This window comes from Chionomys nivalis, chromosome 1 (assembly GCF_950005125.1).
Source record: "Chionomys nivalis chromosome 1, mChiNiv1.1, whole genome shotgun sequence".
In the NCBI taxonomy this organism is placed as follows: Eukaryota; Metazoa; Chordata; class Mammalia; order Rodentia; family Cricetidae; genus Chionomys; species Chionomys nivalis.
Window position 1 is genome coordinate 123,052,621 of NC_080086.1, and position 144,179 is coordinate 123,196,799.

Below are 144,179 nucleotides of genomic sequence, written 5' to 3' on the forward strand. Positions count from 1 at the left end.
GTCAGAGCTCCTTAGTGTTCCAGGTATCAGCGTACATGTGTTCTGTAAGTGCAGTGGGAGCTGGATTGGATGCCCTGTTCTGTGGTTTGCTGTTTTCAACTTTCGCTTACACCATAAGCTCCGTCCATTTCTGCAGCTCAGGCAGGACTGAACAGACTGTTTGCAGAGTGAAACCAAGGTTCGTGTTATTGTTTTCTCCAGTTTGTGAGTGGGGAACGTAAGAATCTCAGCTACGTTAAACTGGGGTGGAACTGAAGTTTGAACCTGATCCTGGATTACTGGGAAAAGCATACCGTTTCTGACTGTGTGATCTCTGATAAACTGTCCTGGCTGGTTTGATGTAAACTACACACAAACTAGAGTCCTCTGAGAGGAGGGAGCCTCGACAGAGAAGGTGCCTGCTTCAGATCCTACAGGCAGACCTGTGGGACATTTTCTTAATTGGTGATTGACGGGAAAGAGCTCAGAGTTTTGCGAGTAGGGCCATCCCTGGGCTGGAGGTCCTGGGTTCTATAAGAAAGCAGACTGAGCAAGCCATGGGGAGCAAGCCAGTAAGCAGCACTCCTTCATGGCCTCTGCATCAGCTTCTGCCTCCAGGTTCCTGCCCTGCTTGAGTTCCTGTTCTGATTTCCCTCAGTGGTGGACTGTAAACTGTAAACTGAAATAATCCCTTTCCCTCAAAGTTGCTTTTGGCCAAGGTGTTTCCTCACAGCAAGAGACACCTTAGTCAAGATACAAAGGAGCCATCGTCTGTGAGTCTCAGGTCTGCCCCTGTGGAACGGAGATAATCACGGTCCTCGCCACAGACAGCTGTTGAGAGAATTGCATGTCATATGTTACTCAAAGCACTGCACACAGAGCAAGCACGCCACGAACATGTTCATATAGGTATAGAAGCAAAGGTTTGCAAGATAATGAAATCCACACAAAATTGGGACCTAAAGCATCTGAGAAAGAGGGGAGCGCAACCGTCATGGGGGTTACAAGGCCATGCGTGCTGAGAAGTAGCAAAGGGTTTGTGGGAGAATTGTGTCTGGGACAGACAGCGCCCTCACGTCTGCAGCACAGGGCACTGGAGAACTCCAGGCAGAGTAGGATATGTTGAAGCAAGCTGAAGCAAACTGCAAAGACTCTCTTTCTCTCTCTCTCTACCTCTACCTCCCCTCTCCCCCCCCCCCAAATCAATTTGCAGTGTAGAGACTCTGGCAAGTGTCTAGAAGCCAGACTTAAAGATGAGCTTTGAACCTGCAAGCATCTACAAGGAGAGCCCAGGGTTCCAAAGGACAAATGCTTGGCATGAGAGTTACTCTTGTCATGAAGGAGGTAAGCCCAGAAACGAAGAAATACCCTCACCCACTTGTTCCCTTGAGGAGGACTTTCCGCTAAGCCTGATCAGGATCCACCACCAGTCTCCCTGGTTTAAAAAAATATCTCAGAAATGTCATCAAGGAATGGCTGGCTACGGGGGAAATTCACTCCAGAGGGCCAATGGCACGAGGGTCAACAGTGGGCTTACTAGCTGGTGCATTTCGCCCCAGAGAACAAGTCGCCCTGGGGGCTTTGGGCAGGCTCTGGCCTCTAAGAGTGCAGAGCACAGCTGCTTTGGTTTAAATATTAATAATGCAAAATGAAACGTGTGGGGTGCCTGGCATACTAGAGCCCCAGCCTGTGCGTTGATCTAATGTCCTCCACACTCGGGTTTGGAAAAATGTGGTCAGTGAATTTAATATACATTTTGGCAAAGAGGGGATGACAGTTAACGTCTCTGAAGTCTCGCTGAAGTGGGGTTCTTCTTGGAAAGTGGAGAGGGAGAGTCACTTCCCCTGACGGTGCCAGTATGCTTGCTACCCAAATTCTGGCATAGCTGCTCTCTGCTCTGCCCACCTGGACATTCAGCACGAGACGGAGGCACGGAACATCTCCAAGGAACAGCCAGGCTTGTTCCGCAGCCTGAGTGGGACAGAAATCCATTCACGATTCTCTTGGCTTGGATGCCTCCCACCAGCAAGTTGTTTGTTTATTCATGTCCCCTTCTTGGAGCCCCTTTCCTTACTGAAGAGAATGTGGGTATCCCTAGGTTCTTGAGGAACCTCTCTGAACTAGGCAACTGACCTAAGATCTCCAAAGCCTGTTATCAGCCCCTTGGCTTCTCTTGATCTGACTGCATTTTTCAATCTGGGGAGGTTCTAACTGGTTGCTGTTAGATCATATGCCAACATTACCTTCCTTCCTTCCTTCCTTCCTTCCTTCCTTCCTTCCTTCCTTCCTTCCTTCCTTCCTTCCCTCCCTCCCTCCCTCCCTCCCTCCCTCCCTCCCTCCCTCCCCTCCTCCTCCTCTTCTTTCTTTTCTTTCTTTTTTTCTTTCTTTCTTTCTTTCTTTCTTTCTTTCTTTCTTTCTTTCTTTCTTTCTTTCCTCCCTCCCTCCCTCCCTCCCTCTTTCTTTCTTTCTTTCCTCCCTCCCTCCCTCCTCCTCCTTCTTCCTTCCTTCCTTCCTTCCTTCCTTCCTTTCTTTCTTTCTTTCTTTCTTTCTTTCTTTCTTTCTTTCTTTTTTTCTTTCCTTCTTTCTTCTTAAACCAGTCCTAGCCAGAAGCTCTATGGATCTGTTCTCCCTGCTCCAGCACCCATGTCCTGGAATTCCTCTCACTGAGAGACATGATCTCAACTGGCTTCTTGAAAAGTTAATGAATGATTGGTGACATCACAGCGCCCACACCCAGTCCCCTACTGGGGTGGGGGAGTTTCTGAGGTCTGAGTTGGAGGTTGTTTTGAGCCAGAGAAGCCAGAGGTTCTGGGTTTAGCCAACAAAGAAGCCCTGTGCAAGTGTGGTCGCAGCAACGCTGTCGCTGCCACCACAGAACTGGAATGAAGCTGGCCCGGGTTTCCCCAAAGTCTCTGTCTGGTTTTATACAACCCAGTAATGTTCCCAGTTATAGGCGCGAGCAAATCATGCTGCAATGAGGGTTGCGTGGCCACAGTGTGGGGGGGTGGGGCATGGTCACCCCAGAACCTCTCGGAGGGTGGGAGTGGACACTAAACCTTGCCTGAGGAGGGTGGGGGCTCCAGCCCCTCCCACTCCACCCCTTTGGCGTCTGTCCCCTGGGGAAACTGAGAGAAGGTCTCGTCTGCTCTGGAGGCCACAGGCCGGGTCGGCCACAGTGACCCCTCTACGTGTCACCGCTGGCTGTAAGCGCTGTTTGGTTTGGCAAAACAGCTATTTAAATAGCAGTGAAATGTGTCACTGGGAAAAAATTAGCTCATGTTTCCTTTGCCATTTCTTCATGATTTCCATTAAAAGTGTAAGCACGGGTAATAAATTAACAAGATCTGTAAAAGCGACCATAGGAAACCACGGATCCAGAATCCCTATAAACTTGTAACCCATGGAGTTTAAAAGCTGGGCTACTTGGGGGAGGAGGATTGGACCACTGTGCTCCAGCTCTTAGTCTGAGTCTACCTTCTCCTCAAACCCCCAATCTCTAAGGAAGCCTTCACTGCCAGGGGCTGCTCTGTGGTTTCAGGGGTGGAATTCTTCATGTGAAAAACTTAGGACCTTAGGGACATTGCTTAATACTCCAAATTTCCTAAAAATTCAAGAAAAAAAATTCCAAAGTTGATTACCAAACAATAGATATTTCTTACATCATGGTTGCTTGTGTCTTGTGTGCACAAGCATGCATCCATGTGTGGTAGTGCAAGGGTCATCTTGAGCATCACAACCCCTGTGCCATCCCTCGGCCTTCCACCTTTTCTGTGAGATAGTCTTTTATTGGTCTGGAGCTTTACCAAGCAGGCTCGACTAGCTGGCCAGAGAGCTCCCAGGAATCTGCTCTCGCTGCTTCCCATCCTGCCATCACTAGGTTTACAAATGGGTGCCCACAAAACTGCACTTTCCACACGGCTTCGGGGATCCAAACTCAAGTCCTCAGCCATGCAAGGCATGCGCTTTGTTTCCTGAGCCATCTCAGCCCAGCTGGTCCTAGCCGCAGCCCAGGTCTTGACTTTTCAACATGCCATGGGAATAGGACATGGTTTCCCATGGCTTCTTCGTACTAGCTTGCGGTTCAGTTTCACAGATAGCAGCACTGAGGTCAAAGGAAAACATTTGCCCTGGGCATCAGCTCCACTAATCAGGGGATAGCCAACTGTAGCCATCTCCATTTTTCCTCTTAATCCATTTCCCACCCCATGCTTGTTTGTGCTGAATCGGGGCAAAAGATCACTGTAGGAGGCCAAGAATCTTCTGGAGATAATACAGGGAGAAGCTGCTCCCAAGGAAGGCAGCCCTGAGAAACGTGTTTGTTATGACAGATACAGACGATGGGAGAGCCAAGCTGTGTACTGCAGTGCCTCACCCCAAGAGTGGGAGAATGAACGAGGGGGTGGTGCTGGTGTTGTAGCCAATTCTGGGGCAGGGATGGGAGTCAGGACAATGTGTTCAGTGCCGAGCTTGGCGTTGGAGGAATGGGGCAGAGGACTGTGCGGAGTACATTGTTTAACTGGGGAGAGGAGTGGGCGTGTTTTCGTGTTACATTCAGGGCTGGGGGAAGGTGGCGGCAGACTAGAGGTGTGTGTTACCTACAGGAGCTGGGGAAGTTGTGGACAGGACTGGAAAGCAGGTTTAATATGGTACTCAGGGATTGGGGGTCAAGGGAGGGGACTGAAGGAGCGCATTTAGTGTATGACCAGGGCTAGAAGAGAAGGGGTAGGGGGGTGACTGGAGGGGCATGCTTCAGGAAGCTGGGGAGGTTGAAGACAGGCGAAATGGTTCTTTGGGTAAAGGCACTTGCGAGTTTATCCCCAAGGCCCACAGGACCCAGAAAGTTGTCTTCTGACAGCCACGTGTGTGCTGTGGTATGCCTTGGTGTAACTCACTTGTCCCCAATAAATAAATAAATACAACTTTTAAAACCATGTTGAAGAGTATGTTTTTGTGTGACTCACAGAGTGAGGAAGTGGGGAGGAATACAGGGTGCGAGTTAAGAGTCATTTCAGGGACCTGCAAAGCTGGAAGCTGGATTGGAGAATGTATACCAGAGATCAGAGGAGAAAGCTGACAGACTGTGTGGAGTGTCCCATGGCAACCAGGGGAAGTGGGTTCAGTCTTCCGCCCAGACACCTGGGGAAAATGTCAGTGGAACACCGAGTTTGGCCAGAGAGTTTAGAAGGAGCAAAAGGATGGCGGGTGAAGCTAATTCATCTTTCTTTGCCTCTGGTCTCTGGCTCATCCTTCTTGACTGGCATACTCTCCTGTCCCCACATCTTTCGTGAAGATTTCAATATACCTTTATCGATGTGATGGGCTGTACCTCCTGTCTCCTGTCAGGTAGGAGATAGGGTGGGAAAGGGGAATTGGGGGCTGTTTTTAGAGTGCCAAGTTATCACTTATCCCCGCAGCCTAGTTCTCCTTTTGTATCAGGTCCAGGGCTAAGCAGAAGCTTGGGTAGGCACTCTTCTTTTCTGGGGCAGTGTCTTCTAGAACGTGGTGTGGAACGAATGTAGAAGCCTTTGTCACAGTGGAATTAAAGGACTTGGCAGAAAGTCTCTTCTTGGAGCTCAGAAGGAGTCCCAAGGCTCTGCCAAGGCACCTGCTGTCCCGAAGGAGAAACACCTGCTTCTTCGGTATACATTCCATCCAGATGTTTGGGTGCCATGTAGTTCAGCCTGTGTGGGTCTTCTGATCACCATGTCTGGAAACACAGTTTTCTTCCTGGAGCTGGAAGGCAGAGGGGGAGGGACTTGGAGCTGAGAAGGCCTGGGGCTGGGTGGCCACCCTCCTGCAGGGGGGTGAGGGTGGAGGGAGGTTGGAAGTCTGAGAACTCTGGAAGGCTTGTAGCCCTGGCAACAACCGAGACAGGATTTCGCATAAACATTGCGTCTGTTTACAGAGTCACCAGCATAGGCAGGCACTTGCCAAGTCTTGATCGTGAAAAATTGTCCTTCATAGTGCTTGAGGCCACTTCCCAAATGTGGATGAAAACCCTACTAGGTGTTCTGGGGGCCCTCCTGCGCCCAGCATGGACTGGCTTCTGCACACTGGGGCCTGTGGCTAGAAGGCAAAGAAAAGCAATGCTCACGGCCCCAGGCTGAGAAGGCCAATTAACAGTGTGGGGCAGTAAGCATAAATCACCATGCTCCCCCCTTTCCTGGGCTCAAGGCTGGAAAGTATCAGAACTGTGCAAATACTTGGGATGTTTCTCTTTATTAGTGATAAAATATTGGACGTCAGTGTGCGCTGTTTCATGCCCTGCCTCCGACAGTTGGAGCAGTAATTGTGATGAATAGGGTCCAGGGGCAGGACTGGAGGCGTTTAAGCAGGCTCTGTGGATTGAAAATATTAGGATTGATTAAAGGTCAAATACTTTATAAATTTATCAGCGCTGGATGCATTCTCCTGAGGTATGGGCTACCCTTCCCAGCAGTTGAACAAAACCCCAACATGGTGGAGCGCTTCTCCGTCTTCTCCCTCGTACCCCACTGCCTTTCAGCTGCCAAGCTGTGCAATGCTATTCTTTCTATCCCAGAGCACTGACTCCCGAAGACTCCAGACACCAAAATCTACAGATGTGCAAATCCCTTTTGTAAACCAGTGTGCTGTGTATAACCTATCCGGATCCTGGCATACACTTTAAATCAACTCTAGATTGCTTATAATTCCTGGCACAAAGTAAATACAGAATGAATAGTTGTCACATTGCATTGTTTGGGACAAGAACAAAGACCTGTTCATATTCAGGACAGAACCCCCCTCCCTGCTCTGAAGATTTTTTGATCCACAGAGTTTGAATCCACGTATGCAGATTCCATAGATTAAAGCCAGGATGCAAATAAACAGACATTTTTCTTTAATTCGTGTGAGCATGAGTCTGCTGATTTCTCCCTGGTGAGGAGGCGCTACCTCAGCTGGGATCAGTAGAAATGGAACCAACAGAGGCTTTCAGGGCTGCTCTGACCTCAGCCAAGGCTCTGGCTCCATGTTCCCACTCTCACCTCTATACAGAGGCCTCCCAAGCAAAAGGAAGGAACCAGTGTTTCCCAGGTGGCCTGTCTGATCCCCAGCATTGAATAAAGGGAACCTCAACTCTCTTTGGCTTTCGGAAGTTTCGGAGCGACACTTATGTCCCATCATAGCAAGAGTCCCTGCCTGTCTTCTCAGAGTAAGGCTCTCTGAGCAAATGCATAAGGGGGAACAGAAAGAAAGTAAACATATCAACTTGGAAACGCAGGGGAGTCGCGTGGTAATAATCGCCAAGGAGAAAAAACAATAAAGCTCATGAGGAGGTAGATATTTGCAGCTGATCAAGGAGGGCCTCAGGAGAACCCGGAGAAGTTACAGGAGGCAGCTTGAAGATGCTGGAGCAGGGACACTTTATCAGCACCCTTGAACATCTGAGTATGGTAATGTCACCTGTCCACATCCTTTAGGAAGTTAATGGGATATAAATAAGAAACCATGAATGGGGTGTAAAAGGCACCTGTGCAGAGAAAGCAATAGTTAAGACCTTATACAAACAAATTTGCATGGCTGTCACCTGGAAAGCTGATCAGAGTGGATGTTGCCAGACCCTATCCCAAGAGCATCCAGTTTCAAAGGGTTCTGAGAATTTGCAGTTCTAGCAAGTTTTTGGCTGCTGTTACTGATTCTGGAACCACATTGACAGTCACTACCTTAAGCCAGCAGTGCTTGCTTGCTCTGGTTATTGAGGGGGCCTCCTGAAGGTGGAGGAAAGTTTAGGAAGTAGGAAGGACATACAGCAACTTTCCCATCTTGTTCCTTAAAAATGAGACAAGGGGCAATGTCTTAGTCAGGGCCTCCATGGCTGGGATGAAACACTATGAGCAAAAGCGAGCAATGTCTTAGTCAGGGTTTCTAATGGCTGAAACAACAGGAGCCAAAGCGAGCGGGGGCGGAGAGGTTTATTTGGCTCATGCCTCCACATCACTGCTCAGCATTGAAGAAGTCAGGCCAGGAACTCAAGCAGGGTAGGAATCTAGAGGCAGGAACTGATGCAGAAGCCACAGAGGAGGCTATATCCCCGCTTGTTCTCATCCCTTTGTTTAGCCTGCTTTCTTATAGAACCCGGGACCACCAGCCTGGGGAAGACACCACCCACAGTGGGCTGGGCCCTCTCCCATCAATCGCTAATTAAGAAAATTACCTACAGGGTTGACTACAGTCCAATCTCTCAGAGGCGTTTTCTAAATTGAGGTTCCCTCCTCTCAGATGATGCTAACTTGTGTTAAAAGTTGACATAAAACTAGTCAGCCCAGACCGTAAGAATGAAAGGCAGGAGTTAGAGACTGAGAGGGTCAAACTCCCAGGCAGTCGGAGGATGGGCTCCGAGGGTCAATGTTGAAGCTGAGGTGCCTTCCTTCTGCTAGTGTCTGGGACAAAGCAGAGAAGGAAAGAACTGGGCGGGTAGCAGGGGAGAAAGCACACTCCTGGGCTGCCCAACACTTGAGAACTAGAAGGTGTGTGTGTGTTGAGGGGAGCATTAGAGAAATGCTGCCCACCTCAGGCTAAGTCAGGCCTCAGGCATCATTGGGGCGGGGGGAAGGGGGAACACAGACACACAGGGTTCTAAAGGCAGCTTTTGTCCAAATGTGTCCCCTGTAACACTCCTGCCAAGGGACGTTTGTAAATGTCACTGAAAAAGGAGAAAACATGTTTGAGAAAGCTGGTAACATGCCTCTTCAATGTATGGCTTGAGGCCTTTGATATGCAAATGTGAATTTTGAATATCCCCAGAGGATAGTCTCAGAGTCAGTGTTTTGCAAACTTTTTGGATCATAAGGTGTCCCCACCCCTTTTATAAATGGAAAATGCTACAAGACTGCCACACAAGGAATATGCTTTGGGAAATACTATTCTTAAGACAAGGTGCTCTTTCCCAGCCTATGAGTTGATGGTGAGACAGTCATCCAGCCGAGGACTCCAAAAGCATCTTCAGCAGACACAAATTCAGGCTGCTAGTCCTGAATTGGAAAATCCACCAGATCTGTAGGATCCAATGGCCAGCCAGAGGATACCATGGATCTCTAAGGAGAAAGCCTCTGAGCCGTGGTTCCTGAATCTTCTGTACACGACATGGGCAGGACAGAGGAAGACTGTCAGTGCCTTCTAGAGTATTTGGACCTTGCTCAAACACACTCTCAGCACACCAAAGTGCAGAAGCGTGTGATGCAGAGGACTAGACTGGCAGGATTGGTCCTCACTGCCTAAGAGTGCAGGGCTCTGCCCCTCAGCAAAAGCCTGCAGAGCCTGGAAGGGGAAGGGGAAGGGGAGGGGCCCTAGGCCAGCTGTGTCTGGAGAATAGCAGGCCTGATATTTACGACTATGATGGTCCTTCTCTAGTGGACCTGCTTCGGAACATAAATAAACTTAATAGGCTTCAAATAATTGTGACAACTGAGTTTAAACCCTAGACTGTGGTCCAGGGCAATGGATGTCTTTCTTCCCAGGAAACCCCAGCAGTCCACCTGACTCTATAGTGTCTGTACTCCATGTTTAGCAGGACAAGCAGCACTGACTGGATGGGTCTTTGGCCAAAAGGGGTGGCTTGGGGAGTGGGGCATAGGGAAGATGCCTGCTCTTGTGGGATGTCCTCAGTCCAGTCTCCATCCTGATGGGGCAGATTGGGGAGCCTATTCCTTTCCCAAAGGAAAGCATGAGCTCTTTTCTCTCCCCACTTCTAGCCACCCCCCAGAAGCAGTTACTGAGATATGTAGCATTGGCTCAAGACGCAGGCATATTTGGAACAGTTTGTGCAAGACATTGTGCCATCTTGTAATAAAGAAAGGCTCCCAGTCTTCAGGCAGAGAAACCCAAAATAAAGAGCCTCAACACATGGTTATAAAGAAAACAAAAAGATAACAGTAGAGATTAGTTTCTGCTGATCAGGAATGGGACTTTCCGGGGTGGGAGTGACCTAAACAAAGGCCCAGAGAGGAGGGAGCCCAAGGAATGTTCAGAGAATGGTGCGGTTGGCTGAGAGAGCAGCAGGATAAACATGTTAGAGCCAGAATGCGGAGAACTTTCATTCTAAGGGATTTGGGTTTTATCAAATAAGCACTAGGAAGCAGTGTTTGATTTTAATGTTTTAAAGTCGTAACATGTTTAGAATGAAATCTTCAAACAATTGTTCTCTGATCCCTAGGCACCCACGTCCCTTCCCAGAAGCATCTGCTGTTCCCAGTTTCTTGTGCATTCCTTTGGAGAGAGTCCGTTTTTGCAAACATGTATGTGACTACACGGCCCAAATACCTTCCACACTTTTGGTGTTTTACTTAACTGCAGATATTAGATGTCCTAAGTATAATTCACTGAGCTCCATAGTTCGATTAATTAAACTCTAGTATGGATGTTGAATGTTTCCATCTTCGGCTCCTTGAAGACAATGGTGTGGTGAACCTCATTGTGTGTAAATTATTTTCACCAGCATCTACAAATTCATAGACATGGAAGAACTTGTGAAAGGGTGTCTGCATGTTTCCTACTGGTAGACTCTCTGCCGAGGACTCTAGCGGAAAGAATGCTGAGCCTACACTTATTTCAGGAAGATGCATTTGAAGGCAATGGAGTGATGGGCAGGCAAGGACAAGATAAATTTGGAAGGTATTATGAGAAAACCAGGTTAGGAGTGATGAAGCCCAGACCAGAGCACTGGCTGGGTAAGGGAAGGTCAAAGTTGTAGACCCTAGTCACTCCTTAGATGAGCCTATGCAAGAGACAGGTAAGCTGCAGGGTCCTAGCTATCATGAGGGTGGATTAGCCAGGAGATAGTGTGCACAGCTTTAATCAGGTTTAAAAAAAAAACCAACAACACAGGAATGTATCTGCATAGCTAGTGCAGAGAGCTAAAACAAAACTAAACGAGAAGCATGGACTTGGAATTCTTGCCCTCAGAAACAGCTTTTACAATTTATTAGTTTAGCTGGAAACGCTAATCATGCTTTAGGGCTTTCACACAGTACACAATTATTTTTGATGCCAATCACACTCCGATACAGGTTCAAAACGGAGGGCCCTGCTCAAGATAGTGAAGATCCTGTGTTCTCCTGTGTCCAGGTTCCAGCCTCTTTTTGAGCCATGGAACCCCCTCTATTCAGCCACTGACTTTGAAGAGAGAATTGTGGGTAGGGAGGTTTTATGGGGATCTAATTTCCATCCATCATTTGAGCAGTATTGAGTCTCTTGGTTGCACATAACTGCAAGGGAGCCTAGGAAATGCCCTCTTGCCGTGTGCCTGGGAGGAAGAGAGAATAACCCGATGAACCAGTAGGAGACCACCGCCTACAGAAATGGGCATGCAAAACAGCGATTTAGAATCTCAGAGGCAAAATGGGAACAATGGCGCTGTCACCTCACAGATAAAGGCTGCTGTGAGGGCCAAATGGGACTTGCGTGCTGTCTGCTCAGCTTGGTGTTTGTAGCAGAATATCACTGCAGCAGATAGTTACGACGTGTTCAGTGCGAGCTGTGATAGTGGCTTTCCCTGTTTCTCTGCCCTGCCCTGGTCTACAGAGAGGAAAAGCAAAGTCCTTTTATGGATGACCTGGATTGTTCTGGCCCCAAAGTAAGTTTATTTTCTTGAAATAAATCATTTGGTTTGGCCGACTCCACAGATCAAATTCATGAGATTATTTCCAAATCTCACTATGCCTGGTCCGTGGAGCCCCAGTCCCTGCCAGACAGCCTCTCTCAGAGCACAGGCAGCCCGCGGAACGATCCCTACTTCGTCTTTCATGTTATTCCCACACTTCAGAAGTCTGGAGGCAAGCTGAATGTTTGCTGTTCTGGGATCATTTGAAGCCGGGCATGCAAAGAGTTCCGAGTCACTTTCAAGTCGGCCCGTAGGAAATCTCTCTTGGCAACCAGACAACTAGAATTAGTTATTAAAGGCATGTCAAATGAATAAAGACACCTCTGTGAGGAAAACCGCAAGAGCAGTTACTTTTTCTAATATGAATGGGAGGCTAATATCAAATCACCTTTAATTTTCCACTCTTTCTTTGCTGCTTCGATGGGAGGTCAAATCTAATAATACAGATACACGGGCAAACCATTTCTGTTTTCATCTAGGCAGATGTGCGTCTTAAAACCGTGCTCTGGCGTTTAAGCGAGTACCTGCACCCTGACAAGGCTGTTTCCTCCTTGTTCTACTGGATGCCAAGCCAGTGTTGCTCTCACAGGCGGTGAGCAGCCAGTCCATGGAACACATCAAGCACGGTCTTGTTGATAAGCCACACAGCCCACAGAACCCAGGCCACAGCGTTTGCCCAAAAGGCAGGATGACCGTGCACACTCAGTTCCTCTGCTCTATAGGACCCAGGGAGAAAAACAGGAAAGCATTTTGGAAAGAGCAGGCTGTTTTCCAGATGTGAATCACTGAAAGCCGTGGGAAGGCGCTTTTCCATGTGGCCTGTGTTTAGGATCCCTGTGGACAGGTTTGTGATCAGGGGGAGCTAGTGACAACCAGGAAGTGTCACATGGTGGGTAGGAGACAGTTGAACACTGTGTTCTCTCTCCACTGTGGCTTTCTTCTTGAGATGGCAGGCTTGTGTTGGAGTTCTCTGGTCTTAATTTTCTCGTCTCTAGAATGGGAGCAATGCCTTCTCACATGTGATTGTACAGATTAAATATGTGGTAATAGGGATTCCCCAACCCCACCCCATCTCTGCTGGGTCTTACCCAGTAGCTCAGGCTAGCCCTGAACTTGCGGCTCTCTTACTTCAGCCCTGAGTGCTTGGACTCCGTGAGAGGTGTCACCATGCTGGGCTATCAGTGCCATACTCTTTTTTATCTTTCTTTCTTTTGGGACAGTCTTTCTCTGTGTAGCTTTGGCTGTCCTAGAACTTGCTCTGTAGACCAGGCTGACCTTGAACTCACAGAGATCCACCTGCCTCTGTCTCCCAAGTGCTGTTATTAAAAGCATGCGCCACCACTGCCAGGCTCAGTGCCTTGTTCTTAAACCAACCTTTGTGTCCTTGATGTCTTAGGCCAGGGTTTGGCTCCCCCACTCACTCTTTCTCATTGCCAGTGTTGAGGTTCTTCAGAGGAAGAGAGACGTGGGATCCACATTCGTGGTTTTGCTGGTATTTTTGGTTTCTTCTGAGATTGGCTGAACACCATAGTGCCTCAATCTGTAGCAGGCAGAGGGATGAACAAGACTGAACTCAGAAGAGATGGCCAAGGAAATGAGGAGGACTTTTAATTCTTTTTCACAATTTTTATTCTTACGCCTAATGATTTAAAGTGTGATCTTCGTAAGTCAATGGAGGGGTCAACATTCCTGGTCTTGGGCATAGGTGTTTGGTCAAGACTTTAGGATGCAAAGAAAACAAGGAAAAGTGACTTTGGGGGACTGAGGTGATGGCTGAGGGAGTAAAGTGCTTGCTACCTAAATATGAGGGTCTATGCTAAGCCTCAGCACTCACATAAACCTGGGTGTGGTAGCATGTGCCTTCCATCCCACTGCACCCGCTGGGCAGAGACAGGAGGATCCCTGGAGCTTGCTGACTAGCCAGCCTAGTGGAGCTGGTGAGAGACCCTGTCTCAGAACGTAGAGAAGTAATTGAAGAAGACATCCGATGTCAATCTCTTTTTTACGCACACACATGCATGCACGTGTGCGGACGTATACACACACACACACACGCATGCACATGCACGGGCGCATACACACACACACACACACACACACACACACACCATAAAAGAAAAGCGACTCTGTCCCTCCCTCCTCTCCCTTTCTCCTTCCTTCTTTTCCCCCTTTCTCCTTCCTTCCTCTTCCCCTGTCACCCTTCTCTGGTTTTATTCTTTTTTTGTCACCAAACAAAGGATCTATTCTGAAGTGCTAATTTATCTAAGTAGACCTAAAATGAAAATGGAGATAGAAAGCTTTGCCCAGACCCTCAGATAGGGCCGTCTGTTTGACTGTTTGCTTTTGTGAATCGAAGCAAGCAATTGATTGGCCTTTCCCTCTAACTCCTTGTTACTCATGGAAAACACTGCCTAGGGCCTTCTACAGAAGATGAGCCCGTCGTAAGCATGTGTGTACGTGTGTGTGTGCGGAGTGTGTGTGAGCCAGTCCATGTATGACAATGAAGGAACTATGGAAGAGCAAAGGGCTCACTCCGTGACACAGCTTTCCTCCACTCACCCTTATGGCTACGGAAGAGGCCAGCGTCATGATTATCACCCAAGGAGAGACTGAAGCTTGGCAAGGCTGGAGGCTTTGTCCAACTTCCACTGCCGAGCTCGAGGAAGATGCTTCGAGGGTCGTGACTGGTTGAGAACCACTGCTCCAGAGCGTTTTCTCTCTTTGCAGGTTCCTAGGTCAGACAAATACATCTGGAATTACAGGTCTTCCTCCAGCTCGGCAGTGGAAGTTGGACAATGAGATAATTTTGTGGTTGGGGATCACTATAGCTTGAGGAACCGTATTAAAGAGTCGCAGCATTAGGAAGGTTAAGAACCACTGCTCTGGAGTTAAGACCTAAATACATCTGGAAAAATCTGTCATGGAGCTTGAGCCACATGCTAGCTCTGTACCCCAACACACCTACCCATAACAACTACAAGCCTGTTCTTCCTGCACCCTACTACTCTCTCCCTATTCATGGCAGGCCTGACCTGCCGTGATGACTGTCCCAGGAAAACTGCCCGCGGGAGTGTGGGTTTCTTCTATTGGGAGCTAAGGTCTCCACAGTGCCCACTGAGAGGCCAGAACTCTGCGTGGGTGCCACTGTCAGGAAAAGGCGACTCATTTGGTTTCTGTTGATCTGGATCACCTGTGGAGGGACACCAGGGGCCAGGGTAGAGCAGGGCTGGAGAGATTTCCCAGCATGCAGCAGCTTGGTCCCAAGGCCACAGTGAGTCCATTCATCTTATTTCTAGCATCTTCCTTCTAGTGTGAGACAGTGCAGGGTCTAAGGGGCAGGTGGTCTACCTTCCCCAGTCACTCGGGTCTGCAAAGGTCATCCCCACGCTGCTGCCGCAATGCAGCCCTCATGCTTGCCAGAGAAGATCCTATAGGGTCGTCCCCATGGCACCATCACTCAGAAGGAGACATCATGTCTCTGCCCTCTGACCCCATGTAGCATCTTCCGCTCGAGCACTCCTGATCGAAGAGCCAAGTCAGGGCAAGCCTGTGCATATGAGGCCTCAATTTCAGATTAGATTCACAAATTCAATTTCCTATTCCTTAATTTAATTCTGCATTTTAGTTTTGTTTTTATTATTTACATGGCTCCCTTTAATGATTCCAAATTGCTGCAGCCCGCTAGCAGTATTTTGTCTTAGGTTAACTTCTTGAAAACCGATCAGTGTTGGAGTTTATTCCGCGCTGGGTTTAGTTATTTTCTGAAATGAAACACAATTAAATTAGAATAATGAACATGCTCTTTAGAGGATTAATTCATAATAAGCAGGCCATGTGCTACAGCTCACAGAAGAAAGGGCACGAGGATCGAAAGCTGTTTTTTCTGCCTAAATATGAAAAGTACATTCTGCAGAGCAGAACAAATCAGCTAATGACATCCAGAGTGCTGGCCAGCCCCAGAGCGGCATGGAGCTGGCATCTTGAGTTAACACAATCCCCGCCCACACTATTACCTACCTTCCCTCCCGGAGAGGGGTTGGCAGCAGACAACTTGCCTGGCTCCTTTCTCTTTAGCATAGTTGAGAGATGCTACTGTGGGCTTTCTAAAGTCTACCAGAAGAAGCCCCAAGACTCAGCAGCTCATGACTTGACTAGTTTTATTCTCAGAGCTTCTCAGGGCCTGCCGTTCATTCATTCTCTCATGCACGAAATGACTGACCAGCTCCTGGGATGGAACCAGGCGTTGATATACTGCAGGCTTCAGATGGATCTGAGAGGGAAACAGACCTGGCTCTCTGCTCTCCTGGGCCTGCACTCGAGCAGGCAGAGACTGAAAGAATGAGTAAATTACACAGTGAATGTGACAAGTGCCGAAGGGTGGAGTGGCCGAGAGTGTTGTATATTATGTGTGTGCCTGTGGCTTGCCGTTTTAAGTGTGGTGGGGCAAGGCAGGATCCTGGGAGATGGTGTCAAGGTGAGAAGTGAACCAGAGGGAAGACCTCCTAAATAAGCCCTAAGGCCAGAGTGTATGTGGCCAGGTAAGGAAGGAAGATGCCAGGGGAGCTGCGAGAGACCAGATCTAGCGGGCCTTGGCTTTTGCTGTGAGTGAATGGAAAGTCAGGGTGGGGTTCTGAATGGATAGAATTCATCTGACTTATATTAAACGATTGTTGGCTGCTGGCTGCTGGGGGCGAGGTACAGCGGGGTGCATAGAATCTGGGCAACTTTTCAGGAGACTGACTGAACCCTCGGGCTCTACTGTACCGTGTTCTCTGGATTCAGGGCTCAGAGCCTGAAGTTAGATTCTTCTGGAGCCTCTCCCCTATCAGAACCAGAGCAATGGCTTTTTAAATAACCAGAGCTGATATCCAGGGAGGCATTCTCACAGTGGCTCCTGCACTCCCTTACATCCCCTTATCTCTCCCACCAGCCTCTATCTTACATCCTGCAACGGAAAGGGCCTTGCTGGTTCGGTGGGTGGGACAGCTCTTCATCGTCTCTTTGGTTGATTAGGACTCTGGAGAGGGAGGGAGGGAGCCCCTTTCAGCCAGGTACCCTACAAGGTACATCGGAAAGTTTCTGTGGTGCAGCTGTCACAGGGATGAGGACAGATCAAAGAAAGACCAGACGGACATCTGTGGCCACCAATGTGAGCGAGAGGTACAAACGGAATGAATAAGTAAGCAGATAAATGATTGATGGGGGCGGGGAGGATGAATGATTAATGAATAAATGAATGATTGATGCATAAACAACGAACGTACAGCTGAGGCCCAACTCCTCCTCTCTGCATTTGGGTGTTTATTTCTGCCTGGGAACAGAGGGATAAAGAGCCTCCCATGGCTCTTGCTCTGGGATTCCATGGTGGAGTTGGGATGCACCCATCTGACCCTGGGCTGGAGGAAGTTTTGTCTTAGAGGCAGGGTCTGAGGCAGCAGGGAGTCCACTGGAGGAAGATGACTGGAGTATGAAGGCCTGGACCAAAGGCTCTGGAGCAGTCCGTGGGTTTTGATGGGGGAGAACTCATAGGATCTGGGGGGATGTAAGGGAGATAGAGGAGAGAGAAAGAAGACACATTTGAGTTTTGCTTTCTCTTAGTCTTCTGCTGTTCATTCTGTTAAGCTGATGCGAGGCCTTGGGTGAGTCTTTTTAGGGCCTGTGGGGAAAGAGGAGCCCATGTTGATAATGGTTCCGATTCAAACCCAGGCAACTTGTACACTGCAGCGGCATTCCGTGGACTTAGCTGGACCCCCATTTCTAGAAGGGGGTCTCTCAGTGTCTTATTGTCTCTCAGGATTGGGGAATATCCTACTTTGAAAGAGATTCAAGGAACAGTGTCTGGAGCCCCTGGGGGCTCACAGCCCTGTGCAATGTGGGGATTTTGTTTGGGGTTTTTCATGGACTCTTGACTGAGTTGGGGTCAAAAGATTGCTTGTGGGGGGAGGGTGTCTGAAGAGATGGCCAGATGGTAAAGGTGCTTGCCGTGCAAACCTGGGTTTCATTCCTTGCATCTAAGTAAAAACCGGGTATGGCAGCACATTCCTGTAATCTTGGTGCCGGAGAGGCAGAGACAGGATGAGCTTAGTGCCTGCTAGTCAGCCAGTTGTGAGCTGCGGGTTCCCTGGGAATCCTGCAAAAAATCTGAAAGAGAATGAGTGTGGAAAACACTTGGATGTTGACCACTGGCCTCTACACACAGGTGCACACACATGTAACACCGGAGGAGTATGCATGTGGATTCCACTCTACTTTCAGGAGTGGAACTAGTAATTGTTATGAATGTGGTTCCCATTTACCAAGAGCTTACTAAGTGTTAGCTATTGGGCTAAGAGGGCTGCAGTTTTCTCTGTCATTGACTTCTCTTACAGCCACAGCATGTAGGCAGGCATTAAAACCCTTCTTTTATAGATGGAACATGACATCTAATAATTTGCATGGAAGTTGTAGATCTGGCATTGACCTCAAGTGGTGACCACTTGAAGGGAAGGGATGCCTAGAAGTCTCTTCAAGCAAATTTTCTCAATAGTTATCCTCCTAATCTGATTTTTTTCAAGACAGGGTTTCGCTGTAGTTATTTTAGAGCCTGTCCTGGAACTAGCTCTTGTAGACCAGGCTGGCCTCGAACTCACAGAGATCTGCCTGCCTCTGCCTCCCATGTGCTGGGATTAAAGGCGTGCGCCACCACCGCCTGGCTAATCTGATTGTTTTTAACATTTGGGGGGCAAGTGGTAAGTGTGCAGTGCCTCTTCTTAGAAAATTCACATTTCCGGAGGTGGTGGAGAGCTGGCTCAGCCGCTAGGAGCACTTGCCACTCATGCAGAGGACCCAAGTTCTGTTCCCAGCACTCACATGGTTGGTGGCTCACATGCCTGTAACTCCAGACCCAGGGGCTGACACCTTTTTCTGATCTCCACAGGCACCATCAGACACAAAAATGGTGTATATACAAAAATATATACATATGCTCATACACACAAAATAAAAGAAAATGCACATTTTTTATTTCCTAGGCAGTCTCAGGGGTCCATGGGCTTTGTTGAACCTTGCTTTTCATAGTCACTGTCTACAGTGACTGTTTTCCTTCCTCATAACCCAAGGGCACAGGGCAGGGCACAGGGCCTCCTAAACTCACCCCTGTGGGGAATGGGATCAAACAGGACAGGTTAATCAATGAATGCTCACTGCCCGTTCCTTCCATAATTGCATTCCTGCCTTTTCATCCTAATAGCCAGCACTTAGAGTAATTGCGTTCCAATAAGCCCCCCAGGTCTAGGGCCCCTGGGACCTGTTGACATGCCATCTGCTTCCAGTGGGCTTCTGGAGACCGAGACAGCCTTTTAAAATGTTTCTCTGGTTTTTTTTTTCCCTTTCTTTTCTTTTTCTGTAAGAAAGACAAAGAACCCTGTAACAGTTCTTGTCCCAAATCCCAGTATTTTTACCCACCCCTGTCACATTAGCCTTGGAGCTCAGAGGCCTCTTCCCTCCTGTATTGTCTATCAGATGTCAAGACAGCTGAGCCTCTTTTCCAAGTGGATGACCTCTGGAAATACCTGGCTTTGGAGTAGAGTGACTGCTGCGGACTCAGACTGAGAGATCCGGCGTGGGGTGAGAGACGGAAAAACCTGGGAACCCCTCCGGGCCTGGGTACTGAGCTGCTGTAACCACCCTCTGCTTACTCATTTAGTCATGAGATTTATTGGCACTGCACCAGAAGGCCTACCTTTTGAAGGAAAAAAGCCACCAAAAACAGCAACAACAAAAACAAACAAACAAACAAAAAACCAAAAACCCAAACTCATAGTGCGAAGAAAATGGACTTTCCCAAGAAACAGGGGTTTCATGAATTCAGAGAGTCATATTTCCAGAAATATAACTTCCGCTAAAGAAGGTGCGTGCATCCGTTTTCCAGGCTCAGCGAAGTCCACAGAGCTTGCAGAGAAAGTGCAGGGTTCATGGTGATTTGAGTTTCACCGTTCCCCCAAAGACATGGCTCCTCTGCTGGCCCCCACCCAAGGAATGAGGTATAAAAGGGAGAGGTCTGGTGTTTGTTATATGACTTGCAGACGCCCCCTCCCCCATCACGCTTTTTTTTTTCTTGGAAGAAGTTTCCTCCAGGACTCCTCAGCCCTAAGGCCTCCTCAAGTTCATCTCCCTTGTCCTGCATCTTCAAGGTTGGGTCCCTCATCTATTACTGCTGCAGGAGGGCTAAGAGACAGTTTGACCTTGCAAGAAGAGGAAGAATGTCCTTGAACGGTTAACCCTCCCCTCCCGACTGATCACTCTAGTTGCTGATCTTTGGTTTAGGAGAAAAGGCCTCTATTTTTCAGAGACCAGGAAGACAGGCTGGTCTCTGAAATCTTGGTTCTGCCAATCATGGGGTGTGTGGCTTTGGGGAAGTCACTTTATCTTCCCAATTACGGTTTTCTTCTAGTGGTTAAAAGGGGGCGAGATTTATTTTACAAGGTGAAAATTAAGGGGAGAACACACTCATGATATTCTGTATGTAATTTCCTTCCTTCCCGTCCTGCACGAAGGTACTGCTCTTTGGCTGTTCCCTGTCACCCCTGACAGGGCATGCCTTTCATACCTCTTGTTTACCTGCACCAGACAACCTCAACTCCACAGCGTTGGACTTTTCCCAGCAGGCTCTGTCCCACTAACAATTGTAACATCTCCCTTCGCCCCCAAAGTTTCCAGCAGTGTCCAGTGCAGCCTGAGACATGGGGATACCCACAGGCATGCCAATGTGTCGTTCGTTCTTAACTGCCTCTGGTTGAACAACAAGGTCCTTCATTCAAGTCTGTCAGAGCTGCAGGGCACTGCTCAGGGACCCCACCAAAGATTTTCCAGGACAAGATTCAGGTTGTAAGTGAGCCCCAGTGTCCTGAAGACAGGCATGGGCCAGTGGGTGGTACAGGGCAGACACCACTGCATAATACTGTGCCTACTCCTTTCTTGCCACTACTACCTACCATTGCTTGTGCCAGAGACATGAGGACCACCCCATGGATGGCACTCAGCACCTTAAGACTGTCTGAGTCATCAGGACCTGAGACCTAAGACACAACAACCAGATCCCCAAAGAAGACCCAGCACCCCCACCCCACGTTTTGGTGTGCTTTGTAAATGCATGGGCTGTTTGTTTTAACGGAATCTTGAAGTTGGCAGGTGATGAGGAGAAAGGGTCCCGAGGAGGAGGGGAGGAGTCAGAAATAGCCAGAGGAGATTAGGGATTTCATTAAACTGCCTGTGTAGGTAAGGGCTTTTAGGTGTAAAGCTGCTTTGCATGATAATGGCAGTTTATCTGAATTCCATTCTACTGAAGGAAGCTTCTTTTAAACTTAATTACTGTGGTTAGTAAGCTGGGTTTCTCCCTTGTGCCTTCCCACCCTGTGGTAAACGGAACTGCTCGCTTGGCTCTCAGCTTCAGCTTTGCTGGTCACTTCAGGGGACAGATCCCTGGTCATCTGCCATTTTAGGATGCTTGGCCATTCACCAGGCAACATTTGGTGTGTGTGGGGTCTTAGAGACAACTCAGAAAAGAAATATCTGGCTTGCAGACCTCCACAGATAATTAGGGCAGCATAGTGGCTGTGGTACCAACAACTGGGACTGAACCTGAGGCCTCTCTTTCCAGGACTCCACATGCTCACCTCCAAGTCCAAAGTGGGACAAGTGCCACCTGATTGATTGGTTAAGTGAGCTTAGGAGAGTCTGGACCGAGGGATGAGTTTCTGACTTAGGTGTGACCCCGATGGTCGGAGAAACAGAGTCTCTTGTGGGGGTGGCAATATTGTTCAGGGCAGGAGAACAACATTTAGGGACCGAATGGAACAAAGGGAGCTAGACAGAAAGGTTGTTGTTAGTGGTGGTGTTAGGGGGAACTGCAAAGGAGCTGGCTTGAAAGTCTTCGGGGAGTCTGCACACTGGGCCAAGGCAGGGAAGGGTTAAAGGGTCTGGAAACTCCTGTTTCCAATCACTTGTCAGCTTGCTTTGCTCTTAGCCTTATCAGCGAGGATAGGGCCTCGCAGGGAGAGGCTCAGAAAGCTTTCGTTTCCAAGCTCTTCCCGGACTCCGAGCTCTCAGCGTTCTCATTACCTTCTAAGGGCTCTCAGCTCAGTCAGGAGGTGGGGGTGGGACGGAGCTGGGAGGTTTGGGGGAGGGCTTGGAACCCAAGCGCAGTTAATGGAGTAGAGTGCAAGTTACTAAATACAGCCCTAGGGGGTGGCAAGGCTGTAGAGCCTCGGCAATAAACCTTCTGACGGCCCCTCCTCCTTCCACGGCTCCACAGAAAGCCAGATTAGTGTGCACTACAAGTTCCCTCGTTTTCTTACACTCACCTTCCCCAGCACCCTTCAATATCCTTCTGCTTTACAACGACCACGCACCCAGAAACCTCTATGATGTATTTGTGTGGTCACTTTCACAACTCTAGTGAAGAACCTTTCACTTCATGCTAGCCTATTTACTTCTGAGACCAGCTCTTCCTTTGTACCCCAGCCTTGCCTTCATTTCTTGATTCTTCTGCCGCAGGTTCCTGAGTGCTGGGATCATAGGTGTGTGCCACTATCCCTGGCATCATGCTGGTTTGCCAAGGGGTGGCAATTCTCATTTCTGCCAGTTACTCGGTTGCAGCCCTCAGGAAGTTAGATAAATTTCCTTTCTACATCTCCACTTGAGTTGCTGGCTCAAAAAACCATGTCCAGGAGCTAGGACTGCAGGAGGGCCCAGCAAGCGGTCATCCCTATCTAGACCATCGTAGACCTTGGCTCCATTCATGGTCAGTAGCATTTGGGCATAGCTATTACAGCAACTGCTGATTTTCCACAGTACGCTTCTCTTTTGCTCCCCCACAACCCATGCATCTGCAAGGCTGCCCTGAAGAAACTGCAATGCACTTGGTCTTCTGAATCACCCAGTGAGCATTCTAGCAACCAGGCTGAAGAAAGGAGAGAGACAGACATGCTGCCCCAGAAAGGAGAGAAGTAATGAAATCAAATGTGAATAGCAGAACCATCATTTTGTGCAGAACCTAAATTGCCTATCAGAACGGGAGCGAGGCCTGTGAAGCATCATCAGAGATAAGAAGTGGCAATGTTGAGGATGTGGCTTAGTCTAGGGGGGGGATAGGGTCAGAGTGTGTGGAAGAGGTTACAAGTGAACCCGGGGATCCCGTGATGACAGAAGTAAACTTGGGGCTACAGCCGTGATCTTCCCCTGGCAGATGAGGTACAAGGCTTTGGTTCTTCCAAGTTTTGGACCTCGCAGGCTGTTTGATTCCTTTCTGGAATCCATCTTCTAGCTTCCCGTTCTAGTTCCCTGTCATTGTCACTGCAAATTTTCCATCCTCTTAGCACCTTTCCCTTGTCCCCTTCTCACCTCTAGTTTCTGACTTTCCAGTGGGTTATTTTCCCCACTGTGGTCCATCATTGACATCTACCCAAACCATTTCATTATGTAGAGTTGAAGGACACATGGCCGTGGGAGTTTTATAGACACAGAAAGACTTTCCACATCTATAAGTATAGGACAATAATATACACCCAACCCGACTGGTGCAGAATTTCCTTTGCAGGGAACTGCATTCATTATCCATGGCTGCAAAAACAAATTACCCTACAATTTAGTGGTCTAAACTAGCAATAAACACTGTGTCACTCAGTTTCTATGGGTCAGGAATTTGGGGGTCGCTTAGCGGGGTAGTTTAGGCTTGAGATTTCTCATGGAGGTACAGGTTAGATCTTAGATGGGGCTACAGGCATTACAAGGTGTAACTGAGGGTATGATTGAGTCTAAAATCGCCTGCTCGCCTAGCTTAAAGCAGGGGCTGAGTCAGCTAACTTTCACCTCACTGCGGTTAAAATACCTGGTAAAAATGACCTAACGTTTATTTTGGTTTATAGTTTCTGAGGGTTTTTGCCCATTGTGGCAGGGAAGGCTTCGCTGAGCAGCTCAGTTCGCAATGGCGGGACGCTGTGGTGGGGCTTGTTTACATCACTGTGGACCAGGAAGCAGAGAAAAAGCAGGGGTGTGGGTGTGTGTCAGGTGGTGTCAGAACCTTCACAGGAGCCCTACTTTCACCAGCTGGACCCCATTTCCTAGAGGCTCCACAGCTTCCCAAAAGAGTTCTGCTAGCTGGAAAATATGCTCAAAGCACCAGCCTGTGGGAGGCAGGTCAGATTTTACATCCTAACAAGAGGTTTTAGTTCCTCCCAGGTAACCTCCCTACAGGGCAAGGCTTCTTGAGTGTCTACTACACAGAAGCCATGTTCCTCTAGAGTGAATGAGCCAAAGAGAGCAAGGTAGAAGCCATACTGTCATTTACATCCCGGCCTCAGAAGTTATGCGTCCTCATTTTCACAAATCCTATTAGTTACACACGTCAGCGCCAATCATTGCAGAAGGCTCTGTAGGAGCCCATGAGTGCGAGGGGGTAGGGAGCCCCGCTGCCATGCTTGTTCAAGACCTATACACTGCAACCCTAGCTAGGCAGAAGACAAAACCAGGTGCTCTTTAAGTTCAAGACCTCCTTGGGCTGTGGAGTGAGCTCAAAACAAACAAAAGCTAAGACCCAGGCATATAAAATGCCCAGTGGTAGGGGGATGTACCTAGCCATGCAAAGTCTGTGTGTGTGCATGCGCGTGTGCGAGTGTGTTAATCCCTCGTAATACATACCGACCCTCTTGCCCACATCAAAAGACTCAGTAAACAGTAGCTGCTATTCCTAGTAACTCATACTTCAACATTCCCTATTAAAAAGATGAAGTCCTTTAGGGGAGACCATGTTTGTGTCCCGTGTATCCCAAGGGCCTAGCGTCGTGGTAAACGAATGGGTAAGTTCATACTGAATGTTGAATCCACAGTGAAGGCCTGGAGAGGTTCTGAGCGAATGCAGAGAGACTCTCACCCAGATATATTAAGTTCTGTGCATCTGGGATTCCCCATTGGTGTAGAGACAATCAAGACTTGGAGATTTCTCATATTTTGATGCATCATTATCAAATTGTTTGATAATTAAACAGCACATAGGGTAAGCTCTCTGGAAAAGAGGCCCACGGCAGCCGTTTGGTGGGGAATGTTTTAACTCCATCATCTAAGGAGTTACCTCACTGCTGGTTAGATACATGGGAACCTCTTGATGTTTTTGCCATCCTCAATTTCCTGTCTCGATGATTCCTGTGTCCTTCTCTCAGGTAAACTGTCCCTTTCTAGGAGACAGACGCACATTTTCTGAGGGTTCATTCAGAGGCACACCCGTCATTTCATGGGAGAGGCCTGCCTTGCTGCTGTGGCCCTCTGAGCCGGGCGGGATCTGAGCCTGTGAGGTAACTGATACTGGGGGCAATATTGAGTTTCCAGACGTCTAGCACAAACTAGAATCTTTGCCCCTGCACCTTGTACTTCAAGAGTTCACCAACTGTCCTTTTCCCTCCCCACCCCTCCCGCCCTGGACAAAGCTCTCTGTCCTTAGCCGTTTTCACCCTGTGCTTCACTTTCTAACAGGGAGCTTCTCTCTTGAGGCTGTCCCGCCCACCTGGGGCCTCAGAGACAAAGACCACTGAGGGACAGATGTCTTCTAAGGGATTTCCCATGTAGATCACATTCCCACCTGCCCTGGTTCCAGCTCTCCCTCCCAGTTCCTTAGAATCTAAACAAACAGCGTTAATTGTCTTTCCTCTTTTCTTAAAGCTAGAGTGAGAGAAGATGAGGGTAAAGTCTTTTTTTCCCCCGGGGTGGATGGAACTTGGTTACATCAAGCAATATATTGTCCCGGAAAAGGAAAAGCTTGAGACATAGAAATTATGGATGGGCGAGAGAGAGCCATGGGAGCCAGACAATATTAGAATTCCATCTAAGTCAAACCATCTAGGTTACCGCATGGGACTCTGAAAGGAAATTAAAAGTGCTTATTGATGGAGAATTAAAAAAAAATAGCAGAATTAAAAATGTTTATTGAGAGTAATAAAAATTAGCATAATTGACTCTGAAGGAAGCAATATTACATGCCAGGGACCCTCAGAGAACAAGGCAGCGAACTCTGGAGAGATGGTCTTGAACAAACTGCTTTTCTGCATTTAATTCACCATCCACTAGGCTTTAACTAGAAAGAAGTTATTTATTGATCTGGGGATTGAACCCAGGGCTTTGTTATGCCCAGATCACGAGTCCCCGCAAAACCAACTAGTAGACCAAGTTCTGTATGTAAAAGCAAAGAGCCTTTAGTCTTACACAAATTTGCAAACTCAGACCCTCTGTATGTCTAATGGACATTGGAGTGGTTGGAGAGCCATGAGCTTAGTTAGGGTGGGTTTTTATAGTAGCAAAGGTGGGGGTGAGGGATTTCTAAGGTTCAGGACCCCTGATTGGCTGGCATTTGTCTAGGGGTGTCCTGGTGAAAAGCGATGGGTTTGTGTTGGCAGATGATCCTATCTTCAATGGTTGGAATGTTAGGAATTTCCTTTGGATGGTCTGTTCCTGGGTGGTGCCTGGGTAGTTACAGTTTGTGGTCTTTCTTGGAACCAGGTATTGCCTTATGGTAAACTACTGAGACTTAGGTCAGGGCTGGGCCCTATAGGCTTCATATACACTAGGAAAGTGCTGTACCCATGAACTACACTGCCAGCTCAAGGCAGCATTTTCAACAGAGGTAGCATAGAGAAATACAGTCAGTGGGAGAGCTGAGCCTTGTTTGTGAGGAATCCCTTGGGTATAGGATTGAGAAGATAGAATTGGGCAAACGTAACTATATCTCTACCTAGTTGTGAGAGAATCATGTCATCCTGGCTAGAAATCCTAGGCAAGGCAGGAGACACGTAGTGAGACCTTTTTGAGGGATGTGTGTGTTGAGACAGGGTTTCTCTGTGTAGCCCTGACTGTGCTGGAACTCAGTCTGCAGACCACACTGGTCTCAGATTCAGAGATCTGCCTGCCTCTGGCTCCTGAGTGCTGGGAGTAAAGGTGTGCGCCACCACCGCCTGGCTTCAGAATGATACTTAAAAAAAAAATAATAATAAAATGGTTACACTATAAGTAGCTGTTAAATCAGGTGTGGTTGGACACATATGTATCACAACACCTGTATTCCCAGGTAGCCTGGGCTACACGAGACTCTACCGAAAAGCAAAAAGAAAGTTATATTTACAAGCTAAAAATAATATTCTTATTATGACTAGTTGAACTCTTTTAAAAAATGCCAAAAGGAAATATGGGGTGTTTAGAGGTGAACCAGGGAAAGCGACAGGGTGGGAAAATGAAAGCACAGAATAGCAATGAAATGGAGGGAGCAGGCCTGACGTGGGTTCCCCTCTGTATGCTGTTAATATGGTCTTCTTTAGGGCTGTGTGACCCGAATACCCAAATAAAAGGTGAGGGTGGTGTGAAGGATGCTCTCTTGAGTGTAGGCCAACTGGCAGAGAGCCACGGGAGCCACGGGAACACGCGCTTGACTGATGGCTTGGTTCTCATTCTGTTTTGGAATGTTCGGCAGCGGCAGCAGAAACGGCGACAGTGTATTGCCTGGATCTGCAGTGGCAGTAGCTTCCTTCTGTATTGTGAGTGTACTTTATTGATTGGCATCTCTTAATAAATCTGACTCAATCACAGAGGTCACTGCCTCTTTAAGGCATCATATTAGTGAAAATTCACTGGACACTCATTGTTATGCTTGCTTTCTGTGTACTAGAGTCATTATGGCAGCAGATAATACGTTTTTGTTCATATTTTTATTTCTATTTCCTGGCATGTAAGAATTCGATATATTTACACACAAACACACACATATACACAGATACATACACACACACACACACAGAGAGAGAGAGAGAGAGAGAGAGAGATCTAAATATATATCTGGAGAGATAGCTTGGTTGGTAAAATGTCTGGCTTGTAAGTACAAGGCTCTGGGTACAAATTCTCAAAGAAGAAAGACACAGAAAGGACAGCGCCAAAGGAGTGACACCCGAGGCTGTCGGCAGTTGCCCCAGTATGGGCCACTGGTGATGCCGAGGTGACTAATGCTGACCACGCACTCAGGGCTCCTGGGCTGCACAGGCTCCCGCTCTCCTGGCTCAGAGGTGCAATCTTTATTTGGTAATAGAACTCGACAGGTGCAACCTAAGCAGGGACACAGAGCTTTAGGAAGATGGTCATGTTTTTGTATTGGTTGCTTTTCTCATGGCTCCAGGAAGTTCAAGGAAGGCTTTGTCCAGCTCAGGACTTGAGGGTACTTCCATCATGGCAGGAGGAGCAGGAGGAGCACTCAGTCAGGAAACAAAGAGGGGTGACTGCTCCCGCTCACCTTGCTGTCCTCTTTTTACTTAGTCTGATGAGCAGCACATGGAATGGTGCCAGGTGCTTTCTCCCCATCCCCCGACCTTCTAGGTAAGTCTAAATCCCATCAAACCTACAGTCTAGATTCGCCGTCCCGCTAGCATAAACTGCTCAATTAAGGACACATTTGGGGTTTGACTCCTTGAGATCTACCTTATAACTCTCAGAGCCTAGTATCTTGTTTTATTCAGGGTCCAGGCAAACAGCTACCATAGAGACGTTTGACAGAGGCAATTTATCCCAGGGCCTCTGATGGTTGTTCATTCACCAGCACTGCCCAAGAAGCTGCTCTTTCCGCCTTCCGCTGGGACTCCATAGCAAAAGGCCTCATTTTCTAGTGATGAGAAAAGGTGTCCAATATTGGCTAGGGATTAGGTCAACCCTGCGGGCATGTCCTGGCTCAACCCAGGCCTGGTCATCTAGAACACTCTGGATTAATATCTTTTTAATCTTATATTTTTAATAGCTGTTGAATTTGTTCAAAGAATGCAAAATATTGCTAATATCAGCTTATGCGAAAGATCATCAGAGAGCGAAACTTCGTGGCTTAAATAAAGTCCCATATTGCTCTTGACTCAAGTCTGCCTGTCAACTGGAGTCTTTCCCTCTGCGGGGGCCTCCTACACTCCCTCTCTGGTCCTCCTTTTCAAGGGACATCGCCCAGGTTCCATTGTGTCCTACAGGGCTTCTAGCCTGACCCCTCTTTATTCTTTCTGTATTCTTCTCTGTAACTTTAGGCTTCCCTTCCAGTCTCCAGACCCCAGCTTTTCCACAACCCCAGAAGCTTCGGTCTGTCTGTCTTTTACTTCCCATCAGGGAATCCTAAAGGCTGAATAGGCCCTTCAGACCAAGCCCTGAAGGGGACTTGCCTGGGGTTGTAGGGGGTGGGGTCCGAAGGACCTGGCAGGGCCATACAGAAGCCCATTGAGAGGCAGTCCCTTTAACACACAACTTAGTCCAGCCTCCATGGCTCCGGGCAGAGAGAGGTGTCCCTTGAGGCAGTGGCCAACATCCCAGCCACCATGAATGACCTCTGTGTCTCTGACTGGTGGGAGACCTTCCCCCTGTAGCCTCCAAATCCTCTGGGCCTATCAACGTCGCCATTGGTGTAAATATATTTGTCTGGAAAATAATTTGTCAGCACATCTCCATCAGTGGTGCTGATTTCATTAATTGGAAGAATTAGTTCTTTGTGGTCAATGGAAGACTATGGAGCCAAAACACACGTCACGCTTTTCCCCAGTGACCCAGAGACCCTTGGACGAACTCCTGGGTGCCATGAAAATGGATCGCTTTGCAGAAAGAATACCATTGGATGTTTATTTAACATCCCCCCCCCCAAGACCTTCAAATTGCTCTCACATCTGGATGCTTTTTCTTCCTTCACTTTTTTTTCTCTTTTTTGTGCAGACCCAGGGCAGGGAGGAAACTTCATCAGTCTGAAAATATCCAGCAGAGTGTAAATTAAATGTGTGGGGAGGCCACAGGAGGGGGAACCCCTCTTCCTGGGGTAGGAAAGGGGTAGGGAAGCTGTGTGCTCACTTTCATTCCATGTGGGTAGAACTGCTTGTGCAGCCTATGCCTGCCTTGAGAAGGCAGGTATTCCTTCTGCATCCCAGTTTACGCATCGGTAAATGGGGGATTCACGCACAGTAAGAGGGCTGCTGGAGGGTTAGAGGCGTGATATCTGTAAAGTATATTGTACATAGTTGATATTTGCCTAATGGATACTACTAATAATGCTGCTGGGATCAAGACCAGAACAGATCCCAACTGCTCCCATACCTCAGAGACCTACCATTGCTTGCCCCAGTCAGGAAGCCAGATGGGCAAAAATATGTCCAATGGGGTGAGACAGATGGGCAGAAATGATGATCAAGAGGATTGGCTAGAATGACACCCCGATGGAGTGACAGGCAGATGGAACATCTCATGGGGGAGATGGATTTATGACAATGCAAAAGGAGATTTAGAGCCAGTTGCCCTGGGGGAGGGACAGATGGTTGTGGGTCTAATGGACAGAGAAATGGCAGCCAAAGTGAATGACAGATGGATGCAGTTTTGTACCAGGCTGGGAGAAGAGATGGCCAGCATGCTGCTGAAACCTAGCTTTCCTGTTGGTCTCTAGTCCTTAAGCATGAGCATCCCAAATTCATAAGAACCCCAGGAACTCTGTGGAGGGGGGGAGGAGCCTGAGAAGACACAGAACCAGGGTCTGCCTGGACTCCGTTCCTCCCCCTTCTGATGGTCCCTCACTGGGTGGCCCCAGAGATAAAGGTTCACGCGTGAAGAGGAGGAGGAAAGAAAGGAGGAGGAGAAGGAATAAGGAGAAAACTGCTATTTGAAAGGAAAGGGAAATAAAAACTGGCTAAGAAGTTTTATTTATTTAAAATAAAGATTCAGTTATGCTTGACTGTAAACATGTAGGCCCATCCCTCCCTCCCTGGCTCTTCTGTGGCAGAGGGCTGGGACCACACAGCAAGCTGGGGGCAGGAGGCAGAGAGGCCAGCATAGGCCTGGAGAGGAGTAGAACCAAAGTGCTCCGGGTATGGGAAGGGGAGAGGGGCCTGGAACATTGTGGCCTACTGAGCACAGCTGGGAAGAGCTAATGCTAGGTCTCTGGCCCCTGGTTCTCATCCCTTCAGTACAAACCCAGCTAGAGACCTTGGGGCATCTGTAGCTTAGTACAGAGCAGTAGGCAAATGCACGTGCGCCCAAGCTGTTCGTGGCCTATCTCTCAAAACTGCCTCTGCCTAGCACTTTGTTAGTGATTAGCACAGCCAGGTCCTGGTGGAGGTGGACAAGTCACCTGTCTATTTAAGGCAAACATCCTAACTTAATATTTTTCTTCTTCCTTCTGGTTCCAACTAAATTTCTTCATCTGTTTATGTGGCTAAACTATGTGACGAGCCTGTGAGATGCCCTGTGAGCTATCTGGAGCAGGAGACAGTATGGATGAGGAAGAATCTGGACTAGCGACTCTCAGTGGGCCTTGCCTTTGGAGTGAAGAGGTTGTTAGTACTGCTGCTGCATTGGTGGCCCAGCTAGCTGGGGAAGGTCGGTATGCGGGGTCAGGAGAGGACAGGCAGGAAATGGGTTTTGATAAGAGGCTTCACCTCTTGCAAGCTGCCCTGGTCTCCGGAGCCAGCTTCAGAGTAGGGGCATGGCAGCTGAGTTAAGGCTCCGAGAAGCCGCAGCAGCACCCCTGGGGACTGCCGCAGGAAGGAAGGGCTGTAAGCGCCGGCGATCCCAGTCAGGTTGCTTTCTTTTGGAATTTGGAATTTCAGTGTGATTTCGAAAGTTATTCCCTTAATTAATCAAACAGGAAACAAACAAACGAAGAAAGACCAGACCAAACCAAAGGACAAAAAAATACCCCTTGGATTTTGCTTATCCAAATGGCTGAGAGGGTGCCGCAGGTTAGAACCCCAGCCTGGCCCCAGAGAATTTCTTGCTCTGGATGGATCCCAGTTGGAGCCATTTCATTAAATGATGACTAGTAAAAATGGAAAAGACAAGATGGAAACTCTGAGAAGACACTCAAGCCCAAAAGATCAAGGATTGATGATAAAGCGACATCGCGGGAACACATGCCAGGCAGCCATTCACAAAGCCTGGTGCTCGTTGGGCTTCTCCATAGCTCAAGACCCAGGGATGGCAACATCTGTGGTTGATGACTTGGACAGCTCACAAAGGAGCTGGAAGGGATCCTAAAGAATCCCCCTGCGGGGGAGGCCGTGCCTCTCACCATTGTACCAGTACGCGCCCCTTCGGAAAGATTAGCAGCTTCTATCCAACCCAGGGCGCTGCCTGTAATGCCTGTGTAATGCTAATTTGTGGAAGGGGAGGAACAATGGCATGGCCAGGCTGAGCTCTCTCTTATTCCCGGAGCGCTCTCTTTCTCTCTTGTACACACACACACACACACACACACACACACACACACACACACCATGTGCACTTCAGCAAGAATACAGCAGCAAGCTTCAGAAAAGTTGACTGTAGGGGAATGAATTTGAAAGGGGGCAAACCTGGGACAGAGGTGGGAGTCCATAAAGCACAAACTTGGGGAGTTTTAATTTTTTTTAAAAGTGATCAGCTATCTTCCCCTGCCCCCAACAATATTCCATTCATTGGATGTGTGTCACTAGGTACAGCCCAAAATTAAGGGCGAAAGAGGAAAGAATCATAGATAGCCATTTCAGCTGCCCATGACATCTGAAAAGACCCCAGCAGAAGTGCAGGGGAAATGCATAAGAAAGCATTAACATCCTTTAGTCAAGTGAATTGTCTAGGATGTGGACAAGGTTTCCCTAGAGCCTCCAGGCTCTCCTCTCTTGCCATTTATAGCTTGTCTTGAAAGGTTGCTCGTTCTGGAAAGCCGGCAGCCCATGTGTCAGCACTAACTCATTGTCCCCACAGCCTCTTTGCCACCACGTGTGGTCACAGGACGACTATGCCCACCCGCTCTCAAGTGGATCAGATTCTCTTCCGTTTGTTTTCCCGCCCGCAGCTTGTGGACAGGTACCTCTGTCTGACCATCTGGTAGCCATTCACCTCTATAGTGGTTCGAGAAAGGAATTAATTTCACTTGTTTCTTTAGCAATATCTTCCTCCTTTGACAGCGAGTTACCTTTTTCGCCTCTTAAAACCCTTTACAGTGCTCGTCCTTCTGGCACCCGGGGGACTCATTAGATTCCCTAAATGTACAATTGCGGCTCCTCTTCCGGCTTCTGTGCCTTTCTTCTAAATATCCTGCATAGGCTTTGAGCTCCAGCATCCTGCTCCTGCCTCTGTGTAGAATGAAGGGTTCAGCCTGGCTAGACCAAGAGGAAAGTAATTGGAAAGCGATTGACCGAAAGGCAGAATTTCCCCCTTATGCCCCTCTCCTGAGATGTCTTGAGGTCTTTGGCCTAATTCTGGTGGATGGTTTGAGGAAGGTAGGAAGTGGAAGACAGATGAAATTCCTGGGCAAAGTTAGGTGCCTGTGAGCACCTCTCTCCCCATCTGGCCTTATGTGTCCATCTCCTCCAAGCAGAGAAATTATGGGCTGGTGTTCGAGCAGATGGATGAGGGCATCAGAGGCCTCCATTAGAGTCTCAGCAGTCCACCTATGCCTGGGTGTGTTCTGTTGGGAAGAGACAGTGTCTTAAACAGCAGAGTGTATTCGAACACTGAGGACTACCATGGTGTGCCTTTCCTGAAGACGGTGGTCAAATTCGTGTGACTGATAACCTCATCAAAATGAAGCCAGGCTTGTCTTCTGGAAGCTTATCGGTCTTCCCAAGACCACACACACACACACACACTTTTAATTGGTTAGTCGCTAACTGCTAATGGATAGAGTTAGTGGACGCAGCCATTTTTTTTAAGGCTAGCTACTCTACTGTGTGACCAGGAGTGTGCACTCTCTGTGATAGAGGCCTTGGAGTCTATTCCCTTCATTTATTATGTGCCCAAGTAGCCTCTTGGCTTCCTATCTGTAAAACAGGCATGTGATGGTTTTATCCTTGTAAGGTTGCTATGAGGATTGCTTGACTTGGCATAGCCCTTCATGTTTTTAGATATGATCTTTCTATATATCCCAGGTTGGCCTGAACTCACAACCTTCCTGCCTCAGCTCCAAGGGGTGGTGCTGCATGCGTATACTTCCATGCCTGGTTCAGCTATATCTTACTTGGTGAGCTAGCTGCTTCTTCCCTAGCCTGTGAATGTTGCGCTGTGAGAAACTGTGATCCCCTGACAATGTACATGGGTTTCCCCGCTAGAGGAAAACCAGTTTCCAAAACTGGTCTTCAGACCTCCTCTCCCCGTAAGCCTCATGCCACGCTCTTCCCTAGGGTAAGGCGGCCTCCACGTCCTGTCAGTTTATCTCTGTGCGGTGTCCTCTTGGGGCTGAGGGACAGTCCGGCTGGGAGGTCTTGCTCCTTATCATGGATGACCTCATGGTGAACCTTCCCGAGGCAGCGGGAGCAATGTAAAACATTCAGACACCTTGTCATTTGTCATCCTCCTCGCCCACCCTTAAAATGTTAATGGAATTTCACTCACTCTCTAAAACATGAAACTCAGTCAAAACCCTTTTTGTCTGTAGACTTAGAATGAACGTTTAATTTGGCTCTGGAGCTATGCTGAAGAAACCGCGTGGGAGGCCAGATGGGGTGTCTGTGGTGGGGCAGCTCTCCGTGTGGGACAAGGTTTCACACAGGAGACTGGAGGAGTCAGTGTGGTCTGAGGTCTGTGCTGATCCTAGGCTTGTGTCTGCAGCTGCCGTAGGCCAGGCTCTTCCTCGGCTTCTGTGGACACTGTTAAAGCTGTGCCCCAAGGACAGCTAGGCTTTCTTGTTTGAAAACTGGCCCGATGGTTTCCACGGTAACAGCACAAACACCCCCTCTCTCATCCCTGGTCTTCTCTAAGGGACCTTCTGGCTTGGCTGCCAGGACCCGGGATGAGGAGGTAGCCTTTTCAGAAAGGCTGAGTCATTTACATATTTGTGCACAGAGAGCCAGGCTCTGAGCACCAGATCACACGTGCGATGTAAATAGTGGAGCCGGGGGCTGGATGTGAGGGTGTCCGGGCTGCTGGCTGTGCACGGAGAGAAGAAATGCTGAGTCAGTTGATGGTCACAGTTTCTGATGAGTGTTGCGAATTACCGGTTTGGCACGGGACCTGGAATGGCTTTGTACCAAATTGTTGGTGGAAGTTAAAAAAAAAAAAGAAAAAGAAAAAGAAATGCTGGCACCAGCAGAGTGGCTCAGACAGAGTGACAGTGTCTGTGAGCGGCTTCTAGGAGACCACAGAGCTTAGGGAGCGGTAAAACGTCTTCCTGAGGGCCGTGATGGTGGAGCTGATTAGCTGGTCCCTAGAGTGAGAAGGATGGCCATTCTTCTGTCCTGGTTACTACCGTCCTGACCGCTAGGGTGGGCACAGCAGGTTGAAGTGAGAGGTCTGTAAGGGCATGGGTATCCGGTGAGTAGAAGAATTGGAGCAAAGATGTGTTGTTTTCCCAGTTATCCCTGAAGGACACAATTGATGAAATGCGGATGCTAGTTGCCTTTTGCACGGAGGTTCGATTGGAAGGAAGGGGCACTGGCAACCATGTGAGTTTAGCACAGAAACTCTATTGACCATTATCCTCCTGACACTTGTGTTATTCACCATCTTTCTTCATGGAAATGAAGGGAAAAGGGTGGCCAGCTCTCTAATTATCAAGTATTGATCTCAGAAGACCCTGCTAGTGGCTTCATGATTTGAGCAGGAGAATTTCTGATTTCTGTAATCCAGTCCTGGAGGTTTGAAAAAGAGAATTGCTGGAGTAGACAACTGGGTAGGATGCTCTGGGGGCCATGGGAAGAACTTGCTTCTGACAGGTGCAGTCAGCCTTCTGTGTGTGGGCTGGGATGTAATCCCTCTTATCCTGGCTTTGGTTTGCCTGATCACCTCTTTAGCAGTGTTGTTCCTAGCTTTAACAGGGTGTCAGACTAAGTTGAGGCAGAGGTTGAGAGCCGCCCAAGGTCCTTTGTCTTCTGTGACCAGTGTGGTAGGGCCTATCAGGATGCCTTAGTCCTAAGTGTGGTCCCTTGTCTGAGGAATGGGAGCTAGGGAGCCATATTTATTTCTGATAAAAATTCAGAAACCAGCCGGGAAGACTTGCGCCTCCACAGGGGGATCCCAAGGAGAAATGGGGTAGGTGGATGAGAGAGAAAGGGGGGGGGACTGACCAAGAGCTTCATTGATGCTTTGGGAAATCATTCCATACATTTGCAAACTGCAGGAAGTTAGACAAGAAGAAACAGCTGGATTCTTTTCATCACCTTGGCTTGCCTGTTGTCTTAAGTGAATACGCTACACTTCGAGAGAGTGTCTAGAGGCAGAGGAAGTGAACTGCTGTGAGGCCTTGCAGTTTAGACTGGCTCTGACTGGTTGTGGAACCCTGCACACATTTATTAGGCTCTATTAGTGTGTGTGTGTGTGTGTGTGTTTATGTGTGTATGTGTGTGTTTATGTGTGTATGTGTGTGTTTCTGTTGTCGGGATGGGAGAGTGAGGTGGACAGGGACTAGGTGGTCTGTGTTCTATGGCTGCAGAATGATCATGTCTCACGCACAGTCTGAGGATGGTGATTGCTCTCCGGAGGAGTACACTCTCCCCTCCCCAGCCTCCCCTGAGGGTTATCATGCTGACTTGACTAACACAAACTCCCATCTGGACACAGTCCAAACACCAGATGTGCCCCCCGATTAGTGTCGGTCTGGGGAATGTTTCCATGATTGAAAGGTCAGTGTCGACTGGAAGTGCCCAGAGTGGGTGTCTGCCCCCCACCCTGTGTCAGCTGCACTAGCAGAACCTTTCATTATCTCATTGACCAAGGCACACAGTTGGGGTGGAGTGGGGGTGGGAAGGAAAGGGTTGAGATTGAGGAAGGAGGGGCTTGCTTTGTTACATTTGTCTCCCCCCGCTTTTTTTTTTTTTTTTTTTTTTTTTTGCTTTCCACATAAGGTCAGAATGTGATTTTTCCACTTGGAAGAGATTCCAGGGTAATTGGAGATAGAAGCCCTGCTGGGGCATAACTGAAAGCCCTTAGTTCTCCTTCAGATCTGCCATGTGCTCATGCCTCTTGTGATTTTTCTTAGAGGTTGGGTGTCAGCTCCACTATGGAAAGAAATATGATCAATAATGCTGTGATGGTCTGGGCTTCCATGTTTTCCCCTATTTGCAGGTCATTTTAAGTATCGTTTCTACACCGTAGATGGGCTTTCATGTTTAATTTCATGCATGTAGAGCCGTGCAAGACTTTCCTCAAGGTAGCAATGAAAATTAAATGCAATTGAGTTTGATGTGTACCTTATTGATTCCAGACCCATTTCAGTAGACTGTGACACTTCAGCGACCTGCAAATTCTGCACATTAGAGTTCATAGTCTACACAAACTCCATGTACACCCAAGACCTGGATCCCCCAAGCAAGACCCACCTTCCAACAAAAGATCCAGGCCCTGTCAGAGGATAAAAGGTGCTAATGAAGACACATTACAAGTGGGGTTTATGGTCACCCCCTAGGAAACAAGACTTATGAACAATTTCATGGAAATTGCATGCCAAAAAAGAGTAATAATTTTCCAAATTCCAGATTCTCCCTTTCACTCTCGGCATGTCACAGCTTGTCCCATGTGTTGCCACAATCCCATTTCAAAGGGAAAGAGGGAAAAGTTGTGTGTGAGCTGACCTGAGAAAATGCTCAGTGCTTTTGATTGATAGTGTCCTGTCAAGCGCAGAGTCTCTTCTCGCTCTATGACACTGCCTTTTCTGTGGTTCATGGACCCTCTGGCAGCAGTGACTTCAGAGAATCCTATTGAGCAAGAGCAGTTGGTGACCAGAGCAAGGCAGGCTGGGTGGATTTGGCTGCTCATGGCATTACGGTATTGTGGCAAACCTCTCTCTTCTGCAATGTGCCTAAGAACCGCAGGCTTTGCTGGGCCCAAAGTGGGAGAAAGGGAATGTCGGAGCTTTCTGAAGCAGGGGGAGAAAGGATCTTCTGCCAGCTGGGTAGGCAGCAGAGGTGAGTCAGAGGGGCACTTGTAAAATGACTCTTGGGCGTTGGTCTCTAGCCAAGGTTATCAACTTTGGCTTTGGCAATAGAACCACCTGGAGAGCTTTTATGACCCTGATATCCAGGCCCCTTTAGTTACATCAGCATCTTTGGAGTGGGGCAATCCCAGTAAATCCCAGTGGATTTTGTTTTTAATGGCTCCCCAGGTAATTCTGGCAGATATCCGGCTTCCAGGCTTGGGATCCTCTGATGTAGGATCACTTGAGTCAAAGCGAGGTCTGAGGACCAGCAGCCTAGGTCTCACCTGAGACTTGTTAAATGGCAGACTCTCAGGCCCCACCCCGGACTGACTGAGTCACCATCTGCGTTTTAGCAGGATCCCTGGGAGATCAGAAGCATATTAAAGTTCGGGGAGTGGTGCCTCTCAAACTTTGTGGCATATTAAAATCACCTGGAAAGGTTTAAAAGCCCCCAAATGCCCAGGCCACAATCTCATACCAATGAATTCAGGATTGCTGAGGGTAATGCAAGCATCCATTTTTTATATAGGTTTTCAGGTGACTCCAATGTGTGTAGATACCCAGTACGGACTCCATATTTAGAATTACCTGGGGAGCCTTTGAATGGCTTGACACTTGAGCCCTGCTCTTAGAAAGTCTGATTTAACTCGTCTGGGATAGAGGCAAAAAGATTTCTAGATGATCTGAATATGCTGCCAGCTCTAGCCTCTGTTGAGAATGTTGGTTCAACTTCATTAAAGGAAAACGGGCTTAAAAACATTACTGCAAACCTACAGACCTGCTCTCAGGGCTTTGATATTCAATCTTCTTACGCGTGATTGCAGCTATACTTGTATTTTTATATGAACTCAAATATTTGTGTATGCCTTTAGTTCTCTACAACAAAAAGCAAAAAATTCTCTTGAAAAAAATTGACCCTGGGTCTGAAGAAACGGCTCAATGATTACAATCGCTGGTTGTTCTTCCTGAGGTCCTGAATGCAATTCCCAGCACCCACATGGAGGCTCACGACAGGCTCTAACTGTAGTCTCATGTCATTCGTATGGAATCTGACGTCCCCTTCTGGTGCACAGATGCAAATGCAGACAAAACACCTATAGACATAGAATGCAATAAATCTTAAAGAAAAGAACAATTTAACATCACTGCAGCCAGCTTAAGGGACAAAAGTGCTGGATTTCACTTGGGCCTCAGGAGCTCTAGGTAGCTGAGTCAGGAAGAATGGAAGCAAGACTGTTCAAGGTGCAGAGCTCAGACAGAGAGGAGGGAAGGGCCCCAGGGTCAAGTGGATTGTAATATTTTGATTCTTTCTGCTTCCAGTAGGACCACAGAATGAAGTGGTTCTAAAGTAGAGTTCCTAGTTTAGCAAATAAAGGACAAATAGTCTAGTTAAATAAGAATTTCAGGTAAATAGTAAATACTATTTTTTTTGGCTCAAGTGTGGCCTATGTAATATTTGGGATATACATAAACCATAGAATTATTCCCAGTTCTACCGTAACTATGTATCCTGATTTTAGACCTCATAACTGTCTTCTACAGAAAGCCTGGGATTCTCAGTCTTGGGTAATCCACTTGTGAGGAGAGTTTTCTTCTCTAGGCCTTCATTGACTCTTGCTGCCTAAGGTGAGGTGTGTTTGTCTGGAGCCTTGTCCCCAGGAGATCTGCCATCCCGAGTCCTCCGGCATGAGTGCGTATGTGTGTCCATAGCTGTGTCTTGTGGATAATAATAGGTTTTCTGTTTCCCAATAATGGGTTTCTCCACTGACGCAGTAAGTTGGATCAAGTCGAATTGAAAAAGTAAAAGAACAGGTTTATTTTGAGCAAAGCAACTCCCAGGTGAGTCTTCCAGCCCTCAGAGATCGAGGTGGGAGAAATGGCAGGAGAAATCACATGGCCGAACAATAAAGCAGGGTGCTTATGTACCCTGTGGAGGAGGGGAGATGATGTGTCTGCCACAAGCTGCGTTTGTGTCCAATGTTAATGCTTTGGGTAGGGACTTGGGCTACTAGCAACTTCAGGGGAGGAGCCGTATGGAGCTGCTAAGAACACGAAACTGGACTTTTTGGTGGTTTTTCTTTGTTGGAGATTCTCTGAGAGGGTGGTGTTTGGAGAGAGAGGATTGGGAAGCAGGAGTGTGCTAGAAATTCCAGCTGAACAGATAATGAATGCCCTTGTCCTTCGCTCTGACTGGCTCTTGGCAATCCTGGGGCTTGAGGTTCCAGAGAGCTCCTTAGAAGTGCCCACTTCTCCAGCTATTGCTTGCTCAGTTCAGCCTCAGCCTGTCTATGCCCGAGAGAGAGGGAGTCTAAGGGACTAAACTGATTGTGCGGGGTGATGGTGGATCAGACCTGGGAGGATATGAGGGTAGACAGAGCTTTGTTCCACAGTTACAGTTTTGGCATGTCCCTGAAGTGCGGCACTGTATGGCTGGGACACCAGAATGCATTCTTAGTGAAAAGAGTGGTCTCCTCTTCCATTTGGCTTGGAACGGCTCATCCCATGATGGATTCCCAGTGGGATGGGGATGGAGGATTGGAGAAGGGGAGGCTAAGAATAAGAAAGAGAGAGCAGTTAGCAAAAGAAGCAGATATCCCTAGAGAGTTGTGCAAGATGAGATCGATCTATCTATCATCTATCATCTATCTATCTATCTATCTATCTATCTATCTATCTATCTATCTATCTATCTATCTATCTACCTATCTATCATCTAATCTATCATCTATCTATGTATCCCATCCATCCATCCATCCATCCATCCATCCATCCATCCATCCATCATCCATCCATCCAGTCTATCAGCATCCTTCCATTTACATGGCTGGAGATGTTCTTCAAGGTACTGGCTGATCAGGAACTGTCCCTGGGCTCATTCTTCCAATCTACCCTAAAATGGCCTGGCCTGGTGTGGGTCTGTTGCTTAAAGTAGTAGCTCTTAGCCAATGAGCCTCACGAGAAGGACAGCACAAGATGCTGGGGTTCAGGCTGTCCAGGCTTGGATGCTATAGCCTCTTTGCTTTGGGTACTTTAGTGGTCATCTGTGAGGCTCATGGGTGATTCAGACCCTGCAGGCATGGTTGAGACTTCTTCACTTAAAGTATCTCCTATTGGAATTTCTCCTCTACTTACAGCACTGTCTTCCCAGAGTGATAAATCACTACAGTTTAAGTTTGGGGGGGGGGGGGGCTGGAGAGATGGCTCAGTGGTTAAGAGCATTGCCTGCTCTTCCAAAGGTCCTGAGTTCAATTCCCAGCAACCACATGGTGGCTCACAACCATCTGTAAAGAGGTCTGGCGCCCTCTTCTGGCCTTCAGGCATACACACAGACAGAATACATAATAAATAAATAAATAAATATATATATTTTTTTTTAAAAAGTTAAGGTCAGAGCCTTGGTTTTGTGTTTCTTCTGGGATTCAAGCCTAGAGCAAGGCAGGCGCTTCTGTTTCCTTCTTTGTCTTGGAGTCCTTCCTCATTCTTTTCCTGGTGGGTTTCACTGTGGAGCACTGGTCTTTCCGGAACCTCTCTCCTAAGCACCCCTGATTCAGTGTGGTAGAAATGTCAATATTTCATGGATAATTAAAATGATACGTGGCCCCTTTGCCTCCATGACCATTTAGTTGAGAGCCGGAACAGCCAGGGGCTCTGGAAGATCGGGAGAGAAGCCAGGCACAGGGGGAGAACAACTTCAGCACAGGGTGGCCTTTCACATCCTCACTAGCAAGAGCCCTGCAGCTGATAGTCCTCATTCAGACAACACCGAGGCCCAGGCAGCTGGACTGTACCATGCATTCGACAGAGCTGGGTCTGGGCCTTGCTGGCTCTTTGGAGTTTGGCTTGTCAATGTTTTGGCCAGAGTCTGACCATTAGCATCTAGCCTGTTGTCTTAAGAGTTTGAGAAGCCTGAACGCTAGAGGAAGAATTGGCCTGACTTTCCAGGCTGCAAGCCACTTTGGAATCTAAAATGGAAACGCAGCGAAGTCACATACATTGTGTACTGTCATAAAGATTGTATGTCAGGTCCTGAGAGCCATGGGGAATGGGTTTGGGCCAGAGAGTCTACCTCTATGAGTAACGCTATCCTCTCCAGTCCTAGGTACGTTCTCTGGTTGACACATATATCCCAGTGGGGCATGGGCTGGGGCTGGATATTGGCTAGCTGTCTTCTATTTATGTTTGGCCAGTTCAGTGTTGGTTCAAGGACCACCCACTTGCGTTGATGTGGCCAGTGCCTGGGAGACTCCTGAATGAATCTGTGTGGGGTTGGGATGAGCCAGGGCTCTGAACACCTATACTTACGGTACAGGGTGGAAGATCTGAACACCTATACTTACGGTACAGGGTGGAAGATAGGCAGCTCAAAGGTGAGGCAGGGCTGGAGGACTGGGAAAGGAGCAGGCACCAGCTCTTGGTTAGCCTCTACTCTTCAACATTTCTTGGCCTTTCTCTTCCCACTCTGGCATTTCTCCTGTTCTGGGACAAGGTCTAAATTGGGCGCTTGGACGAGACATTCCCTAGGAGCGGCCAACCTTCTCCGTCCAGGGCGGTCACAGGACTGCTTGGCTACACATGTCCTCTTCTCGGTTTGGCCACCGTTGTAATCCCCATGATGCCTGATGCCAATACCTCGCCCTGTACTGAAGCTTTCTTTTACTGGGCTCAGTCCAGGCACCGTTTGGAGCTGTGGAGGTGGGTCTGCCTATGCATGTGTTCATGCACGCACATCTGTATCTCCACATCCTCCTTGAACATTTAACTAAATATTTATTGGCCCCAAGTGAGGCACAAATTCCACGGTCCGTTCCAAACTTGAACTTAAGATTGGAGAAAGTGCCCGAGTATAATTTGTCAAATGTGTATAATTCTCCCCACTCTTTAGGCCCAGCCCACGGACCACCGTATACTCTCCTTTGAGAAGCCTCCTGTGGAGACCTCAGCCCTGTGTCTCCTGCCCTCTCTAGACACACAGCAGTGTGCGCCTAGTGCAGCCTGTTCCCAGCTCTGTTACTTCTGCACGGGTTTCTGAAGTATTTTTCCTGCCTGTTCTCCCTCCTGGGGGAACAAAAACCAAGGGTACAGAGATGTCTAGATGCTGGTTCAATGCTTGACTCTCACAAGCCGGCAACATTGAGCTGGCTGATGTCTCTGAGACTCAGTGTCTCTTCATCTGGTGGTTGTGAGCTGGTGCTTGCACACAAGCCGACCAAACTCTTCATGCGTCTTAGTTCCCATTCCCGCTCTTTTCTCCTCACAGTTGCTGGAACAGGGCTGGGCTTGTGGTGGATACTCAGAAAGGTGGCGGTGACTGATTAATGATTATGGAGCCTGCAATTATTGGAATGAAGTTCCTAAATGGAGAACCAGCTCTAAGCAAACCCATTAATTAGGGGCCTGTTTGCAGTCTTTTTGTCCTGGCCTCTCATGGGTTATAGCTCAGGGGGACTTTGTAACCCCAGTGCCCACCCTCCTAGAGGTCTTTCTGGGAAAATAATGGCCAGGGAGAAGCTTAGGCCTGAGGTGTGCAATTCCCACCTACTTGTGACCTTCACGCCCACCCTTCTCTCCCCACCCTAGTTCTGGTCCAATAAACAAGTTACCAGGTGACAAACACAGCCCTAATAAAGGAGGCCACTGACTTTAGGACAGCAGTAAGCCGTGCTAATGGGCTGTTACTAGGGAGTAGGGACTCCCCGAGGGAAGAACTGCTGACCTGGGTGACCTCTCAGGCTAGGAAAAGACCAACTCCTTTTTAAAAAATGCTTTAGAGTATATTAAAAATAAAAAGAGAAATACAAACAATGAAAAGTCCCAAATAATCCCCTGAAGCCTTCAAACAGAGCATTATAAAATATTACAACTTAAATATTTATATTTATCAGATCATAAAGTCCAGTCCCTAGATGTAATAAGATTATAGTATTTCATAAATAATTTCAGGACTGAGAAAAATATGAATTGTTCATTGCAGTCATAAACTAGGGGATGGAGATTGAACACAACATGATGGATGTCTTTTCATCCTGGATTAATGGTCACCCTACTTCGTGGGGATGGTTCGTGGGACAACTCCAAGCTCAGGGCTTGGTACCTACTGGACCTCACTGCAGTACTGACAGAATTAAGCTGGGCCCTAGTGACAGACACAAGAGGGTGACCTCATCTCACTGGACTGAAAAATTCATCAGCAAGCCACCAGTCCATGCACATGGCTTCTTTCAAAAGTGTGTGGCTCTTGGCTAATGGGTGTCCATGTTGAGCCCAGGCTCCTGCATGCTCTTTGCACACACCCTGGGCTCATCTGCCTTAGACACAGCCAGCCTGTCTTCTCATTCTTTCTTGCCCTATGGACTGGGGTTGTAGTTCACCTTTCCAACTCTGTGTCCTCAAATAGCTACAGGAAAATGTTCCACATATATGCGGACATAAATGGAATCCACTTCCAGGCTCTTGTCCATTTCAGAGCGTAATGTGTTATAGTATGATTCTATCTGCTCCGTTGTCTTTGTCCTGTACAGACTGTGAGACGTGAGCATTTTGCTGTGGCTGGCCCAAAGGAAGCAGTGACCCGTCTCCCATTGGATGAGTGCTCCCTTGGCTCTGTTGGCCGGCCCAACAGGATAGACACCCCGACCCCCCATCCCAGCCCCAGGCCAGTGTGCTTGGTGGTTTTGCTTCTTGATGAGTGCTTTCCTGTTTTACAAATTTCTGTCCCTAGAAGCTGATTTTTTCCCCCTTGTATCAGGGCACATCTGGTTGTTGGTACTCGTTGCTTAGTTAGAAAGTCTTAAAGCAGCATGAAATTGTTAGCACGTTCCTTGGGCCTGCCAAGCTGTTTGTGAGACTCGGGCTTTGGTGGATTTAGTTTTCTGTTTGTTTTCTGTTTAGAAAATTGCTCTGTGACAACCTAAGGGGAAATGAGCCTGCCTCAGGCTCCACTGAGGAGAGGCAAGCAGGAATTGAGCTCTGATGGAGGAGGGAACTCCGAGCCTGGGGTTGCTGGTTTCCTGGTTTGCATTTCCTTGCCTTGCATTTTGGATTGACACTCAGGCTAATTTGGTGCCTGTGGAGAGTAGGAATGCACACAGGTCCTCACAGGGAGACTTGCATGGACCAGCACACTGTCTGAGTTCCAGAGGAGACAGACATGCTTTTCCTAAATGCCTGGGGTTGGGCATAAGGGACCCCTTCCCCATGCATTTGATTCCTCTGCTATCTTTGAGTGTGGGCACTGCCAAAAAATCAACTTTCCCCACATGGCTCCAATATGCCATCTCCCCTCCCTGTTCTCAGTAGCTCTTGCCTCTTGGCAGATTTCCCTTCTGGAAAGAATTGCATGTGCGGAAAGTCTAGGCTATGATATTTCTCTTTGGGTGGTAGTTGCTTCCCTGACTGGATATGTGAGTAGAGCCAGAGCTGCTTCTGCATGGTGATACTAGGTGCTAGGCAAAGCAGGTTGTGAATTTCTCTAGTGTCCCAGGGAGCTGGGCAAAGCAGGTTGTGAATGTCTCTTATGTCCAGGTAGTTCCCAATTTGACTCCAGGAATTGGAAATGGGATTCAGAAATAGCTTATTTTTTCAAAATGCCAACAGGAGCCTCCTTCCTTTCTACACTCCAGACGGACCACACCTTCTCTCGGGCGCCACACCTTCTCTTGGGTACTTTCTGTCCCATCTTTGATTGCTATATCTTTCCTTTGGTTCTTTCCAGCAACTAAGATCTCCATTTTAGCCTTCCATCTCTCCAAAGGTTCTACATCTCTCTGAGTAGATCCGAAATATCTGCCCTGATGCTCAGCATCCTGTCTGTGCAGACCTGACAGCTCATGTTTGAGGCCCCAAGGATGGACAGCCCACTGTAGGCAGAAGTTTCTGTTCTGCCAGCAGCTACCAAATAAACACACCGAGGCTTATATTAATTACAAATGCTCAGCTGGTAGCTCAGGCTTATTACTAACTAGCTCTTGAACTTTGCCCATTTCTATTAATCTATGTGCTGCCCTGAGGCTTGTGGCTTTTACCTCTATCCCATTTTGTGTGTCCAACTTGTTCTTTATCTGGCTGACGACCCCAGACTCTACCCTTTTTCCTCCCAGCATTCTCTCTGTGTCAGGCTGTCTTGTTCAATCTCTTCCTGCCCAGCTATTGGCCAATCAGATTTTTATTAGCAATGAGAACAATACATATTTACAGTGTGCAAAGATTGTCCCGCAAACTTTGCAAAGTGAGTGTGAAGGTTTGCATTTCCGTGGCCTCAAATGTCTAACAAGTGCCATCCTAATTTACCCTTGGGGCTCGAGAGATGGCTCTGTCAGCTAAAAATTTGGATCCCGGCAATCATTCAACATGGTGGGCATGTTACACATGCTGCAGCCCCTGATTCAGAAGGGGCAGACACAAGAGAGTCACGGAGTCGTGCTAGCTTCAAGACTAGCTGAGAAAATGTGAGCTCCTGGCTCAGGAAGAGACTCTGCTCCAAGGAATAGTCATGGAAGACCTCCTCTGGCCACTGCCCATACAGGCGTGCGCACCTCCACACACATGGAAGTGTACGCTCACACGTGAACAAATACATAGAAAGTGAATAAATAATTTTAAGAGAATAATTTATTCTCTAGGGAATAAACTCATCTTAACCATACTGAGTTTACCAGGATGGAATTTAAATAAGATTTTAGATCTTCCTACAGTCTTTGTCCAGCCAACTATTCTAACCCTTGAATTATAGTTAGTAATTTTATTTTTCTAAAAATTCTCTATTTCCTTAAGGCTCCAAATCTGAATGCCACAGAGTTCCACACGATTCTTATTTGTAATTTTTCAGATGAATACAGCCTCTTGCTCCTGACAAAAAAAAAAAAAGATTGTCCCACAATAGTCCATTTCCTTCTTACCTTGAGGACTGAGGTAACTGCATCTACATTCTCCAAAAGAGCCATGTCTGCTTGGCTTCTCTAACATGCCAGATGTTGAACCTGTGATTTAGATGTAATGACTTGCCCACACCGTATTGACTGACAGTGGATGACTTAGTCATAAAGAGACCTCTAACGATGTCCTTTCATTCCTCTAGACCAGGATCTATGAACTCAGGAAGAGCAAGGATTAGAGCATGTTGGCTCAAGCTTTGCCACGCTGGCTGCAATCGAAATCTTTTACTCTCACTTTCTTGCTGTTTTTGTATTGCAGCTCTAAGCCTGAAGGAATGTCATGGTGTCAAGCCAATCAAGTCCAGTTCCCTTTGTCACCATCGCTGTCTTTGTTAAGTATATTGAAATTGTCTTTAATGTTAAAAAAAGGGAAGGGAGAGAATGAAAATAGCAAGCATTGAGAGAATTTAGGAATTTCAATTCTTTGAGCTAGGCAAGACTTAAAAACTCACAGTAGTGCCATGCATACCCAAGCACATCTCAGGTGCCTAGACAATGCTAGGCTCTCTGTAGTTCTGTAGGGCACCCCCTGTCTCCTCCTCACCAGGAAGCGGTCATGGCAGTGTGTCTGTCCTGCCTGTAACCTAGACCGGGGCTCTGGGGACTCATAACTGGGTTTCTGGAGCCTGCAGATTTCCAGAAACTGTAATTAGATTCTCTTGTGTGTGTTTTTGTTTTTCCTGGAGAATGGATTTGTTGATTTAATTAGATTCATAGAGAGGTCAGCGACTTCAGTCTGAAGAGCACTGAAAGTGAAGTCCATATGAGAACATTTAAAAAATAGGGTTTCGTTGTGTAGCCCTGGCTGACCTGCAGCTTGCCACATAGACAAGGCAAGGCCAGATTTGAATACACAGATCTGCTTGACTCTTGCCCACCCCCCCACTACACTGCCCAACAGAGACATTCACCACAGTGTTCTAAGAAAACTCTGACTTAAAAGCAAGTGCTAGGACAATTTTTACCTCCTCTGAGGGGATGGGCCTGCGCTTCCCCCTGTCATTAATTTTTAAAATTCATAAAACCATTAGAACATTTCTTTTTCCCATTTCTGCCTCAGCAGTTATTCAACCTGAATCGTCTAGTCTTGTGTAAGGGGCAAAGGAAGAGTTGAATGGATTAATTAATCACTGCCCACCCCTACTGAAAAACCTAACCAAAGGGTTATTTCAGATATAATTAGACTGAGCACAGAGGGACAGGCAAAGAGGAGTGGATAACCTAAAAAACTTCTTTACTGAGCGCGAGACCCCACGTTAGAGGGGCCAATGTTCTATCTAGGTGGTCAAAACCTCCTGCTCCTGCTGTCTGGAGAAGACCTTGGGTTAGGAGGAAGCAAGTCCCTTATTAGATCAGGTGGCCTCCAACCCATGGGCTATGGTGACTTCTCCGGGCAGGACACAGTTAATAGATGCAGACTCACAGTCTGCACACATTAGCAAGTTTGAAAGACATGGTGAGCACCCTTGCTGTTCTGTCACCCAAAGGTAAGTCACCATGAAGTCATCCTCTCTCAGACCCTGAGGGCTTGCCTCTGCCATTGAGTGACTACCTGCCGGGTAGAGGCCCTGGCTTTAGAAACAGCTGTGCCTCTAAGCCTCATGGGCCCATGAATTCATCTGACTAATTCCTGGGAGGATAGTGTTGTCTTAACGAGGAGGGGGATGGGACAAAAAGAGGTGGTGCCACACAAAAATACTGCCGCCTTTACTGAAAGACTCACCAGGGTGCAGGGGTGCAGTTCCTGAACTCTAAGTTAAATAAGTTAGGGCACTTCTGATCTCTTTCCCATCTCTTCCAGAAATGTGTATTTTCCCAGGTGGCACTTAGGATACAGTGGGCCTTGTGGAAGCGGGGACACAGAGGCTGTTGACTTGACTTGTCTTTATATAGGCTTTAAGCTGGTCTTGCCCAGGTTAACACTTGGTCCAGCCCAACTCACCAAGATAGCATTGGGTTCCAGGTGCCATCAGAGGTTCCTGATGCCCCGTAGGTAATGTTTGAGCCCGTGGTATGTTCTGTCTTTTGCCTCTATCTTTGCCAATACAGAATCGGGGCCAGAACTCTAATAGCCAGTTCTGGCTATTAGAAGATGAGGCTTGTACTGTATCTAGGCAGGGTGGAGTGCTAGAAAGAGAGCAGAAGGCCCTGACTGGCTGGCATCACCTGTTTCACATGGTTTTGTTATCCAGATAGGAGTAAACTCCTGTCTGTGTATGTCATCGATAGCCTGGGGTTTTCTGCCACACAGGATCTAGCTTATTTCATGGTCATACTTTGGGGTTCAGGGTCAGGTTACCTGGGCTGAAATCCCACTATCATCATTTTATAGACCCAAATTTGGCCAAATCTTATAACCTCTAAAATCTTTCATTTTTCTTGACTGACTGAAATACAGGCCAGTATTGTATTTCCATAAGTGTTACATGTAAGTATTATGTGTCATACATAGCAGTGTAAATATGAAATACATAGCACAGGAGCTAGCCATACAGTTCTGTGGGTAAAGGTACTTGCTACTCCCACCTGGTGGGTGACCTGGATTCAGCTCCTGGGACCTATATAGACCTGAAGAGAACTGACTCTGTAATGTTGTCCTCTGACCACCACAAGTATGCTGTGGTACACACGTACTTGGGCTCACATCCTACACACACACGCACACAACACACACGCACACACACACACGCACACGCACACACACACACACCTGATCCACTCAGTCTTCAGCATTTGCTGCTATGATCATTACTATCATCCTATTATCCGGTGGCGTCTACAACCTTGGAGCACTCTGCAACCCACTTGCGGTGGCTAGAAGTCACATGTTCAGAACCTGAAGCCAGTCTCAGCTCATACATTCAGAGAAAGACCTATCTGTTCCTTACACCCCCAAGACAGAGCTGACAATATAAGCTTATTGGAAAGACCACATGAGAAAATGCATGCAAGCGGTCCTTACCATGTACGCCCCGAGCATACACCCCGTCATGCTTGCTCCGTTCTCCCCATTCTGGTGAGACTTGCTTTCACGCTGTGGAGATAAACGGAACCGTGTAGTCCACTTTCCCACTCAACTTGGATGGGAATGTGAACTGACACTGGCAGCATGGTGGCTCCCGTACACACAGCTGGTGATTGGCCATCAGGGGAATCTGCACAGCCGTGTGACCCGCACAGACTGGAGCCTGTAGGCCAGATGGATCTGGTCGTGTCTGGGTGTCAGGCTTGACAGGGCCAAGGGAAGAAGACAGAGTTCTGAGGGGTCAGGGAAAGTGGGTGCTGTTTAACAGCATACCGGGAGGCCTTAGTGAGAGGAAGTAGGGAATGCGGGCTTTCCAGACTGAACTCTGCAATTACCGGGGGAGAGGCCACAGACACACAGTAATAGCAATAGCAAGCTCTGCGAAGACTGTAATACTCATCGTAAAGAGCTGTTTGCAAGGCTCTAACTAAAGGAGATAATTGATATAGCGTGAGTCACGCAGGGTGGGCCCATTTCTCCAACCACATCCTCATGGGCAAATCCTTGCCATCTCCTGAGTTCTCTGCTCTTGTATATGTTGTGGATTTGATTTCCATCTGCAGGTGCCTGAGCCCAGGGCCTTAAAGTGGCCTTGGTGGTGCTCTTATCATGTGCATGCCTCTAGCCCATGACTTGTATGCTCCTCTGTGAATATGCATGCATGTAGAGATTCTGTATTCTCTCTTGGCTTTTGGATGTTATGTATAGCATTTCTTTCCACCCTGTTCCTTAGCTTCTCCAATGCTTTTCACATCCACTGGTCTAAACATGGGCTCCTACAGATGTATACACCCCTCTGACGATACGGAATTCAGGATACAGTGCGGCTAAGTTGTACGCCAGCCTTTAATGTTTGATGGTCTAGTATTTAGCTACACTGTGGTTTTCTCCAGCAATTCCCATCATCATTCCTTGTAGAATCTATACCTATTTAGTTGCCAAGTGTTCCCAAGTATCTTTAGCATAGTGTTTCTCCCTGCATTCCATCTTTCTCTTTGTTTTTCCTGAAGGAATCCTTTAGGATTTATTTCAGAGTGAATCTTTGTCTAGTTAACTCAGTCTTTTTCTGGAAATGTCTTTCCTTTGTCCCCAGTTTCAGGCATGAGCCAGCTGAGTGGAGAAGAGCAGACTGGATTTTCCTCCAGCACTGTAAAGACATCGTTCCTTCATCTTTGTACAGTTATCACAGCCGAGAGGAGAGGGCAGATAGCAATGGCATAAACATTTCTTTGAAGATAATCTATCTTGACTCCAGAGTATCTTCAAAAATCCCATTAGTTCCCTTGATGTCCCATGGCTTCACACTCATGTGCCTGGGCATATTTTTCTTTACTTAGTCTGTGTGCTTTCTCTTTCAAGTCAAGGCACAGAAGTTGTGTTCAAAGCCGGAAATTCCTAGTCACAGTCTGCTCATGTGCTGTCTGTCATCTCTGCTTTTCCCACAACCCCCGTGGACAGAATCGGGACTGGGCCATCCTGCTTTCTCTGTTTCTTTTTCAAGTTTTCAAAAAACGTGCCTGTTGCCAGGAATGATGGCACATAAACAAATATCTCTATTGTCTAGGTATTATATTCTGGATGATACAGTTTTATTTTGTGTGTCTGAATGTTTTGTCTGCATGTCTGTCTGTGTGCCACATGTGTACAGTGCCCACAGAAGGCCAGAAGGCACCGGATCCCTCGGAACTGGAGTGGTAGTTGGTTGTGAGACACCATGTGGGTGCTGGGAATTGAACCCAGGTCCTCTGGAGGAGTAGTAAATGATTTTAACTTCTGAGCCATCTCTCCGGTTCCTGAATGATTGTTTAAATTCAGGCCTGTTTTTCTTTTATTACTCTTTTTGAAACAGGGACTTATTTTGTAGCGTGGGCAGGCCCCTGACCCCAGATCCTCCTGCCTCTGCCTGCCAGGTGCTGGGGTTACAGCCGGGACGTGCTCTTCTACCTGGCGTGAGCAGTCAGTTTCTCTGCTGTCCCCTTGACATGGGAAGAGATATCCAGATGGGGGGTCACCCTTTCCCAAATTACTTCTGCCTAGTTCCAGCTCCTTAAGATAAATGGAAACTGTGGCCTTGATTTCTGGCTCTATGTTACACCGAACGTCCTCCAGTGTCTCCATTCTTTTCCCAAATATGTGTATGTATTTCACTGTGCTGAAACTCATATGGAAAACCAGTGATGGAGATTCCCCAACCAGCACACCTCGATCAGGACTGAGAGTTGCATTTCCAGTATGCTCAGGAGATCTACCATGCTCATAGAGGGTTTGTGCCCAGAGTTCGCCTCAGCAGAGGATTCCAGGCACTGGGGACTTTGTCTTCCCCACTATTCTCATTCAGAAAAGGGAGAGTTCCTTTAACCTTAGACTTCAAATCCCATCCTCTTTATAGTTCTTTAAGCCCCGTTATTTAACATTTGAGCAAAGAATGACTGTGTGAGTTACAGAGAAGCCCAGATAACAAGTGGGCTGAACTAAAGCGGGACACAGAAAGGCACAGAGTGGGAAAGTCTGGGCCTGTATGACGGTCACCCTTGATGTGTCACTTCACCGGTTAAAATAGCCACAAGAGCATCGCGTCACAACCATATTCCAACTGCTAGGAAGGGCTAGGTCAAGAAGGGTGAACCTTTATGGATAGATACTTTTCTAAGTTTCTACGGCCGGTTTCACAGAAGCTTCACTGCCTGGGACTTGGTCACATGTTTGCTTCTGGTTGTAAAGGAGTCTGGGAAAGGCAACTCTATCTGCAGTGGCAAGATGCCTGCTGAAAATGGGGGCTTCTGTTGTCAAGGAAGAGGAGCATCGATAAGTCACAGCCTGCATAATTAGAACTTTAAGGCACCTTCCTTAGCTTTGTATCTAAAGAGGGCAGGGTGATGGTACTGATGGGAGCGCAGAGGCAGTCATGTCTGTACATCTACATCCACTTGCACATGTATCCAGACAGGGAGATAGTGTCCTCCGATAAGACGTCTTTCACAGAAGGAAGGCAATTTTTGAGTCCCTCCTGGCAGCATCAGACCGGGAGACAAAGGTCAGCCATTAAAGGCAAGGCTCACAACCCAAAAGTAAAATGCCGGCACCTACCACCAGAGATAACCCTGAATGACCAATCAACAGGGAATAAATGACAGGAAGAGAGAAGCGCTGCACAGCAAGCACAGAGGGAAACATATCAGAGCGCACATTCTGTGAGGGAGGAGAGCAAAGCCAGGCTGGGACATGGACATATCCAGTAGTAGCCTGCCAGGTCAAGAGTGGGCACATCTGAGGGTGTGTCTGCAGGGTGGACAAGAGCCAGCCAACCGGAGTGAGAGAAGACACTAAGCATTGTGTCACATTGCAGGATCTCCTGGACCTTTATGCTAAAATGAAGACGAGCCAGTCAGCACAAGCCAGAAATCTCAGGCTGGCCTGAGAAGTCAGTTTGGACTTTCGAGACCCTTGTTGGCTTTTAGAGTAAGACTCACCACCAAGACTGAGCTGATCTCCAGACCCTAGCACCCATTACACAAACTCTAGTGATCAGGGGTCTCTCATGTCAAACAACAAGACAGCCATTTGTGCTGTCCTACAGATATTTACTCTTTTATGTGTGTATATATACTTAAATTTGTTTTGCTTTGTTTCTCGAGACAGGGTTTGTCTGTGTAGCAGCCCTGGCTGTATTGAAACTCAATCTGTAGACCAGGTTGGCCTCAGACTCACAGAGATCCACCTGCCTCTGCCTCCTGAGTGCTGGAATTAAAGGTGTGTGCCACCACCGCCCAACAAATATTTAAAAATTTAGCTTTTTCAATATGAAACATCCTTTTCACACACAAAACAAAATCAATTAATTGCCCTTTGCAACAGCATTCTTTGGTGCAGACTTCTGAAGATGATGGCACAGGTGGATAAACCGAATGCCTGGAAGGGCGACACTACTTTTAGTACCGAACCCAGAACTGCCCTCCAAGGCGCTTATAAAGAAAACCCCATGGACTGTACCACACAAAGCCTTAACAACCTAGGTAGTCCACTATAATGATGCTCTTCTAGGGGCTGTTTCTTATAACGACATTTAAAAAAAAATGCTGATGGCATCCTACCAAAAACAGTTTAGCAAATGCAATTCTGTTGGGGCCAGTCTGATGCACTCCAGGTACCTGTGTTTAGCAGCTCGGGCAGAGCCAGAGATCAGTGTTAGAAAATCTGGAAGAGTGGAGAACTGCTTATCCTTCAAGCAGTCTTCTTGGAGCGGTGTTATTTCTCAGCGGGGCTCTTACATAAATATTTAGTAGTAGGACTTCAAACTGCACTCCCTAGATGGCTTGAAGGCAGTGTTCTTTGTTATCCTTGGAGTCCTGAGTCACGTGTCTTAACTGATTAACCAAACCAGGGTGAGCCCTCATCACTATGCACCAGCAGGACAAGGACTATCTTCTGAGGTTGACTAGAGGCTTAGTGTGTAAAATGAAAGAACCAAGCAGGTCCCAAAGTCAACCTCGTTTAGCGTGGCTGAAGTAATGCCCATAATTAAGCATGTTTAAGATTGGTCTAACCAGACCCTTGCCATGGCCAAATAAAATCTTGGCAAAACACCTGAGAATGCCTGGCTTTGAGCAATGCTACTGTCAGGATCCCATCCAAGACAAACGCTATGTTAGTGCCAAGGTAACTGAATGAAGTAACTTGTACTGGGTCATTATTTATAAATCGGTGAAAATGCAGAGTGCCTATCAGAGATAATATATTAGTTTTAGGACAATTGGCTTATGGGCGTTCTTTCTGGAAATAATTGGCTGGCATGCCAAATTTATTTTTAGGTCACATCTAATTTGAGGTAATGAAACTTCACATCCCTGCGTAAGAATGTCTGGCTTTTGTTATGGATGACAGCAGGGAGGTTTGGGTTGACATCCAGGATGCCTGAAAGATCATTAGGAAACAAGCCAGAGAGAAGTGATTTCAGAATGTGTCCCTGTTGTACAGGTCTGGACACCCACTGACATTCCCATCTGACAGAGTGGGCTCTAGAAAGACATCCACACTCCGAGTTCTTCCATCAGCCATGTTGGGTCATGAACAGTTGCTCCTCTCTTGAAGGTTGAGCATTACAGTGGTTTGGAATGGGATAATGCAACTAAAGTTTGCATGCCCCTGACACGTGTGAATTTGATATTTCAACAAAACATGAATTTTATTCGTTGACAGTGTTAACCTGGAGTGGAAAAGGAGACTATTGATGGCCGTAAGCATTTGCATTCTGTCTTCTATCATGGATTGTTTGTACAAGTGAGAAATAGAAAGTTTAGTCCCAGCAAACCCCTGCCTAAGTCAACTCCTGGTGCTAGTAAAAGGGTTAAAGCTTAGGAAAAGAGACATTGGAGAAGTTAGGGTAAAATATCATTCATATATACGTACATATATACATATACATACATATAGCAATTTAGTGTACGATAAATGAAACATTGCCAACAGAAAGCAGGGAGTATAGACTATTCAATAAATGAGGGAGGGTTTAGTGAACATTTAGGAAAGAATGTTGATTCTCCCCCATCCATAAAAATTAATTCCAGACAGAATGAAGAGCTGAACTTAAGCGAGCCTTCCGAGCGGGAGCTGGAGCTCAGTGCAAGCGTGATTATCTAGCAAATGTGAGTTTCTCTGGTCCATCCCTAGTACTGCAAACAGGACAGAAATAGCAACACCACCCCAAGGAAGGGTAGGTGAATATTTCTTTACTCTTGGAAATTGCAAAGGCAACATCAAAGGAAGTATTTGTTATATTTGGCTACATAAAAACAAAAACTTGTTTGTCAAGCTAAAGATAACATAAGCAAAATGACAAGTCCAAGGACAGCTTGGGAGGGAGTCATTGAAACATAGTACCAGATAAGGAACAGAAACTACAAACCAGACCTTCTGGAAACAGCAATAAATGACAGGTAACTGATGGGAAAACAACACCGATTCGAGTCAGCTGGAGAGAAGCAGTCTCCTGCAATGAGGGACCTCAAAGCTAAGATGAGGTTTTGTTTTTGTTTTCTGTTTTGTTACCAGAAGCTGGCCATAGTGGCCCACTACTGTAATCTTAGCACCCAGAAAGCAGAGGTAATATTGTGGCATTTTGAGATCAGCCTGCTCTCCATAGTGTGTTCTGGGGCCAGCCAGAACAATATTGCTTGACCCTGATTCATGGAGACTTAGAAAGATTTAAAATTTTCCATTGGGTAGAGATAGCTCTTGGTGCCCTGTAAATTAGCCCTGCTCTTGGGCCAATCATGTGACAGAAGCTATCAGAAGTCTCCATGTGGAGGCAGGGGTGCAGCCTGGTTTGCACGGCGCTTGCCTCACATGCACAAAGCCATGGGTGTGAGCCATAGTGCTACACATGAGCATGCCATACACGCCTGTAACCCAGGGCCGGAGTTCACAGTCACCCTCTGCTGCATAGTGAGCTGTAGGCCAGTCTTGGTTACATGAGGCCAGTCTTAATTTTTTTTTTTCTTGCCCAAGCAGATGTGTATGTCTTTAATCTCAACACTCAGAAGGCAGAGGCAAACAGCTTTCTGTAAATTCAGGTTCAGCTTGACCTACATAGCAAGTTCCAGGCCAGCCAGGGCAGCATATAGAGCTCTTCTCTCAAAAAACAAAACAAAACAAAAAAAAATAGAAAAGAAAAGAAAAAGAAAAGAAGCCAGATTGTTATTGTGGAGCTAGAGAAGTAGTTCCATGGTTAAGACAGTGTACTGCTCCCGTAGAGGACCCGAGCTCAGTTCCCAGAACCCACACTGGCCATTCACAGTGGTCCAGCTTCAGGGGATCTGACCCCCTCTTCTGGAATCCATCAGCACCTGAACTCACGTGCGCACATACCCGCACAAAAACACAGACACACACGCAATTTTGAAAACAGTCTTATTTTTTTTTTCAATCTGAAAATCACCTAAAGCCAAATGAAACTTGGGAATGTTATTGTAGTGAGGTAGTGTGATACGTATCCCAGGAGGAATGGAGAAGTTGTAGCTGGCAGTATTTTATGAGGGTAATTTATAAACGCCTGGAATACTTATCTATGGGGATAGATTGGATAAGCCTGTATGTTTCTGAACTTAAAAACATGAGGGGTACCCTGACACACAGTCACGCAGGAAGCCACAGGCTGGAGAGGCTCACACATGACAGGATTCCCGTGTTCATACAGGCTCATAGATCTCGAAGAAGCAGCACTCTGGTATCTGAGCTCTCTCTTGCCCTGGATATATAAATACAATTATCTATGGAGAGGCAAAGTTCTACCTTTGCTTCTGCCAGGTTCTCTGTTGTTTGATCCACACGTTCAAATTCATGAGTGCATTCATATATTGCTCCTATTTTTGTTGTTGTTGTTGTTGTCTTTAACTTAAAATGACACGAACAGTCAAGAATATGTTATATTTTAGAAAACAGCAAAAATACAGAGCAGGTCATGGTATTCTGCAGCATCTTAGACATTTAGATTGAGAGATGTTTGGGCTGACAGGATGGCCCGAGGGTAAGGGCGTTTGCCTTGAAAGTTTGATGACCTGAGTTCAGTGTTTAGAAACCACATAAAGGTAGAAGGAGAGAACTTACTTCATAAAGTTGTCCTCTGACTCCCACATGTGTGCTATGGTGTGCACACTCTCCCATGATAATAGATATGTAAAAATTTAAACAAGGATACATTGCTTTGTCCATTTACTTATTTGTTCTCTTAGTCAATATTGCTTGAATGTCTTGCTATTCTGTGTGCTTGATATAGAATCTAGAGGAATCTTACAGAGACAAATTGTTTATTAAACTGTTTCATTAGGGCTCTGGCCATCTCAGGATGCCATAACAATGTATCACCAAGTAGAGGGATTGTTTAACAGAAATTCGTGTTCCCACAGTTCTGAAGTGCTATCTTCTTCCCTTTAGATGGCCTATGGAGAGAGTGGGCACATGTTCTTCACTCAGTAGGGATTAGAGCTTTCATATAGGAAGTTGAGGGCCGGATAGAACTGGGACACGCACTTAGTTGACAATGACAATATTATCTTGGGATGTCAAGATACTATAGGTTTGGAATTAGAAAATTAGATTATCCTTTGCAGATTTTTTTTTGTGTACGTGTGTATACATGCTCATGTGCATGCGTGCATATATATAGACCAGAGGTGCCTGTCGGATGTCTTCCTCAGCTGCTTTCAACACTGTTTTTTGAGATGGGGTCTCTCTCTTTGAACCTAGAGTCTGCCATTTTGGCTAGTCACTGGGATTACAGGTGGGGGCTCTGTGTCCATTTGTTGTTTTGACATGGGTTTGGGGGATCAAATTTCAGGAGAAGCACTTTATCCATTGCTCTAGCCCCCAAAAGTGAACTTCTAAATCTTAAAATTTTAAGGTGATGGGTGTTTTAGCTACATACATGTCTGAGTAGTACATACACAGAGCTCCTACTGAGGCCAGAAGAGGGCACCAGATCTCATTGTAGATGGTTGACAGTCACTATGTGGGTGCTGGGAATTGAACCCAGGTCCTCAAAAAGAGCTGTCAGTGCTCTTAGCCACTGAGCCATCTCTCTAGGCCCTCCTAAAAGAACTCTCGGTTCCATCCTATCCACATTAAGAATATAAAATGGTGTTTTGGAGAGATGGCTCAGAGGTTAAGAGTATTGGCTGTTCTTCCAGAGGTCCTGAGTTCAATTCCCAGCCCCCACATGGTGGCTCACAACCATCTTTAATGAGACCTGGTGCCTTCTTCTTGCCTGCAAGGATACATACAGGCAGAACCCTGTATACATAATTAATAATAAATATTTTTTAAAAAAGGAATATAAAATGGCAGACAGTGGAGAGGAGAAGAGCTCAAGAAAGATATTTATCCGGTGAGAGCTGTGGCAACATTGTGCCTGCTTCCCTACTCTGTGTGTGTGTGTATGTGCATGTGTGTGAGTGAACATGTGTGCCCATGTACATAGGTACATACATGTGTATACATGCGTGTGCATATGTATATGTGTGCATGTGAATGAGTATGTAAGTATGTGTAGATGTGACGGGGGAGGAGGAGGTGAAAGACACAAGTCAGACTCATTTTTCCCCTTCCAACACAGGCTTCTAGACAACAACCCAGTGGAGCTGTTGGAAGGACAGAGCTGTGCTGTGAAATCAAATTATAAAGTCTGATTATCACACCAAACTGGGCATTCAGGTTACCACACGGGACCTATTGTCTGTCACTTCAAGTGACTCAATGTATCACCACACAAGACCACAAGACTGAGCTTTTATTCAGCAGTAGAGCGAGCCGACCCATGTGGAATCAGGGTTAAAGAGGAAACTGGGCTCTGACTGCACAGTAGAATTGCTCATGAAGTCCCTGCGAAGGGAGGAGGGTGGTGTGGGCTTCATAGTGGATGATTGTGGCTTTTCCTGTAAATGTGATCTTTGAGCAAGCAGAAGTCTGTCCAGGCCTCACTGCATTTGTGAACTTGGAGATTCACCAAGACCCCCTGGTGTGCCCTTTGCGGATGCCAAGGGTTTACGATGCTATATTTTGGAAGGTTTTTCCACTTTAAAATTGTGCCTTGGCACCTAGAGGATTAGCCTCCATCTATCCAGAAAATGAAGCTGTCTCAGTGGAATGCACACAAGAGTGCTTTGAGGTTTTGCTAACCCGTTGCAGTCCCTGGGGGTGCATACATGCCTCTCTGCAGGTGTGGAGGAGGCATCTCAGAGACCTGCTGGTCCCCTTGCCAAGCACCTCTCCTCTGCTGTTCCTTCACTCCGAATTCAGCTCCACAGTCCTCTTTGGGAAGTTTTCCTGTCTCTGAGGCCAGGTTGATTATATTTTCCTAGAAGAACCATCAGTCTCTGGTAAGTATTTGTAACATACTTTTTCTCCCCATTTGCTCCTCTGCCTCTCCTACAAGATCATCAGTGTCCTAGAGGTAAGAAATGCTGTATCTTGCTGGGTATGTAGGTATGTGTTTGTGATCCCAGTACTTGGGAGGCAGAGGTAGGAGGATCACTGTGAGCTCGAGGCCAGCCTGGTCTACAGAGTGAGTTTCGGGACAGCCAGGGTTACACAGAGAAATCCTGTCTCAAAAAACAAAACAAAACAAAACAAAACAAAATAAAACAAAAGCAAAAACCAAAACCAAAAGACTAATTTTCCATTTCTGAAATTAGGTTAGCTTCAGATTGAATGCCACTGATCAACTGGCAATGACATTTTCTTAATGTTCCATACTGTTGTTACACTCAGATAGAAAATATGCTTCATACTTGGTAGTGACCTTGAATCAGTGAACAATGTGGTACCTAATTCATCACTCCCACTACCCAGCAACACACGACCTATGGGGTAGGTGTTCCATAGAGGCAGGAAGCAAGAGGATTTTGTGAGAGTAAGTAAGTTCATCAAAGGAGAGCAAAGCCAGAGGCAGAGGCGTGTTGGGACCCAGACCAATGGAGGGGATGTATTGGTGGGGTAACCTCAGCTACTTTGCTGACTAGACACCTATACTGCGTTACTGGCTCGAACCCCAAAAGATTTTTCTCTCTCTAACATTAGCTGTCCAGAACAGGTGGTCCTCTTTGATGGTGGCTGTCCTCAATCAGATGTTTCTAGAAATCATTCAGTCCTTCTTTGCTGGGTATCTTATTCCCTCAGACCCTCCCACCCTCAGTCAGAACAAAATGTCTTCTAAATAAAAACGGTTTCTCTCTTGTTCGAATCCTGTTTTATTTGAGTTTTAGTTGATGGAGAAAGACCATGACTGCTGGTGACATCTGGCCCAGGGCTTGCTGAACTAACGACTTTTAAGAGCCAGAGAAGGGACAAACACAGACAACTACATTCTGGAACAAAAATAACAGACCCGCTGTTTGACTAACATTTCTACAACCATCAGGCTAATGACTTCCTGAAAGCTGCAGCCAGCCTTGTGCGACCCTTTTCCCTCTCCATGCGGCTCAGTTCACACATATACCATAGCCTGGAATGAGAGAGGCCCGGCCTTTCTTTCTTTCTTTCTTTCTTTCTTTCTTTCTTTCTTTCTTTCTTTCTTTCTTTCTTCTCTCTCTCTCTCTCTCTCTCTCTCTCTCTCTCTCTCTCTCTCTCTCTCTCTCTCTCTCTCTCAGATTTCTGCCTCCTCCCTGCCACCGCCTCCCATTTCCCTCCCCCTCCCCCAATCAAGTTCCCCTCCCTCATCAGCCTGGGTTCCCTGCCCTGTGGGAAGTCCAAGGACTTTCCACCTCCTTCCAGGTCTAGTAAGGTGAGCATCCAAATTGCCTAGGCTCCCACAAAGCCAGTACGTGCAGTAGGATCAAAACCCAGTGCCATTGTTCTTGAGTTCTCAGCAGTCCTCATTGTCCGCTATGTTCAGCGAGTCCGGTTTTATCCCATGCTTTTTCAGACCCAGTCCAGCTGGCCTTGGTGAGTTCCTGATAGATCATCCCCATTGCCTCAGTGTGTGGGTGCACCCCTCATGGTCCTGAGTTCCTTGCTTGTGCTCTCTCTCCTTCTGTTCCTGATTTGGATTTCAGTCTGGTGCTCCAATGTGGGTCTCTGTCTCCGTCTCCTTTCATCGCCAGATGAAGGTTAATATCCAGGAGGATGCCTATATGTTTTTCTTTGGGTTCACCTTCTTATTTAGCTTCTCTAGGATCACAGCAATACCACTCTTGGGAATATACCCAAGAGATGCCCTATCATACAACAAAAGTATATGCTCAACTATGTTCATAGCAGCATTGTTTGTAATAGCCAGAACCTGGAAACAACCTAGATGCCCTTCAATGGAAGAATGGATGAAGAAAGTATGGAATATATACATATTAGAGTACTACTCCGCAGTAAAAAACAATGACTTCTTGAATTTTGCATGCAAATGGATGGAAATAGAAAACACTATCCTGAGTGAGGTAAGCCAGACCCAAAAAGAGGAACATGGGATGTACTCACTCATAATTGGTTTCTAGCCGACATTTCTTAGTGTCTCCGTCCCTCTCTCTCTGTGGTGAGAGAGCAAAGTCTTTCTCACGCCACTCCAGTTTAAATCCTTGCTTCTCATGAGTTCAGCCTCAGTTTCCACCAAGTCCCTCACCCCCACATGTAGGCAGAAGGGCAACACAGTGTGTGGAGTCGTCTGTGTAGAAATAGTTCCTACCGCCCCTGTTTACATTACACCGGTGGGCTTCGCCTGCTGTCACACTCAAGTGCAAGGGAGGTGGTGGGGTTGTAAAATAGACCCTGGGTGGGACACCCCTCTGACTGCAACCTCATCTGAGGAAAATGAAGCGTCTCTTTTGATGGGCAGCTGCCTCTCTCTACCCGAGGGAACCCCGGGATTGTTGCCTGCATCAGGTACAGCTGTCTGCGTCTTGCTGTAAGTTCAATTTAAATTTGAGACTTCACTGATGTTAACCAAACATTTCTCAGTTGCAAGAGGCAGGACGCCAACTCTAACTAAGGGTCTTAGGAAAAATGGAAATATCCTAGTTAGGTGGAGCTGTGCAGAGGAGCTCACATAATATCCAATCTCCACTCTCTCTCCTGGTTTCTTTCCTCTCGACTTTTCCTGGGAAGGCCCTCCTTCAAAAACAAGAGCAATAGGCCGCAGTATGGCTTGCTAGCCCATGGTCTCTGAAAGTGAAAATTTCTCTTTCATAGATGCCATTAGCCTGTTCCCTCACTCCAATAAAAGATGCTGCATGCCCTTAACTGGGTCATGTGATCACTCTGGGCCTGTGGCTGGAGTGCTTAGAACCCAGCCCAATACAAAATGGCAAGTTCACTTAAAATATTCTGATATTATTTTTGTGATTCCTTTTTTTGGTAACTTAATTACAAGCGTGGACTTTGTATATGATAAACACAGTGTTGTGACTTCAAAAGGATGGGCATGGCTGGTCTAGCTGAACAAATACCCTGGAATGGATAACTCTGTGTGTGTGTGTGTGTGTGTGTGTGTGTGTGTGCATGTGTGTATCCCTATCAGGAAGGAAGAACAGATAAAAGAAAAAGGAAGTTGGTCCCTGTTCCCAGCTCCCTCTCCAGCTTCCCTTCCAGCCGCTGTCACCATGTGCTGTTCTCCACCATTATGGAACGTGATGTCTTTCCCCCAAATCCTCTGGATCCCTTCTTACCTCCTTCTGGAATGACCTTGCTTGCGCTTCCCTGTTCGCCTGCGGAAACCAGCTCACAGCAACTCCTTTGTGAGGCTCTCCTTGCCCTCCCCCTCCACAAACAGTATTTACATCCAAATTCCTTGCCCTGGGAGGATGCAACTGAGGCTGCTGCAAACTTGAATTCTGTAGTCCTGCCACACTGGCCTCCTTTACATCTGGGTGCACATCTGTGCTGGGCTGGAAAGCAGTTTGCCATGTGTTGTGTTGGCTGAGTCCTCAGAGGTGTAAAACGCCATCTCATCCAAAACAAACACGAGGGCTGAGGAAACCCCCGACCAAACAGAGGCTGCAGGGGGTGGGGGTGGGGGGAGGTCTGTGAGTTGCTGGCCTCCTACAAAGCTCCAATTAGCCCCCAAATTATCTCCTGTGTCACGTGCGCAAGGATTTCTAACCAAAATTTGCTGGAAAATGGATTCTCAATGCTTCTGTCTATTTACCTAATACTTAACCCAAGGATAACAGCACACATACAAATTTAAAATAAAACACATGTTGGTTTTTTTTAAATAAAAATTTGAAACAGATGGTCTCTTTTAAGACAAATATTTATTCCCCTGACGTTTTTTTTTCACTTACATGTTTATATTTTTAAATATAGGCTTTATGCAAAGACCTTAGCGATGTCACGATAATAAAATCCATGTTGTTCGTAATTGTCTATTTCCTAGAAGTGTAGGGCTGTGAGCAGCCTCCAGAAGCTGTCTTTGGCATCCCCCTCCTCCAGGCAGGCCAACGTGCAACCAGCTGAGACCAACTGGTGTTTATTCTGTTTATTTTGGAGCCTTTGGCGGAAGGAAGTTATAAACTCTTTCTGACTCACGGACTCGCCTTTGGATGGTGGGTCCTATGCTGGCTGAAGAGCGCTTGGATAGGACAGAGTTAGGACCAAGTTGCTGATGGCCTTTGCCTCCTCCGTGTCACCCTGAGCACACTCATCCATTTAGCCTGGGATTTGCAGTTCAGTCACTCTGTCATTGCCATTGTGTGCTAGTCTGGGTTTACACACCCACTTTGAATAGGAACAGCTCTTGTCTTGACCACGGTCCTTAAGTTTTCTCCTTTTATGCTATGCAAACATCCAAAAGAAGAATCAGATGTGTGAGATATAAAACAGGAAAAGAAGGATATTTGTTACTGGTGAGAAGGAGCCAGGAGTCCTTGAGAATTAGCTGAGGATCTTTTCACTTATGAGAGAGGAAAGCTGGCTCTTCTGTATTCTTGAATCAGTTAGCTTTTGCTGTGTAAGGCACCATCTTAAAATGTACTGACTTAGGACTGGTGAGATGGCTCAGTGGGTAAAGGTGTTTGCTGCTAAGCTTCAAGACCCGAGTTCAATTCCCAGAACCTACAATGGTGGAAGGAGAAAACTGACTCCTCCAAGTTGCCACCTGACTTCTACATATGCACCATCGTAGGAAAATATGTACACATACAAACACAATATATACGCAAGTAAGTGTAAAAACCATTTTAAAAAGTATAGAGTTGAAATAGCAAAATATTATTTCTTCCTATTCTGTGGGTAAGGCAGGAGGATTGTGATGGGGGTGAATGGTTTAAGATGGCTCACACTCATATCAGCTGGTTGGTTCTGTGCCAGCCAAGTATACTTGTCTGTGTGTGTCTCATTATCCAGTGGGCTAGCCTGGGCTTGTTCACAAAGTGGTGGCTGCAACGTCTCAAGAGTGTCACCAGAGAGCAAACTCCAAGTGATTCCAAGTCTGTTATATTTCTCATTGTCGCATCAGTGAAAACAAGTCAAGGGGCCGGCCCAGGGTCACAATAGACAGGTACATTGGAAGTATGGATAGCAGGAGGCCATCTTTGCAAGCTTACCTACTTGTTTTTAACTCTCTTTATTACCTGATAACTAAATTCATATAAGCTCACTGACCTAAGGATATTCCAAGTAGGAAGTGTGAAAATATAGATCAGAATAAGCCCCCCTCCTGCTTAACTAGATTACCTGATTTCAAAGATTGTGTTAAGTTTATAATCAAAATATGAATTCCTCACTATGGCTTACAAATTTTCCATGGTTTGGCCTCTGTGTCTCCTAATTCATTATTTTTTCTCATCCTCTTTTATGTGTAAAAGCCAGTCCTCATGGCTGTCTTTCTGTTTTGTTTTTGAGACAGGCTGACCTTGAACTCATTATGTAGCTGAGCGTGATCTTGAACACTGATCCTTTATCTCCTGAGTGTGGAGACTGCGTGCCTGACCAGGTACTGGGGATCTAACTCAGGGATTTCGTGTGTGTTAGCCAAGAACTCTACCCGTCTGGAACGGCCACTCCTGCCACTCTGATCTCGACAAGATTGGCACTTCCTATTCATTCTGGTTTTGGCTTGAATGCCATTGTTATCCCTCAAAAGACAAACAAAGCCTGGCTCTTTCAAGTCTCTATCATTACATCATCCTCCCTCTCCATCATTTTCCAGTGAAATGTTGTTAGTTCCGGGCTAGCACCTCAAGGTCCTGCTTGCTGTTACCTCTCTAGCATATGGAATGTTGCTTGGCACACAGTGTGTGCGGTACACGTTTTCATCTCAGGGACCAAATATCCAAGAGAAACAGTTAAAGAAGGAAAGAGTCTAGCTCACGCGTTCAGAAACGTCAGTCCATCCTGGCAGGAGTTACAGGGCCTGGAAGAGCATAGCAGCTCACCTTATGACTGATAGGAAGCAGAGGGGGAGATGAGCTGGCTTTCCCCATTCAGGCCCTGCCCTATGGGATAGCACCGCCCACTCAGGGCAGTTTATCTTCCCTTAATTAACCCCCACTGGAAGCACCTTCACACACACACACACACACACACACACACGCACGCACGCACGCACACACGACGGCTTCACTAATCTACTCAATTCTCAATACAGTCAAGTAGAGGAACATGACCCACCATGACAGTATGTGTTTTAGAAAAATTTCCCTGTGATCTTTTTCATTTTAAACTTGTCTTTGTTCTCCCCGTCCCAGCCCCAGAAAGGGTTTCTCTGTATAGTCTTGACTTTCCTGGAACTCACTCTGTAGACCAGGCTGATTTCGAACTCACAGAGATCGCCTGCCTCTGCCTCCAGAGTGCTGCCGTCTTTCTTCTTGATTGCTTTGTCAAACAAACAGACAAATGGAAAACACCTCTTTTACTCAGGGGTGAGTCAGTCGTCTCCTCTGTACCAGTTCCGTAGAACTCAAAGCACTTACAATCCAGTATGCTATTCCCTGTGAACTGCCTGAGAATCTCCATCTGTGCTGGTTGCTCCAAAGGGGCGGGGGTCGGGGGAAGTACTAAAAAGCCAAAAATAAACTCCAGGAACAAAAAGTTAAGATTGTACAGCCATAAATTATGACAATGGTTCATTTCTTTTCTTTTTCTTTCTTTTTTTTCTTTTCTTTCTTTCTTTCTTTTTTTTTTTTTGGCAATAGCATTTACAATGTGGCCTTGCCTTAAAAATCTTTTAAAAGTTAAGAAAATGTCAAATCAAATAGCAAAAGAACTCGTAATGAAAAGCAACAGTTGCCTGTCCTTCCCGCCCCTTTCCCCTGCCTCCTGCTCTGCTACCGAGAGCCCTGTTTTATCTGCTCCTGCTTTAGTTCTAAAGCATATCTAAATGACGTGCTTACCCTGGTCTCCTTTGATTTATCAGCTTCAGACACCATCTCCTGCCTTCAGGCTATGATAGATGAAGATCTAGTTCTCCTTCCATCTCTTTCATGTTTCAGGGTTTCCTCAGTGTCTGGGGAGCTGGGCCGTCTGATCATGGAGGAGACAGAGGGACCCCAAGGCCAATAGGAGCTCTGTGCCTAATGCTGGCCCCTGGAATGTTCGGAGTTCTTGAGGTGCAAGGATATTGGACTCTTTTTTCCCTTTTGTTGTTCCCTTTATCCTGGATGCTGAGATTTCCCCAGAGGAGACCTTGGCCCCCTCCCTTCCCTTCCCTGCCTTGCCCTCAGCCCACTCTTTCCTGTCCTGTCCTGGGGATTTAGTGCTGTTCGCCCTTCTGCTCAGATTTGAATTAATCCCCCACTTCTCACTTTGGTCCCTGGCTTTGCAGGCTGTGTGAAGCAGTCCCTCTTCAGGGTCTGTCCCTCTTCAGGGTCTGGCCAGTGGGGCGGCTCCGGCTCTTTTCAGGATGGTCCCAGACCAGGATCCTATTCTGCCTTGTCATCGAATTCCCTTCTGTCGACTTCAAGTTTTCTGGAAAGGGCCTGAAATTCTGCGGCTGATGAACTAACTCCTCCTGTTCCTCACGAAGGGGCCTGTGCCTTTTAAAAGTCACGTTTTCTGCACTGGAGAGATGGCGTACCCATTGAAGACAAAGGCTCACAGCCAAAAGTTACGTTCTCTGTGGTTTTAGGGAGAGAAGGAAAGTGCTTGTCTGCCGCTGGTCAGTTTTGCCTACCCACCCCTTACTCATATGTAGTTTAGTCTCTCTCTCTCTCTCTCTCTCTCTCTCTCTCTCTCTCTCTCTCTCTCTCTCTCTCCTATTCACAGAATTTTGTTCCAGCATGCTCGCGATGTCCTCAGTCCATCTGCACCGAGGTGCGGTTCCCCACTGTGTTCCCACGCTGTGGTCCTGCAGCCCTCCTTGGCCTTTGCACGTGACTCCTCCGTGTCTCCCAGCTCTTGCTTGTTTTCACACGCTGACCTGCCCACTTGAAGCCATCAGCAGGTTCTGTAGGAGCCTTTGATCAGTGCACCAAACTGGGTTTCTTTCATCAACCCAGAGGCTCCCTGATGCTGGGGTCCACCTCTCTGTCAAACTGGGGATACCCAAGGCTGTGAATGACAGCTTCCTTATTAAGCCAAGGAGACTGCCTCCCCCCATCTCTTCTGGAACCAGATGGACGCACAGACATGTGTGATGTCGAGAGACATTTGTAAGTACAAATGATGGAGAGCCGGGGTTGGGGTGAACAATCAGGGGAAAGGAACACAGTGGGGGAAAAGTCTGAACTTTGGAGTGCTTTCCCTAACCCATGGTGAAGATCTTGGATACTGTCTTCCTGTCTGTATTTCACGGGATCTACATAAGTAAGCGACCTTTCACCTCACAGAGCAAACACCTTCTGAGCAATAGTCATAACGAAGGCCAGAAAATGGAGTACTGGAGTTGCTGGGCTCAAGAAGAGATCGTACACGTGAGTCCATTTTCAAGTCGAGTGTCTATTGGAAGCTTGAAGTGGAAACTCTAGTACCAGGCATGGCACCGTAGGTACAAACATGGCTGCCGTCAGAAAGCATAGAGCCAGTGCCAATAGCAAGGCCAATAATCCCAAACTGGGAAATAAAATCTGTAAATATACAGCAATAGTAAACAAGCTAAAATTACAATAACATGTAACCGTTGATATCCATCCCATTGTCTCCCTTCTCTAATTCTCCTTCTCCCCTTCCTTTTCCACTCTCTTTTCCCTCCCTCCCTCCCTCCCTCCCTCCCTCCCTCCCTCCCTCCCTCCCTCCCTCCCTCTCTCCCTCCCTTCCTCAAGGCTTAGTTCTGTAATATAGGTTAGTTTGGATTTTATTATGTAGACCATATTGGCCTCGAGCTCACAGTCTTCCTGGCAAATCTTCCTGAGTACTAGGATTTCAGGCATGTGCCATCATACTGGGCTTCCACCAGCACTAATTGCTGCAGAAATCCATAATGTATAAGAAATCTGTAAGACCATGAATAGTAGGATTCCATTTTAATTAAAAGCCTGTCACATGTCCGGGTGCACCCATACTTCCAATAGGACTGCATTCTGATAAATCCATTATAAGTGGGAAATGTGTTCACTACACTGACTTGCTAGATCCCCTAGCTTGGAAACACAGTATAGCAGAGTGAGTTGTTCTTTCTTGTGATTGCACATTTGATCGGGAGCCATGGCTCAGAACTGTGTAAAATGACAGTACCATATATTGCCAGCTCAGAAGAAGTTCAGAATCAAACAAGTATTTTAAATACAGTTTCTACCAAGACCATATTGCTCTTTGTGCCACCGCAAAGTAGAAAAAGTCTAAGTTGAACTACAGGAAGCTGGAAACTGTATCTACACACCCTATGAACCCTATGAATTCTTTTCTTTTCCTTTTTTTTTTTTTGGTGAGCACTCTCAAATGATACACAAACTTTTTCAATTCTGGGTTTTATGTTTTCATCACTAAAGGAGAATATTTTGTTTCCAATGAGTTTTCTTTCTTCTTTTATTTTAAAAAAAATGATCCAGGGGCTGAGAATGTAGCTCGGTTGGTCGATTGCTTGCATTGCATGCAAGAAACCCTGGATTCAATCCCCAGCACCGCGTAAAACAGGCTTGACAAAACACTGCTGTAATCCCAGTCTTAAACAAAAGAAAAGAAAATGACATACAGTGTATTTATAGTATACAGCAGAGGCTGCAAGCTCAGAGTCTTACAAATTTCAAAAAGGCTCTGAAAATGAATGAACTTGATCAGGTTGAAGAAAAACGAACAGTCAGGAATATAATCAAACGTCCTTTCATTTTTACTTGACCATGGCGTAAGAACATATTATACAAACATGTATGCTATTGGAGACTGCAGGTTAAGTTTGAAATTGCAAAAATGTAACATCTGAAAAAATAGAAACATGTAATTATTAATTTTTTCTTTCAGATCTCATTACTTCTTTACTTTAGCAGAGGAAAGGTAACACGTTTCCTTTGCCCCAACATGTCAGTGTCGAATCTTGCGTTTCATGCCGAGATGTGCTGTACAGAATTCAACCTTGAATCTTTTAACTGAGAGCAATAGCTTTATTTAGTTTCTAATGGAGAACAGCTGTTCACGGCTGAACATGGATAGAATCTTTGTACGATAGTTTTTACATGTAGCATAGCCAGTCCTGAGGTATTTGTCGAATTCTGGCATTCTAAAATTGAAAAATTTAATTTTTAGGACTGAACCCGTGGCTCAAAAAACTTCTCGTTCCGACACAAGGTTAATTGAGAAAGTTGACTTTTAGAGCTCCACCAAAGGCATAATATTAATCAGGAAAGGCAATTTCCATAAAACTAGACTCTTCTGGGGGAAATCTCTCTTCCATGCTCAGTTTGGGGAGAGCGCTTTAGACCTCTTTCCTTTCTGGAAATTGGTTTCAGTTTAGGGAAATGGTCCAGGTTATTCTTTTCCAACTGAGTTCCTTGAGATATAATTTCATCCTGTGTATATGTGTGAAGAAAAGTCTATCAGTGAATGCCCCAAAGAGTTAGATGGTGGTCGTATTTACAGAAAAGGCTATTAACACTAAGAGTCAATTTTTGCTGGTAAAAATATAACACTAAAAATAGGGTGAGTCTTTTTGTTGAACTCTTAGTAAGTTTGTTGGGAATACTTAGTAAGTTTTCAATTGTTCCTCCATCTTCTAATAAGAGATGGCAGCATCACTGATGTGCCTCCATTTGTCTGGACATTGAGTGTTAAGTCTACTTTGTATTTAGTTCATCAAGCTGCACGACCTCCTTATCACTCCAGTCAGGGAAGTGACTCCAGGGGCCCATTCTATAATCTAGATTTTTAGCACAGCATTTTAAAACTTCTTGGTGAATTATTTAGTATCCACAACGACCCAAATTTTGTCTCCGTGGATTTAAGTTTCAAGACAAGGCCAGCGTTAACACTGGCCAGTTCAGGAGCCCTAGTTCATAGCTGGGTTTACTGATGTTGACCTGTCTGCATTAAATATTTCAAGATTTGCCAACACATGAAGCTGAGTCATTTCCTGAAATGTGCCCGTGATGGACACCATGCTCCAAAGTGCTCCGATCACATTCAAGTCTTTTTGGAACCATAAATAAATACAGCAGACTGGGTGGTATTAGTCCAACCGGGCTCCCACCGGCTTCCCTCGGAAATGCCACAAATGATTCAACTTCTTTTTCACACATTCTGTCCTGTAGGTTCTCAGCCGTGTTCTCACCATGCGGAGCCACAGCATTTCTGCTTCCTCTTCCCTTCGCAAACACTTGCTCTGTTCAAGGCATGGTCTCCTGTCCTTAGCAGATACTCCATTAGAGACTCCTAAAAGCCTGTAGTACTCCCGCCTTCTCCACCCCACTTTATTCCACAGTGGTAACTCTTGTAATAAACCTGAGAAACAAAACTTAGAAATCCAGTCCTTTGTTAGGTCATGAAGCTTACATATCCCAGGCAGGCTTCTTCTTTGATTGGATTCTTTTGATACTGATATTGATTTGAGTTGTCAAGCTTGGAAGAATGTTTTGAAATCATGATTTAAAAAAAAGTTACATTCTATATCCCCTCAAACATATAAACCTGATATACACACAGACACACACACACACATATATGCTCAGTTTTTTCTTTTTTGATTATATTAACTAAATCTATGTGGGCTGAAATATATATATATATATATATATATACATATATAAATTCTTTTTATTCTTTCATCTATAATAGGCATGCACATGGTTATCTATGTGTATATATTCCTTTCTTCCTGACTCTAGTGTGATCTAAGCTAGTGGTCAATGACTTGGCTGTCAGGCTCAGGGTGGGAAGAGAGAGTGGGGGAACTGTGGCTTGTAAGACATGGTAACTGCTCAGCAACAGTAAAGTCACAAAATGTGATTCTACTCCAAGCCTCTCCATTTCTGAAACTTATCAGAGCTGCGACAAACACATTAAAAACAGTGTGTAGTGTGATAGGTTTTTATGAATAGAACATGGTGGAAAGTTTTGCAGCTACTTCTAGTCAAGAGCTTTGTGTTTTTTTTTTTTTTTTTTTTTTTTGGAAAGAACTTATGTGGGCTCATATAGGAACTGTTCCATTAGTAAATTTTATCGAGTAATTTAAAATATATTTTTTGAATTATATATAACTTATAAATTCGAAGACCAACAGCATCCTGGACCAAACAAGTCATAGTCCTGGCCACAGTCAGCCACTAGGTCTCCAGTGGGAACCTCTGATGTGTGTGTTGTTCTGGGTGCCTTCCAGCTGATATACTTCTCCATCTTGAGGGGGTTGGAAGTGGGTTCCTACTTCATGATCCCAGCCATGGTTGACCAGTGTCTTTCTCTGGGATGTTGGAAGTGGGGCAGTGGGATACTCGTCATCCTGGCAAGGGTGCAAGTCCTGTTCTACCCTATCAACAAATGATCAGAGAAAACTTGTGTGCAGAGGAAAAGACAGAGCCAGGTATGCAGAGAGCGCCACTAGCTAGTGTGTACTGAGTGATCAGGGCAATTGTCGTGGCTCTCTGATGTCTAGTTCTTGGTTCTAGTTCATCCTGAGGTCAGTAAACAGTAGGAAGATAAATGAAAAGATAGTTATGCCAAAAGACTTCCTATAGCATCCAGGAGGAACAACCAGGGAAGACAGCAAAGGGTGCCTATGAGAGTCAACAGCTGGCTTTCAAGTGGACGGGGTTCCCGTGTGAGTGGTCTGTCCCAGTGGAGCTGGTCCTTAAGCCAAAGGGCAGGGGGCAGTGGGAAGGCTTCGCAGACAAGTAAAACATAAGCATTCATTCCTACGTGAGCTCAGAACAAGGTTATTCTGATGATGGGTTACTTTCACTCCCTGTGTAGTAGAAATATATGCCCCCAGCATTTGGTGCACCCTACTAGAATATCCCCACCTCTTCACTTGTGGGTTTTACTTGCTTTGACCAGTGGGATTTGGATGGGATCTTGAGAGCCATAAGAAGTTCCCATCTGTTCTTTCTTGAGCTTCTCCTACCTGTAGTGTGAGAAACCTGTCCCAGGTAGCTTCCGGTTCCAGAAGAGAAACATAAAGAATCAACTCACACCAACCCACTGTTTAAGTCAGAGCCCCTCAAGCCTGCCCACACTGTAGTTGTGAAAAAAGAATCTTCAGTTTTGTTGTGTTTTCTTGATATGGAATCTCATTTTGTAGTCTAGGTTAGCATTGAATGATGGAGGAAGGTCATCGGTTAAATAATAAAGAAACTGCCTTGGCCCATTTATAGGCCAGCCCTTAGGTGGGTGGAGTAAACAGACAGAATGCTGGGAGAAAGAAGCCGAGTCAGGGAGTCGCCATGATTCTCCCACTCCAGACAGACGCAGGTTAAGATTCTCCCTGGTAAGCCAGCTCGTGGTACTACACAGAATATTAGAAATGGGTTAGATCAATATGTAAGAGCTAGCCAATAAGAGGCCGGAACTAATGGGCCAGGCAGTGTTTAAAAGAATACAGTTTCCGTGTAATTATTTCGGGGCATAAGCTAGCCATGCGGGCGGCTGGGTGGCGGGGACGCAGCCCTGCCGCTCTTATTACAACACTTGAACTCACTCTGCCTCCAGGATTGGCCGTAAACAAATGGCAAGCTTCCTGAGTGCTCGGTGACAGATAGGCACCGCCACACCATGCAGAAATGTTCGTTTTTATAAATCATCAGGATTGAGGGATTCTATTATGTATAGCATTGTCACAGAAATAGCTGACAGATTCTGAGAAGATCAGAAGCCCAGGCAAAGCACACGAGTAGGAGCCCAGGCGGAGGCTCTGATTATAGCAGAATAGTTCCACATTGAGCTGGAAGGCATGAGTTGACTCAAAGGCAACCTGAGCAAAAATGGGGATTCTTAGAGGTCATTCCAGGGGCTACCAGACCCATGTATGGTTGGGAGAGGGAAAGGAGAGTGCTCTGGGGGCAATAGCTGTCATCTTGTTGATCATCTGACTTGAGGTACAATTAGGAGGAACCTAGGAGTCAAGTAGTTGTAGCCGAGCTAGTGACATCTCAAATCACTCTGTGTCCAGACATTCTACCTTTGAACCTTAGTTACCTTGCCCAGAAGCTGTGAGCATGGATGAATCTGTGTGCGTGTACACGTGTGTGCTCCTGGAGCACACTGTGTGCATGTGTGCTCTCAATTACCTCTCTCTCTCTCTCTCTCTCTCTCTCTCTCTCTCTCTCCTCCCAAATGCCCCTCTGTGTGTGTGGGGTGGGGGGGATGGGGAGGAGGTGGGAGTGGCTGTTCTCAATAAAAATCTGGTAGTTGCTGTCCACCCATTTGCTGTTCGTTGTGTGTAGGTACACTGAATTTTTTCTCTATCACTCTCCTTTTTTTCTTTAAAAAAGGATTTATTTATTCCTACTTTTCATGTGTGTATGTGTTTTGCCTACATGTGTGAATGAACGTGACACGCATGCTGGATGGCTCTGAGCCACTGCGTGGGCTCTGGGAACTGAATGATGATCTGCAAGAACAGTAAGTGCTCTTAGTCACGAAGCCATCTTTCTAGCCCTCCACCTCATTGTGTGAGGCAGGTCTCTCACAGCTCTCACCTGGAGCCCATCAATCCTGCCTCCACCCCCTAGCACAGGGATTTGAAATCCCCATTGCTGTATCCAGCTTTTTATATGGGTGCTGGCGGTCAAACCCCAGTCTTCATGTTTATGTCTTAAGCATTTTACCCACCGAGCCATTGCCCCATCTGTTATTATTATTTATTTATTATTTATTATTTGTTTTTGTAGTGCTGGGGATGAAGCCCACACACATCTCTGCTCATGCTAAGCCAGTACGGGTCCACATCCCCATCCCTTCTGGTCACTGCTTCACTTGACCTGGGCTGGGTTTGAAACTGGAAAGCCCAGACTACTTCCAACTATCTTACTCCTCTTCCACAAACTGATATTCTCAAAGTTTGCCATTGACCCAAAGATAACGAGATGAGAGGAGCCCAGGCTGTTGACTCGTGACTTGTGTTGCGATGGCAGGAGATGCTGGGCAGGCATGTAGACAGGGTGTTTCTGATTTTCTTTCTTGAAATTCCTTTCCCCAGAGGCTTCTATGCTCCGGAAGCTCTTGTCATCTCCTCATTGAGGCAGACGAGGATGAGAGTTCTGTTGGGAGGCATTTCCACTTAATCAAGGCCAGTCATACCCAAGCTCCAGGATTAGCCTGAGATCTGCAGATTTGCACAATTGCTTGGGCAGCCTGTTTTCTGTCTTCACCGCCTTGCTATCTGGCCCTTCTCTGAATTCCTGTAGCTTTTCCAGGACTTAAACGATGAGATTAACAGCTATCATTTTTTTTCAATGCTTACCATATGCTAGGCTCTCTAGTAGATCTTCACAGATATTATTGATCATAACAACAGCAAAGATAACTAATATTTATTAAGCATTTACTGTGTGCTAGGCACTGTGCCAAGCCTGGTACGTGTATTAACTCACCAAGAATCCTCTCAGTGAGGCTACGTGTGCCTCATTATTTTTTACATACAAGCGACGGATGATGGAACTGGGATTTGGATGTAGATTGCTCTGACTCCAGGGCTTTCCCTCACCCTTTTGTGGTGCACCCTTGCTTGGTTGCGTTCTCACTGGGCCAGGCACATCAAACTGCTAATGCTGGTTGAGCAGACACAGATAATGCTGGCCAGAGCTCAGCATGTGGAGTTCTGGCTCCACCCTGTACTAACTTTGGGGCGGGGAGCTCCTGGGAGCTTCGGTTCATCTCCAAAATGGGCATAGAGTTGAAGTGGGTTTCCCAAGGAGCATCAGTGGGTGTGAGAGATGTTGAGGAGTGCTTGATTCAGGGCTTTCCTAAGACAGCAGCTTCAATACAGGACGGAGTTTCAAAGGTTCTGCTTCTTGTGTGATACCCTTTCCATGGGATTCTACCACTGATAAATATGTACACCCATGGTCGCCACCTGTGCACTGTGGTGGCTTTGGAGCCCTTTAGACAATTCTTTGACATTCTCTCTATCAAAAGGTAGCATCAAGCAGTCTGCCCTCAAACATGGAACAGCCATAGCGGTTTGCTTCCCTTGAAGAGGCAGTGGCGGAAAGTGACCTTCACTGAAGCTGCTGGGGAAAGCTGAGACAGGTTCTGCTCAGTTCACTCTTTCAGATGAACCAGCCGCCATGTTGGAATTAGGCTTCCGCTAACACAGACAGACCGCATGGGACTTTGGACAACAGCCCCAGCTAAGTTCCTTGCTGACAGCCTGCGTCAGTTACCAGATGACTGAATGAGACCTCAGGTGATTTGGCCCAACCTTCAAGCTGTTTTTCTGGCTGAAAAGAGGAGCAGGGATCAGCTGTTCCTAGCAAGGTTTGCCTGACTGCTGACATGAGAATAGAGATGCACTTGCTTCAATCCCTGAGGTGGTGGGGGCATTTGCTGCACAGTAGTGACATGGACCATGTGCATACATGACAGAGCATGGAGAAGTGTTGGACACAGTTCTAAGTGCATATGCTCTTACGTCACATTGTTGTGCCTCAAATCTTACTTCTGTTGGCAAGTTCCCTAGGTCTTTGAGACTGGTTGTCACCTGTAAGACGGTAATGATAACCGTATTGATTATGGGTGTTGTATTAACTTTCTAGGGTGGCCATAACAAAATATCACAGTCCGGGAAGCTCAAACAACAGGACTTTCTTTGTTCTTGAGCTGGAAGTCTGAGGTAAAGCACTGGCAGAGTTGGTTTCTTCTGAGGCCTTTCTCCTAGGTCTCCAGAAGACCACTGTCTCGGTGTCCTTACAGGACCTTCCGTGTGTGTGTGTGTGTGTATGTGTGTGTGTGTGTGTGTGCGTGCGCGCGCGCATGTCTATGTTCACTTTTCTTCTTAAAGGGAACAACTCTGCTTAGAGGCTCCCCTAACTAGGACCTCATTGTGTGCTCTGGAGGAAAGCTTGTCTCCCTTCAATTGAATACCGAGAAGAGCCGCTCTCTACTAAACACGGTATGGCCTGTTGGCCCCCAGCTTTGTGGTGGTGGTAAGAGAGAGGCTGAGGAGTCCCTTCTAAAGAGGGGTAGAAACTATTTCCTGACCTGTCAGTGATTGCTGCTTCCTTTGGGGACCCTTTCAGGGGCTCCTGGATTAAACCCGAAAGAGCGTCACAGGGTATTCTAGCTAAGGAGAGGTAGTGGTGCAGACAGCAGCAGTTGGTGTCTGGGATTGCCTGCATGTTCCAGAACTGACCCCTGGCATCGGTCCCACTGCACACAGTTTGGAAAAGGTATTTTAGAGAGAAAGTCCGGACTCAGAAACCCTTTCTGCCAAGTCCTTTGTTTTCCTTATGTTGCCACGGTGTCTGGGGCTGAATTTTTAAAACGGCATTTTCCTGGAAAGAAGGTTTTGGTCTTTTTTGGAAATGTATCATGTAAAACAAGATCACCAGTGGACCACTGGCATGAGGTCCCCAGGGCCAGCTTGGGAAGTAGCCGGTGGGGGAGGGTCACTCAGGGTGGGAAAAGGAACAGAAACAAATTGGAGGGAAGATGAGATGTGGCTAAAGGGCCAGCATTTCTGGGTCAGAAGTCAGTTCTGGGCTCAGATTTATTCCAGTGGGCAGGCGTGATGACGGGGAGAGACTGAGAGAGATGGTCCGGGAGCCAGGCTGTGGGAATGTTCGGAGAGCCTGTCAGCAGCTGTGCTGTATCTCAGTCTGGTTACAGCGCCTGCTGTGGTCATTATTATTGGTCTGTGTAGGTGAGGGGGCCAATGCGATGTCCCAGGAGCCAGCCACATCTTTGCCATTTCTGAAGACAGGAAGATCTGTCGCATTTGCTCTGGAGACTCGGAAAAGGTAGCGCTGTGTCTTCTCATGGGACTCCAGGGTCCTCAGTGTGGGACCCTGCCCCTCCTCCACCCGAGGACCTGTTTCTCCTTTTGTTTTCCAGAAGCATGTCTGTGGGAGGAACCTGGTTTGTCGGGCTGACCCCATGCCTCCCTGTGCCTCCCTGGCAGCAGCACAGACACAGGCTGCCCTTTTGCTGCCTCCCTCCAGGCCCAGGGCCAAGGCAATGACTGGTGCCCAGTGGAATTTCTGTGGCAGGAAGGCTCTTGGAAGTTCTTTGTAGACCTGGCTTCCACCCTTTGGGCTCTCATGTTATGTTTCTGTCCATTCCTTATTTTGTCCTGGCCTCTTTGTCCCTATCTCAGGTCTCCTAGGTTTATAGCGGCCCTGTATGTGTATGCATTTGCCAATTCTGAAATCCCCTGAACCCCTTTAAGTCCTTGGTTTCTTAATGACTTACATTTTGTAGGTAAGACTGATTAATTTTTTGGCTATTGTAGTAGAAATGAACCCTTAGCTCTCCTCTGCTTTCTGGAGATTAGGAATTAAAACATCTGGGAGATATGCAGGTTAGGGGGTGGATGCAGGTTAGAGAGTGGATGCAGGTTAGGGAGATGGATGCAGGTTAGGGGGAGGATGCAGGTTAAGGAGTGGATGCAGGTTAGGGAGTGGATGCAGGTTAGGGAGATGGATGCAGGTTAGGGGGTGGATGCAAGAGAGGAGATGGATGCAAGTTAGGGGGTGGATGCAGGTTAGGGGGTGGATGCAGGTTAGGGGGATGATGGATGCAGGTTAGGGAGTGGATGCAGGTAAGGAGGTGGATGCAGGAGAGGAGATAGATGCAGGTTAGGGGGTGGATGCAGGTTAGGGGGATGATGGATGCAGGTTAGGGAGTGGATGCAGGTAAGGAGGTGGATGCAGGAGAGGAGATAGATGCAGGTTAGGGGGTGGATGCAGGTTAGGGGGATGATGGATGCAGGTTAGGGAGTGGATGCAGGTAAGGAGGTGGATGCAGGAGAGGAGATAGATGCAGGTTAGGGGGTGGATGCAGGTTAGGGAGTGGGTGCAGGTTAGGGGTGGCACTGAAAAGTCCTACCCCTCTAAGGATGTCTTCTCTGGTGATGAGCACTCATCCTGAAGCTATCAAGGGACCCTTGACACCAGCTATCTAATCATCACATGTTCTATTCCACTCGGCTGCGTGCCAGGAATCAAGGACAAAGGTCAGATATTTATTTTTACTGCTTCACACTGCATTTTAGAATCACATTTAGTTCTACACAGTAGGAATGAGTGAGTGAAGCACCTAGCAGTTGGTTTGAATTTAGTATTCCAGAGGAAAGTGACCAGTGCTGTGGAGTAGCTGAAGATGTGTTGTTACATTTGTTGATGTTGTGGAACACTTCTCTAATGATGCAAAGATGCATTGCACTCTTTTATGTTGCATCTGTTTAACTCTGTGAGGCTGTGTTACTTTGCTTGCCTAAAACACCTGATTGGTCTAATAAAGAGCTGAACAGCCAATAGCTGGACAGAAGGGAGAAATATGTGGAGCTGCCAGGCAGAGAGAATAAATAGGAGGAGAAATCTAGGGAGAGAAGATCAAGGAGTGAGAAAAGGAGGAGAGGAAGATGCTGGGGGCCAGTCACCCAGCCATGCAGCCAGACACAGAATAAGAAGGAAAGAAAAGATGTACGGAAATAGAGAAATGTAAAAGTCCAGAGGCAAAAGGTAGATTGAATAATTTAAGTTAAGAAAGGCTGGCTAGAAATATGCCAAGGTAAGGCCGGGCATACATAAGAAAGAATAAATCCAGTGTGATTTTTGGGAGCTGGGTAGTGGGCCTCACAAAGAGTAAAGAGCAAAAAAGGAACAAAAGGGGGGAGCAAAAAGAAACCAACAACAGACCAGAGTTAGAGAGTTAGTACAAGTCTTTATGGACACCACTAGGTACCCGGATGTTTTTTTCTTCCTCCTTAGTATTGAGTAGTGTTCCCCCACTTCCTGCACATGCACTGTTCCTCCAGACATTTTGTCCTTATTCCTGGGTAGGAAGAAGACAAAACGGAAGTGAATAAAGACAAACCACTCTTTCCAGAAGCTTGCTTGGTAGCCGCTGTTTCTCCTTCGCCTGCCAGGGTGACAGCAAACTGAGACCTTCTGTGCTGTCTCTTTGGAAGTGCATTGCTGACTCGTAGAAAACCCCAGATTCTGTTCCAAGAAAAAAGAGTATTAACACGGAAGCCAATAAAAGTATTTATAATTCATGTATATGACTGCGATAATTCTCCAGCGAATCAAACTCTGTGTTTGCTAAGGACGCTCTCGTCTAGTGACTCTGTCCCAGTGCCGTGCTGCTAATATTTAGCATTTAATGTCTAATTTGTCTTTAAATGTCCCAAACCCAGGCATTATAATTATTGCTATCTCACGATTTTTGTTAATATTGACTGCATGTTCCATTTCTTCTTTTAACAGTGGCTCTCCCATCAGATTTCTGTCTGTTTAAATTCCCTCTTTAAGTGACGGTCTTGTCTTTTTCTCAAAATGGGATGTTTTTTAAGAGCTCTGATTTATACTAGAACTTGGTTGATTGTTTCGCGATGATGGGTGATGTTCTTCATCACAGAGCAATGTGCTCGATGGTCTTGCTAGTGGTCAGTCTGTTGTCTACTTTTGTGGTTGTTGCTGTTGGTAGTAATGTCCCTTCTCTTTGGCGCTGTTATGATTTTTCTGTAGCCTGTGTTTTGCCGTTTCTAAACTGAGCCCACGTGTAGTTTCCTACTCGTTCCAGATTCCGTGTTTCTCCAGTTTGAAGATGTGTCTGCGTTAGCTACTCTCCTCAGTGCCGTAACAATGACTCCTACCAAGGTGAGCCAAGGAAGAAGGAAGGGTTTATGGTGGCTCACAGTTGAGGGTGCAGTAATGGGAGGAAGTAGAGAGAGACAGGCACAGAACAAGGGCCATGTTTTATGTTAGCTTTTATTATTAATTTTTAAAAATGACTTAAATGTCAGGTATATGATTAATTTTATTTGTTAACTTTGCTAGATTGTTATCCAGATCTTTGTCACACACCTCTGTAGGTGTTGCTGTAAAGGAATTCTTAGAGGTGCGATTAACATTTAAATTGAGAGACTTTGAGCAGAACATTCCTTTTTATAGTGTGAGTGGGCACAATCCCATTAGGTGGAGGGCTGAGGAAAATAAGATTTCTGCCTCCCAGCTATCTTTGATCTTGAGCTTTAACATCAGTGATTTATTAATTTATTATAAGCCTCTCGCACAGGAATCCCTTTGGCTTTGCTTTTCTGGAGCACCCTGGTTCATCTACCAGATACACAGCATAAATTTGTAGACCACGCTTGTGTTTGGTACTGCACCAAGATTTTGTTTTTCCTGGTGATTTGATTTTCTCATCTCCAACTCTGGAGAGAAGCAAGTATCACTAGGAATTCCCTGAGCCCTCGAAAAGGGCTTAAAGTAACTATCGTCTGAGAGTCTCATACTCTGGTACTCTCAGGGTCACCATCTCAGGGCCCCCCAGTGCCAGCTGTTCATCGTTGGTGGCATTTATGTGGGCTCCAGAGCTCAAGCTTTTACCAGGCGTGTTCTGCAATGTTCACATCGGAGAACTGAGCCATGGAGTTAAAAAAAAAAAGTCATACTGTTTTCAGTAAGATTATGATTTTGTGTTGGGTCACATTCATAGCTATCTTGGGGTGCATGTGATCCCAGGTCTGAGCTCCCCTGGGGGGATGAAATACCTCCTTGAACCATCACCAAATCGGGTGATGCGCCCTACCCTTAGTAGAAGTCTGTCTTTTCATTTCTTGCATGTAGGGATTTTTCTTTATTTTATGAGCTCAAGTATGGCTGTGAAAATATTTTTTCTGCTCGTGTGTGTGGGTTTGTAGGGGTGTGGAAATTCACACCAGCTCCTTTTGTGTTGTTGCTGGAACCCAGAAACCTAGTCACTCTTTATGTTGCTGAAGAGAGCTTTTACGTTTCCTTCCTCACTCGCTCCTCCCCATCACCCCCTCAAACAGAGGGACTGTATATCAATGTCCAGTACCTCCAAACTGAGTGTGGGTGTACACATCCATAATCCCAGTTCACTTATAACCCCAGCACTTGGAAAGCGGGTGACAAATCTCCCTCTTGCCTTTGATGTGCTCTGTTGAGAGGGGCTTGAGTTTTGTAACTCCAGGTCTCATGTACAGACTGAGAGCAGAGACCAGGGCAGGACCAGAAGTTTAAGGTCATTTTCATTACATAAGGAGCATGAGGCCAGCCTGGGCTACATGAGACCTTACTCCCCACCCGCCCCAAAAGAGCAAGGCTTCCCCCTAGAGCTGTGACCACTGTCATTCCACGGTCTGGGACCTCATTTTTTCCCAGAGACCTGTGGTCTCAGAATCTGTAGGGCTAATACATCACTGTATCGGCAAAGAGTGAGCTTCTAAAAAAAAAAAAAAAAAAAAAATCAAGGGAGTGGAGGGAAACGAAAGCATAGTGGAGAGAGGCAGGGGGCTGTCCAAAGGTAAATGGAGCATGGGGAGTTCAGATAAATGAGTTGTGGCCTGGCCAGTGTGGCCCTGTGGTGACATTCTGCAGCTCTTTCTCAGGACTGTGATTTAGGGACACAAGTCTGCAGGAGCCTGCCCTGGAGCGTTTTGAATTTATTTAGGCTATTATTTGCTTTTGGTCAACTTTTCAGACTCTCAGGTTTTCTTTTCTTCCAGGCTGTTGCCCAAGTACATTAAATCTCTGCCGAGAAACCTTGCTGTGCTATTTGGAGCGCTTTGCTGTGAGAAGCTAGGGGTGTGTAACTCTGGGACTCACGTAGAGAGCAGAGGCAGAGCCCTGCAGTCTGAGGGAGATAGTTGCAAGGGCTTCCTTCCTGTCCTGTAGATTAGGAGTCACCCTTTATCACCTAGAGCAAGGGACAGGGAGAAATAAGGGACAAAAGACCTTCCTCTGACTCTTTCCAAATCTCTTAAGCTCACTATCTGTAGATAAGAAGTGTTTGATGACACTCCCTTGCTGCAAAGGATCTGAGCTGATTCCTCAGGGGAGAATAAATGGTAGTTAAGTAGTGAGGGAGGTCCTTCTGTATATGTGTTGTTTTTATTGGTTAATGAATAAAGAAGTTGCTCTTGACTTAACGGATTATAGCCAGGGTGGAAGATATATATCGAGAGAGAGAGAGAGAGAGAGAGAGAGAGAGAGAGAGAGACAGAGAGACAGAGAGACAGAGAGACAGAGAGAGACAGAGAGAGACAGAGAGACAGAGACAGAGAGACAGAGAGAGACAGAGAGACAGAGAGAGAGACAGAGAGAGAGAGAGAGAGAGAGAGAGAGAGAGAGAGAGGGCTGAGTCAAGGAGCCACCATGGAGCCGCCAGAGGGGAAAGACGCATGTTGTCAGTTGGAACCTTGCCGGTAGGCCATGACCTTTATGGTAAAATACGAAATAATGGAAATGGCTTAAGAGATAAGAATGAACTAGAAATATGCATACTCTAATAGGCCAAGCAGTATTGGAATTAATATATAGTTTCTGTGTGATTATTTCAGTTCTGGGCAGCCGGGAACCAACAAGTGGCCACCCTACAATAGTTAGGGGGTGCTAATGCATCGCAGGTCTCAGAATGTCCTCTGTCTCTCAGTTTTTATTTATGTGTGTGTATGTGTGTGTGTCCTTGCACACACATGTCACAGAATGCTTGCGGAGACCAAAGCATAACTTTATCAGGCCTGTTCTCTCATTCCATCTTTATTTGGGTTTCTGAGGCTGAACTTGGGTCAGTAGCCTTGTTCAGCAAAGCACCTTTATCTACTAAGCCATCTTGCTGCCCTCCCTTTTTGTTGTTGTTTAAAAAAAGAAAAGATATTTGGCATTGGGGACTCAATCCAGGGCCTCAAGTGTTCTATGCAAGTGTTCTACAACTGACTACATCCTCAGACCTTTTCTCCCCACTTTCCTTTGTTACTTAAACATTAATTTGATTTATTAGTAGTGTGTATGTGTGCCTGAGAGTGTATGTAAGTTCAAGCATGCATGTGCCATGATGCATAGATGGAGGGCAGAGGACAACTCTAGGGATTCGGTTCTCTCCATCTCCCTTGCTTTTGAGGCAGGGTCTCTCTTGTTTTCGCCATGTTGTGTGTGCATCAGACCAGCTGACCTGCGAGTTTCAGGGCAGTTCCCATCCTGCCGTAGGAGTGCTGGGTTGCAGATGTTCACCGTCACAGCTGGCTGCTTTGCTTGGGCTCTAGAGATCCACCTCAGGCTCTTGTGCTTATGTCGCAATTACTTTTGCCCACTGAGCCATCTTGTTGGGTGTTTTTGGTGCTTTGAATTAACATCTCATATCAGAACTGGAACTCACTATGTAGCCTAGGCTAGCTTCAAACTTATGGTAATTCCCCATTCCTAGCATCAAGTGCTGGATCACAGGAGTGAGCCTTTATGCCCAGCAAGTTTTAATTATTTTCTAAAATTTATTTTGCAAATTCTCACAATATGACTGGTTTCATTATGGCATTTTCATACACGTATGTCGTTATACTTTAGTCTTATCCACTACCCTTTTCTACCCTGCCTGCCTCTTGTCAGTCCCCTTCTTCCCCCAGGAGACCCCCTCTTTTACCTTCATGTGATGTCTACCTCATGACTTTCTTCTTTGTTCCCCCTTTCCCTCCCTTAAGGTATCTTCCTTCTCTATCGCTGCCTCCTTTTTACTGTCATGACACACACACACATATGTATACACACAGACATGCACACACAAATACACTCACACGCACATGCACATGTGCACACACATGCACACACACACACTCCTAGTCTGTTTGTGAGAGAACACATGTTATATTTGTCTTTCTGTGTCTGCCTTCCTTTGCTTAATATAAGAATCTTCAGTTGTATCCATAAGTTTTAATTATTGAAGAGATGATAATATAGAAAACTTTAAAAATGTGTTCACCATAGGTGAGACATGCTTTTAAGCCCTGTCTAATCCTGTCTCTCATTACTCTCACAATACCCCCATGAGCTAGAAGTTACTATCTTCATACTGGAGCGAAATGCGCAAAGTCACCGAGAAGGTAAATACTTTGTCCAAGGTCACAGGTAGATCCCACGAGGCTGGGATTCAACACAGGCCCGCAGATCCCAGTTAGCACACTATCATTTCACAGAGTCGGGGATCTGCTCTTGGGAGGGTCAGAAATGCCAGAGAGGTGAGAAAGCCTTGCTTAACGGGGGTTTTGGTGGTGTTCTGAACACACCAAGGGATGTCCCCACAGAGTAGTGAGGACCAGAAGGTGTCAGAGCACTAGGAGTTTAGAGGGGCAGAAAGTGGAGCACAGTAAGGCTGGAGGCCTGACTCTGCAGGCTTTCTGTGTCTCACATGTAGCTCTTGCTGGCCTTCTCAATCTTAGTCTTAACGAAGGCTGGATAAGTATTGGCCAGAAGACAGTCTTGTGCCCTGTAGAATGTTTAACAGCATCTGTGGCCTCTACTGGGTAGAATAGTAACCTATCCAGATAAAATGTCTCCAGATACAGCCAAATGTCCCCTGGGGTAGGGGTAGTGGATTGGCTCTAGTTGTAGATCCCAAGCAGGAGATTCCATTCTCGTGGTTTCTTTCTCATTGTCTGGAAGACAGAGCCTAAATCATGGGATCATTTTCTAGACCTGTGTACTGACTTAGATGTGCTTTGAGCGGGTCTTCACTGGTCCTGATGCTGCCCTTCTTCGGTAGCTGCCATGTTCATGCTAGAGGAGCGATCATCAGCCAAGCGGACCACATGGCAATGAACACACTATGTTAGAAAATGAAGACGGGAGAGGCACAGCAGGATCAGAACACAGCCAGAGGTGTTCTCATCACGAGACACTCCAGGGTTTCGGTCCAAAGTAATATTTCCCCAATTGCTCAGTTCTCTTTCTCCCCAAATAAACATCAGTGCACAGTGCTTGACAAAGCAGGCCTTTTATAGAGAAAATGACCTTAAATCAAAAAGAACAGGAACAAGACACTTGGCACTAATGGTAATAATAACCAGACTCCTGTGAAGGACTAAAAATAGTGCTCATTTATTCGCTGATTGTGAAGGGAATTTATACTTTTCAAACTTAATATTAAGCCTTTCTAGGTTTTTCTGTCGAGTGTGTTCTGATCTTGCCAAGTAGGTCAGGGAAAAGGACACATCTCTGCTGCTTCTCTTCCCAAGAAAATGAAAGACCTGTGGTCTTCTTTGTGTTTTTATAAAGGCTAGAAAATGCTAATATTTAATTATGCTTATGCATGTGTGTCTGTGTGTATGGAGGAGACAGATGTGTTTTGGTGCCCACAGGGACCAGGTGTTAGATCCCCTGGAGCTGGAGTTCCTGGAGGTTGTGAGGCAGTGGAGTGCTCTGACGTGGGTGCTGGGAACTGAACTCGGACCTTCTGCACGTACAGTGTGCACTCTAACTGCTGAGCCAGATCAGATCTCCAGCTCCTTCCTTCCTTCCTTCCTTCCTTCCTTCCTTCCTTCCTTCCTTCCTTCCTTCCTTCCTTCCTTCCTTCCTTCCTTCCTCCCTCCCTCCCTCCCTTCCTCCCTCCCTTTCCTTTCCTTCCTTACTATCTTTATTTATTTTTTATTTTTAATAAAATAAAATAAAATTATATGGGGCAGAGAAACCCTGTTTCGAAAAACCAAAAAAAAAATTATATGGGGGACATTGCATTATGATAGTTTGATCTATTGAAGAGTCTTTGAAGGATGAACTCATTGAGTGATAGAAATTCCTGTTTTCCATTGCCTTCAACCTGCGAAGTTTCCAAGGTAAGTCATATGTTTACTAAACAATTAACACCACAGAATATTGTCCACAAGGCAAACTGTAGGCTATCCCTTTTCATATATTCTGGTCTAGTCCCTTGATTTACTGGACTTCTGATCTGCTAGCTCATGACACACTGTGCCTAGTGAACACCCTTTTTAAAAGCAAACAAAACAGAGGAAAACTCTGCTCTGAAAACCACTCTGTGTCTGAGGAACAAGATATCTGGGGCAGACAGTGGCTCTACACAAGGAGTTAGGCTGCTTGGTTCAGGCCATAACTAGCATCTAAGTGTTCATTGGTTCCATTAAATGATGATCTTGTCTCACACAAAGGCAGCGGGTGGGGGATGGTAACAACTGTGAATATTATTGAGTTATGAATTTCTTTGCTGATAATGTGCCTGGAGTTCCCAACATAGGGCTGACTTATTTAATCATAATTTCTAGGAAATAGATACCATTATGCTCATTTTTTAGGGAAGGAGCTGGGGATTAGGGACATTGTTTCCTCGAGGTCACATAACTTCTGAATAGTAGTCACAGGGCATTCAAAGCCCAGGTGTTACTTGCACCCTGTGCATTTTGCTGCCTTTGCTGGTTGTTTATAAGACTATGAAGATGCTGGAAGGGCGCTTTTGAGGTCACCAGAGAGCTCTACCCATGAGACTGTGGAAATATTGAGAGGACCAACTTTAAGTAGCTCCAAAAAAGCTGATCTCATGGATGGTTTGGACTGTACTTGAAGGAGAATGCTATATTAGCATTTAAGTAATGACTGTCAATTCATTGAGCAAGCTTATAATCATCTTTGTGAATGATGAATTTATAAAGACAGTATAGACCTATTTCCTTGGCATCATGCTGAATGAAGGCTATATCTCTTGTCTTCAGTTTTATTTTTTAAATAAGAAATTGGGGTATCTTGGTCTCTAGTTAATTTAGCTTTTTTACTTGAGTTCATACATATACCTGCATATGTATAAACTCTCTTGAAGGTTTGGTCATGAGCCTTAACTTTTAATGGCTAAGTTATCTTTCCAGTCCAAGAGAAAATCATTTTAGAGGCCCAGCATCTCCTCATGAGACATTTACATGGCTGCCATCATGTAAAATCAGTTTCCAGGTATCCAATCAGAATGTCTGAACATTCACAGTTTCCATCAGCTGGGCAACTGGCCTCCTTGTGGAGAGGTATTGTTTACACGCAGCTCTAACCCCATCACCCCGGGATCTACAACCGGGGCATGATAAACCAAAGCATCTTGTTTGTTTAGAGGGAGCTCCTGCATCCTCAAGTGGAGGGGGGCCAGAAGGATGATTTATCCTGGCTAAAGCTCAGGGACTTCTGGAAATTCCCTGGTGGCTTCTTACAAGACCGCTGCAAGTAATCTCACATGCAGGTTGTGAAGAGTCCAGGGAAGAAAGGATGGGTTTGGTTGGGTGTATTCACATGTATGAGCACAAACATTACCACGGTGTCATGGTGTATGCAGAACTGATTGGAGAGTGGGAAGGCAGGTCAGTTATTGTCCCTGTAATAGAAATGCATAGAGCTAAGAGAAAGGGAGGTAGGTAGGTAGGTGGATAGGATAGGACAGGATAGGATAGGATAGGATAGGATAGGATAGGATAGGATAGGATAGAATAGAATAGAATAGAAGAGAAGAGAAGAGAAGAGAAGAGAAGAGAAGAGAAGAGAAGAGAATAGAAGAATAGAATAGAATAAGATAGGATAGGATAGGATAGGACAGGACAGGACAGGACAGGACAGGACAGGACAGGACAGGACAGGACAGAACAGAACAGAACAGAACAGAACAGAATAGAAGAATAGAATAGAATAGAATAGAATAGAATAGAATAGAATAGAATAGAATAGAATGTGATCTAACACCAATAGAAGTCGAAATTATGGCATACCAATTGGAGGCAAATTATGATAGACTTAAAGTTGTTTTTGACATTATGGAGCAGGTATTACTAAACAAAGTACAGCCCATTGCTCAAATATAATCCACTGGCCTCCCTCTAAAAATAGTTTATTTAGACCATTTATCTGTCCGTCTGTCTGTCCATTTGTTCATCCTTCTATCCATCCATGACCCATCTGTCCACCTACCCACCCATTCATTATTTTTGGCTACTTTTGTTCTTCCCCGGAGGTGGTGAGGAGTCATAACACACATCACACAATGTCCAAAGCCTGAAATGTTAAAAAGCATATGAAAAATTTGACACAGAGAAAAGAATATGTTGTTCCAATTCCTGGAGCCTCAGCTTTGAATCCATAGCTACCTTTATAACCCACCTTGATTTCTTAAGACATACATGGTGATATATGCTTGTTATTGAAGCACTCAAGAGACAGAGCCTCAAGGATTGCTGTGGGGTGTGTGTGTGTGGGAGAGAGAGAGAGAGAAAGAAAGAGAGAGAGAGAGAGAGAGAGAGAGAGAGAGAGAGAGCGCATGCTCCAAAGACAAAAGCACGCATGTCTAAATTTCTTACCCGTGGAATGGGAGACTGTATAAAATAAGCCAGTTCATCACTTAACTCATCAAGGAGATGAACAATGAGTGTGAAAACATACAGTAGGTGCTAAGGGATAGTATCAAGAGCAAAAGACAAAGGTTTTTTTTTTTTTTTTTTTTTTTTACAAAACAAAACTGAAGACATGAAATTAAGAAATAAAATAACCCCTTCTTGGGAAGTAGGGTTTCTCAGGAGTGGAAAAGGGCAGCGTGTGCAAGTGGTTAAAATGCATTATATACGCATGTAAAACTGTCAAAGAGTGAAATGAAGTTTTTCCCTTTTGTAGAGGTCAAGAGGAAATAAATAATAATTGTGAAAAACCCTTGTGTAGTTGTATTTGTGTCAACCAGTATATAGTTTTGAGACAAGTTAAGCTGGGTTATTAAAATGAACTGGACACAAATCACAGCCACAGTCATCTTGATAAGAAGGTGAAGGCTTTGTGAGTGTGGGGTCCAGTGTGTGCGATACAGACACAAGTCTGAGGGTGTGAGTGTGGGGTCCAGGGTGTGCGGGGCAGATATGAGGGTGTGAGTGTGGGTGGGGTTCAGTGTGTGGGGGGCAGACACGAGTCTGAGGGTGTGAGTGTGAGGTCCAATGTGTGCAGGGTAGACACAAGTCTGAGGGTGTGAGTGTGGGGTCCAGGGTGTGCGGTGCAGACACGAGTCTGAGGGTGTGAGTGTGGGGTCCAGGGTGTGCAGCGCAGACACGAGTCTGAGGGTGTGAGTGTGGGGTCCAGGGTGTGCAGCGCAGACACGAGTCTGAGGGTGTGGGGGCCAGGGTGTGCAGCGCAGACACGAGTCTGAGGGTGTGAGTGTGGGGTCCAGGGTGTGCAGCGCAGACACGAGTCTGAGGGTGTGAGTGTGGGGTCCGGGGTGTGCAGTGCAGACACGAGTCTGGGGGGAAGTTTACCTACCAGGAGTGTCTGCCCAGGGCTCAGCGAAGAAAAAGGGTGGTCCAGGCAATCCTCCACAGGATGCCTTTGTGTAGACAGTTGCTTCTATTTAGCTGAAATGCAAGACTAGCTGGGTGTCTTGTGGTTTTATTTGCTACGTTGTTTGCTAGGGTAGCCTACTATAGCCCCCTGATCATATAGGTTGGCCAGGTTTTAGATTCTGAAGTGAAATTTTAAGCAGAGTCAAATCAGGATAGAAGATAGCTATAACATCTGATGAAGGTGTTCTAGAAGGATCTTCAGAGGTGTTCTGCTCTGTCCTTTTTCTAGTCTGACTTTGTTTGAATTCTGGACTATATCTTTCCACTCCCCTCTGCCCCCTTCTCCATTCCCTTCTGTTTCTTTCCCTTCCCGTCTCTTCTCTTCTCTCTTTCCCCTTTTCTCCCTCTTGCTCTTTTGTCTTTCTGTTCTGAGGCTCAAACCCAGGACCCTGCACACATGTAGTGATTTCCTATGACCTGATATCCTCTTGGTGGGGGGAGGCTCACAAGACCCATGGAGCTCACAAAACTTAAAAGACGCAGGAATTCCCTCCCCAAAGCTACAAAAGCAGTTTCTTGGGGGAGAGGAGACTCTCTCCAGAGCCCTCCTGGAGTCCAGGGGTGCAGCTTTCATGAGCTGTCACTTGTTCTGGGGTGTGCTTTCTGCTGACATGGGTTCACCCCTCCCCCAGTAATGTCATACAACAGCTGGACAAGCACAGAGAGCCATCTTCCCAGCTCTTAATTTTTTCTTTTCTTTTTCTTTCTTACTCAGGATCTTGCTATGTAGCCCAGTTTGACCTTGAACTTGTGACCCACTTGCCTCTGTGTCCTGAGTGCTGGGATTTCTGTCATGTGCCACCATGCCAGGCTTTGTTGTTGCCGTTCGTTTCGACTCTATCTCTTCTGTTATATAAGTCACAGTTGATTCCCGTCAACTGTGGTCAAAGAATCCTAACCTGTTTATGCACAGACACCTAAGTAATGTCCAGCAAGGTGTGAACATAGGGCTGTGGTAGATAAGTGAGGGGAAATGAACTAGGGAAGGGCTCTGGGATGAGGATCAGACACTGGAATAGAAAAAGGAACAGAAGTCTTTGGGATCTGGTGGGCTGTTTGCATCTCCACAGCAAATAGCATCAAGGAGCTATAGAAGCCTGGAGGACTTGATAGCAATAACATCTGATTTAAAAAATTATATTTTGCCTTTATTTGTGTTTTTAAGTGTCTTAGTCAGCGTTCTATTGCTGTGAAGAGACCATGACCAAGACAACTTTTATGGAAGAAAGCATTTAATTGGTCCTGGCTTACAGTTTCAGAAGTTTACTCCATTGTCATCATGGTGGGGAGCATGGCAGTGTGTAGGCATACACGGTGCTGGAGAAGGAGCTGAGAGGTCTACATCTGGATTCTTAGGCAGCAGAAAGAGAGAGCCACTGGGCCTCACTTGGGCTTTTGAAATCTCAAAGCTTATCCCTAGTGATGCACTTCCTCCAACAAGGCCACACCTACCCTGACAGGGCCACGCCTCCTAATCCTTCCCAAGTAGTGCCACTCTTTGATGATTAAGCAGTCACATATATGAGGCTATGGGGGCCATTCTTATTCATACCACCACGGTATGTGATTGTGTATGTATTCACATGCGTGGGTAGATGTGTATGTACATGTGTGTACATGCATCTGTAGGCTAGGGGTCCACCTGAGATGTCTTTCACAATTACTCTCAATTACTTTCACAATAACTGTATGAGACAGGACTTCTCACTGAGCCTGGAGATCATGGAGTCAGCTAGGCTGTCTGGCTCACTAACTCCTGGGACATGCTTGTCTCTGCCTGCCCCTCCCACATCTACCCCACAGTGCTGGGGTTGCAGATACATGCCATTTGCTGTACCAAGCTGTCACATGGTTGGTTCTGGGGATCTGAGCTCAGGTTTTTATGCTTGCATAAGTGGTTCCCACCCCACCCATTCACATACTTCCATACTAAAGTTGGGGAATTTCTTTCAAGCTAAACCCCTAGTTCCTTTAAATTTTGTTTTAAAGCTGGCTTTTATGTCTTTTGGCAGGGATCCTGGTGATGGTGGACTTGTGGGGGTGGGGCTATGCTCCAGGTCCACACGATAGGCCAGGGAGGGGTCTTCTCTGGGGTCAGGTAGTGAGGTTGGTGGCAAGAGGAAAATGGTGAGAAGCAACTCAAAGAGATTCTTGGATTTGGTGACTTTCTGCTCCTGGGTAACATACACAAGGGAGCAGGGAGGAACTCCATTTGGGTTATGAGCTGCAATAACTGCCTGGGGCCGCCATGCCAGACTTCCCAAGACCCACAGCTGCCAGATTCATGAACACAGAGAAGATGACATACACACAGCCCATCATTCCAGTTGGCTCGGCTTCTCCACCCCGGGGGAGGGATGTGGTGGGACTGGAGATTGCAACAGAAAGTGACAGGGATGATTAAAGGCATGGCAAATCAGGGCCACTGAGAAAGGTTAAAGGGATGGCAGCTATTAGCCTGGAGAGGGGTGGCATGGAGCAGTTCCTGTCAAGTCTGTAGAGTTGATAGTGGACGTATGCAAGGCAGCTGCTGCACAGCCATAGCTCTAGGGATGACAGAACCCCAAACTGGCCAGACACTTATGCGGGGTGGGGGCGAGGCTACTCTGGAGACAGGCGGAGGCATAATTATAAAGGCTCTTTTGTGGTCTCCTAAGTCCCTTCTCCCCTGCTCTTTGTTTTCTGCATCTGTCATTATGTCGTGCAAACCACAGCCAGGCCTTTTGACAGCACCAATATCTGCTTTCCTGCACACTTGGAAGGTAACGTGACTATAAATTTCACAAGTTAGATAAATGCCAGCACAAAGGGACGACTGTCTGGTGTTGGAGGGCTTCTGACTGGCCTCATCCCCAGCCTGGACGGATCACCCTTGCTCCACCACCTCCAGCCTTCTCTAGTCTGCCTGGATCCCTGGTTGATGATCCAGGAGTTCTTACTTGCGCTGTGTCCTTCTCTCATCTGTCACCTGGACACTCTGCAAGGACTTTTATTTCTTCCCGGGTCAAACATGCTTCATCTCACTTTTCCTCATTTTTTCCTCCTTTTAAAACATTTGAAACATTTTCTCTTTTTGCTAGGTCAAACATTTTACTCCCATAGCCAGGCTGTAAACAAGACTCAGTTTCTCCTGGGACAGACCCAGAGGCCTTTTGGCCTAAGCCTCCCCAGATTCCTGTTAAAGCAACATGGACCTACTCTGAGTTTTTCTGATCCTCAACTGAGAACATGTAAAAGAACTTGGCCATTGAAGGGAACAGGTTGGTTATGATCAGGTGAAGGCCTGGGAAGTCTAGAGTTAAAATGTATTTTGTTTCAGTCTTGCCTTTGAGGAACTGAGTGATAGCAAGCTTTACCAGACATGAGCATGGTCTCCTGAGCGGATGAAAAGACCCCAAAGGCCATTTTCCCATCAAGAAGCCTTCAGGAAGCCGGGAATGTAGACCTTCCCGCCTGCCATTTTCACTGTGCCTGAGAGCACATTTTTCCGTGCCATGCTCATCTCAGGAGGTCAGCGGTGTCAACACGGATGGAGCAGAGGACCAGGGATGGAAATGGGCAGAGACTATTCAGTCAAGAATCCTGAGACTTGCTGAACTGTGTGAGGCATGAGGATGCCCTGGGCTCTTCTCCCTGGATCTGTGGGGACATACAGAAGGTCGGTCTGGCTTGCAGTCTCTAGGATTCTGCAGCAGCAACACAGGGATGACACTCACCAAGTTGTGGCTCCCAAGAAGACTAGGGCAGTGGCCATAGAAGCATCCAAACCGCCTGCCATTCTGCAGTTCTCACAACTGCTCAGACTGGTACACCCGGACACAACAGGGGGCTCACCATACACTGAGTTGCCACGGTAAAGATAAGCTCTCAGCATGAGTTATCAGACGGAATGATGGAGCCATGATGGAGCCAAGGTAAAGACTGTTCAAAGTCTGGACTTCTGGGACCCAGACATTCCTCATTTTAATGCAACTCCCGTGTCCGAATTCTGGCTGCCTGCTGTCCTTGACAGTGACCATCTTGAAAGGGACTAGTTGGCCTGGGCTGCGTTTACCCCCATGTGTTGCTGCCTCTCTTGATGGCGTAGGTAGCCATCTTCCTCCTCTTTTCCCCCTTCCTCCTCCCACAAGCAGCAGGGGAGCACCGGAGTCCTTGAATATACACGGAGGCGTGTCCATCTGCGTGCTCCATTCCACTGGAAAACTCAGAACAATTCCTATTATTTTCGGTTCCCAGACCTTGAATGTGTCAGGCTTCAGGTTCACTTCCGACATCTCTCCCCGGCGCCCGGATCTGCAAGTAATTTAACCTTGTTTTCATAGAGCGCAAAGACGTTCCGCTTGTTTACACTGGAGACAAATTTTCCTCAATTGACGCAATCCTATTGATGAAATAATGACTTTCTTCCTCATTTAAAGGTAATTTCTGCTGGTGTCGTGACACGCAGGAGAAAGTGAAAGGCTCTTCTGTCCCTGCGGCATGAAGGGCGGGCTCCCACGGCTCTGCTCGCCTGGCCGGGCCTTTACTCTTTCTCTCACCTGTTCTGCAGCAGCATCCCAGGCAGCCCAGGGAGGCTGGAGCCCAAGCAAGGGGAGGTTGGCTCAACTGCCAGTTCTTGATTAGGGAAATCAAAAGGCAGCCTTGACTGGGTAGTGAATGCCAAGGTTGGGCAGGATAGATGGACTTTGTTTCAACAATGCCTTGATTTACTTTCCAGATTCTTAACATCTAATCAGTTAGGGCTTGCACTTCCACTGTGTGTGTGTGTGTGTAAGGTCACATCATATGACAGCCAGTATACACTATTTCAGCCAAGGATTTAAAATTAAAGGGAGGGAGTGAAGTATCAGGGGAGTGAAGATGAGGGGATAGGGGAAGTTCTTAGCTCCCCTGGGCCTATTTGCTCAGGAGAAAACAGGAGGAGTCAGATCCAGTAACTTCTGAGACCTCCCTTCAGTTCTCGGATGCATTGAAAGGCCTCTGTTAGTTCCTGCTTCCCTGCCACGTCCTTGGATGGTATCTTGATAAAAATAAGAACAGAAAACGACGTTTGGATGGACACTCTTCCTACTTTTCAGTGAGGTTGGGACAATGCATTCTGTGTTAGCAGCGCTGTCTGAGAACCAGGTATCTTATGTGTTCTGGATGTGGGGGGGTTGGAATGAATATTATGGAACGATTTTCAAAATAATTTAGTAGGAGCTTTGGTTGTAGTGTAGGGGAAGGAGGCTTGTTTAGCGTGTGCAAAGTCTATCTAGGTTTGATCTACATCACTACAAAAACATTTTATTTTATGTACATTGGTGTTTGCCTTCCAGTATGTCTGTTGAAAGTGGCAAGTCCTCTAGAACTAACTGGAGTTACAGACAGTTGTGAGCTGCCATGTGGGTGCTAGGAACTGAACCCGGTCCTTTGGAAGAGCAGTCAGTACTCCTAACCACTGATCCATCTCTCCTGCCCCACTACAAAAACTTTTTAAGAAAAAAATAAATTGTAAATACTTGGGGATGTATTTCCAAAAGCCAAACATGAATACCATGGCCGCACAGGACCTAAGAGCTAGTGGCCCACATATTTCAGGTTGCTTGGTTTACGGCAGGCATTTGCTCAGCGTTCCGTTGTTTTCTCTTCACCAGAGGTTGGCAAGCATTTTTTTGTGAAGAGCTAGGAAGAAAATATTTTAGGCTTTGCGGCCTGGAAGACCTCTGGCACTATGAGGCTGTCTCTGTTGAGGAGGCACCCAAATGTGGGCAGCTGTGCGCCCATCGACTTTATTCGGGGGTCCTGGCATTTACATGTCACATACTCTTTGAGTCGCAAGGCGTTCTCCTCTTCATTTTGTCAACCACTTAAAATGTAAAGTCCACTTTTTGCTCATAGTTAGTGAGCTAGAGTTGACCCATAGATTGTGGATCTGTTCTTTGGGATAGCCCTTTAAGGAGGGACTGTTAGGAGACAAATCAAGACTTACTTAAAGTAGAATTAGAACGGGATTATTGTTATTATTATTATTATTAGATACAGGGCCTCTTGTATCCCAAGCTGGTTTCAGACTCAATGAGCATGCAGGCTGTATGCTATACAAGGCATTGTTCCTAAGCTATGTGCACACTAGGCAGGCAGTCTACCAGCTGAGCTCCATCCTTGGCCCAAGCAGATAATCTTGGCTAATAGTTGGAAGTTTTCAGGGACATTGGATGAGACTGGTAGACTTGGGGACTCGGCACCCTCTTTTTTTTAAATGGCTTTTTAAAAGAGATGTTTCACGGTGATTCTGATTAAAAACATCTGAGCAAGATGAGCCCCTGATCAGGCTAGGAGATCACTCGGCTGCTTGGGCGTTGTACAGGACAGTGACTTTAAAGGGCATTGGCTGGAAGAAAAGACAATGAAAGCCTTGTTCTGTAAGCTTTGGGTTTGCAGATGAGGCCTGTATCTCCTGGTTTGCTGGGCGTAGGAGGATGTCAACTTCGTTCCTCTGTAGGATGGAGAGAGGATGAGGAAGCCTGCCACAACTGTAGTCTCCTCCCGTTCTGTGGTTGAAGATGATGCATTTTGGAAAGTTCTCCAGTGCTTCCCCCAGTTCTGTCTGAATGTTTCTAAGATGGGCAGGCTTTATCTCCAGAGCCAAACTGTCTCATCCCAAGGTTGGCTGCAGGCCTGTCCTGTCCTCTCCGCACTGGGTGCAGTGTGGCTGGGCTGGGATGCAAGAATGCACTGAGACCTGAGGTTGCCCTCTGACTATGAGACATGACTTCAGGGAGTCCTGCTGCCTGCTCAGGAGTGTAGCGGATACCGGTACAGAGGACCACAGAGGAAGGGAGGGTGACATCGCAGCCTCTTTCACCCATGATGTTAGCATTTGAGGGGCAACTAATGTGTGTTGGTTTCAAAGCCAGGAGTCCCGTGTGTATTTATTTGATTCCTAGGAGGGGCACTGTGTGATTCTGCTAGCTGCATAAAGAAACTGAGGTTCAGAAGAGTTCTCCAGTTCCTGAAAGGAGCGACCAGAGAGAGGTAGAACCAGTGCTGTCTATTCTCTGCATCCCACCACATCAGACCCCTACAAGGGGCTGGACAGAGGGGCGGGCTGCAGTCCTTGCCTGGAATGGATCTGTTGTGTGACCTGCTCCGAGTTTGTGTTTCTTCCCCTATATCAGTGTTGGCTTATGCAGTTGCTGTGGATGGAGGAGTGTCACATGAAGGTGTCTAAATCTGCCATCTACAGTTTTCTAGGTGGCTGCTTTCTGCCCGTTTCACAGTGACTTGGTTTTGTGAAGTTGACTGACGAATCAGTCCTATTCAGTTTGGACTCTCCAGGACCAAGGAGACCCAGGCACGTGACTGTGCAGATGTCAATAAATATTTATTCAATGAATGCATGTACATATCTATTGATACCAACCATCTGGATGCCCAGCAGCTTCAAAATGGCCATTTGAAGAGGGAGGGGGAATGGTGTGGTGGGAGGAGAAGAGGAGTGGGGATAGGGGGAGGGGAGTGGGGGGAGGGGGCAATATTTGGGAGGAGGGGAGGGAAATGGGAAACGGGGAGCAGGTGGAAATTTTAATTAAAAAAGAATAAAAAAAAAAAGAAGTAAAAAAAAATGGCCATTTGAGTGTTGGATACCATCCTCTGATATAAACAGTAGAGATGATTTGAAGCAATAGGGACCCGGTCAGGGCTCAAGGATGCAGGCTGGCTATTGTGAACTGTGTGTGTAATTGGGGAAAGTCTATAGGTGGCTTTTCAAATAACCTTAGCAGTGTGGCCGGATTGGTCTACTGTTGGTGGAATTTTTCATCAGGACTGCCGGCTCCCCAAATAACCACACAGAGAATTATTAGTTAAAAATGCTCGATCGATAGCTTAGAGTTGTTACTAACTAGCTCTTTTAACTTAAGTTAACCCATACCTTTTATCTACACTCTGCCACATGGTGGTACCCCTTTTTAGCACAGCATGTTCATCTCTTGCTTCCCCTGTGTCTGGCTGATGACTCCTCCCCCCTTCTTCCCAGCAGTCTCTCAGTTTGGCTCTCTCGCCTAACCTCTTCTTGTCTAGCTATTGGCCAGTCAGCTCTTTATTAAAAACGAGAGCAACACATCTTCACAGTGTACAGAAGGATTATTCCACGGCAGCCTAACATCCATCCCATCTATCCATTTATCTGTTCATCCAGTGGTGGCTGCTCAGAGATTTTAGGGCCTCCTTGAATGCACTGTGAAGAAAGATGACCTGCATTATGGCCATTGTCGATAAATAGAGGTTTCTAAACTGCCTACGGGAGCTTGGAAACCATTTGTTCTTGTGTGTGTTAGGCATCTCTCCCATATCCTGGATTCTTGCTGCTGTACACCATCTTTGAAGGATCATCCTTATGTTGCTTTATAGCTGTGTTCTTGTCTGCAGAACTCTGGCCACTGTCTTTAAATGTCCTGAACTTGAGTGAGAAGGAGGGGAAATAGACATGGATCCTGAGCTGGGGATTATGGGGAACTACCTGCTGAACTTAGGGGAATAACACCTGAAGTCAAAAGACAGGTAAAGGATGGCATCATCATCATTGCCATCATCACCATCATCATCACCACCACCATTACTACCACCATCATCATCACCACCACCATTACTACCACCATCATCATCACTGATATTATCATCACCATCATCACCATTGCTACTATCATCATAACTATCATCATCAGCATTATCAATTTATATGTTTATGATGTGTCCATTATTGTTTTAAAAAATTAATGTGGTCACATAGTAGTACCATAGGATCTACTGGATGGTGATATTTATTTATTCTTACATAAAAATGACTTGGGATCTTAGTTTTGGAGGACACTCTTATATGTGTGCTATATGCTACCATAAATTTTACAGCTAGCATTTTCTAGTTTGCAGCATATTGACCACCAATAGTTCAGTGTTATGTTTTGATTTTTCTCTGTCAACTACTTTTAATATCCCATGACATAATCCAAGATGGAAACAACAGCAAAGAAAGGTAAACTTGTTTGAGCTGCTCATGAGTTAGAAAGAGTCTGAGAGTCTTTTAGTGAGTGCCTGACATAAATTCTGGAACCTGACTCAGACTGCATGGACTAATGGGGACCTGTTTCTCTCCCCTGATGTTGCCCTGACAACCTACTTATTACAATTCTGAAACTGATTTAAATTTAATTAAAGCCCTCAGGATTGGTAGCAGATACCTTTACCCTCTGAGTTATCTTGTGGTCCCAAATATATATCAAATACTGATCAGATTTGCTTAATTTTTTGGTCTCTTAGGAAAATTCTGCTGTCAGAGAAAGCAGTCAATGCTGTGTTTCAAGGAGCTGTAGACTAGACCTTCTCTGGAGGTTGTTGTATCTTTGAATTCCAGGTGCAGAATGTTGGGTTCTGGCTCAACTGGACCCACTAGGATCCTTCTAGTCCTTGACTTTCCTTGAAACTGACATGTTCAAGATTGGCGACAGGTGTTCTGAAATGACAGCCCCTGATGCAGAAGGGTCTTTATCTATCTGTTCTTTCATTGGTTGATTAATAAAGAAAACTGCTTGGCTTGATAGGTCAGAACATAGGTAGGCGGGGAAGACAGAACAGAATGCTGGGAAGAAGGAAAGTGAGGTCAATTGCCATGCCTCTCTTCTCTGAGACAGACGAGATGGATCCAGCCACCAGGTCAGACATGCTGAATCTTTCCTGGTAAGACACACAGATTATTAGAAATGGGTTAAGCAAGATAGGAGAGTTAGCCAAGAAGAGGCTAGATATAATGGGCCAGGCAGTGTTCAAATGGATACAATTTGTGTGTTGTTATTTCTGGGGCATAAGCTAGCCAGGTGGCCATGAGCCGGGCAGCAGGAACGCAGCCCGCTGTTCCTTCTACAAGTCCCTTTTCTGTGGCGACCTATGGGGTAGTAGAGCTGTTCCCAGAGCAGGCTCTTTGTGCTTGCACTAAGGGCACAAGACTGGCTCATCGTAACGACTCTGTCTGCCTCTCATTAATGCCCAGGGCCTGGAGGACCTGTGTGGGCCGTTTCCACTGGATGTCCTTCTGTCTTTGCTTTAATTCATCCTAGCCCTCCCAGCTGAAGCCACCAGCACAATCCCAGAGTCAGTCCTGACCTCACAGGAAATGGGTGTGCAGCCTTAGCAAGCTCCTGGAGGGAGGAGAGGCTGGAATGGGCGCTCATGTGTTCAGTCAGCAACAGCTGTGTCTCAGTTACACCCAAGGCAAGGGTATTCGTTCTGCTCCAAGCTGATATTAAACCACGTTCTCCAGACATGGATGCAGAAGCTCCGGCAGTCTCAGACTTCTGGAAACATTCCTCCTCTTCTTTACTCAATTCCAAGTGAAGACTGGGTGTGTCAGAGGCAGCCTTGCTTCCAGAATTTTCTCCTTATTCCCATCCCCAAAGGCATGTACAGAAAGGCCCCAGTCCACCATATATCTGATCATGATTTTATTCCACAGATTTGCTCAGTTGAAACTGGGACCACTGGATGCTGAAGCTGTCCCTTGGTTTGCTGGGGACTCCTGATGGAGATGTAATACAGGGGAGACAAGGGGCCCTTTTCTATGCATCTTCATCTTCTTAACAAAAGAATTCAAGACTGGACTCAAATGGAAGTTCAAGGACAATTCTCTTAGGCGTTAAAGTGAGGTACCCCAGGGCTGTACATCTCAGCAGCTGCCTTGAGGAGGCTGGAGGAGAGAGAAAGGGCTGGGAGAGTGGGGCAGGATCCGTGTCCTTGAAGCAGGCATGGAGGTCAGGTACATGGTGGACAAGAGGCTACACGGTGGAGGGGGTGGGGTGGGCTTTAGAGACAGAGTAAGGAACCCAAAGGATCGGCCAAAGCGTACTTGGGTTCTGGCCAGCATTGGAAAGAGACAGAGAAAAGAAAGAGGGAAAGTTGTACTTTTCCTGTCTCCTGCCACAGGAGGGCTGGTAGACTCGACCAAACCTCACGGTGGCTCCTGAGGACTGTACTGGGAAGTCAGGGTTTTGGGAAAGAAAGCCACTAAAGGAAACATTGTTCTCCTTAACTTTTTAGGGAGCCTGCCTTCTAAGGAGCAACCCCTTGGCCAGGTGATTGACTAGGCCTAGAAGAAATGGTAGGTCTCCATCCAACCCAGAAACTATTTTCTCGACCAGAAGGAGATTTTCTTTAATGTACCCTTTCTGGCTCTTTAACAGGTGGACAGCGCAGGGTCCGGTCCATTCCCAGACTCTGCTGGGATCCCTCCTTGTCTCCTGCGTCCAGACCTCGTGATTATCTGTAAGAACTGCTGTATCTGAGTTCATCTTGCATGACACAGCACCCTTGCAGGCGAGGCTTCCAAAGCTGGAGCCATTATAAGATCCCAACACAGCTGGCTCTCTGTACCCGCCTGGTTTTTAATCTTTATAGAGTAAGAGCAGATCACGGTCCATCTTTTGGGAGAATCTCCATTTGTGGCGACTCCGTCCTCAGAGGTGGTTAGGGCTTGGGAGAGACAGAGTTTAGAATCTTCACAGGACCTAGCGGCATCCTGAACTGTGATTAACACCCATGAAACCCTAATCTGGAAAAAGCCGCATCAGGGTGACTGTAGTCAGAAGTTTTGGTATCTGAGCAATAGACCTGAAAATGGAGAAGTCAAGGAGAGTCCAGAATTCGTCAGGGTGTCTGGGGGCGAACAGGCTCTGATGCTAGACAACAGGTGCCAGGCCTCTGACAGGGACCCCGGATTCGCTTGTGGGGAACGGGCCTAGGAGCTTACAAATGCCCGGGCTCAACATCTGATCCTCTGCGAGCTGCAGGGGGTCTGCCTATCCTGGTTTCAATGTAAGCGGACCCTGACATTGTAGCTTATCATTTCAATATGCCCTCAGTTTGCTGCCTGAGAAGAGCCATGGTGTACACACACACGCACACACAGACACACACATAGACACACACACACACACACACACACACGAGACTTAGAAGTGAATTGGGACTCCATAGCCACTGTGGTGGCTTTCTGCTGGAGCCAATCCCAACCACCTCTTCGGAAGCTGGACTTACGTGTCGGGAGCAGTTGGAAACAAACCAAGGGGGTCTGTAAGCTCCCCACCCAGATCCTCCTGACCTATTGGCTCCAGGCTTGCTGACCAGGGAAAGCCTTATACAGGAGTGGAACCGAGACCATTTTCAGGTTGACCAGAAGGGACCTCTAAGAGATGAAAGGAAGAGTCTGGGAGTTGGGGTAGTGTGAAGCAGGAGTGAAACTTAATGGAGACGCTAAGATCCTTGAACCCCTCCATTTTCTAGCTGGTCAGGGCTGGTGATGGGGCAGCATCGCCCTCTTGTGGCTGTAACATCCGAATGCTCCCCCATGGCCCCCATGTTCTCTGCAGTTCTTTCCCTTCGGGGGGCCTCTCCCTGGACCTCCACTCCCCATACCCACAACTTTCCACTTTTTTTTTCCTTTCTAGAATGGTTCAGGGTTTGTATTCTGGAGCCTCGCCACAGAAAACCATCTCCAAGGGAAGAGACCGACAGTTGTCTGACGGAGTGTCATACCCACGGGATCATTCGTTCAGCAGTACCAGGGTTTACCGGGCAATTCCTTCCACTGTGCTGCCTGTATCGCGTGTTTCCTCCATTTTGCGCCACACCCGGACAGCTCCCCTGCACATGAATCCCATTCTGAACTTTACTATGTTGGGGATATACACCGCTTTTCTTTTTGCTCCCAGATGAGAGGCACCACGATCATGCTGCTACACAAGAGGGGAAGGGTGGGGTGTAGGCACAGCTGGGTCGCCTGTCTCTCTCGCCCTAGATTCCCCATAACTCCCTTTAGTTACAGTGATCTGGCTTTCTTTGGCCTCTGGACATGTGGTTCTCAAATTTGGTCACGATATCCCACAACTGAGGGAAGGAGCTGGCCAAGTGAGGTCCATATCCCGACTTTCATCAGTCTTGGTCCTTCCTTGGCTCCTGTAATATCATGACTTTCTGTAGTTCCTCATCTAGTTGGAACTGGTGTGTGTGTAGATATATGTAGGGGCAGCACGGAGTCCCTTTCACATGGGCCCAAAGGCAGCAGTTAAGGAGTAAGGGGCCATTCATTTTCTTAAAAGAGTAAAAACTAACCTCTCCATATAAAAATGAGGCTTACTGTAGCACAGAAAGTTCTTGGTCTGAGCTCTAGTCCTGCTGTAGATACTGCTAGCCCTCTGCCCTGAGCCCTGACTTCGCCACTGGGAGCTGGCGCATGTGCCATAGGTCCTACTCCGCACTGGCAGTCCGTGCCTCCATTTCTCTCATTCCCACATGGCCCAGCAGGAGAAGATTCACTGCGACCGGTATAGACTGGATCTCCTGCCCAGAACCAGAACCACTCACTGCCCACTCATGTGGGCTCTCCGCTTCCACGTTTGCTGAGGCAATATTTTCCTAGTGTGTATTTTAAAAATCTTTTCAGTTGTGGTGCCCGTCTCCCATTGGGAAAATTAACTGCTTACAGATGTGTGAAGCAGGCAGCGAAACCATTGGGGTTTGGATATCACTTCAAAGGGGAGAGAAGGGAAGGAGGGCTGCCTGTCTCCGAGATAGACAGCAAACTTCTTTTAAAAAAGTTTTTAAAAATTATTATTGTATGTGTGTGGGTGTTTTGCCTGTGCTCTCGGCGCATGCCTGGTGCCTGAGGCCAGGAGAGGGCATTGGATCTCTTGAAACTAGAGTTACAAGCAGTTGTAAGCCCCCACGTGGATGCTGAGAGTTAAACTTGGGTCCTCTGGAAGAACAGCCAGTGCTCTTAACCACTGAGCCGTTTCTCCGGCCCTGACAGCAAATTTCTTGACTTATAAAAAAAGTCCCAACGTGACTGCCATTCAGAAATGGAAGGGTGAGGCTTGGGGATGAAGCGGCTGTTTGTGGGAACAGGCAGCGAATGCTACTTTCTTCTCCACCCTGTCTCAGGTGACACCTAGCACCTAATTCAGTCATGCTAGCTTTTCGCTCCCACTCAGTCACACGGTCAGCTTCCGTTAGTCTGTGCGGTCATTTCCCTTGGAGTCCAGGGTGACAGTCTGGTGCCCCAGCCTAGAAATAGTACCCAGCAGACTCTGAAGCCTTGGGTTCCTGGGGTTCCTGGGGATGATGGCTCTCTGACATTCATCCACCCCTCATCCTAACTCTCCTACTTCGATTTTGTCTGACCCAGGAGTGTCCACAGGTCCCCCATGAGGCCTTCATTCCTAGCTGTTACCCCACACCCGCACTTGGCACAGCAGAAAGATACCCAAGAATAGAATGGCACGTACGTGATGGACCCCAGGATCTTGCACATAAGTTTTCTTTTCTCTGTTTTTCTCATTCTCTACACCTCAACTCCCTCCCCACCAGTAGCTTTCAGATCTGGATTTTAGCTGCAGGGTCAGATCCTGCCCTTCCTGTGGTATCACGCATGCGTGAATGAGCATAGGACAAGCACAAGCACGTGGAGAGTGCGCATGTGCTGGTGTTCGTGGTCAGACAAGGATGGAGAACAAGCTTTATCCCAACTGGTGCCTCCCGAGGCCGGACATTTTTCTTACCTGAATCTGGGACGGCTTCCTTTCATCACAGCTGAATGAATTCCTTGGTCTGTTTCTTCCGTTTCTAGGTGCGATGCTGCGGCTTTTGTCCCGTGAGAGCGACTCCGGGAAATGAAAAGTTTGAGCAGAAGAACCTCAGAGGCTGACTCGATTCTAGCGAAGTAAAAGGTCTACTTGAAACAGAAGGTGTAGGTCCCTGCGGTGCTGTTCCTTACACAGGAATTTCTTGCAGCTTCATACTGTTTGAGTTGAATATTGTGTGTCTTACTTTTCTATCACCATGAAATAAACACCACAACCAAGGCAGCTTCTAGAAGAAAAAGCTCATGGGCGGCTTGCTTACAGTTCCAGAGGCTGAGAGTCTTGAGAATCTGGGACCATTATGGTGGGGAGCGTGGCGGCAGGCAGGCAGGCATGTTGCTTGAGTTGTAGCTGAGAACTTATTTGTTGAGACAATAACCATGAAGGGGATAGAGGGAGAAAGAGAGAGAGGGAGAGAGAGGAAAGGAGAGAGGAAAGGAGGGAGGGAGGGAGGGAGGGAGGGGGAGGGAGGGAGAGAGACAGAGAGAGAACAACTGGCAATTGATCTTTTAAAACCTCCAAGCCTGCTTGCTTTGTATGACACTACTTCTCCAACAAGGCCACACTTTCTAATCCTTCTGGATAGTTCCACCAACTGGGCACCAAGCACTCAAATACAGGAGCCTGTGGGAGCCGTTCTCATTAAACCACCACACTGTGTTAACGTTATTTTTGCAGTTTTGGTAGGACTTTTTTTTTTTTTTTTTTGCAAGAACCACTCACAGACAAGGGGAGCGTGTTCTCTGCTAGTTTAGACCGCTGGATGTGGGCTTAGAATGTGAAGATTTGAGAGACAAAACTCCAGAAAGACAACATGCAGAAGGTTATATTGTTATACTTGTGTTCAAATTCCTGCGGAATAAATATGGAAGGAACACATTTGAGTGGAAGGTAAATTTATTCATGGCATTTTCGCTTGGAACATGGTAACGATTAAAAACAGTCTACAAGAAAGCTACTCAGTAGGAAATAGTGGTAAGTTGTATTCAAGTCTTTTAAAAATATATACTTTAAGGAGACATGGAAGTTGAGTAGCAAGCATGCCTGTTATTTGGAGGACCTGTGATGGAGCAACATTAAGTGGGACAAATGGGAGGAGACAGCAAGAGATGCAGAAGAGAGCGTTGGTGGCTAACAAGGGCGTGGGAACGAGGGTGCCTTCTGTAATTGGGCAAACATGGGACAGCTGTCAGAGATGATGCTTTTGGGTTTCCAGTGTTTGCACATCAGAGCATGAGAGATCAAGTCTTTACTGAGTGTCCTTCAATGCAAAATAACAAGCAAAAGATACCTTTGACCTCACAGTGCAAGACAAAGACCAGAAAATTGATGGTTGCTTTCTATATTCTCACTGTGGAACCACGCCTCAGACTCAGAGGTGCACTCTTGGTTGGAAAGAATTATCACCTTGACGGAGGCAAACTCAGGCAAGGCCTCGCTCAAGGCTAGGGGCTGGTCTATAGCATGCTATGCAAGCATGATGCCATATTTGATGCACGTTCGAGCAGTGGTGGTTTGAAAGTAAATGGCCCCCAAAGGCAGTGGCACTGTTGGGAGGTGTGGCTTTGTTGGAGTAGGTGTGGCCTTTCCGGAGGAAGTGTGTCATTGTGGAGGTGGGCTTTCAGGTCTCATAGATGCTCAAGTCACACCCAGTGAGTCAGACCACTTCCTGTCGCCTGTGGATCCAGATGTAGAACTCTTAAACTCCTTCTTCAGCACCATTTCAGCCTGCCCACTGCTGTGTTTCCTGCCGTGATGATAATGGACTGAACTTCTGTACTGTAAGCCAGCCACCACAATTCAATGATTTCCTTTATGAGAGTTGCCGTGGTTGTGTGTCTCTTCACAGCAATAGAAACCCTAACTAAGACAGGAACCAAAGTTATTGGCACTTCTAAGGGATCCACCAATATCTGAATGTCCTGAACTTGAGCAGGACCAGACTGCCAGCCCCTTCCCTGCCTGGGACCTGGTTTCTCTTACACCCTTGCTCTGTAGAGAAGTTTCCCACCAAATAATGGGGAGGAAGAATTCTAGGGAACCAGAGGGGTTGAGGACCCTGTGAGAACATGACTCACAGAATCTACTAAGCAGAGCATATAGGAGCTCACAGAGACTGAAGTGACAATCATGCAATCTGTATGGCTCTGAGCCAGGCCCTTTGCATATATATATATATATATATATATATATAGTTCTATAGCTTGGTGTTCTTGTGGAACACCTAATAGTGAGAGTGGGGGTATCTCTGACACTTTTACTTGTGACTTGTGCTTGGGACCCTTTTCCTCCTACTGGCTTGCCTCATCCAGTCTTGATACGGAAGTTGTCCCTAGTCTTATTGTAATCTGTTATGCTGTGTTCAGTTGATATCCTTGGGAACCCTCCTCTTTTCTTCCTTCCTTCCTTCTCTCCTCCCTCCCCCCTCTCTCTCTTAAAGGAAATGGAGGAAGAGTGGATCTGAGGGAAAGGGGAGGTGGGTGGACAGGGAGGAGTGGAGGTAGGACAGCCCCCAAACAAAACACCCTAAAAAACAAAAGCAAAATCCCCAAAACAAAACAAAACAGGTAGGCTTCATCTGACCAGTTTACCCCGATGCTAGTTACAAATGACTCACTGTATTGTACAAATCTGAAACACTTTACCACATTCTCTGTTTTTATCAACTTGGTTTGGAAAATTATTTGTAATAAATATTATGTGCTGTGCCTAAAGAAAAACATATAACTTTTTAAAAAAATCAGTGTAGAATTAGGTTGTTCTTAAATGTGTAGTCAAATGTTAAACAAATGCTAAATCAAACAGCCATGGCTCACTTCCCAAGTGCCGGGTAACTTATGCTTGTCCCTGACTATATGGCCCATGGCCATATTTTGCAGAAGAGAAAATTGAGGTTCCAGTAGGATGAGTGGCCCAACTCATCCAGGGAGCATCGTTTCTTAATAGTTTGTTATATTGCTTCCAGATATTAAAATAGTCAGAGAGAGACTCAAATCAGTCTGTCTATTGTTAGTCTCTCTGTGTGATTTTTTTTCAGTTTGGTTCTGCTAGGCAGAAATGCCAGAACAAAGTTTTGGTGTTGTGATGCCATCCTGAATGATGCCAGAGGGTGAATAATCTGTTAGCAGAGTATTCGGGCCAAGACTCTGGTGGAGGGGTTTTCAGAAGAAGCATGGCGGCTGGATGCTGTAATGAGGCCATGATTACAGCCCTACAAAGAGCTGTCTGGCAAGTCCTGGATCAAGGTCAGTGACAAGGCATGGTGGCTCTCAGGAGCTCCACATGTTCCTGACAGTTGGGAGGCAGTCTGCAGCTGTGACTCTTAGCAATGACATGATGCATCCCCCAACTCCAAACCTTCACAGGCAAACACTGTTCGGGCTCCAGCAGTGACTTCTTTTATTTCCAGTGCTTTGTCCCAGTGGAAGGTGGCTGTGCTCTGTCTCAGGAAGTCTTAATGGGCTGTGAAGCCACAGGTATCAGAAGGTCATCGGGTCAAATGTAGCAGTGATGGAGGACTGAGGTGGGGGAATCGACAAAAGCAAATGCAAACAATGCATTAGTTACTCTCCTTGTTGCCATGACAAAATGCGAGACAGAAGCAGATTAAGGGAGAAAGGATGTATTTTAGATTATGGTTTCAGAGAAATACCAGTCCATCATGGTAGGGAAGGTGTGGCCAGAGGGACAGGAGAAAAATCTTCTCTGGAGGATTAGGAAACAGAGCTGGTAGAGTCTACAGAAGCCTCACCCTAGGGGCCTACTTGCATCAGCCTGGTCTCACCACCTAAAGGTGCCTCTGTGCGGGGAGCAAGCATTCAAAATGAGGGCCCAAACCAACCCTACTGTATGGGGGAATACACACTCAAAGCAGGGACAAAACCAGTCCCATTTTGAGGGGAACAAACACTTAAAACATGGATCTGTGGTGGGAGGCATTCCGGATTCAAACCTGTGAACTGGGAAAGCATCTCTCCTAGGTGTGTGAGAGTCTTTAGCTTCTTGACAACCCTGCAGAAATGCTGGATTAGTTTTCTCTCTCGTTGTTGTGGCCAAAATACTCAGCAGAAAGCAGCTTAAGGACAGGGCCTTGCTGCGCAGGTCCAGGGCACAGCCCATCACTGTGGGGAAGGCATGGTGGTGGCAGTGTGAGGGGACCGGGCACATCACATCCTTAGAGAGCAGAGAGACGGATGCCTGTGCTTAGCTCTCTCTCCTTTCTTATTCAGTCCGGACCCCAGCCTGTGATGGTGTGGCTCTTATCCAGGCTTTTATTTCTAGAAACACCCTCATCCAGACACCCAGAGATGTGTTTCCATGGTGATCCTGAAAACCAATCAAACTGACAAAGGAGATTAACCTTAGTGACAAGCCTAAGTGTGCATTTCCTCACTTCTTACCAATTTTTAGTTCCTAAATGTACTCGGAAGGCCCCAGGATATTTGCAGCCACTGTTTGCAGAGGCCAGGGAACATTTATGGCACTAAACATTTGTATGTATTTGCATCTAGATGGAATTGGTGTGAAGCACAGCACCTGCTATATTTCAGGGGTAGGGAAAGCCTGAGACAAGATCTCAGCATGTTGTTCCATGGCAAGTCCACCAGAGAATGTGCACAGACACTCTTCGAGCAGATAGAAAGTCTGTATTACTGGTTGGCCACTGCAAGGGGCACTTGTTCAAATCATGCGGCCCCCAGCCTCACCATTCTTTGTCTTTTATGCATAACCACATCCTGGTAGACACATTGCGGTTAGCAAGAACAGATAATAAGAAGCAAAACTACAGAAGCCAAAGAAGCAAGGTTCGTACATTTAGGGACTTTCTGGGTCCTGGATCTACGGACTAGGTCTTTGATGGATTGGGTCTTTTTTTTTTTTTTTAAAGGAATTTTTTTTAATATTTATTTATTTATTATGTATACAATATTCTTTCTACGTGTATGCCTGCAGGCCAGAAGAGGGCACCAGACCTCATTACAGATGGTTGTGAGCCACCATGTGGTTGCTGGGAATTGAACTCAGGACCTTTGGAAGAGCAGGCAATGCTCTTAACCACTGAGCTATCTCTTCAGCCCTGGATTGGGTCTTTGCTCCTGTTTTGGCAGGTGTTGGGTTACATGCTGGTCAGAATGGTGTCTCTGATATGGCATCAACTGTGCTAAGGTCTCAGGGCCCATTAAAAAGAAGCCCAGGCTGACCTTGAATTTAAGCTTCTCGTGCTGTGGCCTCTCAAGTGCTAGAATGACAGACATTAAGGCATGCACAGTAAGACACGTGCAGTAAGACATATGCAGGAAGACTTGCGCCACTCCAGTCAGGGCTTGGCACTTATTCTTACGTAAGTAGACAACCAGGTACACATAGGACACCACATAGAAGGTTTGTTGCACTTTACAAAGAAAGGGTTCCTTGCCAAAAAAAAAAAAAAAAAAAAAAGAATGTTAAATGTAATCAGATTGAAGTTTTAGAAGATCAAAGTGTCAACTCTTAAATTTGTATATTCATTAACTATCATTGCACCACTGTGGTCTGATCTTAGTAACCCCCTTTATATATATTACTAGGCAACCAGCTAGAATTAGAATGCCAGGATTACGATGCTTTATTGCCAATTAAAATATTAAATGTGACCATATTTAATTTTTAAAAATTAAAATGTCATTTAAAAAATATACTCATTATCGTTTCTACTTTTATTTTAAGGGAATAAATTCCATATCAAAATACAAAGTAAGTCTAACATTTGTGGAAACAATTTTCCTTTTCTTTTTTACAGAATGTATTTGATATATGCAAATTTTAACAGAATCACATTTTACATTAATCGTTTTTATTGTGGGGAATGGCTATGAGTCAGAATTGCTATAAAAGATGAAATGGAGGCATAAAACTCAGACGCATAAGAGAAACAGAAAATCACGGGTGGGATGGTCTGGGTAGACCTCCAGACCTTGGATAAATGAGGAAAATGAGTTTGGCTGTTCTCGGTGCCTCCCATACAAAAGTTTTACTCAGGCCTTCGCAAATGACCTACTTCAAACAGATCTAGTTAAGGATGAAAGCATTAAGAAAGTGACGGGTTGTTCTTATCAAATTGAGACCCCAGAAGCAAGAGGTACAGCTGGTGCCTGTCTGGGCGACAAGAGGAAAATTCCATCCACAAAACGAGGCCAGTGGGAAGAGAGCTGGACTGGGAAAGGCCCTGGCTTCGAGCTCCGCTGGCTCCTGGGAGCTCAATTCTGGCCCTGCTTGTCTGTTTCCTTCAAGCACATTCTCATCTAAACGATTTATTCATCTTGGCTAAACATGGCAGGATACTGAACATTTTGTTTGACACTGGGATTCTTTCAGTTGGAAAAAGACATTGTAAGCAATTGGCTTTTAAGTTCAAAGGCAAAATGTTTTGTGAATTCTGTAACAGTTATTACCAATCTTAAGTCAGTTTTAACGAGCGAGAGATTCGCAGACAAGCGCACAAGTGACTGCCATGGAGGGGCAGAGGTAGATACCAACACACAGAATAGTGCTTGTTAGAGAGCTTTACTCCCAGCACTCAGGAGAGAGAGGCAGGAGGATCCCTGTGAATTCGAGGCCAGTTTGGCCTATAGAGTGAGTTTTAGGACAACCAGGACTACATAGAGAAACTCTGTTTTGCAAAAAAAAAAAAAAAAAAAAAAAAAAAAAAAAAAAAAAAAAGAAAAGGCTGCATTATGGTAAGGAACATTGATACAGTATTTCTAAAATTAGAACATCATCTAGTTAAGCAGAGAAGCACTTTTGTGGCTGTCATGGCAGAGTCTCTATAGAGATCAGGAAAAGCTGGGTATGGTGCCCAGAATCTTTATTTCCAGTACTCAGTAGGCAGAGGCAAGCGGGTCTCTGTGAGCTCAGGCTAGCTTGCTCTACATAGTGAGTTCTAGGACAGCCAAGGGAAAAAGAAGGAAAGAAGCTGAAAAATTTTCTGGACTTTTGTGTAAGTGATTTAAGTTTGCTACTGCATGGCTCAGATATGTACACAAGATTTTAAAATACCATCTTATCATTTTCTTCAGGAAGTTCACAAGTCCCGTGAACCCCTGAAACAATGTATAAAAGTTGTGTATATCTGTGTATGTTAGAATCTTTTGTGTTGCAAATGACATGAAATGGAGTGAGATCAGTTTATCTCAAAAAACAGTGTGACAGAGAGAAAGAGACACCATCATGGGTCAGGGCTCACACAGAAGGTATTTTATTGGGGGAAGGCAGTGGGAAAGGGGGGAGGGGAGGGAGGAGAGGAAAGAGAGGCAGAGACAGGCAGAGACAGAGAGACACAGGGAGAGAGGGAAGAAGCAGGTGGGGCTGCCTTTTTAAGAGAGAACGTAGTTGTAGGACATAGCTGATGACATTGTCAGGACGCTGAGCAAGTCAGAGGTGACAGGTGACAGGCCAGCAAGCTGGGGTGCTGGCCAGTAGCTGCTTGTTTCACTGCTGCCCAGGCTCTGTGGAACTGTCCGGCACCACCTGGATCTGGCAAGATGCTGGAAGGGCAGAAGATAAAATTTATGGGAAAAAAAAAATCTCTTTTGTAAACTTAAAAATTCTTGTAAGCTTCAGGGAGTCAACTTGGATCCACTTGACCAGGTCATATTCACTCTAGATAAGTACCATCCCACCTTTCCCTGATCCTGGGACTCACCCCACCCCAATTACCAAGAATCTAAGGAGAAATTTTCCCCCTAAACCCCAGTTTTCTCAGGTGCCCCAAAATGCAGCACCAGATCAGCAGGAAGCAGTTTTGAGAACTCTGGTGCCCTCATCCCAGTCCCACTTCCTCTCCCCTTTAGCCCCTCACCTTTGTATAACAGACAAAAGGGGAGGAGTGCTAGCATTCAGGCGTCATGCTGGCCTGTCACCTGGCAGGATGCTCTTGCCAGTCCTCAGGCAGTCCTCTGACTTGCTCAGAGTCCTGACAGTGTCATTGGCTAAGTCACTACACAGCTATGTCCCGTCGTAAAAGGCAGGCTCACCTGCCTTCTCTCTCTCTCTCTCTCTCTCTCTCTCTCTCTCTCTCTCTCTCTCTCTCTCTCTCTCTCTCTCTCTCTCTCTCTCTCTCTCTCCTCCCTCTCTCTCTCTCTCTCTCTCCCCCCCCCCCCTCTGCCTCTCTTTCCTCTGCTGCTGCAACACCTGTATCCAGAGGCTGGTCTTCCCCTTCCCTTCTCCCGTTTCCCATTCCCTTTGCTCAATAAAATACCCTCCCCATGAGCCTTGTCGCATGATGGTCCCTCCCTCCATCCTTCCCCCCCCCTCTTGCCGTTTAAAAAATTCTAACAGGTGGAAATCTGGGTATCTTGGGAATAGGTGGAAAGAAAGTCTGAAGTAACCAAGAATAAGGGTACAGGATGCTTTCAGTGGTTTTCAGTCTTTCTTGGGTGGACACTAAGGAGTTTTACACAGCTGATCAGGTATCACATTGGTACCTTGACTCAGATGGTTATATCACCTGTCATAGAGAAAAGCTGAAATGGTTTTCTCTTTCTCTCTCCAGATCAAAGACTCCTAGAATGTACACAGCTCCTTCTATCCTGATTAGAGCCATTCTCTGTGGCCAGAGGTGTCTGTGATGACAGACATGATCAGTTGAGCAATACAGAATGGTAAGGAGAAACCTCTCAGGAAAACATGAAGGCAGCCAAGCTTGGTGGTACACATCTGTGATTCCCAGTGTTAGGGTAGCTGAGGCAGGAAGATAATACATTTTTACTGCCTGGGCTACATTGTGAGTTCAAGATCAGCCTGTGAAAAATCTGTGAATATCTCTGTCTCAAAATAAAGTCTGGAACAGTATGAAGCCTGGGGATATAGCTCAACATCAAGTATTTGCATAGTTTGCTTGAGGTCCTAGGTTCAGTCTCAATGTTGAGAAAATAAAAAAGATAAGGGTAGCTAGTTTTGTTCCATGGAAAAAAATCCACACAGGGAATATTTTGTGAGAATGCTCTCTCAAATCTTGAAGCATTTTTACTAATGAAGAGATAGCATCTATTTTGGTTTGAGAGTTGAAAAAATGCTCTATTGTACAGATACTTGTTAAATCAACCCAAGGTTTTTGAATATGCAAGTGTTCATTTCCCTCAGATCTATGATGATGATAAAAAATCATGCAAAATGTTACTATGAATAAATGTCAGAAGTCACCTAATACATTATCAATATTAAATAAATTATTACTATGCTGATTGTATTCAGAAAAGCACTGAGGTTTAGAAGTTCTCAGAAGGCTCTGAAAATAAATGAACAATGCTATTAAATAAATATCAATTTAACTTAAAAATCATCTTTTTCATAGATAATTAAAGGCAAGTGTATATAATATTTTAAAAATTCGTGACTGTGCAGTTCGGCTAGAGTGTTGCAGAGTCAAAGTCATGGTGAAGTCTCCTATTTATGATATTTATTGTTAAACTGCCAGAAAAAACGAGGAACTTGGGATACATAGGTATTTCACTGATTTTTTTAATACCAGCTGTGAAAAATACAGTTAAGGTATGATTTTAATGCTTAGGTGTCATCGGGTTCTAGAGGCAGTGAAGGCTAGCTTATAATAATGACTTCTAGTTGTTAAAACAAAAGATAAATGATCCAGACCCAGGCTGAAATTATGGAAGCATCCCTCGAGCTGTGGTTTGTATTTTAACAAGAGAAACTACAGTTTCAGCTCTGTCAACAGTAGTGGTACTGCCTAGGACAGTTCAACAATGATGCCCACTGTTCCTATATCTCTCTACAGATGAAACATTTCCTTCTGCTGTGGAATAATCCTTCTGTATGCTATGTGAATATATATCACTATGATTGGTTTAATAAACAAGCTGACTGGCCAATAGCTGAAGAGGATAAAGTTAGGTGAAAAAGTAAAACTGAGAATGATGGGATGTGGAAAGGAAGAGTCAGAAGAGTTGCCAGCCAGCCAGAGAATAAATTGGACATATAAAATAGGATAGAGGTAAAAGCCACGAGCCTTGGGAAAGCACATAGAGTAATAGAAATGGACTCGGTTGTAAGAGTTAGTCAGTAACAAGCCTGAGCTATTGGCCAAGCATTTGTAATTAATATTAAGGCTCAGTGTAGTTATTATGAAGTAGCTGCTGGAACACAGAGAAACTCAGCCTACCTATCTACCCCGCCCCTGCCATCTCATCTTTCTTTTGTTTATGCCTGTACATGTGCATGGAGGTCAGAGGTCAACTTTCAGGAGTCAGTTCTCTCCCTCCACCATCTCCACCAAGTGAGCCCCAAGGATCAAACTCACAACCTCAGGCTTGGCAGCAGGTACCTTACACAGTGAGCCATCTCACTGGACATAAAAGTTGAACATTTTGAAACAGATTCCGAATATGACCTTAGGAACATGCTTGATACACGCAGAGGGAATTCCATTGAAATGTTGAAGTCAGTGAATTTAATTTACCTAAGATATGAAAAACATTGAAATCAAAGAAGAGTCTTAAATAGAAAACGAATCGTCATCTTTGGCAGAAAGTGGGATGAGTGTTGAATTCTGAACTGTTGTTTTTAATAACTAATATTAACAAAGCTTTATCAAGATGAAGGCCAAACACTGCTTGGCATGGTGCTACAAGTCTGTGATCCTAGCATGCAGGAAACTGAGGCAGGAGGATCTTGACTTTGAGGCCAACCTGGACTACACAGAAGGACAGTCACAAATAAGCAAAAGAAACCTCCTATGAATTGCTTTAAGTTTTATTTGACTTTTAAGCATATTCTAAAAATAAATGGAAATTTGAAGAAAAAATCACTAAGCAGAAAAAGAGCTACCCCATCTGCAGATAATTCTAACAACAAACAAAAACATTTGCGTTGTAACTGTGCTCAATGGACTCCCACCACAGCAAGCACAAGGTCAGATCAGGTATGGCCAAAAAAGACAAGAGGAGAAAGATTTGTTAACCATTGTAGGTAAGAAGAACCTGGGAATTGTTTTTAAACAATGCCCTCCTTGGACAGATCCTCTGGGGATTTTATTCAGGGAGTCACTATATATTCATATAAAAATCACTTTGGGGACTGGTATATTTCTGAGAGTGCTCAGTTTACCATCCCAGTTCAGAAGGAAAGATGGCGGGCACACTTTTGGCATGCTTAGTCCAAAGCCATAGATCATTGCTTCCAAAGGCTGAAGGGACAGACGAGCACACAATCTGGGCATGCTCAACTTGCGTCGCAAAGATGGATGCAAACGCTTCTGGGCATGCTCAGCTTTCTTTAAGAACTCTTTGGAGGTATGTTAGTGTATGTTCCTAAAAGGTGGGCAGCATGCCAGCATGACTACGGAGGAAAAGATTCCCAGTCACGTAGCTTGAAAATTGCTTCCTATAGATTGTTTCTTGGTTATTCCAGATTAAGGGATTCTCTTGATTGAAAAGAAACATGAACAAATAAAACTAGTATATGTTGTTTTTGATTTTCTTCTCCCTCCCTCCCTCCCTCCCTCCCTCCCTCCCTCCCTCCCTCCCTCCCTTCCTCTTTTTTAGAGTTGTGAAATCTTGGCTGTCCTGGAACTCACTATGTAGACCAGCCTCCTGAGTGCTGGGATTAAAGGCATGTGCCACCACGGGTTTTATCATAATCTGTCTGCTCTAGGAAAATCCAAGAGAACGCTTCTAAAGTAGTGTATTAATCCAGACAGTGTGCTGGGAGAAGCCAAAAGTTTCTATGCAGACAGGTCATCATTTCTACAGTGAAATTTAAACACCTTAGTATTTATTAGTGATAACACCAATTTATTCTGAGTGAATCCACCACAGTATTTGAGATTGATTGATAAAATTACAGTTTATTTCCAGTCAAAGTATGGCTTTAGGAATTTTATTGACAAGTACAGTTGATATTAGCATCTCATTTTTTTTAAGTTGACCAAATCTGGCATTATTGAAAAATTTTATGACAGTTACATAAATAGTGAGTTGATGAAATGGAGGACAATAAATGTAATTTTCGTGTGCATATGTATGTATATAGTACGTGTACATAGGTGTTCATATTTGTGTGTTAACATGTGCATGTAGGTATGTGTACTTGTATGTGAATACATGTGGAGGCCTGAGATTAACACAGGATGTCTTCCATATTGCTGTCTAATATAAGACAAGGTCTTTCACTAGCCTTTAAAATCACTGGCTAGACTGGCCAGTGAGCTCTAGGACCTGCCTGTCTTCACCATGCCTAGCTCCAGGGTTACAGACACGAACCATGTCTGTCTTTTTACAAGGGCGTTAGAGAGCTGGACTCAGTTTCTCATGCTTGTGGGGCAGGTATTTTACTAATAGAACCACCTCCACAGCCCCCATACTTAAAACATGTATGTGTGTTTGTGTTACATATGCATGTGTGCATGTATTACATATTCAGGTCTGTTTGTGCATGTGTGTGTGTTACATATCCAGGTGAGTTTGTGCATGTGTGTGTATGTCACATATTCTGGTGTGTGTGAGTTCAGAGGTTAATAGTCATGTACTTTCCTCAATTACTCTCATTTTTTAAAAAAGATTTATTTTATGTATGTGTGTGTGAGCCTGAGTGTATATATGTCCACCACAAGCATGCAGGTGCCTGCAAAGGCCAGAAAAGGACATTGGATCCTCTGAAACTGAGTGACAGGTAGTTGTGAGAAGCCATGTGGATGCTGATGTCATAACACAGTGCTGGGAATCGAACTCAGGTCCTCTGCAAAGAGCAGCAAATGCTTTTAACTGGTGAGCCATCTATGCAGCCCAGTCTCCAACCTGCTTTCTGAGATAGGGTTTCTCACAAAACCCAGAGCTCACTTATTCTTCTGGGCTGGTTGGTGAGGCGTAGGTGTCTGCCAGGTTACAGACACATGATGCCATGGCTGGCTTTTATCTGAACTCAGACCCTCATCCTCACATGGCAAACACTTCATCAGTGAAGACATCTCTTCAATCCTAAGAAATAGAAATTTTGTGGAATGAATTTATATTAATTGATTGTGCTCTATCAATATTGTATTATTCTCCAAACATCATTAACCCATCGAGACATACAGCCAGACCTGTGCAATCAATCAGTTGCTTTACCTTGTAACTTTTTGCTTACACAAAATAACTATTTTGCACATATTTTTAAATCTTGACATTAAAAATGTTCAATTTATCAAGCCAGGAGGAAATGACATACTGTACTTAACAGTTTGTTACTTAATTTATAACTTTAAAATATTTTGACATATGGTTTCTTGGGTGGGCTGAAATGTTAAGCTGGCTTCAGGTGGATGCTCGTGTGACTTGGAGGAAAAGGTTTGGGAGCCCACACCTGGAGAGATTAGGAAATGAATTTGAGGTTGAACTGAGAATTCTTTCCACATTGGAAGCTGGTAGAAACCCAAAGTTCCCTTCTGCTAAGACAACACTTCTCAACCTTGGTGGCCCATTAGAATCATCTGGGGAGCTTGAAACATGTCCAGACTTCTATTAGGGCATTTCTGTGTTGATTGATTGATGATTGGTGCTGAGGAGTGAGTCTTGGGACTTGCACCTGCTGGTCATGCACTCTCCGTTAAGCCTCATCCTGGAGCCCCTGCGGGCTTTTGATTTAGATTTGGCCTGAGCATCAACATTTTAAAACATCCACGAATGACTCTAAGGTGCAAACATTATTCAGTATAGCTGCTAACATCTGGGTTGGCAAATGGTACCCTGACAGGGTTTCAAGGGCTCTACGGCCACCTTTTAGTTACCTAGGGCTCAGGTCAGGCAAAGGTTGGCAAGATTGAAGCAAGAATCTTAATGGAGAAACAGCCAATGGGCCTTCATTTCATTCATTCGGTTGACATTTAATCCAGCTTTCATGGAGTAGGAGGTTCTTCTGTTCACGTGCTGCTTTCATTGGCTAATGAATAAAGAAACTGCTTTGGGCCTGATAGGGCAGAACTTAGGTAGGCAGAGAAGACAGATCTGAATTCTGGGAGAAAGAAGAGCAGAGTGAGAGATGCCATGGATCTCCTGCCTGAGATGGATGCTGGTTAGAATCTTGCTGGTAAACCACAGTCACAGATTGATAGAAATGGGTTGAATTAAGACATAAGAATTAGCCAATAAGAAGTTAGAGCTAATGGCCAAGCAGTGTTTTAATTAATACAGTTTCTGTGTGGTTATTTCAGGTGTAAGCTAGCCAGGCAGCCAGGACAAACAAAGGGACCCCCTCTCCATGCAACACTCTCTAATGGTTACAGTCTGACAGAGCAGGCACAGGAATGTGGGAACTGCTAGGATGATCTGCTGGCCTCACTCTGGCCTGGAACCTCTTTTCTCTGAGGAAGGCTTAGAGCATCTTTATTCTAGCTTGTAGGAGGGCTGTCCCAGAGTTTTAATGTCAGGAGAGGGCATTTCTAGATCCTTGCTTTCCTTGTGTATCTTGTTATCATTTCCCTGTTGAGAAGGTAGCTGAACTACCCTCTTAGCGAGTTGAAGCTGGTCCCCCTCTCTCGTGATTGTCTTCTACGGTTTCCACAGACATGTGGTATTTCTTCCCTTTTTGGATCTTCCTGCCCCAAGTATCATCTCTGGACCATCTGGAGTAATAAGATTGTTTGAAATTGTTCCAGAGACCTCTTGTTGATGAATCCCAACACTAAAACCTGCCTTTTGGTTTTGTATCTCAATCACATTTCTTTTTAGTAACTGCTAATCCTACTTTGAGTTAACATTCCTTCCCCACCTCTATGCCCAAGCAACTGAATAAAATGTAAAGGATATCAGCATGTAGCTCCTTTATCTTTCCCCTTAGGTCTCATAAATCTATATACATACATCTACATAACTGGGAAACCCATCAGATGATGTTATTTTTTGTTTCCAACATTCATCACAGAAGTATAGGTAAGACAGGTCATTCATGATGCACTATAGTAGATTGGGTATCTGTTATCCAACATGCTTTGGAACAGATGTGTCTCAGATTTTTGGAATATTTGCATATTTGTGATGAGGTATCTTCAGGGTTGGACCTAAATCAAACCATCATTATATGAGATTAGGTGTGGAAGTTTCCACTTGGGACATCATTTTGGCATTCAAGAAGTTTCAGATTCTGGAGTATTTTGGATTTCAGATTTCCAGACTATGAGTGGTCAACTTGTACTTGTTTAATGACCATAATCAAGGAATGAAGTAAGAAGACCCTGGAGTTATCATTTCCATGGTGGGAGAGTAAAATGTGGCCCTTCCTAGAGACATACAGAGTTTGTCTTACAGCTGAAACTAAGGGCCTTGTGAGGAAACCTAATACAGTAGGAACTTCTTAAAATATATACATATATGAAAGAAATCTAAATGGAATCACAAAATAATTGGGGAAGATAAAACCCCAGCTAGATCTCTTGTCACCAAATGAAACTTCCAGTTCCAAGAGTGGGCTACATCTAATTGAGTTGTTGGCCAAAGCGGCCCCATGGTAACCCCTGAGCAACCCATGCTTTTAATAAAGTTATTGGTTGAACTCCGCAAACTGACAGTATGGCTCTATCGCTGAAGACAACACCCACATAACTCAATGAACATGGAGAAGTTGAGCTGGTGCCTACCTAGAGCCTTCACCCCTACGGGCTAGTGTTTGTGGTACTGGAAGGTAGCCTGCATGCTACCAAAGAAGAAAGGCAAACAAACTGTTTACAAACCCTGTGACATACAATGGTGACCTCTCCGCAAGATACATTGGTACAACAGTGGCACAAAGCGTATGGGAGTAACCAACCACTATCTGGATGGATTTAAGGCCCACTCCATGGGGGGAAACCCTGACACTGCTCTGGTGGCCAAGAACCTGACACGAGATAGGCCAGGGACCTAGAGGGAAGCAAAATGTTACTGCTAAAGAAGTATAGCAAGAAAATGACTCCTAGTGACATTCTGGTGTACTCATAGATCAGAGGCTTGCTCAGCCATCATCAGAAGACTACCTTCTGCTGCAGATGGGAACAAATGCAGAGACCCACAGCTGGACAGTGTGCAGAGTGAGAGACCTTGGAACACACAGTCCCACATGGAATGAAATGCCTCCCCTCAGGGTTCAGGGAATCTTGCTGAAGAGGAGGCAGGAAGTCAGAAGAGCCAGAGGGGCTGGAGGACACTAAGAAAACAAGGCTGTTGAAACAAAGCACATAGGAGCTCATGAAGATTGTGGCAGCATGCACAGCCCTGTGCAGGACTGGAGTGCTGAGAGGAGAAGGTGACACAAGCCTCCATTCCTCCTCCAGAAGCAATTTCTAGTTCCTAATTGCTTACAAAGGAAAGATTAGTTTTCTCCAAGAGAGTTTCACCAGGTACACAAACTATTCTTAAGGGCAGGCCCTATACCCAGCAGTAGAGGGCTAAGAGAAAATGAACTCAATGGAGCTTTTGGAGGCTCTTTGTCTGATAATACTTTGTTAGAGATGTTTTTCCTTACAGGACGTGTGTGTGTGTGTGTGTGTGTGTGTGTGTAAATGGTCTCCAGTTTTCTGTGTTTATGGGATTCCTATTCCTGTGTGTATGATCATGTGTGAACATGTGTGCTTCTCCCTCTATAAGTGGAGAGAGAGAATATGAAATTATGGGTAGGAGGAGAGTATTCCAGGAATCAAGGGAGAGGAAGCCACAATCAGATTATACTGCATAAAAACAAATCTAGTTTTAATAAAAAAAAAGTAGAAAGAACTTGTCCCGGTTCTTTGTATGTGAGTGCTAAAATTGGAGTTTAACCTGGAGTTCTCAAGCCGACACTTGTAACACTCTACACGGCCTCCTGTGAGGCAGGTGTATAAGCCTGTTTTAGCTTCACAACAGAGTGTGGGGAGATGTGGGTTGTTCTTGAGGGAGATGATCAGAGACTCTCCACGCACGTGCGTACTTAGTGGGCAGTGTCAGCTGTGAGGATGGGGAACCAGACTGAGGACTAGAGTCTTCTGGGAGACAAAAGGGCTGTGCAGGGAGCAGGCTTTGCCTGGGCCAGAGGACCCAAGGCTCACACAGGACTAGGCCTGCTGGACTCCAGCCCTGGCTGCTTTCGGGACCTGTCTTTCTCCCGTGCCTCTCAGTGTTAGTGGATGGAAGCTCCCTTCCCAGTGACACACACAGAGAAACTTTATAGCTGCAGCTGTTCATCCAGGGGTTTTCAGTGTGCAAAACGGTCTGACCTTATTTTTTCTAGACCATTCCAGGAGAAGAGCTTAGCTTGGCAAGAGGAAGATGGGGGAGGGCTCTGGAGAAAGGCCTTGCCTGGCAGGCCTCAGCACGGGAGGCCTCGGGGCTGGTGGGGTGTTCATGGTTACTGAATATCCTTCATTTGGGATAGTCTCTATGCCCAATATTTTGGTTCAGAAAATATAGGGCCAAGAGAAGAATAGTCATGTGTAGGTCTGGATCTCTGGTCCATTATTTCTTGTACTTTTGTCCTGAGCCAACCTGATTAACCTGTCTGGGCTGTGTTGACAAAAGGAATAATAACTGGCCCACATCCTGGTGGCCTTCCTGGGGCGCTTGGAAAGGAAGCTTCCCTTTTGTTTTTTCTTAGACTGGTCGCCACTTGAGGGCTGGGGACATGCATCACTAAGGACTGCAGTATCAGATGTAAGTGCTGCTCAGCACGTGCCTCCTGGCGACAGGTGGCTTTGGGAAGCAGCAGGTGGGATCCGAGTTAACTGACCTGAGTGACCAGCTCCACTAGCACTAATAGGTGGAGGTAGTGATTTCTTCCCACCTCGCTTTCATTATCTGGCTAGTGGGCCTCGCAGGCCGTGCAGAAAAGGAGGGATTCTCGGGTAACTAAGCACAGAGAAATCATGTCTGTGGTTACTGTAGAATGATTAATAAAAACCCAGAGACAGATATTGGGGTTCAACCTGAAGGCCAGAAAAGCAAAACAGCAGCCACTGGCTCTTACCTCAGCCTCAGTCCAAAATGGCGATTCTGCCTCGAGGAATCTCAGAATGAGACTATGTCTGAGAGCCGTCTCCTGTCTTATATTCCTCTTTAGGGCTGGGATTAAATGCGTGCACTACTATTGCCAAGTTTTAATGGCAAACTAGTGTGGCTACTGGGATTAAAGCAGTTTGTCACCACTGCCTGCTCTGTAAGGCTGACCAGTGAGGCTGTTTTACTCTCTGATCGTCAGGCAGGCTTTATTTATTAAAATGCAAATGAAATATCTACATTTACTGTGACAGGCAAGAGGGTGAACACCAGCCAGCCCTTGGGGCTTGGGCAATCTTTCTGAGTCTTCCTCTCTGTCACACAGAGGTGCTGCATACTTCAGGTGGGGCGGTATACGGGGACAGTAACCTAATGTAAAAGACTATTTTTTTCTGATCCTTGATGCTCCCACCATCTTCACCCTTTGCAGAATGTCAGAATTCAGTAAAGGGCTCTTCGGGTTCAATCAAAATACTTGCCTGGAAGAGGTTACTTTACACAGGGGCTTGCTGCCCCCTAGTGGCGATTATAGCCACATTGCAAAGGCTGGCTGGTAAAACATGAGCCATCTTACAGGCTGGAGGCCACAGCACACCCTGGAGATTGTGAGTGGCCTTCCTTAGCCTCTAGCTTCTCTGGGCAGAATTTCTCAAATCATGATCCCTGGCCAGCTTACCTGAATGCTTGCTAGAAATGTGAAATCTAAGGGCTGGAGAGACAACTCAGTGGCTAAGAGCTCTTGTTCTCCCAGAGGTCCTGTGCTCCCTTCCCAGCACCCACACTTCACAACTGCCTGTAACTTGAGATCCAGTGGGGGACTGATGCCCTCTTCTTGCATCCAAAGGCACCTGTGCACATGTGGTACACACACACACACACACACACACACACACACACACACACACACCGTATTGTAATAAATCTTCAGAGAAGACATGTGAATTCTAAATCCCCAGGATCAGAAACTTCTAGACTGTGCTCTCTGAAGTCTGTGACCCACTATCTAAGGATTTCAGGACCTCGGGTTAGGGAAGGGAAGGTAGCCCCTCAGGTGTACAGCTCAGGTTGGCTGTGATGTTCAAACTGCGGAACATCCAAAGGACGACATGAGCTGGGCGTGGTGCCGTGTGAGGGTTGTCTGAGCTGAGGCTGAACAAGGAGAGATGAGAGGGAATGAGTGGCCACACTCCCTTCTGAGATTTACCCGCTGTTACCATTTTACCACATTTTCTTCGCCTGCCCTCTATATTTCTTTTATCCCGAGCCATTTGAAAAAAATTTGGCAGAAAGCTTAACATGCTGACTCTTAAATATTTAGCAGATGGTTTGTATAAATAATTAACAAGCCACACTATGGTACCGCAATGAGGAAATCAACAATTTAACAGCATCTGATTCACATTTTAATCTCGGATTACTCCAGTTATCCTGCTTTTTGTCTGAGCTCTAATCAAAGTTCATGCTTTGAATGGAGTCTTCTCAGTGTCTTTTGTGTACTAGCTCAGCAACCATCATCTTCTTTGAAGAATAAAATCATCTTTCTTGAAGAGTCCAGGCCAGCTGCATTCTAGAACTTCCTGGAGCTTGGTGTGCCAGTTGGTTTTTCTCATGACTAGACGTTACTGGCAAGATTACTCTATTAGCAGCTGGCTGTGGTGGCTCTTGTCTGTGAGCTCAATACTCAGGACACTGGGACAGGGGGATTATTACAAGTTCAAGGTCAGCATGGGCTACATATAATGGCCAGTGTGAGGCCTCATCTCAACTACTTCCCCTTCCCTCCCATGAACATTTCACTGGTCATGTGGAGTGTTTTGTGTTGTATCAGGAGGCTGTTGATGCAAGGTTGAGTTATTACTTCTTAACTCTGCTTATGCATCCGAGACACCGTTCTTAGTCACACACACAGTGCATTCCCATGAGTCTAGGGTTTGCTCAGCATATTTCTGTTATTCCAAAGCTTTCCCATAGTTTTGCTTTTTCGCCCAGTTGAGCCCATGCCTTCAAAGCCCCCTATTCCTTCATTCATGAATCTTTTCTGCTCAGTTGTACATTTGAAAGCCCCCATCCCAAGTAACAACCACACCAGAACTGCCAACTGCCTTTAGTAGCCCAGCTCCTTCCACCTCCAGTAAATTATAGCTCACTCTGGCTGCTCAATCCTGGAACACAGACAGTGTGGTGTTTTGAATAGAATGGCCCCCATGGACTCATGGATTTGAGTGCTTAGTCACCAGGGAGTGGCACTATTAGAAGGTGTGTCACTGGGAGTGGGCTTTGGGTCTCAAATGCTCAAGCCAGACCCAGAGGTTCTCTCTTCCTGCTGCCTGTGAATTTGGCTGTAGAATTTTCAGCTTCTTCTCCAGCACCATGTCTGCCTGCATACCACCATGCTTCCCACCATGCTGATAATGGACTAAACCTCCGAACTGTAAGCCAGCTCCAATTAAATGCTTCCCTTTATAAGAGTTGCCATGGTCACCATGCCTCTTCAGAGCAATAGAACACTGACTAAGACATAGAGGGTTGAACTGGATCTTTACCCTGTTAATGAGGGGACAGATGGTGGAGACTGATACCTGTGGTGAGGCAGGTCAGGCCCCCCCTCTCCCCTGAAGGATTGCCTGAGTTGGGAGGGAGCTAGTGCCACCTGAAGGGCTGGCAGTAGCATTTCTGGAGAGAAGCAGTTGGCTCTGAAGAATCACAATTTGAAGATGGTCAACACGCAGACCAGTCCGGAATGTTCCTAGCCCCCTTTCCAAAGCCCAAGTCACCTTGGACACCTCCGTGCTTCTGTGGTGATGTCCGCCTTTGGAGATGCTGTTGCTGTTGTCCATGGAGCTAGTGACGGTGTGTAGTTGAGGATGACCTTGAGCTCCCAATCCTCCTGCTTCCCCCACCGAGTGCTGGGATTTCAGATGTCTACCCCACATCCACTTTCTCATGTTTTTTACAGCAGTGTCTAAGCAGATCTGCTCATATGCAAACCACTTAACTTTCTCTTATTCTTTCTTTCTTGCATCTGAGACTTCACAGTTCTCTCACTGGAGGTCTGTTCATAACACTCATCTCATCTACAGATACATGTCACAGGAGTAAATGTAGGGTGACAGTTCTTATTTCCAAATTTCAGTTTCTTTGTCTATTAAAATCATATATTAGAGAAAAAGACGGTCCCTTCAATAGAGGGTCCTGGGAAGCTGGGCTCCCATATATAAAAGAATGAAATAAAAGTCACATCTCTCCTCCCGCTCTAAAGTCAATTCAAAATGGATCAAAGACCTCAACGTAAGGCTTCAAGCTACAAACTGCTGGAAGGAAACATAACTAAAACACTTAAAGACTTAGGCTCAGGCAACAGATTTCTGGAAAGGCCTCCAGCAACACCAGGAATAATCCCAAGAACCGACAAATGGGATTGTGTGAAATTAAAAAGCATCTACATCACAAAGGAGACCATACACAAAGTATGGAGACTCCTCCATACAACCGTCTGCACCACTTCCAGCAGAATCTTGCAGATCCGTGTTTATTGAGGCTCCATTTATAATAGACAAGACATGGAAACAGCACTAGTCCTCAATAACAGATGAATGTATAAAAATAGATGATACACATCACGGCAGAATTATATGCAACTGGAAAAAACCCAAAATTATGACTGTCACAGGAAAATGGATGGAATTAGAAATTACAAGTTAAATAAGCCCGACTCAGAAAAACAAATATTGCATGTTTTATCTCGTATGTGGAATGTAGATTTGTGTGTCTATGCATGCAAGGCATGAAAGCTGAAAAGGGGCTGTGAGAATGGAGGAAGTCTAAAGTGAGAGGAGTAAGAAGCGAGAGAGAGAGAGAGAGAGAGAGAGAGAGAGAGAGAGAGAAATGGAATATTATGTGTGTGAAAGCAGAAGGCAGAACCGTTTGAGGGGACAAAGGGGATCAGCAAGAGGGGGAGAATGCTGGGGAGGGCAGTGAGGGAATGAGTAGGACAAAGTATAGCCATGTATGTCTACTGAAATGTCACCGTGAAAACCATTTCTTCATATTCTAACAACACAACGAAGTGGCTAGTGACGGCATCTGTCTCAGTGACTTCACTAAGACATCCTGGGGAGGGAGATGGCTTTCTGGGGTCAGATGGCAGGTGTTGTGACTGGCCTTTGTGATGCCTTTGCTCCTTGGAGAAACCTTGAGAGCCATGTAAGGCAGTATCCGTTCTCCCAGAGAGCAGGCTCTTTGCCAACAGGTTCCAACGCTGTTTCTCTTCTCTCCTATTGATTAGTGTCCCTGCAAGAAACTTTCCCAGACAACTGTCCTTGGCTGCCACTCCCATGCAAATCTGTTATGCAAATCTATGCTTGGTATTGAAAGAGTAAGGCCCCCCACTCTCCACCCCCAATGACCAGCCTTGTTGGAAAGTATGTCTGAGTAGAATCTAAAAATTAATAGCATTTAAAAAAAGTTTTGTTTATTTGTGTGTATGTGTGTGTGCACAGCCACAGTTTGCACAGTAAGCACTTTTACTTTATCTGCTAATTTCAGCCCCAGATTGGTAGCATTTTTCAAACAGTGTTGTGTCTGGAGAGTTCGATGGCCAGGCTACGGACTGGGGTAGGCTAGAACTGCATCTGTCGTTGACTCATTGGATCACAATGGGTAAAGACTTCTGAGCTTGCTTTACACTTTGGATTTGGTGACAGTAAGTCGATGAACATTTATTACAGGGTCTGGAACATAGTATGTGTTCAATAACTTTCCCAAAGTGTCTGTTCCCCTTAACATTTTTCTCTTATTCTTTCATAAAAATTATTAGGGAAACAACATGTTTTGATATATTCAGGCACGAAGGAGAAGTGAATTATTTAATTCCACCCTCGTACCTCCCTGGACTCCATAGTGATACCGCAGTGGGGCACAAGCTTGGACAACACCTGTCTCAGGGCAGCAGAGAGGAGGAACACAGTGAGCGGGAACCCTGAATCTAGGAAGCAGAGACGAGGTAGCTGGGTGTGGATTCTCAGAGCAGCCATGTAGAGACCACCGTCTGGTCTAGGACATTTCCTAGAGGCCAGAAAGAAGGTGCCTGGAGAAATGTCCCTTCCCACAAGACAACAGCCCTCCCAGTGTGCTCCTTGGACTGGCAATATAAGTTTCTCTTGTGGATTTAAGAATCCTGCAAATATCTGGGTTCTGCCCTAAATCGGCTGAATAGGAAACTCTTGGGGTGGAGTCCAATAATTTGTGTTTAAACAGGCACTCACTCTTGAGGCACCCCTGGTGATTCTGAGGCCCCCTCAGGCTGGAGCACCCTTGCTTCCGGACAAAGGTTCCCCTCACACAAGAGCATGGGGAGGGCGGGACTACAAGTGGTTTACCCAGACCAGGGCCAGCTGGATTCCCTCCATGGGAGAAACCTGGGCCGGAGGCTTAGTGGCTTGGATCACAAGTCAGCTGTGAACATTTGACCACTCCTTCGAGACCGCTAATGTGGCTGGCCTAGGTTCAAAGGAAGCTGCTATTTAGAGTACAGCGTGGAGCTTGGATTGAACATGACCACCAACGAAGATGTAACAGCGCCTGCTCATTCACTGAGGAGCTTCCTTTGTAGAATAATACGTTTCCTTTTGACAGGAAAATAGAACGTCTAGGCTGTGCCAACGAATGGCTTTGATGGAGGCTGTTGTATGCTTTGGCCCCAAATCTTTCAAGAGTCCGGGGTTAATTTCTGCTGGTTAACATAACCGAGTCATGAGAATGCTCCAATTTACAGACATGTTTTTTCCTCAGTAAGTGAAGATAGTTTAGACTCTAATTCCTCAGCTCAGTTCTTAATAGACAGAAAGTGAGTGGGATTCAAGGAGCTTTCTTCCCGATGACTTTGAAGCCTTGGGAAGGAGAGAGGCGGGCAGTCAGGAATGAGCCCATGCTGCACAGGGCAGGAATCTTAAAATGACAGTGATTTCTTCACACACGGGGTTTATGGTCTCACATCAAAGAAGGCTGAAGGTGGGACCACTGTGTTCTGTGCCATCAGCTTTTAAGCTCCTTCTAGATTTCTGCCTGGATGCCCTGGTTTGAGACTGCATTGTTATCAAAGACTCTCTTGTTCCGAGGAAGCAGGATGAGGGAGGTGAAGAGGAAGGTAGGAAGGGGCCACCCTGATTGTTCCTCCCAGTAAGTCCTTCCTAATAGTTTTGTTTGCATTTCCCCAGCTAGAAAGTTAGCTCCAGGGAGTCTGGGAAATATAGTCTTATTCCAAAAGTCAACAATCCTAGCTAGAGTCAGGGCTCTGTTATGAAGGAAGAAAGGGTAGGCAGTGGGGCAAGGAGATAGTCCTTGTGAAACTGGTTGGGTTAATATACAGGACTGCTAAGCTATAGAGGTGAGTAGCCTGGAGCAGTCATGTTGAGATGAGTTCTTAGACAACATCCCATTTGTTCCTCTTCCCAGGAGGAATACACAGGTTCTCTACAGCTGGGCTGCACTCTAGGAGAGGCTACATCCAGCTCAGAGGGAAGAATGCAGGCCCTTCTGCATGGGGGAGAAGCTAGAGAATGGGCAGTCTGGGCAAACAGGTGCGTGGTCTGGAGATGCTCTATGTGAGTGCCGAGATTTCTGCTTTTGCTGTCTTTCCTGGGCATTTGGCAGCTCCCTTCTCGCCTCTGAGCCCCTGGTGTTAGAGTGCCTCGTCTGTCTGGAACAATGCAGTTAGAACAGGAAGAGCCAAAATGTCCTGTGTGTTTTCCAACTGAGGATTGATGGGATCCCCGAGCATCCAGTCACGAGCCTAGCGGGGTCTTCTGCTTTCCTCTCCAGGGCTGACAACTTCTGGAACCTTCTTCCTGATGCAGGCCTAGTTGGATGAGAGCTCTTTTGAGAATTGGAAGAGCAGGGACTAGTTGAACTGTAGAATTTAATGAGGGCATAAAACGGTGAGAATGGGAACCTGCAGTTATCTTGTAAATTTGACAGGGTCTGGCTCAGAGTGCTTTCCTGGAGGCAGTCTAGGACAAGAGTCTGAGTGACCTTCATCTCTCACGTGCTCTTTGGCCAGGCTGTTGTCCCTTGACTCTCTGTCTCAGCTTGCTCTCTGCTTATGGAAAGGCCTAAATGAAGACCATGTGCAGCATGGCTCTTGAAGCTGTAACACAAGGCACACGTTCTCGTGAATTCCACTTCTTTCCTCAATGCCACAGGAGAAACATTTTCCTTGTGTTACATATGTTCATAAGAGCGAAGCTTATTTAACAGTTTTCCTTTTAAAAATTATATTACACTTTAATTATTTAATGCACACATGTGTGCGTGTGTGCGTGTGTGTGTGCGTGTGTGTGTGCGTGTGTGCGTGTGTGCGTGCGTGTGCGTGCGCGTGTGTGTGCGCGCGCGTGCGTGCGTGTGTGTGTGTGTGTGTGCGTGTGTGTGTGCGTGTGAGGTCACAGGACAACTTCAGGAATCAGTTCTCTCCTCCCACCATGTGGGTCGTGGGAATCAAAGTCAAGTTGTTAGGGTTAATGAAAATTTCTTTACCTATTTTTTGAATATTAAAGTCAGATATTAATTGTGTACAGGGTTTCCTTATACAAAAATTGGTCTTTGAAATTATTCCTTCAGTTAGATTTTTGAATAATTAATAAATCACCAGGTTAAAAGGGCTTGGCTGTATCTTGCCCACTCATTTCACTGAAGGCTTAAGCTGATTAGTTCTACTACTGACAATGTGTACAAGTCCGATTTTCACCCGTTTGAGAACACGGCTGGGAAAGATGGCTTAAAAGGAAGCGAGATCGTATCATCAGTGAGGCTCCCTCCAGCAAGTGGCAGGAGTAGATGCTGACACACAGACAAACACAGGTAATCCTGCGGAAGGTAGGGAGGAAAGATTGTAGGAGCCAGAATGGTCAAGGACACCACAAGGAAACCCACAGAAACAACTAACCTTGGCTCATAGGGGCTCACAGAGATTGAAGTGACAACCAGGTAGCCTGCAAGGGTCTGACCTAGGCCCTGTGCATATATGTTATGGTTGTGTGGTTTGGTGTTCTTGTGGGACTCATAACAGTGGGAGTAGGAGTTCTCTCTTACACTTTTTGCCAGCTTTTGGGGCCCTTTTTCTCCTTCTAGGTTGCTTTGTCCAGCCTTGACATGAAGGGAGGTACCTGGCCTTTGCATTTTGATAGGCCATGTTTGATTGACATCCTTGGGAGGCCTGCATTTTTCTGAAGGGAAATGAAGGAGGAGTGACCTGGGGGGGAGGGGAGATGAGGCATGACTGGGAGGAGATGAGGGAGGGGAAACTGCTGTTGGTATGTAATATATAAGAGAATAATTTTTTTTTTTTTAAATGAGGAGGGATCTGTTTAGAGTCACAATTTCAGAGTTGAAATCCCATGGTGGCCTTGGGCCTGTGGTGGATCAGAACATCACGGCAGGGGGTATGATGCAGACCAAAGCCATTAACCTCATGCTGTCCAGAAAGCAGAGAGAGAGAGAGAGAGAGAGAGAGAGAGAGAGAGAGAGAGAGAGAGAGAGAGAGGAAGGGGCTAGACTCCCAGCATATCCTTTAAGAGGATGTGCCCAACAGCCTTCTCCCTCCAGCTAGGCCCTCTCTCCTACAGTTCCTAACTCTTCCTAATAGTGTCACCAGCTGGGACCAAGCCTTCCACCCATGTGCATTGTGGTCCTCAATCTTCCCAATGCTGCAACTCTTTAACACAGTTCCTCATGTTGTGGTGAGCCCCAACCATAACATTATTTTGTTGCTACTTCATAAGTATAATTTTGCTACTGTTATGAATCATAATGTAAATATCTGATATTTGGTACCTCAAACCCACAGGTTGAGAACCACTGGTCTCTATTCAAACTTTAAGACACTGTAGGGCAGAGCTCATTTTGGTATTCTTATGCATATTGTAAGCTATGTCACAAAGAAAGTGTGGCTCAAAACACGATGGCTTTAGCGGTTAAAGGGGAGCCTTAGTTATGAACTCACCGACTTTCTGCATGGCATGCAATGTTTCACTCCTTTCTTCAATTTCCTCCTGAGTTTCTGTTCCCATCTATATAGTGTGGCTCCTGCCTCATACTATGTTGGGTATTGGAAAGAAAAAACATTTCCATTGTGGGTTCTGCTTGGTATCCTGCATGTGAGCCCGCACGAGGTCACGGATGAACATAAGGTGGTAATCCAGCCTAGAAACTGAATGGGTTAGACATGAGGTCATGTGGACCTTAGCCCACCTCTTTCCTTTTCTTTACTCTGATCTGGAGAAAAGAGAGATACAGAAATTTTCTCCCTTGGACCTAGATGGAAAGAACTTGCAGTAAAAGTCAAGAAACCATGCACCATCTTCCCTTTTGGGTTGCATCTCAGACCACCTGGCTCCCCTAATACATTTCTGCAGTTGTAGTGGAGCATTGCAGACTGGATAATTTAGAAGCAATAGTGTATTTGTCTCATGGCTGATGAGTCTAAGAGCCTGGCCCTGGTGATTGAGGAGGGGCTGCACACTGCATTTTAGCATAGCAGAAGGGCATATTAGCATGGGCAAGTTGGGAGAAAGGAAATCAACAGAACTTACCCTCCTCCTTTTAAATCAAGAACCCACTCAGGGGTAACTCATCCACTCTTGAGACAATGCCTTACTCCACCCATGAGGGAAGAGCTCTCACGACTCAATCCCCTTTGCAAGGGCCTACACTTTTAGTGCAGTCGTTGTGACTATTGGTTCCAACATGAGCTCTGGAGGGAACACTGAAGCCACATTCCTCTCCCTTGTCTGCTCCCTCACTTTGCATGATGTGGCCTAGTCCTTAGACCCATCCACAAGCAGCCTATACCACATCTGGGGATATCTGAGGATCAGAGATCTGTGTGCTGCTAACAGTTCCAGTGGGATGTTCCTACCAGTCCCCAGTAGTTTAATTCCAAAGTCTGTGTCCTCAGCCAGGAGACCTTTGCTTCAGAAGGTACTTGTGACTGTAGCTCATGAGAGGACTTGGTGGAGTTGGCTAGAGGGCTGGATATGGAGAGATCGGCCCATGAGGTTCACCAGGGTCTTGGGAAAGAGAGTAAAACTAATGTCTTTTCATTAGAAAGGGTCACGATTGTGCAACTTCTTGAGAGAGCAGTTGAGGCTTCAAAGCCCAGAGATCCCTTAGCACTGAACAATGCCTCAGGGTGTAGGGAGACCTTTGTAGACCATGAGGAGGCAGTCTGGCTTTTGATAGTTTGAAGATAGGCGCACACATCTTCCCCTTTGTGATCTGCCTGTAATCTGGGGAAAGTTATCCTCTTGTTTGGGGCTGAGGGCTTAAGGTAGAGTTTCTCCCTGAACACAGAGGAAGCCCCATCTTGTACCCAGCATGGTGGTATATATGTTATAGAGCAGAGGGGTGAGGAGGGACAGGCTGACACTTCCCAACTCTAGGAGCTGCAGGTTTCTAAAGCAGCCAGGCTGTTGTGAGCCATTTCCCCTTCTTCAGCTGAATGTCCTAGATCCTCAATCCTTCAGCCCTATTACCACTCACAAATGAAGAAGAGGATGCTCTGAGATGATACAAAGTTCAAAACCAAACCCCCAGGTGACAATAGAGTCTAGCCTCCATCTTCTGCCTGACCCTGGTTCCTGAAGAGGGCATCACACTCTTTGCTAGTATTGCCCTGGTGCTTTAGTGCTACAGAGGTTCTTTTGAAAATAGGTCAGTGTGTCTCCTGAAGTTCTCAGAAAGAAACCTGCGAAAGACTGAGACAGAGGTACTGAGACAGTTCTAGGTCTGGGGAAGAAGCTCTGAGTGTGTCCCCTGACTCTACAGCCCTGAGTAGCAAGGCCATCAGCTGTTCTTTCTGGCTCTTGATGGCCATCCTCTTCCTACCTCTGCCCTTGGGAAGGTATTCCATCTGCTTTCACACTTCACCAACTTCTTGGGAAACTATTAACCAGAAGGATTCATTCGTTGGAGACTTGGGTTTTTGTGGGGTAGAGGTCTCATCATCAAAACTTTGGGCTTGAAGAAGGACTCAGCAGAATTTGTCCTTAGAAACTTTGATATCCAGGTGGGAGGTGTGTTCAGTGTGTAAAGGTGCTTGCCTTGCAACTGTAACAACCCAGGTTCAACCCCCAGCACCCATGTGGATAGAAAGAACCGACTCACAAAACTGTCTTCTGGCCTGCGTGTATTTCCTATGCGTACACAAATAATACCAAATTAAAGAAATTAAAAAGAAAGAAAATTAGGATGTATGACAATAAGAGAATGTTTAAATGAACTCAGGTATGAAAGTTCTTTAGGTGCAGTAGGCAAAATAGATATGTAAACTGACACACATACACAGATTTTAGAGATCTACTGCTAAGTGAAGAAATATGTAGTGAGGAGGCAAGCAGGCCTGCTTTTCGTCCTGCACGGCTCCCGCATGGTTAGCTTTACACCTGAAATAACAACACACAAATTGTATTTATTTAAACACTGTCTGGCCCATTATCTCCAGTCTCTTACTGGCTAACTCTCACATCTTGATTAACCCATTTCTATTAATCTGTGTAGCACCACAAAATAGTGGCTTACCGGGAAAGACTCTAGCCTACGTCCATCTTGGGCCGGAGCTTCATCATGTCTGCCTTCTACCCAGCGTCCTGTTCTGTTTACTCTGTCTACCTAATTTTCTGTCCTATCAAAGGGCCAAGGCAGTTTCTTTATTAGCCAATGAAAGTAACACATAGACAGATGACCCTCCTCCATTAGAAACAAATTAGAATAAATAAAAATGACAATATTTTAAAGATAAAATCCTCAAACCAAAACACACCTTTCTTTGTGGGTCATATCATGAAACTATAATCATAAGACCAAGAATGTGCCAGACTTGGTTACACTTTGTCATTTGTGTAACAACAGCAACAACAGCAACTTGACTTGGTCTGACAATCTCAGCTATGGCCTTTTTTTTTTTTTTTTTTTGCTTGCCTGTGTGTTGTAGGAAGTCTTACAGCCAGTGGTTACCTGCTCACTGGGGCGTGGCCTCTTATACTATTTATACCGATGTAGAGCATGCATCTGGCCTCTTTTCCAGCTGTGGGATTCAATTTCTGATCTCCGTTCCAGCAGAGGATTCTGATTTGTGAATCTACCCCTAAATAACCGTCTATTTCTCAATTCTGAGCTAGTGTGGGATTTCTTTTAAGAAAAGAGGCTGGATGCATGCTCTACATCAGCATAAATAGTATAAGAGGCCATGCCTCAGTGGGCAAGTAACCACTGGCTGTAAGACTTCCTGTAGTACCTGTGACCTTGGGGTCTACCATCATTGATATGCCTGTGGTCTCCAGCTACATACTGATGCAGAGCAAGGGATTGACATTAAAATTGTGCTTGAAGGTGTAAGATCCTTGCTCACTATGGCTACTCTAGTACTTAAACAAACTAGGAACCTCTCATGGTTTCTGTATTACATAAGAAACACAGGAATGTGTTATGACATTATGCGTAGGCATATCAAGTTACAATTGGCTCTGACATACTTGCCCTGGCTCTTGAAGTGAAAGCCTGGTAAGCAAGGAAGATAAACATGGAGAGCTGATGCAAGGATGCACACGGCTCTTAAGTGCTGCTCATGCATCCCTGTGCATGCACCACAGTCCCACAAAGGCAAGTGTTACTTCGATGGTCTCAGTTTTGCAGCTCAGGAGCAGAGGGTCCTTCAGCTGATCACATCTGAGGATGTGAGTCCAGACCTTCAGCTCCAATGAACTGCTCTCAATTGTGGAAATACATTAATACTGAAACACTCTGATGAAGATTCTCTCTCTCTCTCTCTCTCCCTCTCCCTCTCCCTCTCTCTCTCTCTCTCTCTCTCTCTTACACACACACACACACACACACACACACAGAACATACAAGCACATGTTCATATATGTGTTTGTGTGTGAGAAAGATGGAAATTACATTTCTAATAAGGAATATATAAATACTGAAGAAATACTGAAGTTAATTTTAAACATGTACTGACATTCTCATGTGAGTACAAGAATGACAGTGGCTCGTATTATCTGAACATTTGCTATGCACAAGGCACTTTTCTAAGTTAGTGCTTTGTGAGTGTCAGAGTGTGAAGCTTTGGTGCATGAGTTCCTACCCTCATTTTACAGCTCAAAAAGGTGCCATGAGTTTAAATAAGATGTTTACGATAAAGTGTACTCTCAGTTCAATGTGGAAAAAATGAAAGAGCATGAATTGCTGCAATGTGGGTATTTACAAGGGCACGCAGACAGGGCCGGTCTTCTCAGGGAAGGCATGGCTTTATGTGAGATCTTGGAAGTAGAAGTTCATGTGCAAGGAGCTGGGATGAATGAGTGAGGACACAATTCCAAATTCTGAGTCAGAATAGTGCTCTGTCCTGACAGAAGCACAGTCCAGTCCACTGACTCTCCAGCCACAGAAGTTGTCTTAGCAGGGAGCCCAGCACAGAACCAGGCTCAACATAAACTAGGCTCCAGCCCTACAAGCCTTGCTTCTTCTTTCATCATGTGATTGGCTGCTCTCCTGATTGACTGAGATAAAGAAAACACCCACAGTGTATTAAGGTTTTTGATTTCAAGAGTCATGTGTACCAGAGATAAGCAATGAATGAGAGTTCATTACACCTAGGCCACCTGTCTATTGACCAACAATGTCTAGGTATTCATTCTGCTCCTAAGTAACAGCTTATTCATTGTGGCAGGTCACATAAATGACCCAGCTTAAGGGACCATCACAGTCTTTGGATGCCTCTGCTCCATACCATGAATCTGCCCCTCTCTCATCATTTGCCATATACACTTGTCTTTCAGCTTTTAGGAGCAGAGTCTGACTGGAGATTAGGTTCCTGTATTTCTTATGTCTTGGCAGCCCAAGACATTGGAAGTAAATGACAGCTTTTAAATATGTGAGATTTATGATATACCAGTACTTAAGAAAACTTGTGAAAGTTGGGATAGCAAGACTGACTGATTGTAAATTGATTCTGAGGTTCTTCTTGAGGTTAGTGATTTAGTAATAGGAAGCCCAAAGCTTGGGGGTGGTAATGATGAGTACAGGAATGGGGGGTTGGGCGGATAGGACAGTAGACATTTCCTTCATTTTCATCCAGTTTGATAGGACTACTGTATTCTGGTCACTTGAGGAGATTTATCATTCATTTAGAAAGTTTATCCAAATTATTTCTGCATTACAATGAACTGAGACAGAATTATTGGAAAGAGAATGTGTGTGTGTGTGTGTGTGTGTGTGTGAGCCATGCATTGAAATCTGATCTGCTACCAAGCAGCCTTAGAGTAGCTGCCTATTTCATAATTTTCTTAATTATAAGATGGGTATAATTGCAATATTATCTAAGAATTAAAAAGTATTGAACTATTGCTAAATACAGTAATCTGAAAGACACTCAAAATAATCATGTGGGTTGGGTGCTTCACCTTTAACCCCAGAGCTTTGGAGGCAGAGATAGGAGTATCTTTGTGAGTTTGAGGATCTACATGGTGGGACCCCCAAACAAGAACAGCCATTACTGCATAAAGAGACCCTGTCTCAAACAAAATGAAACAAAACAAAAACAAATAAAAAAACCAAAATAACAACCACAACAAAACAAACAGAAAAAACTCATGGGTATGGTTGACAGATAAAAATCATACAGTATATAGTTATATTTTTGTAAAGTTCTAGAAAATGTAAATCTGTGGTGTCCAAAAGGTCAGTGGTTGTCTGAGGAGAAGCACCTGGAAAGTGTGGAGAGGTTTACAGAGGGCAAAAGCAAGCTTAGAGGTGATGGATATGCTCTTTATCTTGCTTGGTTGTGGTGATGTCCTTACAGGCGTACAGGTATTTCACAACCTATGAAATTGCATGCTCTCATTAAATATGTCTATCTTATAATATTTCAATACTTCTGAGAATCTCTTAAAGTGGGGCTAAAATTTATTTATAAATGGTTCAGTGTTTCAATGAAGAAAATACTAAGTGTTAGGAGCATAGTGAATAGCCAACAATGTGCAACTGTAATTCTTTTATTCTTCTTTATCTTTGCATACAAACAACACATGGTTATTAGCTTTTTACTATGTTTTATCTGGGGAGTCCTGTAGCTAAATACCAACATCTTAATTAATACAGTCTACAAGTTTTCTTTCTTTTGGGATTATAAGGACAGAATTGAAAGAATTATTAAATATACCTCATGTGAAGAACTTTGGATAATGTTGGGCCTGGAGAAGCACTCAATATTTGTTTTGACTACTATTATCATTGCTATAGTATGGATCAGTGACACAACTTGAATGATCATAATATGCTAGTTGTTATAATATTTTTGCTACTATTATGGCTAGACAGGAAAAACTTGCTGAAGGTGCAAGGAAATTGGCATCATAAAGGGTTTGATTTTTCTGAGAGTCCTTGATGAGCTTATATTTTTCATTTGTTTTGTGCCAAATTGTGACAGAAAGCATGGGAAAGAAATCTGTTTAATGTCTTTGTCAGGAATATGGGAACTCTACATTATTGTTAGTATAGATAATATTAAAGGTATCAGGGCATTTTCGGTGATCAATGAGTTAAGATGAGATTAAATGATTTCCAGTCTTTAACAAAGTGGTACTGGCATATGGTAGACATTATTGTAACATTAGACATAAACATCATCTCAGAAAATCTTTTAAATGAATATAAATACTCTGACCTAGTAGCCCTGAGTTGTAACAGAGTCTGCTTTTAAATGAGCACACTTTAACGATTTCAACACAGGTGGAGTGGAGACCACACTGGACTAAGACAGTTGGAACCTTGGACAGCACCTCTTGACCTTGCGTCAATCATTTTCAGGACCTGGGACAGCACCCAGCCTCTCACCCTTTATATGCTTTTGGGACATTTACTACAATTCTCAGTGGGGCTTGCCCATTTCTCTAGAGAACAAAACAGTGTTTCTAAAAAATGCTCAACATTCAGAAACCCACAATTCTAATTCCTGATGGAAAATAAGGAGAAGGTATATAGGTTCATCCCATGAGAGAAAACACTGAGGAGGGGGAGGCTCTGGTGTTCAGGAGCCGAGAGCCTCCTGAAAGTGTATGTAAAATCTAAGGAAGCCCATTGTGATGGTGAATCTTCATTGTCAACCTGACTGAACTTGGAGTTGCCTATGAAACACACCTTCGAATTTGCCAATAGGATGTTTCCAAAGAAGATTAAATGAGGGTAAGACCCTCCCTGAATGTGGGTGGCAATATCTCATGGTCTGGGCCAACTGAGCACTTGTGTCCACTTCTCCCTGCTTCCTGACTGCTGATGCACTGTGAGTGGATGTCTCCTGCTTTATCATCACAGAGCTGAGAACCCCTTCCGTGGCCAGATCCACCCCATCAGATACTACTGTGAGCACAAACAAACCCTTCTTTTCTTCAGTTGCTTCTTTTTAGTTTTGGTCACAGAACACAGAAAGTAATGAATACGTTTACATGTTTGAATGGATGAAGAAATGAAAATTAGTTTGTTTAATTTCATTTGAAAATCAAATGTTCTGGTTTAGGTACTTTTGTATATGGTTTATGTACTTCGACAAACACATTAAGATTTGAGTGAATGACCAGAAAGTGTCACTTAATTCTGTCTTGTTATTTAAGCACCCCTAATAACTATCTGTATCTCTTCAACTGCTACAAAGTCAAAAAAAAAAAAAAGAAGCAAACAGTTCTGAAAGTGTCCAACCTTGAAACCTCCAGCCATAATTTGTTCTCTGATCCTTTCATTGAACCCCACTAAAGCTGGTATAGCTAACCCTGGGTAATCGGGAAGCTCTACTAAAAGAATGTGTAGTCATAAACTACAGTTAATGTGGGAAAAGAAGCAATTAGGATGAATAGGAAATCTTCTTCATCTATCATCATATTAATTACTTGCCTTGTTGCTACAACAAAATCCATCACCAATAGCATCTTAAGGAAGGAAAGGATTCTCTGGTTCACAGTTCAAGATGATATATTCTGTCGCGGTAGGAAGCTCCAATTGGCTACATTACACCAGCAGTCAGGAAGCAGTAAATGAAGGGGGCTTATGATCAGCTAGCTTCCTTCTTTATATGTAACCTATGACCTCAGACTATGGAGTGGTGATGCCCATGTTTGGGGTGAATTTTCCAATATCCACTAACTTAATCTAGACAATCCCTTTCATATATACCCAGAGCTTTGTTTCTATGGTGATCAAGTTGACAATCAAGATTAACTTTCATAATCACTTTAAAGATTTTTAAGACATTTCCTTTTTCTTTCCTTTCCTTTTCCTTTCTTTTTTATTTTTATTTTTGCTTTTTAGAGACAGGATTTCTCTGTATAACAGTCCTTGCTATCCTAGAACTCACTCTGTATACCAAGTTGGCCTCAGACTCACAGAGATCCACCTGCTTCGGCCTCCTAAGTGTTGGGATTAATGGCATGCACCACCACTTCCTGGCCCAAATTACTTTAAAGATATTCTTATACATGATAGTTTTACTAAGAGACAATTTGAGAACCAGTGAATACTGAGTTAGGAAATACTTACAGCGTACCCAAATGTTTTGAATGCAAGGTAAGCACAATTAGCAATTCTCCTAAAATTTAGGCCCTAAAGCAACATCCAATAACAAGCTAGCATTCACTTTTTGTAGTCTGTTTGATAGGGAGCCATAGTTTGATATTAAAAATCTCTCTCTCTGTTTCTGTCTCTGTTTCTCTCTCTCTCTCTCTCTCTCTCTCTCTCTCTCTCTCTCTCTCTCTCTGTGTGTGTGTATAAGTATTTGTACATGGTGCATAGAGGTCAGATAAGGATGCTGGATCTCCAGGAACTGTAGTGACAGGCATTTGTAGGATGCCTGACTTGCTATTTGGGTGTTTGGCTTTAAACTTCAGTCCTCGCGATTGCACATCAAATGCTTTTGACTGCTGGTTCATCTCCTTAGTCATACTTTGATACTTTAACCTGCACAATATATACACAAAGAGGAAGACTTCCTATGCCATAGTTGAAGACATATAGCTATGAATCACAAGGAACAATTACTTTAAATTCTCTAGTCACACAAAGCTTTTTTTGTTCCTGAGACAGGGTTTCTCTGTGTAGCTTTTGTGCCTGTCCTGGAACTAGCTCTGGTAGACCAGGCTGGCCTTGAACTCACAGAGATCCGCCTGCCTCTGCCTCCTGAGTGCTGGGATTAAAGGCGTGCACAACCTCCACCTGGATTAGTCACACAAATCTTAAGGAATTTGTTAATGTACATAAATCAGACATAAAAGTACCTAAGTTAACTAATCCAAAACATTTTTATCTTCAAGTGCAATAGATAAAATAAACTAACTTTAATGTCCTCACTATGTATGCATATTAATTGCTTTTGCACTGTCTTTTCAATGTTGGGGCTGGTTTTGATTATCTGCAATGCTGTGAAGACTCCCTTGCATTGATGTGAGATTATGGCAATAGAGGAGAGGAAGTAGGGCTATGAATAGTCTCCCATTGGAGATTGAAGCTATGGATTTTGGAAGTAGAATGTGTCCATGACCCCAACAAAGTTTCTTTCTATGAGGAATGTTGAGATAGGAGCAATTGGCTCAAAACTTTAAGAAACTCAGCCAACCTTTAGTCCATCTGTGTTAATTTAAGAGCAATGATAACCCAGGCATTTGCTTTCCTGGCATCTAAGACACCAGCCTCTCAGGTCTGATCCCCACTGCCAATCTTGCTGGATGTTCCCTTTCATTCTCTCTACCTGCTCTCTCTTGTTTCTCTGACTTCCAGATGGCTTCCTGGGTCTCATCTATGCAGTTTTCCTGGTGGATTTCATTTAAGTTCCCTAGTATTAAGCCCATCTATATGCAGATGACTCCTCAATGTAGATCTTCACTCTTGACCTTCCCTCCAGCTGCAGGCTCATAAATCAAACTGTGTACTGATGTCAAACTGCTCGGTTGAGTTGAAAGTTGCCTTAAATCAACACAGACTCCAGAAAGAACTACTTATCCTTTGCTCCTTTCTTCCTAAACTCTTCTTTGCTGAGTTTCTTCCTGAGGGAATGACTTGTCTTTTCCTGACTTAAGATAAAACATTGAAGTTAGTCTGCTCCTTTTCTCCTGCATCACATCTAGTTCACATCCAGTTCTAGTGCGTTTTATCTTTAACGCAGACATTTAATGTCCTTAATGTGCCCACTTCTCTCCACTTCCATAACCATTACCAGGCTAGACAAGAAACATTTCCCCTCTGAACTACTTTCATTATGTACAGAGAAGGCTTATCTGCAGTTATTGCCCATATAAAGATAGTTGCATTTTAATGAGGAAAACCTCTCTTTGATATAAGGAAAATTAAAAAAAAGGCTCTCATAACAAAGCTTAAAGGTTTTTGTTGAGGGACCAAAAAGCATGCTGTTTCTAAAATTAAAGCCTACGCAACATAGTGTCTTTCTAAATATCCTAAGCAACCACATGACCCTTAAGATAGGCATGGGGCTCTTTCTTGTTTGATACAACTTGGAAATTCCCACATATGTGGGTTGTTCTGAGCTGAACTGTGGACCCTTACACGTTTTTATGAGGACCAGTGCCCATGTGAGGAGAGGATGCTTCAAGACACAAGAGAATACTTACATGCTTGTGCAAAGAGGCAAAACTGTGGGCAGAGGTGGCAGGAGAGCAGCCATCTGTAAGCTAAGGGCAGAGTTTATACTCAAGATACTATGCACATCTCAGTTCTGAATTGTTCGTCTCTAAAACTAGGGAAAGGTATCTTCATGTTGATTATTTTGTCTAGTCTGTAGTGTTATGTTAGCCTTAATGAACTAATATATATGTTCTTCTATTTTGTGTATAGACCAAAAATTTTCAGTATAAAAGAGATTAGAAAAGAGTTGGGAACCAGAGGTTTTGATAGCCCAATGTGTAGTTTGTTAGTCGTCTTTGTGAATGGTGAACTTGTACTGCCAGCTTAGGATTAATTAACTATGCTAAATGTAGCTCGAACAAATTTGTGCTCACCTTTATTTGTAGTGTTTGGATTTTTTTTTTATAAGTTACATTGGGGGACAGGAACAGGACTGAGCCAGTGATCTGGAATGGAGTGGGTCTGGGACAGTGAACTACAACAGGAGCAGGAGCCAGACCAGGGACATTTGCAGAAGCAGGACAGGGCCAGTGACCATGGCACTGACCGCACCAAGAGGAGCAACCATCTGAGCCTTGAATCCACTGGCACCTGGAAGATTAATCACCAGATGCACAGACAGCCCCAAATACACCAATTAGAGGAAAAGATGAGTAGACAAGGTAAGAACACGTGCAACACTACAAAGAGCAATATGATACCAGTAAAATCTAGTGACTCTGTAACACAGCAAGATTTGAACAACTGAATATAAATGAAGCAGAAGAAAATGACCTAAAAATAACTTCAGGAGAATGTTTGAGATTCTTAAAGAGGAAATAAGAAATTCCCTCTAGAAATGAAGGAAAAGACAAACAAAAAATTAGAAGACATCAACAAATCCCTTAAAGAAAACTAAGAAAAAGAAATCAAACATATTAAAGAAACTATTCAAGATTTTAAAACTGAGATAAAGACAATAAAGAAAACACAAGCTGAGGGAATTGTAGAAACAGAAATTATGAGAAAATGTTCAGGAACCAAAACTGCAAGCATAAACAGCAGAATACAAGAGATTGAAGAAAAAAAATCTCAAGCGCTGAAGATTCAATAGAGAAAATAGACTCATCAGTCAAAGAAAAATTTAATCTAACAAAAACATAACACAAATATCCAGGAAATATGGGACACCCTGAAAAGACCAAACCTAAGAATAATAAGAATAGAAGAAGGAGAAGTTCAACTCAAAAGCACAGAAAGTATATTTAACAAAATCATAGAAAAAACTTTCCCAACCTAAAGCAAGATATGCCTGTGTAGATATAAGAAACTTACAAAATACCAAATAGACTGGGTTAAAAAAAGTCCCATTGCCACATAATAATCAAAACACTAATCACACAGAATAAAGAATATTAAGAGCTGCAAAGGAAAAAGGCCAAGTAACATATAAAGGCAGACCTATCAGAATTACACCTGACTTCTCAATCAAGACAATGAAAGCCAGAAGGTCCTGGTCAAGTGTTGTGCAGACATTAAGAGACTATGGATGCTAGCCCAGACTATTATACCCAGCAAAACTTTCAATCACCATAGATGGAAAAAACAAGATATTCCATGACAGAACCAGATTTAACCAATATCTAGCCACAAACCCAGCCCTACAGAAAGTACTAGAATGAAAATTCCAACCCAAGGAAGTTGGCAACATCAACAAAACCACAGATAATTGATGACCTCACAGCAGCAAATCCCAAAGAAAGGAAAAACACACAAATTAACATCACCAACAATGAAAACTAAATTAACAGGAGATAGCAATCACTGGTCATTAATATTTCTTTATATAAATGGACTCAACTCACCTATAAAAAGACATAGGCTAATAGATTGGATACAAAAACAGAATCCATCCTTCTTCTCCATACAAGAAACACATATCAACCTTAAAGACAGACATTGTCTCAGAATAAAGGGTTAGGAAAAAGATTTCCAATCAAATGGACCTAAGAAATAAGGTATCCTAATATCTAACAAAATTGACTTCAGACTAAAATCAATCAAGAGACAAAGAAGGACATTTCACATTAGTCACAAGAAAAATCCATCAAGAGGATATCTCATTACTGAACGTCTATGCCCCAAATACAAGGGCACCCTCATATGTAAAAGAAAAACTTCTAAAGCTTAAATAACACATTAAACCCCACACACTAATAGTGGGAGACTTCAACACTCCATTCTCATCACTGGACATGTCAGTCAGACAAAAAATTAACAGAGGAATAAGGGAACTAATAGATGTATGACTCAACTGGACTTAACAGACATCTATAGAATATTTCATTCA